The sequence below is a fragment of the Natrix helvetica genome (assembly GCF_964273705.1).
Source record: "Natrix helvetica genome assembly, chromosome: 1".
NCBI classification, from domain to species: Eukaryota; Metazoa; Chordata; class Lepidosauria; order Squamata; family Natricidae; genus Natrix; species Natrix helvetica.
Window position 1 is genome coordinate 281875726 of NC_138548.1, and position 144179 is coordinate 282019904.

The 144179-nt window shown below is 40.5% G+C and overlaps 2 protein-coding genes across 4 annotated transcripts; both read right to left on the reverse strand.

The window, feature by feature from the left end:
• Positions 1-54434: 54434 nt before the first annotated feature.
• Positions 54435-117587, reverse strand: KLHL3 (kelch like family member 3). Of its 3 annotated transcripts, none has more exons than XM_081962787.1 (15): positions 117251-117587; positions 106428-106541; positions 95653-95759; positions 91461-91582; positions 88028-88190; positions 79475-79584; positions 75987-76103; positions 73930-74079; positions 72845-72962; positions 69626-69823; positions 68530-68631; positions 67702-67830; positions 65547-65687; positions 63973-64116; positions 54435-59561 (listed from the first exon to the last, which is right to left on the reverse strand). In XM_081962787.1, the coding sequence occupies exons 1-15, from the start codon at positions 117271-117273 to the stop codon at positions 59533-59535; spliced, it is 1767 nt and encodes a 588-aa protein (XP_081818913.1). In that variant the 5' UTR covers positions 117274-117587; the 3' UTR covers positions 54435-59532. The 3 variants fall into 3 exon arrangements, with proteins under 3 accessions (XP_081818913.1, XP_081818914.1, XP_081818915.1); XM_081962788.1 differs by having other exon boundaries at positions 117260-117586; XM_081962789.1 differs by lacking the exon at positions 117251-117587 and adding an exon at positions 116671-117146.
• Positions 117588-126189: 8602 nt separating this feature from the next.
• Positions 126190-128172, reverse strand: HNRNPA0 (heterogeneous nuclear ribonucleoprotein A0). The gene has a single exon (XM_081935280.1). The coding sequence runs from the start codon at positions 127621-127623 to the stop codon at positions 126694-126696; it is 930 nt and encodes a 309-aa protein (XP_081791406.1). The 5' UTR covers positions 127624-128172; the 3' UTR covers positions 126190-126693.
• Positions 128173-144179: the final 16007 nt, after the last annotated feature.

Consider the following 144179-nt stretch of genomic DNA (forward strand, 5'->3'; position numbering starts at 1 on the left):
AAACAAAGATCATTCAGAATAGTCTCCATATTGCTGGAAAAATGAAGTTACAGCATACAAAAGGTCTGGAAAATTAAAACCATAAACAAGCTGTCTTTCCAACCATTGCATCAAGATGAAATCAAATGTTCTTCCCTAAGTTGTCCTTACTTCAGGTCTTCAAACATGGTTTCAGGATACTCTGAAATTATTTGTTGTCTTCATTAGTGACAAACAGAAATCTAACGAAGAGAACATTACCTCAGTGGTATAGCCCAGGGGTGTCACACTGGCAGCCTACAGGCTGGATACGTCACACGCAGGTCACACCCACCCCAGTTCTGCAAAGGCAAAAAACATCATGATACATCACGATATGTCACATGACGTGATCAAGTTTGACACCCGTGGTGTAGCATCTCTCCAGAGCATGCTGTATTTTTTCCTATGGCTGCAATTTGATCTGGATAAAACTGGGCTGCTTTCTCAGATGATTATATAGTGTGACCTCTGCTATAATAATGACTCTAATTTCATTAGAGGGCCACTTTCTAAATTCATCAAAATGCTTATAGTAACCGTGACCAATTACAGGGTATAACAAAGTATTCTGCCAAGCTTTGTGCCCATTCAGCCCATGCAAGGCAATTTCAAATTTAATATGTGTATCCTGCTAAGTGGTTAATTTTTCATTCATAGTCCTGAGACAAATACTGAAAGTGTGATTTCTATTTCACTAAATGAGACTCATCTATTGCATCTTAATGAGAATCAAAGCACCACTCAGATGTCCAAGGTTTGCTTCCTTAGCCACAATGAGTTTTGGAAAAGTTTTCAGTGGAGAGCCAAAGGCAAAGAGAAGTATGGATTTATGAAATAGCACTATAACAATAGCACTTAGACTTATATATCGCTTCACGGTGCTTTATAGCCCTCTAATTTACAGTAAAACTAGCAGTTTCCAGAGTCAACAATATCGCCCCCAACAATCTAGATCTTCATTTTACCAACCTCAGAAGAATAGAAGGCTGAGTCAACCTTGAGCGTGTTGAGATTCAAACTGCCGAACTGCTGACAGCCAATGTTCAGCAGAAGTAGCTTGCACCCTAACCACTGTGCCACCATGGCTCTAATATCACTATAATGTACAACTTTCTCCTTCATTAAATTTATTTCCTATTTTTTTTTTGCCCCATTGTTTAAATACTAGTCTAATTTCAGAAAGCTGTAAGTTGTGAAGCTCTCCGTTGCATGTAAAATATAAGTGTGAGATTTAGTCCAAAACAGATACAAAAATAATAATAAAACAACTGACAAAAAAACAAAAAAATAGGTACTCTCCTTTAACGCATCAAGCGTTTAAGAAAATGCCTCTTCTTTTGGAAGTAAAAAGTCTGTTGATAAAAAGAGAAACATATCCTCTGTTTCCATTGCTTGATGTGCAAGCTTCACAAGATTCTGGTCCTCTAAAGATCACTGAGACTTTTTTGAGGTTTTTTTCCTTCTGAAAGTTTGGAAAATCAAAATCAGTTTGCAATGAAGCCAGGGTTGCGTTGCAGGATTATACCGGACTTCCTGTTCCTTAACTGATTTTATCTCAGAGACTCTTCTTGGGGATAGTTCTGTAGATAGTCGTTTGTAGTTCATCTCTGGTTCATATGGTTGAGGAGTTCTGTATCAAGATAAATACTGTAACTGGATTAATACTATAATTATTATTATTTGGGAATGTGGTGGCTTAGTGGTTAAGAGGCTGAACGATCAGAAAGGTCAGCAGTTCGGTGGTTCGAATCCCTAGTGCAGCATAGCGGAATGAGCTCCCGTTACTTGTCCCAGCTTCTGGCAACCTAGCAGTTTGAAAGCATGTTTAAAAAAGCAAGTAGAAAAATATGAACTACCTTTGGTGGGAAGGTAACAGTATTCCGTGTGCCTTTGGTGTTTAATCATGCCGGCTACATGACGATGGAAATGTCTTTGGACAGTGCTGGCTCTTTGGCTTTGAAACACACACCCCAGGAACAACTAGCACATATGTGCTAGGGGAACCTTTACCTATTATTAGTTGATTTTTATCCCTCATTTTTTAAAAAAAATGTCAATTCAAGGCACCAAAACATACCTAACACTCCTTCCTCTATTTCCCCCACAAAGACAAATATGTGAGGGAGGTTGGCCCAAGCGAGATTGACTGGCCCAAAGTCACAAGCAGCATTCTAAGGTGGGACTAGAATTCACTGCCGCCTGGTTTTTAGCGTGATGCCTTAAGCACCAGGCCAAACTGGCTCTTTGTATGGCTCTATATTCCATGTATTCTATTCTACAGTATGTATGGTCCCATGCGATTAATTTTAATCTCGTAGTTTTAAACTGAGATTTTAGTAATACTGAGGGTGGGGGGTATTCCTTTTTGAAGCCTTTTCTTGCCAGTCAAAGACCTCAATAAATATTTGACTTGAAAAGAGAAATGATTATTTTCTCAACATTTTCGTTGAAAACAGGCCTAGTTCTGGGATATAAAACTTTTGTGAACTATAACTCAGAATTCAAGATAGGAAAATTGCCATTTTTAAAGGAGAGAAAAATAGGCATTAAAAAGCAGTTAGGATAGAATAATCAAAATTTGCCCCAAGCACATTATGTCAGCCTCAGTGGACTAGTGGACTGAGAAACCATCAGCATAATAGGAGCATATGTTACTTATGCATTTCTTGCTCAGCAATATTTCTGTTTTAAGAAAAATAAGGCATAGTGAGCTTCTAGTTCATGGGGGCAGGCAGGGAACCTGGATGCAAAGGATTTTTTAAATATATAAATCAGTAAAAAACAGGAATGCAAGTTGACCATCAATAGATTCATTTTCAGGTCTGCTAGAGGGAAGAGTATCAATTCTCTCTACTTATCTCGCTGTCATTAAATTCCCTAAACCTATCCATGGAAGGCAGGGGTGGCTCCCTGCTTGCATTACTACTGGTTCAGTGCGCAAACGTTTTGCTCCGCGTGTGTGCGCATTTGCACCTTAAAAGGTCTGTGCATGCGCACATTAGAAAAGGGAAAAAAATACATTTTCCCAATGATGATTGTTCTGTGCATGTGCAGAAGAGAATATCAAGATGGCAGTGCCGAACATAGAAACGGTTCGGGTGCATGTCTGGCCAAGTCACTATCTACTCGGTTGAACCTGTCCGAACTGGTAGGAACCCACTTCTGAAGGAAGGTTTGTAGAAGAAGAAATTGTAGGTGCTACTTTACCATAATGACCTGTGGTGGTGCAGTGATTAGAATGCAGCCCTTCGGGCTACTTCTGCTGACTGCCGGCTGCCTGACGTTCAGCAGTTCAATCCTCACCAGCTCAAAGTTGACTCAGCCTTCCAGCCTTCCAAGGTCAGTGAAATGAGGACTCAGATTTTGGGGGGCAATATGGTGAGTCTGTAAAACCGCTTAAAGAGGGCTGTAAAGCACTGCGGAGTGGTACATAAGTCTAAGTTATTGCTATAATGTATCCTGTCTTTCTAGACATATTTCCCTCTTATCTGATTGTTGCTGTTTCATCTTAGGGATTTGTTCAGACTTGTAGAGCATGTTAAAAGACTGGAAATGGCAGTTGCAGATCAAGTAGGAATTTTCTAGAGGGTTTTTTTTTTTAAATCAGTGGTCTTAAAGACTCCATTGATTGCTGATTTCTACCCCAAATATAAAAAGCGAGCCCAAATCAAAGATGTCCATTAATTGAAATTTTTGATTGTGCCTAATTAGACACAAAGATGTCTAATTAGATAAAAAGATGGAGCTCAGATATATAAGTTAACCTAATACTCTTGACTGCAGTGCTTTAATGCCACCTCTGAACCTTTTTAAAGTTTTGAAAAAGGTAGGTTCAGATAAACTTTAAGGACATTTTTTTCCAATACAAACTTTAATCTTTAAATGGACAAATATGTTTACAGTAGATTGTGTCAGAGCATTCATATCTCTTTCTGTCTTGCTTTCTGTGTCTGAGTCTGTTCTGAATAATAATAAAGGAAAAGATAGAGAGTTGAATTAGTGCTCAGAAAATACTGAAGGAAGATTTGTACCTGTGATTAGGATTTATGTATTCTGTTCTTGTGTAGCTCCAGATGATTTTGAAATAATGGCTAGACTCCATGTGAAAGAAGTTTCTGAATCTGAGATAGATAGCTGCATAAATATCACACTGCAAGTAAGTGCCCTATAATAGAGAGTTAAATCGCTTTTTAAAAGTAAACAAAAATATTTCCACAAAGCCCAGAAGTAAAATGATCGTTGCAGATTGATCTTCCATAAATTGATTTGTCAATTGATAAGATAGTAACATCATATTCTCATTCAAAGAAATTCTATAAATATGTTAATTCATTCATTTTTATTAAGTACAAAATTCCATTACTGATCATATTATGTAGAAAATAATGAAATACTTTCTGAATCCTGAATCTTCTTTCAATCAATTTTATCACACTACCCCAAATTCGAATGTCATACGGTGGTGGAATGTCCATATTTATTTTCCCCAATCCAGGCCCACTTCTGAAAGTTTGATTATGTTCACTTTAGTTGCCTACAAACAGCTGGAAACAGGCATATTTTTGGTTGATTATTCTTGCACAGGAGCCCAACTTCTAGCATACTGAGTTACTGTACTACATAATATCTCTGTTGTGAATTCTCTTATGAAAAACAGAGTTCTGATGCCTCTTGTACAAAAATCCAACATCTTCTTAAAGACTTCCAGTGTTGGGGCATTCACAACTTCTGGAGGCAAGCTGTTCCACTGATTAATTGTTCTAACTGTCAGGAAATTTCTCCTCAGTTCTAAGTTGCTTCTCTCCTTGATTAGTTTCCACCCATTGCTTCTTGTTCTACCCTCAGGTGCCTTGGAGAATAGTTTGACTCCTTCTTCTTTGTGGCAACCCCTGAGATATTGGAACACTGCTATCATGTCTCCCCTAATCCTTCTTTCTATTAAGCTAAACATACCCAGTTCCTGCAACCGTTCTTCATATGTTTTAGTCTCCAGTCCCCTAATCATCTTTGTTGCTCTTCTCTGCACTCTTTCTAGAGTCTCCACATCTTTTTTACATCGTGGTGACCAGAACTGAATGCAATATTCCAAGTGTGGCCTTACCAAGGCATTATAAAGTGATATTAACACTTCACGTGATCTTGATTCTATCCCTCTGTTGATGCAGCCTAGGACTGTGTTGGCTTTTTTGGCAGCTGCTGCACACTGCTGGCTCATATTTAAATGGCTGTCCACTAGGACTCCAAGATCCCTTTCACAGTTACTACTACTGAGCAAGGTACCACCTATAAGTAGGCTTAGATCCGTGTGGAAATATTGCATTGTTCCATCCCTTTCAAATGGAATAGCCTGCTTTAACTGCAGTAAAGCAAATCACCACTACTTTTAAAGCAGGCTGTTAGAAATGGACTACATGTACAATTTGTGTATCCTCTGAAGCAATAACAAAATATAATTATCTTACACTACATCATGTTTTGGAGTCAAATGTTAAAGCATATTATCAGGCCTTAAGCAAGTAGGAGTTATGATGGAGCTATCTATCATTGTAAAGTATTCTCAATCAACAAAGACCCATATTAGAGTGGACTGAAGAAAAGTGAACTGATAGCATTTGTCCAAGAATGGGAAAAGCTATATGAAAAAGATAATGTGCACAACAAGCAAACAGCTGCCTGTTCCGGGTTTGTCTATCTGTGTAGATGAAAGAGGTGTTGACTTGGACTATAAGATTCAAAATGAGGAGAAATTTGGGAAAGGTTTAGTAAAGGGTCTGTGAGCAAGATTGCAAAGGGTTTGATTAAAGATTGAGGAAGAAGGGAAAGAAGATTGTGGCACCAAAGAAAAATGTTGAAAATGAATTTTCGGAATGACAGCAATTTGTCAATTGGAGAAGAACGCTGATGCAACATTCCCATAAATCAGGGAAAATCAATGACAGTTAACAGGGAAAAGTAACTATATGTGGTAGCAGTGAGGGTGAAGTTTCTAAGAAGATTGTTTTAAAAGTTTCACTCCCCAATGAATTTGGAGGGCTCTAAATTATTTAGCTGTTTTTTGACAGGAATTTGTTAATGTCACAGAAGAAAATGAAGAGCTTGCTTTCCAGGAGAGAGTGAACAATGGAGAAGGAAAACAAATGTACCTCTTGCAGTAGATTTCAAGTTGAGATCGAATAATAGTTGGATATTACTTGTTGCTGCACATCATACTTCTAAAGTAATGCACATAACACTGTGCAAATAAAGTTGCTAAAATAATAACTGAGAAATGGAGTGCTTCCTCCTTTCATGGCAATGGACGCACATATCTATGGCTTTAAGAAGAATACAATATGACTACCTCTGACCCAAGAACATAATAGGTATCAGTTGGATTCTAACAGTAACATAGCTACATAAAAAAGCTATTCAGGTAATCCTTGACTTGTAGTAATACTAATAGTCCTTAGATTTATATACCACTTAGAGAGGTGCTTTACAGCCTGCTCTAAGCAGTTTACAAAGTTAGCAAATTGCCCCCAATAATCAGGGTCCTCATTTTACTAACCTTGGAAGGATTGAAGGCTGAGTCAACCTTTAGCCAATGAGAATTGAACTGCTGAACTGCTGGCAGTTGCAGTCAGCAGAATTAGCCTGCAATACTGCATTCTAACCATTGTGCCACCATGGCTGTTATGACCACAATTTAGACTGGAAGCTCCATCACTAAGCAATGCAATAATTGAGTGATCACATCTCTTTACTACCTTTTCTGTTGTGGCTATATGAATCCAGCTTCCCCCATTGACAAAGTCATAATGACTCGCATAGAAAGAGTTGAATAATATTAATCCGGGAAATGAATTGCTTAATACAGAATTCAGATTTAGATGAACAAAAAAAATATCTGGCGTTATTTCACTGTTCTATGGATTTCATGTTCATTTAAACATGTTCATATAACTATGTTTGTAGAAGTATGGATCGGCAGATGAGGCAACAGACCACTGAGCTAAGAGGAACAGCTTTTATTCAACAGAACCACTCGCAAAGGTAGCTATGTACAATTCAGCACCCTGCTCTGCTTGACAGCTATTTATACGAGTGTTGTCAAGCAGAGCAGCCAATAGTAACAGTGTAAAAAGCCCGCTTCCAGCCCCGCACATCTTAACCAATAGGCGCAAGTGTTTGGTTGCCGGGCTGTCAGTCGTATGTCGAGGACTTGCGGCCGGTTGCAAGTTGAGGACATTGCAATGTTCATAAACTATAGGATGCTTATTGTATTTGTCTTTTTTTTTAATTAAGAATTTCTGGGATTCATTTTGGAAGTAATTTCCAAATTGAGGTAAAATCTGAAGACACATAGCTGGGAAGTCCTTAGTTTTATCTATATCATTTTATGCAAAATGTACTGACAGTTGATAACAAAATATAAATTTCAGGCAAAGATACTATGTACAGAAATGATTGGAAATGCCTGAAAAGAGATTCAGAATTCCAAAAAGTATTCATTTGCTTAGAGTCAACTTGATGGAGGTTCAGTTAATTTTCCTCTAAAAATCAAATGTAGGATTTGAAAAACTGGAACTTCACACACACACCCCTCACTCCATCCTAGGATAAAATGTCTTTAATTTTTCTATGTGTAGAGTTGGGATAAAATGAACAGCTGAACTAAATAATCCAAATGGAAATTGAAAAACAATATTTGTTAAATGCAAAAGAAGTTTTTTTTCTCAAAAGAAGATCTAATTCTTCACAAGGGGCTGATTAGAATGTTCAAAACACAGTGGTCATTCTAACCTGATTATGCTTTATATATTATTTACATAAATTTAAGAAATATCTGACTCCTAATGACTCTGAGTCCTTTACACCATAATAAAAGCCTGAAAAACAACATAAGAGAACAAAGAGTTGTGCATTTAAAAAAATGTAGCAAACACACTAAATATTATAAGAGCTCGCCACCATCTTTCCGCCAAACCAGAGGGAATAATTGCATTTTTAATGCTTTCAGGAACATCAGCAGGATTTCAGCCATAGAAATCTCAGGTGGGGGGGAAAACTATTTCAAAGGATAGCAGCATAATAGATAGACCTGGCAGCCACTGCATACAATTTTGCTTTTCTCACACCCTCGCCTTCGAAGCATGGTATTTAACTCTATTAAAAAATCAATTTTTTGCAAAACTTTCACAGGTTGCAGTCAGAATGTTATAAGGACATAGCTTTAAAACTTTTGCTTATGCTGAGGAATGAGTATGGGTAAAACCTATATATTGCCCTTTCATTCAATAATGGAAAAGAGTGTGTTTGTGTGTGTGTGTGTGTGTGCTTATCCTATATTCATTTTTTTTCCGGGAAATGTTTAATTTATTCAAAGAAGGTTAAAATACAAAATGGCAAGATATTTAAAAAAGGATAAAAGAATTTAAAAAAACACAACAAGGAACATTTTAAAGTGTCATTTAAAAAAAGAAAAAAAAAAGACTAACACATATACACATAACATCTTCCCTAGTGGAATGCTGATTAATATAATATACCAATGTTGGTTTCCCACCCCTTGTGAAACAGGCCAGAATAATTTAAAACTATTAAACTACTAAAACTATTTTACAAATTATTAGCCTGTCGTGTATAAACTATATTAATAACAAAATAGTTAACAGGAAAAAAGCAATAATTATAATAAGCATATTATAAAATAAAATTATATTATAAAAGTAATAAACATTGTGAACAGTAAGAGAAAGACAAGATTGAAGATCTAAAACCTCTTGTTCACAAACTGTTTTTGTAATCAACTCATAGAAAATTTACCACTGCTTCAATCCCATATTACCCCAAATATTAACCCTAATTGGTCCAAGATCAAATACCCAGGTTTGTTTCTTTATAACCCTAGGTTTATCCTGATTCCTGCTTTTTATCATAGTTTCAATCTCTTCCTCTTTCTATTAAAAATCAACAGATCTAATGGAAGGCAAGCTCTTGACAATGCCATGCCAGATTCTGTGTGCACAAATCCTAAATCAAATGTTATGCAAGCAAAAGAATTGAACTCTAAACAGTGTCAGAGATTCAGGACTATGAAGCATAAATAAAAGCCTGCAGCTAGATTTCTCCACCATGGGTAAACCAAAATTAAGCATGATTACAAAACAATCTCATATAATGAGATGTTACATAAAAATTAGGATACATGACAGACGCCAATCAACAGAAGGTCCTTTGACATCAGCCAGCCTTTGTAAATGTTTGAGTTCTTAGCCAAAGGACACCATTACTGATGGTGTAGGAAAAGCAATCCACTGATCAACAAAGCCTTGAAGCTAAAATTGAATTTATAGGCAGAAGGAACAGAAAAGTAACAGCAACTCCATGTGTGATAGCTTCCATTATTGGAAGTTTAGACAGTCATACATTGGCTACTTTGCTATAGAAGTTTCTCTCTATTATTGCAAATTGCAAGTTTGTTATGGAAAGGTTCTGTGGGATTCTGTTTCTGGTTTCAAAATGAAGAGTTAAATGTGATCAATCAGAAATGGGCTGCAGAAATCGTTTACTGGCAGCAAAAAAAAAAATCTCATTCTTTGCTATGTTCCTTGACTGACTCAGTTTGGCTTTGTCAAAAGGGAATTGGCCATTCTTGTCATTCATTTGTACTGAATTGCACCCTTTGTTTATTTTGACTTCAGTGGAGAAAAGCCATTAAAAGCTGCTGTCTTCTACTGAAAAAAAGATTTTGCAAGCCAACATTTTGATTACAATAAATCTCAAATGTGAATACATGAAGGGGAATAGAAAACAAAAGCTAAGTGACTTGTGTTGCCTAAAATGTATAGCCAATAAATAAATCAAAGTTCTGATCTTCACAAATTGTGAAAGCCAATACTATGGTGACCAAACTTCAGTGCTAGTTATGAATTATAATGCTACAGCTTTGGACAGAGTCAAAAGAACTGATTCTATTTCTAATCAGGAACTACATTCTTTTTTACTTATTATAAAAAGTTCTCAGTAATTCTGGGTGGCTTATAAACAATAAAAACCCAACATAAAAAACCCCACTAACCCTCAATATACATATACTAAATATTAAAAGTACTTTAATATTGTAAGTTAAAGAGTTACCGCATTAAGCTCTTATTTCATGCTCCAACTCTTTAACTTACAATAACAAAGTACTTTTCTTTACTATTTTTGTCGCACAAGCTTCCTCTCTACTGAAAGGTTTAGACTACAGAAACACATAGTCAACATAGAATAGTATTTGAAGGATGCTCACACAGAAAAAAGTATCAAGTTCTTCTACAGAGCACCCAAGGATAAGGCAAAGACCAATGGGTGGACATTTTACAGAGAGAGAGAGATCCAAAATTGAACAAAGAGGAATTTCTTGACTGTGAGAGCAATTAAGCAGTGGAACAGCCTGCCTCTTGGAGTCATGGGACTGCATGCCTAGGGATTTTGAAGCAAAGGTTAGACAGCCATTTGCTTAGGATATTATGAGGACTCTTGCCTTGGGCAATGGGTTGGACTAGAAGATCTCCAAGGTTCCTTTCCACTCTATGATGTTGTGATCTTTTTTAAAAAGGAAATATGAATTAATTTCACTGTGTAGACATCTTAAACATTTCTTAAAGAAATGGCTCAGTTCTCCATACGCACTCTAGGAATGTGGGCATCCACTAAGGAGTTTGCTGAAAAAGTTTGTTAAATGTTTCACTATAATCTTACCTAACAGCAGTCTGACATTAAGCCCCAAGGAACACAGAGAGACTGAACTACCAGTCTGTAGGATTGCAGTGAAGCATGAAAGAACACTGCCTATGCTATGTCAAACAATAGCAGATGTATGTGCATGTGTTCTTTCATTATACAACCTATTTTAAATCATGGATATGCTAAATTGTGAAGAGGACTACATATTCTTAAGTACTTCCAATATATGCTATGCTGAGAAATATAAATAACCTATGGATATTCCACCCCCCTCGAAAAAATGAGTTCTTTGTTGTCCAAATGTTGGTAAAATAAAATGAAGTTAGAATATGGCAAGCTCATTTGTATCAATTTACCGCTATCCTGACATTCACTTCAATGGTTTGAGAAGGGTGAGATGTTTGCCAATGAAAAATGGGTTTCCTGTCAGCTGATGTGTAAGTTATGGACTACCGGCCCCTGTCCTGGTGGCATCTGGGCATGCATGAATTCAGGGAAGGAGGAAAGCTATCCCTCTTCCACAGGGAGACAATCTATTCTAATCCTTCAAGAATCTATGTATTTGTCTTTTGTAAACATAGCATACATGCTTTCAAACTTAGCTGAATAAGTAAGTATGCCCCTGTTGTATTTCATTCAGGAGTTTGACTCGGTTGCCATCGAGGATTTGGACAGGTTGCGTGGATGTCTGCGACCTACCACATGTTTATTGGACCCGTGTCCCTCCTGGCTTGTACTGGCATCCTGGGAGGTTAAGCGCAACTGGCTCCTGGGCCTAGTGAACGCTTCGTTGGGTGAGGGGTTTCTGCCGGCCGCCTTGAAAGAGGCGGTTGTGAGGCCCCTGCTCAAGAAGCCTTCCCTGGACCCATCGGATCTAGTCAATTATCATCCAGTCTCCAACCTTCCTTTTTTAGCGAAGGTTGTAGAGAGTGTGATGGCACAACAGTTCCCACGTCACCTGGAGGAGAATGATTATCTAGACCCGCGCCAGTCCGGCTTCCGACCCGGGCACAGTACGGAGACGGCCTTGGTCGCGTTGGTTGATGATCTCTGGAGGGCCAGAGATAGGGGTTGTTCCTCTATCCTGGTCCTATTAGATCTCTCGGCGGCATTCGATACCATCGACCATGGTATCCTGTTGCACCGGCTAGAGGGGCTGGGAGTCAGGGGCACCGTTTTACGGTGGTTTGGCTCCTACCTCTCTGGCCGGACGCAACGTGTGTTGGCAGGGGAGCAGAGATCGACCCAGAGCCCCCTCACATGTGGGGTGCCTCAGGGGTCGGTGCTCTCGCCTCTCCTGTTCAACACATACATGAAACCGCTGGGCGAGATCATCCGTGGTTTTGGGGTGGGATATCATCTGTATGCTGATGATACTCAGCTATACATTTCCACCCCGAACCACCCCAACGAGGCCGTTGAAATGATGTCCCGGTGTTTGGAGGCCGTACGGGTCTGGATGGATGGCAACCGACTAAAACTCAACCCTTCCAAGACGGAGTGGCTGTGGCTTCCGGCCTCCCGGTTCAACCAGTTGCTTCCATCTCTGGCCATTGGGGGCGAGCAACTGGCCCCCATGGAACGGGTGCGCAATTTGGGCGTCCTCCTGGATGCCCGGCTGTCCATGGATGACCATGTAACAGCCGTGGCAAGGGGGGCGTTCCATCAGGTTCGCCTGATGCGCCAATTGCGCCCCTTATTGGACCGGGATGCCCTACGCACAGTCACCCATGTGCTAGTGACGTCTCGCCTGGACTACTGCAATGCTCTCTACATGGGGCTTCCCCTGAGATGCACTCGGAGACTGCAGTTGGTCCAGAACGCGGCCGCGCGGGTGATTATGGGGAGGACTAGATACTCCCCTGTAACACCTCTCCTGCGCGAGCTGCACTGGCTTCCTGTAGTCTACCAAGTGCGTTTCAAGGTTTTGATTATGATCTTTAAAGCGCTTCATGGCACAGGACCTAGTTACATGCAGGATCGCATCCTGCCCCATACATCCCTACGACCAATCCGCTCTCACAGAGAGGGACTTCTTCGGGTGCCGTCCGCTAAACAGTGTCGGGGGGCGACACCCAGGAGCAGAGCCTTCTCTGTGATGGGCCCAGCCCTGTGGAATGACCTCCCCCGTGACATCAGGACTACTTCCGATCTCCGCTCCTTCCGTGTACAGCTGAAGACCCACCTCTTTCAATTATCTGGCCTGGCTCAACCGTAAATTTTTTTTTTTTCTCTTATTCCTCCTGACAGTCCATTTAAATTTTTTAAATTTTTAAATTGTGTTATTACTAATGGGGTATTTTAATGGTGATTTTTAACTGTCTAAATGTGATGTAATTTGTTACCTCCTCCGTGCATGTATGCATGTATGTCTTTGTATATGTGTATGTTTATGTGTTTGTACATATGTTTTATGTTTTATATGTTTTATTGTACGCCGCCCCGAGTCCTGTCTGGAAAGGGAGCGGCTAATAAATTCAAATTTATTATTATTATTATTATTATTATTATTATTATTATTATTATTATTATTATTATTATTATTATTATTATTATTATTATTCCTAGACATGTTTGGGAGTGTATAATAAAATCCTTCTCTGTAGCAGACCATGGAATTATTGGCTTCAGACGGCTAGGAGAAAAAATGTAATGTAAACTCTTGGAGTTTACAGTAGAAGGGTTCTCCATTTATTGTAATATGCTTTATTTGTTCCAAGATGTTGGTGTTTTAGTTGTAAATCACCTTTGGCATTCATGTGGGAGGGGGAGTTCAATTCAAAAATATGCTTAAAAACATCCATATAGAAAATGAATAATATCCAAAATAGTTCTTACTTAGGAAGTGAGATTTGGGGTCATTCTATATATATTATATATTGATCTACCTAAGTTTAATTGAATTGAATTGGTATTAATATTTTGGCCATTTAAATCCCAAAAGCCAGGAAGCTTTTACTGGGAATGATTTTAAAGACAATTGTCCAGGTAAGCTGGTTCTCTTCAATTATATTGGCTTTCTTTCTAATTTTGCTAATAGGAATAAAGAATTTTATCAACTTCAATTCAACATATGCTTTGCACAGTTGAGAAAAAACAGAATGAGTAATTGTGACTTACTGGCTAGCTTTGCAAACAGGAATTTGCTTCATCAGCTCAATCAATTTGAGCTGCTTGGCTCATAGATTCACTAATTAGTTTATTTGATGGCTTTACCCTATTCTGTAATTATTCTGTAGTTTCATTAAAGAGCTCAAGCCAGTTAGATGATCAAATTAGTTCTCAGTTCTGAGCCATGAGTGTGTAAGAACTACTTGCCTCAAGAAACAAGGCCTTTTTCATTCATCTTTTAATGCCGTCTGTGTAAAAAGTAGCCAGCTTCAAAATATAACCCACCTCACAATTCCATTGAAGGAAATACAATTCTAATAATTTGATGGTAGCAGAGAAGGAAATAATTTGTTAGATAGGAATCTGCATCTGGAACCCAATTCAGTGAAGCTTACTTGAGTAATGAACTACAGTTCCCAGTGTAGTCTTTCCTGATAAGAACACTATCTAAATATCTTTATTTGGGGAATTTAAAGCTCTCTGCGTCCTGCCAGCAGATCCACTAGTCTAAGGTCAATGTGAACTGGTGCTTAAAAAAACAAGCAATGGAAAAGAAAAGAGATAACAAACTCAAGAAACTACGGCAATACAAAATAATTGACAATGTAGCTAATCTGTCTTAGACCGAAACCATCTGCACTTCTGCTTTTTCAAAATTGCCAACCATCCTTGTTAAATATTCAGTAACCAAACCCCAACTCTGTGAGTCAGTATTGATTCCTGGTGGTTTATGGACCTGGACAAGCCTTTGCTGCCCATTGATTGATAACGTATGGTCAAACATTATCAAGTCCTAGCAACACATGCATAGATTTTCTCCACGATGCTCTCTTCCTAACCTGATCTTTTAGGTCAGGGGTTTTAAATTTGTTGCACCAGCAGCATCACGTTATGTATCAGGACATTTTTTACTCCTTTGCTAAACTGGGCGTGGCCATGGTCAGCGCATGACGCATCCAGCCTGAAGGCCGTGGGTTTGACAGTTCTGTTTTGGTTTTCCAACAGTACAGTCACTGCTAATGTAACTGAGTCCATATAGGTTGCTGCTCTTCCTCTTCTTCTCTTTGCTTCCCCCTTTCCCAGCATTAGAATTTTTCCAGAGAGCTAGTAGCTCTTTGTATAATGCATCCAAAGTAGAATAATATGAACCTGGTCATTTGTACTTTCTGGTTAATTGTTTTTCCTCTGTTAGTAGCATGCAATTCCTTTGATGCCATATTATTAGATTCGTCCTCTGAGAAATTCTGGAAATGTGAAGATATCAAATTATGCACCACTCTCCAAAAGATCATCTCTGTTATCCCCTATCCTGAACAAATATCCATGAATACATGGCTACTCCTTCTGATCTGAAGCCAGGAATATTGCATATATTCCGTTGCTCCATATATTAATTAGAATGCTACCAAACTGAATCCAATTTTCTGTACAAAGTTGTACAAAATCTATGTGCACAATCTATAACAGGGAATCTTAAGCATTTTCCCCTATGGACCCCTTGAAGATCTGATTAAGCCTATGGATTCCTTCGTACAAAGTATATTTACACACATAAAATGAAATGCAAAGATATATATTATATTGCAAACAAGATCAATTATGCTCAAATGAAGCTCTAAAATATGACATAGTAGCAGTATATGTGCTTCTTTATTAATCTATTCAATCAATAACAAAATAATGCTCTTTTTAGAGCATAATAATTTTAGCTAGCGAGAATTATTAAAGCTAACATTTTTGGAGCCAAGAAGCCACAAATTACTTTGTTGCTTACATACTGTATATTATTGAATGAACAATTAAATTTCAATAAGAAATTAGTGGAAAAAGTAATTTTTTTTCATCCAAATTCATAAAGCCCTGATCTAAAGAATTGCTTCAAGTTGTGAATAGACTATTTTCAACTAGAGAAAGCAAATTCACTTCCTTGCAGGTTATATACAATTGGAAAAAAAATCTAGAAATAGGTGGAATAGAATGAGGTATGGAAATGTCATATTAATCTCTACTTCAGAATTTTAAAAATGCAGTTATAGTGGTAGAATGTAGATGATAGTAATAGAACTGAAAGAAATTGCACGTTAAGAGTAATCAATGTAAAATTTTCTACAAAAAATATTTCAGGATTTTGATTATCATGCACTCTTTTAATGCAGCTATTTGACATTTGTTGAACAAAGCAGTCCAGCTTCTATACTTGCTACATATATATCTGCTTTTCAAATGAAACCTAATGGAATAAGTAATGCAATGAAGCTGTTTTATAAAGCAAGGCATTTGTCTATGTTCTACAAGTCAAAAAGGGTCAGCATTTTCATCTTGTTAAAAATAACACTAAACACACCATGTGTTCCATACTTTAAAGCCCAGAGCACATGATTATGGCAACCCAGAATCTTGTGTTTTCTGGCATATTAGATTGTTTTTGTATTAATTAGGTTTCAGTTTTACACAAGCATCTGTTGCTTATTCCATACTCTTCAGATCTGTGGGGACTACTCCAGGGTTTGTATATGTTCTGTTTTTGGAGGAAAAAAAATCTTTATCAAGCCTCCAGCAGTCTTACGGTCCCTGAGCTCTACAATGCAGTATGTGTATTGTGTGTGCCAATACTGAAGCAGAACAAGCCACACAATGGCTAGCATTGCATTGCTGCATAATGCAATGCAGTCTGAGCAGGCTATATATTCTTCATGAAATCCTCACTTTTCCCTTTAGCTTCACCCAGCATATATCAAGAGATTGATTCCTGCGAATATAGAAATAACGATGAAAACAGATAATAAAAACAGCCTTTGGATGGGGGAAAACCACTGAACCTTAACAAGAATATTGATATTATAGTATGCAATGCTTCTATACATATCTTTAATTGAGTTGTAAAGGAAAGAAATTGGATACATTGAAGATGTTTCAATCTCTTGTACTGAGAATCAAGAGACAATAACGACATTATACAATTACCAGGACTTTCTGCCAAGTTAAAATGGAATCACAGAATAACAGAGTTGGAAGATACCTGGTAGGCCTTCTAGTCCAACTCAAGCAGGAGACCCTATAGCATTTCAGATAAAGGGTTGTCCAATTCTTCTTGAAAATTTCCACTAACAGAGCACCCACAACTTCTGCAAGCAATCCATTCCAATGATTTATAGTTCCCGCTGTCAGAATTTTTTTCTTAATTCTAGGTTGGATTTCTCCGTGATAAGTTTCCATCTATTAGTTCTTGTCCTGCTCTCAAGTACTCTGGAGAACAGGTTCACCCCTTCTTCTTTGTGGCAGTCTTGCAAGTATTGGAAGACTGTTATCATGTCACCCTTAGTATTCTCTTTGACTAGATCTACTTACTTCCTACACCTGTTCCTTGCACGGTTTAATCTCCAGACCCCTGATCATATTTGTTGCTTGTCTCTGCATTTTTTCTAGACACCCCCCCCCCCAGCATTTTTGGTGTTGTGGTGAGAGAGTCAAAGGAATGTGGAAATTGCTAGTGTTCTGTCTATTAGATTTAATGTCTTCACTTTGAGAACATCCTGATACAAAGAGTCACCTAAGCTAATTTTGGATTATGGGGTACAATTGTTGGTGAAAACAATGGATCACACATGCTTTTCTCTGCCCTGGAACAACTAATTTGGAATCACACTTAGTAATTCAGAAGGTATGCAGATTGAATGGAAACAGATTTGAAGACTTTTTAAAAGACTTATTTCAATCCAATCAGCCCAAAGCTAATCAAAGCTAATAGACAGAACACTAGAAATTTCCACATTCCTCTGGATCCAACCCACGGTTTACAAATATTGTAGTGGTACTTCATAAATACTGCCAATCTCCAAGGTACTGTAAGTATTCTTCCACTCCCTTTGACATTCCAGATACAGAAAGATCTGAATATTGTTCATCTTACAGACAACTTTAGCAGAATTTTAGATTAAAATGTAATAGCAGAGTATGCTTTGAAAATGCACCTAGAATTGTGTGTGCTGCTATATTACAGCATTATTATGTTATACGAAGAAACTAGCAAATATGAGCTATGCACTATCATTAGATAATTTAGCAATCTATAATATTGCCTTAAGGCCATATTGTTTTATATAACAGCACTTCTGAAATAGAAATAAATTTTGTATGAATCCATTTTGCACTGCAGCATAACTCAGTCCTTTCAGTTTAGAAATGGAAACACTCAATTTTCAAGGTAGCTTTTGTAACTAATGAGTTACATCATGTACTTGAAATGATTACCTTCCTGAATACTGTTTTTGATATATATTTCGTTCAAAAAAATCAGAATAAATGTGTCATCTTTGATATATTAAAGCAGATTATTAACTAGGAGAAAAATGAGGAAAAAACATTACTCCCACAAATATTTCGATGCCTCTGTAAAAGGTCTGTCTGTGTATTTGAGGGTTTCCATGTAGTACCTGCCAGCCACAAGGTTCTGATCCCATGAGGCTGATACCCATCTGTAGAATATAGTGAAATACTATTTTTCCCTTTGTATTCTCCATAGTTTATGTTTTTCCTGGGTTGACTACACTGAGCAGCTAGGAGAGAAAAAGTTGAACAGTCTTCTTTTTAGCATGATGGCTAAAAGATTTTCAGACAAATAAACAGACCAACAATGTATGTTTGCATACTTTCCAAGTAACTTAACCAATACCTTATAAAATACGTGCAAAAAAGATTTTTAAAAAGTGTTTTAATATTGCTCTGTAATCTTTTATGCAACTTGGAGCCATGAAATTAAAAGATGCTTGCTCCTTGGAATGAAAGCTATGGAAAACCTAAACAGCATATTTAAAAGCAGAGACAAAGATCCATACAGTCAAAGCTATGGTTTTTCATGTAGTTATGTATGGTTGTGAGAAGTGGACCATAAGGAAGGCTAAACGCTAAAGAATTGATGCTTTTGAATTGTGATGCTGGAGAAGACTCTTGAGAGTACCTTGGACTGCAAGGAGATCAAATCAGTCAATCCTAAAAGAACTAACCCTGACTGTTCTTTGGAAGGGCATATTCTGAAGATGAAGCTCAAATACTTTGGCCACCAAATGAGAAGGATCCATTGGAAAAGACCCTGATTTTGGGAAAGATTGAAGGCAACAGAGAAGGAAACAGCAGAGGATGAGATAGCTAGATAGTGTAATCAACACAATGAACATGAATTTAGGCAAACTCCAGGAGACAGAGGAGGACAGGGGTTCTGAGGTGCTATGGTCTCTGGGATCCCAAAAAATTTCAACCTCATGAACAACAACAAATCTTTTCTGCCCACCTTTTGGAATTCATTGTTGGAATGTATTTTTATGCAACAACTACAGTAGTATTCAGCCAGTAGATGGCAGTATTTACAAGTTTGGATCTATGGTATATACTCTATGCCAGGGCTGTCAAACCTGTGGCCTGCGGGCCAGATGCATCACACGCTGGCCACGCCCACACCCGTTTCAGCCAGCGGGAAACAGTCCCTATACGTCACGTGATGCCTCCATGACACCCCAGCTCTATGTTCTTTGTTCTAAATAGAGTTCCCTGTTTTCTGTTATTGCTCTGTGTGGTACTTTATATAAACAGAATTTCTAATACCATCTGATAGGTGGTTAATTCAAAGGAGTGAAGAATATAGTTATTCAGAATCAGTCAGAATAGAGCTGGAAGGGATCTTGGAAGTCTTCTAGTCCAACTCTCTGCTCAAGCAGGAGACCCTATACAAGCGATGGCGAACCTTTTTGGGCTCCTGTGCCAAAAGCGGGGGAAGCACAAGGTCGTACACGGGTGTGCCATACCCATAATGTTATGCGCATGACCCCCCTTGCCCATGCGTGCGACACACCCTGCATATGCATGTGACTCCTCCCTTTTGGCCCGTGATAGACCCGTTTTTCACCCTCCCCAGGCTCAAAAAGCTTTCAAGGAGCTTGGGGAGGGTGAAAACAGCCTCCCCCACCCTCCCGAGGCTCTTTGCTGTCTCTCGGACTGCACTGGGGGAGACTGAACATCCTGCTCTTAGAAATGCAGGCTGTGGTCGATGGGCTTGGCCCTGGGCTCTTGCTCCACCTGCCCAGGAGACGGAGCGCAGGGAGGAATACAACTGCCATTTTGGAGGGAATGAACCCAGCACCTTCCACTTACATCCACAGCAGCTGCGCCTGCCGTGCCCCACCGCCTTTGGAGGAAACAGAGGAAAGCACTTCTCTTGGTGGAGTGGCCAAGCTGGTCTGCGCCGGGTCCCAAGCCTCGCGATTACCCCACCCAGAGCACAGACTTTGTCTCTATTGTGGCCTGCGAAGGCCACGCTTTGGCCAGCCGATGCCCTGGAAAACCATGTTCCCGATCTGGGTTATGGGGCAACCCCTGGGTATTATCCTCCACCCTTTACAATGCTGTGGCCACCGCTGCCTCTGCCAGGCATGTTGCCTACGTCCATGCCGCCGCCACCTCAGGTCCCAGTAGTCATTCTGCCTGTTCCATCAGATGCACCAGAAGCATTGCAATTGGTGTCTGCCCCGCCCACCTCCGCCATGGCAGCTTCTCCTTCTTCTGGCTGCTCCAGCATCCCAGCCAGAAGCAGCACTGTGACAGCAGCCGGGGGCGAGGGGGTGGCGGTGGCAAGGATGGGCAAGGGTTTCCCTCCCTCCCCACCCATGTGGGCTACTTGCACGGCTCCAGCCTGTGGCTCTAATGAGGATCCGCAGTCCAGAGCTCTGCTACTTCCAGCCAGGATATATTCTGCCAGGCCCTCGGCGGTGTCTTTATGCGGGTAGCTTGCCTCTCTGCCAGCAGCTCATCCAGCGTCCCGGCTGGAAGCAGCAGCACAACAGTCGCCATTACCAGGGGCAAATGGGTGGCAGTGGAGAGAACGGGCGACCACCGCCCCTTCATCCTTTCCCCAACAGCAGCTGTTGCGCTTCTGCTTCCAGCTGCGATGCTGGTGGAGGAGCTGTTGGTGGAGAGGAGAGCTACCTGCATAAAGATACCACCAAGGGTCTGGCAGAATATATCCCGGTTGGAAGCAGCAGCACTCAGGCGGGGGGGAGGGAGAGAAGCCCGAGCCCGCCGAGCCTCACCACCGCCACCCCTTTGTCCCTAGTACCGGGACGCCGCCAAGGGCCTGACAGAATATATCCCAGCTGGAAAAAGCAGTGCAACAGCAAAGGAGTAGCAATGGAAAGGACGGGCGGTCCCAGGCTTCCTCCCTCCCCCCCCACCCGAGCAGACTTCTTCAGAGCTCCAGCCTGCAGCTCTGATGAGGATCCACGATGCGGAGTGCTTCCACTTCCAGCCTGGATATATTCTGCCAGACCCTTGGAGGCGTCTTTATGTGGATAGCTGGCCTCTCCGCCAGCAGCTCCTTTGCCAGCATCCTGGCTGGAAGTGGAAGCGCAATAGCCACTGTTGGGTCGCCCATTCTTGCCACCACCACCCCTTCACCCCTGGTAATGGTGACTGTTGCGCTGCCACCCCCTCGCCCCCAGCGGCTGTCGCAGTGCTTCTGGGTGGTGTGGGAGTGGCTGCAGGGGCTGGCCGGCTGCTCCTGCCTTTCCCCTTGTGGCTGCTGCTGCTTTTCTGGGCGCCTGAGCCAGCCAGGCACTTTGGACCACAGATGAGCCACGGGCTGGAGGGCTGGGACTATGCAAGAAGCCCGCTCAGGCGGGGAGGGAAGGAAGCCCCAACCACAGCTCTACTAAGAAGCGATGGCCAGGAACCCCTCTCCGCATCTTTTGGCATGCGCAGCCATTGCTCTTCCTGTTGCTGGTTTTTGGTGTGCATGCGTGCCAGGAACCAGATCACCAAATGGCCGACACGCATATCCACCCTGGAAACAAAAAGATCATTTTCCTGGTGTGCGCATGCGTACCGGGCAGCTCCACCTCTGCTTTCTGACAAGCCAATGCGTGTGATGGCTCCGGGTGCCAAGAGAAATGGCTCTGCGGGCCACTTCTGGCACACGTGCTATAGGTTTGCCATCACGGCCCTATACCATTTCACACTAGTGGCTCTCCAGTCTTTTCTTAAGAATCTCCAGTAACCTACAACTTCTGAAGGCAAGCTAAATTGTCCTCACTGTTAGGAAGTTTCTCCTTAGCTCCAGGTTGTTTCTCTCCTTGATTAGTTTCCATCCATTGTTTCTTGTCTTTCCTTCTGATACTTTGGAAAATAAGTTGGCCCTCTCTTCTTTGTGGTAGCCCCTCAAATACTGGAACATATCTCCCCTAGACCTTCTTTTCTCTATACCCTATTCTTCTAACTGATCTTCATATGTGTTTGTCTTCAGACCCTTAACCATCTTAGTTGTTGTTCTTTGCGTTTTTTTCCCCAAAGTCTCAGCATCTTTTTTGTAATGCAGCAACCAAAACTGGATGCAATATTCCAGTTTCTTTTGTATAAGATTGAATATTTAGGGGTGGGCAAACATTTTGAATTCCAATCATTTCCAGATGAAAATAATTGTTTCATCCATTTTGGAAAAGTTTCAAACTCAATAGTGTTTTGATCTCAAAGTGGTCTAAACAGCCCAAAATGAATTCGAAACGTTTTGCCTATCCCTAAACTTTTATTTGCTACTTTTTAGAATGATCTCTTCAGGCATATCACAATTATGCTACCTCTGCCCAATCTCTTAGTTCTCACTGTGGTAATGCTCTTAGGACCAACCAGCTTCCTCATTCTAAGAGTCAGATGCATTCTGAAAATGAGCACATGGCTAGGAACCTAACAGGTGCTAGCTTTCTTTAAGGTCTCCTATAACTAAGGCAGAGGTGGGTTGCTCCCAGTTCGAACCGGTTCAGGAGAACCAGTAGTGGTAATTGGGCATGGGTCGCCGAACCAGTAGTGATGGCTGGTTGGCCATGCCCCTGACCTGGCTCGCTCCGACGCTCGCTCTGCCTCATCTTTGCCATGTGCATCCCCACAACTGCCTCCTAGTGCCTACACACAGGTAAGCAACATGGGCTGCTCAGGGAGCCCTGCAACCACCGCTTCCTAAGTGGGACTGAGCCTCCCCGCCTCCTTGATGCACAGTGACAAGAGGCGGCAGTTTCATTTTCTGCCTGTGAGCTCGGGGGGGGGGGGGGGAGAGCAGCCAAGTGAGCATGCCAGGATCTGCCAGCTGCCTCTAATCTGCAGTTTACTTGTGAGCCAGTTTACTCATGAGCAGGGTTTTCGGCAGCCGGCAGATTGCTGGCTTGCTTGCTCGGCTGCTGCCCCCCCCCCCCCCGAGCTCACAGGCAGCGAACAAGACCATGGACTCTTCAGACCCTCCAGCTCTCCTGTGTTCAGCTCGGCGCAGCTCGGGTTACTGCTTTCTTTGGCCTTTTTTAAAAAAGTTTTACAGCATATTTTATTTCCCATCTCCAATCTGAAACATAAATTTACCAAGCCATGCCCACAAAATAAGCCATTCCCACAGAACCGGTAATAAAAATTTTGAAACCCACCCCTGAACTAAGGTAATTATGCACTACTCGGAGTCACTCTGTGAATAAGATGGGCAGTCTCTAAATTTGATGTGTATATAAAATGTATTTTTTTAAATGTCTGTATTGTTTTGATTCTTGTTGCTTGTTGTTCTGACACTGCCTCCTGACTCAATATTTTTAGCCTTTAGCTTCCTCTTTTAACATTCTCCTAACACATGCAGCCTATTTTTCTAAAATAATTATAATCTATTTCCTTAGCTCAGCATTATGTGAAATGTCAAAGCTTACTGTACCCCTTTTTACTATCATTATAAGCAAATGTTATTTCTCAAGCAGTGGCATGGCTGAAATGCATTTCAGGTCATGAATTGCTATCAAAGATGTTTACGTAGCAGAAGGAAATGCTTAAATTAAAGGAATTGTTTTTTGTAGTTTTGTTTTCTTTCAAGAAGTGAGTTAGAAAAAAAAAATTTCCAAGCAAAAGAAAAAGGAGAAAAATAGAATGAGGCCAGGGGAGATCTTACCTTTTAAAAAAAACAAATGCAAATACTTTTCTTTTAACAAATGCATTGTTTAGGATTTACAGCATCCTGAATTCAGAATCTTTCAGCTGGCATAAAAACAATTGCTCCAATATTGACAGGAACAGCCAGGCAAGAAACTTTAATGGGAATTATTCAAATCCACTTCCACCGTTTTTCTTCCTGCAGTTACAAATGAGAATGTTACAAAGACATGAGTATTCTTAATTTACTGAATCTATGCAATTTCATTTTACACAAGGGCATATTTACTAATTCAATTAGTACCACGTCATACATAACGACATGGATGGACATCTACAAACTTCAGATAGATTCTAATGAATGCATTATCATTTTTGTTGCATCAACACACTGAGAAACTGGAAAACGACTTTCTCAGCATGCATGCATACAGCTGCAAAATTATTTAAAACAGTAGGGTGGACAGATTGGGGGGTTGAGCAAACATTAATATTTGACTGATACCAGTTGTAAAAAGTCTGTGGGGTCAGCAGCAAAAGTTTGGAATGCCATACGCTTCTTCCAGGGTTCCAGTTCTACATTCCACTTCCTTTTCTAAACAGTACAGCAGATTTTCCCCAACCATGAGAGCTCCATGCCCTCATGAAATATTCTAGCCTCATTTTGTATTTTACCCTCACAGCAGTCTCTCTCTCTCACACACACACACACACACCAAAACCTCCTACCGTGCAATTCCGAAAATTCTTCAGCTTTCCCTAAAGCTGCCTACAACCCAAGTGTCTGTCTGAATGAGCTTGAAAACAATTGGCATCATAAGTAGGAATCCTTGCTTTAATATATGTCATATGCAATAAATAAATAAAGCTCTTACAGTCAGTCTACCCTACACCACGCTAGAGTCCCAAACACCATTTAATTAAAAACATGATTTGGCCTGGAAAGAACTCAACATTTAAAATGTACTTTTAAATGTAGCCTATTGATGTCACCTCACAGGTTTAGTAGTGGAAGAATATGTACCTAGAGAGATCTACCAAGTATTATAAACAGTAGTGGGATTCAAAAAAATTTTTTACTACCGGTTCCGTGGGCATGGCTTTGTGGGCATGGCAGAAGAAGGATGCTGCAAAAACCCCACTCTCATAATTTCCACTGCCGGTTCTCCAGAACCGATCAGAACTGGCTGAATACCACTTCTGATTACAAAGCACAGTAAATTACTCTCTTTTAGAATGACTCCCCAATATGTAATAAGGGGTTACAATGACCTGCTTTCAGGGGTAGGTTGCTGCTGGTTTTACTACTGGTTGGCAACCCACGTGCTACGCACACACAAACGCTGTTCAATATAAATTGTTCTTCGCATATGCGCAGAACAATTTACAGTGAACTGTGCACAGGCAGTCACTAAAAACCAAAATGGTGGTGGCCCAGCAACAGCGAGGGAACCATTTGGGGGGGGGGGGGCTGGTCTGAGTCGCTGCCGGTTCTGTGACCCAGGTCTGAATCCCATTATCAGTTTGACTGAACCGGGCTGAATCAGGAGCAACCCACCTCTACCTGCTTTGCAAATTTGCTGCAAATTATTCCAATAAATCTAACTTGCATGTTATGCTTAGCTGCAGATAGGGAACTTTTATTCTCAACATTAGCCCGCTGTGTAATAATATTTCTAAACTAGCAATTAAACTACCCGAAACTTTATTTTAGCACTCACTTTGAGTTTCAATATGTTTATCCTAAAACTTTCTCCCAGCCAAATTCATGGTCAATATGCTTTTTAAGAGCTACTTTATTTGATCTGGGTTTTGTTTTGGCCAACCTTACAATTGTCATCCTTTTGTTCTATTGTTCTCTCAGCTAATTATGCTATCGAATTGTGAAATCGTATAGGACTGAAAGGAAAATAAAATATAGAATGATGAATATCTAGCTATGGGTTTGTTGTCCACTACAGGCTAGTATTTTCTTTTACATTTAATTCTCCTTTTCTTATTGTTCCCTATTTCCCCCCTTGTGTGATAACAAAGCACTCTCCCCAACAAAATAAGATTAATTTAATAAATCTTCACGATCAAGTTGTGGATAAGTCCTAACAACCATATAGATCAGAGCTGTCAAACTCACAGTCCGCGGGCCAGATACATCATGCACTTGCCATGTCCACACCCGGTTTAGCAAAGGGGAAAATAGTCTGATATGTCATGTGATGCCACTGTCACCCTGCGAGTTTGACACCCTTGATATAGATAGATCTCCAAGATGCTCTATCCCCAAATTGGTCCTTCAGGTCTCCCAACAATGGATTATTGCCATTATAATTTAGTCCATTCACCTTGCTACTGGCCATCCTCTTCGCTTTCGTATCAGGAGAATTTACAAACCATTATCCTGCTTTCATTCTCTTTTAAAGGTTATGCCATCCAATTAAGTTGTTCACTATAGCGTTTAGACTTTGGCATTCCAGTCAATAGAACCAACACATCTTATATGCACGCTCTGTCTATTTCACACTGAAATTAACCATAACATTGACAATTCCTTTTCTACTGCATCAACAGTTGGTCATAAATTTTAATAATACCATATGAACAAGTAGTTCACAAAGTCTAATTGGTGTTATTTAACACCAATTAACATCACTGATTACCAATTAACATCACTGATTACATTGTAACCATTGCATTAGAGCACGGTTGTCAAATTCGTGACAGCACGTTGTCGTCACATGACATATTATGACTTTTTCCCCCTTCACTAAACCAGGGGAGGGCATGGCCAACCTGTGACAAATCCGGTCCCCGGGCCGCAAGTTTCATATCCCTGCATTAGAGAGTCCCAGAGTAGCTCGATGATGATATGGGAGGCATATACATTTAATAAAAACTAAATTATATTTATTACACCTTGCAGGGATTTTTAGATATGATTTATCCATTGCAAAATATATTTATCTCTTATCCATGAAATCAGCAGAGCATAATTTCAGATTCTTAATCATAAAATTAATAACCTGTTTTCTTTATCCATGTTTGATAGAATATCTTTGACAGGTATTGCAACACCTGGAAAATTGTTTTCTTAAAACAATAACATTTATTAGAGGGCCAGTTTGGTCTAGTGGTGAAAGCACCAGGCTGGAAACCAGGAGATGGTGAATTCTACTCCTGCCTTTGGCATGAAAGCCAGCTGGGTGACTTTGGACCAATCACTCTCTCTCAGGCCAACACACTTGCTTTTGTGAGGAAAATAGGAGGAGGAAGACGTATTAGGTATGTTTGCCACTTTCAGTTATTTATAAAAATAATAAAGCGGGGTGGGGGCAATATAAAAGAAGAAGGAAGGTACATATAATTTTAATCAGATATCTATGAAGATGTCTATTTAAATCAGAGTTTTCAATTTGTGTTTTGAAGAACCCTAGGGTTTACTGCAAAATATTGAGTGGGTTCCATGAGACACTAAAGGCAAAATAAACAAAGTGTTAACTTGAACGCGGCCTAGTTTTTATCACTTCAGTTTTGCCTGTTGAACAGGGATTTAAGATTTTTAAAAATCAAATACTAACTATTAAACTCAATGGGAATGAATGATAAACCCATTCATGAAGAAGGTTGTTTCAGGGATAGCAGTTTCTCTCTTAGCCAACAGGCTAGAAAGATTCTGTAAAGAGATGGTACAATTCAAGAGCACAGTAGACCTGTAGAACCAAACAAAATCAACTCTCACTTCTCCTCCACCCCATCTTGTAAATTCATGTGCCTTTGCCATGTCTCTCAGAATCATATGTTAACATGCCTCTCTTAAATTCTTCTTGAAACCTTCTCCTTGCTGGCCCATCCAAATCAAGTCTGCTCCACTTCTTCATCATCTCATTCAGACACAATTCACTCCCAGATGACAAGTCCACGGTGCTCTCAGTGATGAAAAATCCAGTTACATATATACAAAACCCTTGTGCCTTTTCTCCTTTCTCTCTTACTCACAAGATTTTCTGTCTCTCCTTGAGTGTGGAATTTTTGCCTCTTCTTCTAGGCCAATAGTTTCCTATAGTATCCATTGCTTCTCAGTTAGTGCTTGTTTCTCGTCTTTCTCTCCAATGTGTCTGTCAACATATAATAAGGTACCTTGCATCTACAGCTGTACAACTTCTATGTCCCCATCCTGAATTAATTTCTTTCTTTTCAGTTCTTCAAGACAACTAACCCCACCCTCTGTGGGTTTCCCAAATATTAATGGCCTTGCAGACTTCACACAAAGTCCTACCTTGCCTCCTCCCTAAGATCTATTAATCTTTCTTTCCTATTTATTTTAGTATCTGAGAAATTTCTTTCCTAAACCTCTTTCTAATACTGACCTTTGCAGTTATATTTTTATATAACTGAATGAATTTGGTGCAGATTAATAGATATTCACCAGGCTAACTACTAATCTGCATCCGATTAATTCATTTTCCAATTCCACTGCAATTATATAGAATTTTCAATTTTTTTCTCAAAGTGCCAAGTGGTGTTATCCTTTAGCACACAGGTGTCAAACTCGCCACATCACATTGCTGTCACGTGACCTTTTGCAATGTTTTTCCCATTCACAAAGCTGGGGTGGGTGTGGCCTGCGCGTGATGCATCCCACCCATTGGCCACCAGTTTGATACCCCTGCAAGTTTAGCAGGATAACCCCACTTGGGAAGACAGAAGTGGGTAAATCCTAATATTGCAATATTTTTGCACAGCTCTCTACTTGTTAGAGGTTTTTTTTTTATTCTTTGATTTTGATCCGCAACAGAATTCCTATTGTCCATAGAATTTTGCTCCCTCCAGAAGAGAACTCCTTATCATCTATGATCAGAAGATACTGACCCTAACTAGAAAATATAAATGGATGTATCTCCACATTTCCTTTTATGAGTGTCTCTAATATTATGTCATTCTAATTTCTGTGACATTGCCATGTAAAACCTAAGGCTAATGCATTGCTGGCAATGAAACAGATTTTTTTTAATGTATGACAGAATCCATTTCACTGACATTCATTTCAGTACATTTTGGGGATGGAAGTTGCTCTTTTGGAAAATGTTATAAAGATTACTATCAAGGCAGGTTTTATTCATTTTTTTGTATCACTGGTCTGGAAAAAAAATATGTAGGAAGGTGATAAAGAACATGATAATGGCTCAAACTGGAGGGGCAAATCGTTGTCAATTTAAGAGGAAATAGTAATAAACTTGAAAATGATTTGGACCATGCAGGAGCGGATTGGTAAATGATTTATGTGGTTCATTGGAGAGAAATGGAAGATGATGATTTAAGGTACCATATCTGCCATAGGAGAGATTTAGGAAAGCTCTGCTAGTAAAAAGGACAAAAGTCGTTATGTAAAGTTTTAAAAATACATAGATGTACCTGAAGTTTTATTTTCAAATAAATGTTTATTGTTTTGCTTTTTAGTACAAACAGCATGTCGTAAAAACTGTCCATAAAATAGTTGACTCATATGGTGTATTTAATTTACCTTAGACTGCTTTGTACATCTTTATTGTGCTATCTAAAAATCAAGGCGCTTAACCACTATCTGCTATATGCATACAGTGTCTCTATTATAAGTGTAGCTGGTTTGAATTTCTGGAAACTATACACATTATATTATATATAATTTATATTTCATATTTCTAAACCACCCAACATTCTCAAGCAGGAGCCCTAGTTGGTACTACAGGAACTATAGGTAGACCACATCCACATCTGGAAGACAATGAATTCCTAATTACCCATCTATCAACTATCAACTGCATTCATAATGACAGAAACCTATTTTTCATTTGATATAGGTTTTCCTTATATGGACATTTCTTACCCACAAAAGAAAACCAGACTATGTAAAGTAGCTCTTAATCATTGCCTATAAATCAGTTAAAGAAGAAATATACCAACTCAAGCATAAAGTTCACACAAAAAGTTACAATAAATATAAGAATCAAATTTAAAGGTTTTAAATCAATTAAACTATTTTTGTTATCTCAAATACATAGCTATGTGAGCCCCATGGTGGTAGAAATAAGTTCATTATTTATGTAAAAGATATTACTGGATTTATGAACTGGCTTTGGAATGAAACACAATGTTCTTCAATATTATTATAATAAAATGCTATATTTAACAGCAAAACAGCATTGCTTTCCATTATATATGCCCATTTCAGTTAATGCAAATGCATTTAGACCTCTGAGAGGGAAAATGCTGAAGAATTAAAGTCCATTCCTTTCAAACCACTTCAGTTCATATGCATATTGAAATAGTATATTGTTAGTATACAGTATATAATAGAATATACAGTTAGCTAGTACCAATCTATATAATATCAAAACACTACTCTTAATTGGATTCAGGTGCTCAGAAAGGTTTTATATTGATTATTTGCTTCTGTTCTAGCCACTTAATTCTTTTTTAAAACCTCACTTAGTTTTTAGACAATTTGGAATACACTGACATAAAAATAGAATAGAATAGAATAGAATAGAATAGAATAGAATAGAATAGAATAGAATAGAATAGAATAGAATAGAATAGAATAGAATAGAATAGAATAGAATAGAATAGAATAGAATAGAATAGAATAGAATAGAATAGGGTAGGGTAGGGTAGGGTAGGGTAGGGTAGGGTAGGGTAGGGTAGGGTAAGGTAGAGTAGGGTAAGGTAGAGTAGAGTAGAGCAGAACAGAGCAGAGCAGAGCAGAGCAGAACAGAACAGAACAGAACAGAACAGAACAGAACAGAATAGAATTCTTTATTGGCCAAGTGTGATTGTATACACAAGGAATTTGTCTTGGCGCATATGCTCTCAGTGTACATAAAAGAAAAGATACATTCGTCACGAATCATAAGGTACAACACTTAATGATAGTCATGGGGTACAAATAAGCAATCAAATCATTCTAGGAAACAATCAGTATAAACTGTAAGGTTATAGGAAACAAAGTTACAGTCATATAGTCATAAGTGGGAGGAGATGAGGAACGATGAGAAGATTAATAGTAATAGTAATGCAGACTTAAAATTTACAGAGAATACTTTCCTTCTGCTATGATAAAACATAGTTTCCCAAAAATGTGATTACATACTCAATTGCCACATACTGACAGAGCTGAAACGATTCAGGAAATTTGCACCAAAATGGAAAGCAAATAGCTTGAACCCAAAGCAGGTGAAAGGAAACAGAATATATCTCTCATCATCCCCATTTAAAGAATTGTGTTTTTCTAAATTTGTTTACTTGGGACAGCCGACTTCAAAGCGATGAGAATGGTTTGAGTGGATGTGAAGAAATCTGTGCCTTACATTAGAAGGTGGATATTCTACAAAATACAGAACAGGCCTCTAGAGTGACTTGAGAGTATGACTTAATCAAACTTCAGATCCGTGGTTGCAAAGCATGCTCTAGCATGTTGGAGGATAATTCTCATAAAATAAAATTGTTGGGAAACTTCAAAATCTACTCTGAAGAGTGTAGAGGTTATATAGGATACAGAAAAGTTACATCATTAACATTCTTGATAAGAGTATGTTCCTCTCTCAACAAGAGGAAAAATAATCAAACTTAAATAAAGCCTTTGTCCGGTACAGGTAGTCCTTGACTTACAACCGCAACTGGGCCCAACATTTCTGTTGCTATGTGAGACATTTGTTAAGTGAGTTTTGCCCCATTTTACAATCTTTACACTCTTTCTTGGCACAGCTTTTAAGTGAATCACTGCACTTGTTAAGTAAGTCTGGCTTCCCTATTGACTTTGCTTGTCAGAAGATAGCATAAGATGATCACATAACCCCTTGATTCTGCAACCGCCATAAATATGAATCCGTTGCCAAGTGTCTGAATTTTTTTTATATAACAAAATTTTATTGGTTTTTTAGAAAATAAAAAGGAAAAGGGTATTGGAATGGGTTACAAATTTTTGCAGTTACAATATGTAGAAGGTGTCCCCGCCCCCCGTACTCATAGTATTCATTTAAACAAATAATTCAATACTAAATAATGATAATTTGTCAGCATGTAAATTCAGATAATAATTTCAATCAATTTATATCAAACCGATTTCCTTATTCATTTTTATGATCTGAGTTTTCTTGGTATTGCCTCTTCTCCCCCCGGCAGCAGGGCTCCGTCCCCTCCCGTGTCTTGTATGTCTGGTGTAGGATCATCAGGTTTATCTAGGAGTGCTTTATTTTTTTCCATAAAGGCCTGAGCCTCTATGGTTGTATTGATTCTAACTCTTGTGTCCTCCCAGAATATTAACATACCTTCAGGCATCAGCCATCTGAGCCACACCCCCTTCTGGTATAGTTTCTTCGCTAATTGCGAATAGTTTTTTCTTTTCTCTCTCACTTTCTTGGGGATCTGTTTCAGAATGGTTATTTCTCTATCTTGATATTTCAACACTTGCCCCCTTTGTGCACTCAGAATCTCATCTCTTGTGGTCTTTCTAAGAAATTTAATATGTACCTCCCTGGGTACGTTATGTGTTCTAGCATATGCTGAATTTACTCTATAAACCAGATCCAATTCCCACCACATCTGTTGTTTTTCTTTTTGGATGTATTCAGCCAAGATGTTTGTCATGATGTCCCTTAAATCTTCATCATCTGCCTCAACTACATTTTGGAACCTAAGGAAAAAGGACATTCTTTCAAATTCTGTTTTCATTTGGTGGATCTCAATCTCTTGGTTCCCCTTCTGCACCCCTTTCATCTCCCCCATCTCAGCCGTCCCTCCCTCCAAAAGATCCAGTCTCTGTGTGTTTTTACTCGTCTGGTCTTGGTTCTGTTTAAGCTGCTCTCTCATCTCCTTCAGTTCACTTTTTATGTCCTCCTGTCCCTTTAAGATTTGTTGGAACATCTGTTGAAAATCCATCTCAGCAGGTTTGGGTTGCATCAGCGATGTTAAAGTCTGTTGTCCACTCGGACTGGATACTGTAGATGCCGGGGCGGAGACAGCAAAGCCCGGCTTCCCCGGGGGTGGTCTTTTAGGTGGCATTATGTTGAGCAGTAAAAGTTCAAAATCAATACAGAGAGGAAGTTAAGGAGGGAAACCGCCGAGAGAGATCAGGAGACTAGGAGTCCAAGCAGAGGGGGAGTTGTTCTAATTACTTCTGGCAATAGAGTAATAAAGTCCTTTGTTCCAGGGGAATCCAATTCAACAAGAGATTTGTCTGAGTGTCACGGAGACAAAGACAGGAAGCCTGAACCCCTATAGGTGGAGTCAATTTTCAATGTTTATAAAGACAACGGAAGTGTGCCATCTTGCCCTGCCAGCTTTGGAATCAAGAGGCATAACAGAAAGTTTAGAAAGTTTCCAAAGTTCTCAGATCATCAACTCATTTATAAAGTTAAAGTCCAAAATCCGCCTTCATTATGAGCATAAAATCATTGGTTGGCTCTCTCCCTTCCTCCTCCACCAGGGCCGAGAGCAAAAAAGTTTATAGCCGCCTGTCCGAGGGGGGGGAAATCCCCCTCCCTCCAGTCACGCTTCACTAGCCGAGTTGAAAGCGATTTTAAAAGCAGCTGGCAGGGTTTTTTTTCCTTTCCTTTCCAACACACAAGGGAACGGGGGGAAGTTTCCACCTCACCACACAGCAACAGTATCCTTCAAATAGCACGTGCTTCCAGCTGCCTCCTCACGAAGACGCTGCAGCTCCTCCCCATCATGCCTCCCGGTGCCTAGGGCGATGCAGGGGGCCCCCCCGGCTGCCGCCGACTTAGGGGATCCCCCGCTACATCGCCCCTTCGGCAGGAGCCTCTACAGGGCGTCCTGTGCCCCCCAGGCGATGGGGGGCCCACCAGAAGAGCGCAGGGCGAGCAGAGCCTGCCCGTCGGATCAGCAGCCGGAACCGGAAGTCTCAAGTGTCTGAATTTTGATGACATGACCATGAAGATGCTGCAATGGTCACAAGTGTGAAAAATTGCCATTAAACAAACTGTTGTAAGTCGAGGACTTGAGATGCAATAATTGCTGGATTAAAAAACATACAATTCAGATGAAAGGGAGAGAGCTTGATTAGTTTAAACAAACTCACTAGCTAAGCAAAACATTGGCTATACAAATCAAAGACATGCATTTTATGTGTGCATCTACCAATTCTCTAATTTTTGCACTTATTCCAGAATATACCATTTTGCCATAATGGGCAGTCAACAAAATATACTAATGGATAGGAAAAGTTAAATTTGAGAATTGGTTTTCCCTCTTACTGCATGGGAAAAAAATAATTTCTCAAATTCCTTATCATTCTGGATAATTTCATCTTCAGCAGGAGGTCCAACACAATCATATTATCCATTACAGGTGAACTAAACTGTATTCTCCCTAGCATTTTGATCATGTCACAAGTATCCCATCTGTCTCTCCTGTTTCACTAACAGTCATTAATGAATTCATAACTTTGAAAAGTGGGTCATATGTCCTGTATTTTATATTATTACATGATCTAAAAGGGAAAGGGAAAAAACAGATGGGGGGGTCACAAGGTCCCCAATGATTTCTAGTTCTAACCCTAACCATTTGGGGTATGCTAGCATCAGGAAGGCCAAGCCACCATCTACATTCTGCTCATTGGTGGGTTCCAGATCACGTTGCAACCAGTACATGAATGTGCATAGCACAGGTGTGCAGTGCATGCATGCATCCATACCTCCTGCGATGCTCCGCAACGCCTCCGCAATGCTCCAGCTGCTCCGCGGAGCATTGCCCAGGCACCATATGCTCTGTGTGTGTGCGCGGAAGCACCGAAGAGCTCAAATACAGGTAAGGACGGTGGGCGGGCTCTCAGGAGCACCATACCAGAATGGTACCCGATGCTCCCGGCAGGCACTGATACGCACATATGGGGGCGTACCGCCTGCAACCCACCACTGATTCTGCTTCTGAGTCATAATTCAGAAGCAGCTGGAGGATATTTTTTTAGGTAGGCATCTTATTCTGACCAATCAGATGAAGAAAGACTCTGCCTGTGTCTTACTCATTGTAAAAGTATGCGAGAAACTCCTGTAGCTGTCATCAGCTTTTGACAATATTGACCCCAGTATTCTTTTCGAATACCATTTCAGTTTCTTCTTCTTCTCTCTTCTTCTCTCTTTGGACTCAACAAGAGATGATTCAGAGAAACATCCAGTGACGTGTGGTGAGGTTTATGGCTGGTGAGGCTGGTGACGTCATCAGGAAGGCGGGGAATGGGACCATGTGTGCAGGAGGCTGAGGCTGCCTCAGCCTCCCTCCTGCACACGTGGTCCCATTCCCCGCCTAGGATTTCTTGGGTCCCCATCCTAACCGAAGATTAATCAAATCTGACCCCGCTTAGTTTTCTTGGAATCAGCCATGGCCTTCTAAGCGCTACATTCAATATCGTATCACAAAATAATAATTGTAAAAAAATACATCTGCTTTTTCTCTCTGTCATGTCCTTTCGTGTGCGAGCTGGCAGGGAAACAGTAGCCGCTGGTCCGAAAAGTCTGTCGCACTTTCCGCTTTCACGAGCAACTTCCCATAAACGCTCAGTGCGAGGAAGGGAGCCACTCGTGCATGCGCATTTCTCCCTGGAACCATGAGCTCCAGTGTCAGAACCCGACAGAAGGCAGGGAATGGGACCACGTGTGCAGGAAGGAGGCTGAGGCTAGAGGAGCCTCCTGCACCTCCCTCCTGCACACGTGGTCCCATTCCCCGCCTTCCTGTGCGGTCCCCTTCATGTTGACTCAGGAAGGCGGGGAATGGGACCACGTGTACAGGAGGGAGGCTGAGGCTAGAAGAGCCTCCTGCACCTCCCTCCTGCACACGTGGTCCCATTCCCCGAGGCTCCTCAGCACCTTTTCCCTTTTCCCTTTTTTTTTTCTTTTCATGATGAGAGCGGTGAGGCTCTGCCTCCCCTGCCTCCTCTGACTGCACGTCCCTGGAAACATCTATTTGGGAATTGGCTTGGTGGGTTCAATCATGTCTATCACTCTATCATGTTATTTATCACCTGTAAGAAACTGCTGGGAAAAGTCTTTCTGAAATGTGGAGTTACCTACTATTTGCATGCTCACAATGTTCAGCTGCAATTCTCATTTCTTTGGAGTTTAGGATTAGGCCTTCATGAAGTAAAGAACTAAATATGGAGGTGACCAAGCAAGATTAATTCAGCCAGTGGTGGGATTCAAAAATTTTCACTACCGGTTCTGTGGGTATGGCTTGGTAGGCATGGCAGGGGAAGGATACTGTAAAATCTCCATTCTCTCCCCACTCCAGGGGGAAATTACTGCAAAATCCCCATTCCCTCATGATCAGCTGAGACTTGGGAGGCAGAGAATAGATGGGGGTGGGGCCAGTCAGAGTTGGTACTTACCGGTTCTCTGATCTACTCAAAATTTCTGCTTCCGGTTCTCCAGAACTGGTCAGAACTTGCTGAATACCACCTCTGAATTCAACCAAACAGAGGTATTACTGTTTCCATGGCCTGGTGTCCAGAGATTGGACAATATGCTGTCCTGAATGAGATTTCACTCCCCCTGAGGTATGAGATTGGCATTCTGGATTCCCTTTGATCCAAAACTGATACTGGGTAACTATCTCATAATCATGGTAGGGGAGACTTTTATCCATTTCCTTTGGTTAACCAGATGTATCCTTACCCAGAGGAGAGCTGGTTTCATGATAAATGTATTGTTAACATGGTTGGAGCTGGATCACAATGTGGTGGTGGGGAGGGAGGGAGGGCACGAGAAATGACATCTTTAGAAGGTACCATATCATCCTATACATATCTGGATTGTGTGATGTGTTTTATTTTCAATAATAATCTTACACTTATTATTTGCCGAGAGACATTCTAATAGCATTACCCTTAATGCAAATAAAACATAAGCATACAGACTTCAAGAAGCTGTTCTTTAAGCTTTTTATAGACATATTAAGCAAGCACAGCATGCCCATGAAAGTAGCTTATCTCCATGCTGTACATATATTTATGAATAAACATTTACATTCGTGGCATGAACACAAAATTGCCTAAACATTTTGAGGCATGATAATCAGTAAATATGCCTCATGGATTCTCAGCATCTGCAGGATTAATTACAAGGAATAGTATCGCAGTAAGAATCTGGCTCTGTAAAACAAGTTAAAAACAATTCTTACCATTTCCAAGATAATAATCCCCTCTAAGATTAGAGGATAACATGTCGACCCAGGAAGCCAGAGTAAAATATCTTTAGGAAGAAATCTGAGAGACCTTGGTCTAAGGTCTAACAAGTCTTAGCACTTGGGATAAAGATTGAAGAAAGACCGAAAAAGTAGTTGCTTCTTTGAGTAAAGTTCAAAGATTCCCCTGCACATGTGTGCTAGTCGTTTCCGGCTCTAGGGGCGGTGCTCATCTCTATTTCTAAGCCGAAGAGCCAGCGCTGTCTGAAGACATCTCCATGGTCATGTGGCCGGCATGACTAAACACCGAAGGCACACGGAGTGCTGTTACCTTCCCACCAAAAGTGGTCCCTATTTTTCTACTTGCATTTTTTTACATGCTTTCGAACTGCTAGGTTGGCAGAAGCTGGGACGAGTAACGGGAGCTCACTCCATTATGCAGGGCTAGGGATTTGAACTGCTGAACTGCCTACTTTCCGACCGACAAGTTCAGCATCTTAGCCACTGAGTCACTGCATCCCTTGCTTCTCTGACTAGTGACTTTCTAAAAACAAACATAAAAATTTGGCTTTTGTAGCCTCATTAATCTAAAATCTCTTCCCTAAATGTTGTCAACCAAGTGTCATCACCTGTCCACATGCAAGTATGATTTTGAAAAAGCTCCTGCTGAAGCAAGCCTTAGTGTCATACCATGGTGCAATCTTAACAATACCAATAGATATTATTGAAATAATATTGAAGGAATAGCCAGCAATTCATGCCACTTAGTTGTGATTCCACAATGGATGCCTGGTCTTTATTGCAAAACAAACAGCATTCTATTGTAGGATGAGCTTGTCCAGTCGTGGGCACACAGCCGCCTATGTCAAGATGTGATATCCTCAGCCCAAAAGATGTGATCGGGACCCCATATTTTGGCAGCTGGAGGCCTTGAGAATGGCATGGGGGGCACATTGCCATTAACCCCACACTTAAAATTCCCAGACCACTGAAATTTTCTGCCTTTCTTTTTTTTCTGCTGAATTTATAAATTCAGGGCATTTGGTTTCAGAGAAAGGAGTCTTCATACAGCCTTTAGAGCAGTGTTCTCAACCTGTGGGTCGGGACCCTTTTGGGGGTCAAACGACCCTTCCACAGGGGTCACCTAAGACCATCAGAAAACACATATTTTCAATGGTCTTAGGAACCGAGACACCAATTTTAGGGTTGGGGATCACCACAACATGAGGAACTGTATTAAAGGGTCGTGGCATTGGGAAGGTTGAGAACCACTGCAATAGAGTGTCCACCAGAAGTGGGTTTCTGCCGGTTCGTCCTGGATCAGGCGAACTGGTAATGGCGGCAGCAGGAGGCTCCGCCCACCCAGCCCCGGATGCTTCTGCACATGCGCAGGAGCATCACACAAGTGTGCATGAGCCCACGCAAGCGAACTGGTAGTAAAATAAAGTGAAACTCACCACTGCTGTCCACCCCTATTTTATTTGGACAAACACCAATCGTATGATTTTTTTAAAAAAAAAACCCTCTTAATTGAAACACGTCATGAAAAATAACAAGGCCAGGAACCAGTTTTACAGAGAAATCCATATTATAAATAAATCACCTATTTCAATTTTCTTCTTTATGGAAAAAAAAGGCTTCTAACCATATGGCAGGTATAGCTCCTGTATGCTGGTGCCATCATGTGGTGGAGAAGCAAGAAACCAACATATAAACACATATATTTCTGCTTAAAGAAAGCCTTTTTTACAGTCAATGGTATTTAAAGTAAGAGGAACCGGAGAGATCAAATGCTGCCAAAAAAGGGGGTAAAATAGAAATGAAGCCTTGAGTATGAGAGTTATTATTTGATTTCATTTTAGATTTATAGCTTTTTTTGGTGCTTTTTCTACTCTCATCTACATTTATATGGATGTGGTTAGCTGTTGCCAATTATTGACTACAGTTGTGCTTGGACTGTAGCTTCAGTTAACTAACCCAAATCTGGATACTAAACTGACGTATTATTTAATTAATATTTTAAATACTTGAGCAATATTTAATTGTATAGTAGATCAAGTATGTTTTATTAGCCCAGTGACCAACTCACACTAACAGAGTATGTTTCCAAAATACAGCTTTTGTAACATTGGCTTCTTTTATTATTTACTTGATTTGATGAAGAGTAAAACACCTCGATCAGTATGATTTGTTCTGCAGTACACTTGGGTTTCTAGTTTGCTATTTTCCCTGCTGACATATAAGTCTGTTCTGGTAAAATAATAGTCCCATAGATGCAAACCAAATATGGCTCCATTAGGTGAACGATTAAATGATTAAAAAATTAATCAACTAGAGTACACACATAAAGCCAGTCAAGCATGGGAAAATCAGAAGTTCCAGGCAGTTCAAATGGGCATAAAGATTTATTGCAAGGTTATATTCTCTATGAATCTGAACTACTAATGATGAAAGCAAATTGGTGGTAGATAAGAGCCAATGGAATTCAAGGTAGGCTGAACTTAAATTTCCTGTGGGCACAAAGACTGATGATATGTTTGACCCCCCTCCCTTGGGCTCAGCCTAGTCATCTCCTAGAAAATCATCAACAGCATTGTCCATTGAATCAGATTCACAAAAGGGGGGGGGGAGAACACATTACATCACTAGCTCTAATTAGAATCCTGAGATGGACAATCCCACTTCTGTTCCTCTGACCTGTTTGTATATTTGTTCATCAAAATGTAAGTAGATGGTGAAGTTTCCTAAGTAAATTTTTGTGTTGTGCACTAGGTTTGGTGCATTATGTACCGTGTTTCCCCGAAAATAAGACAGAGTCTTATTTTCTTTTGCCCCACAAAATATGGCCTTGGGCTTATTATAGGGGGAGGGCTTATTAATTTTGGGGTTGCCAGGCAGCTGCTCCCTTGCGAACTGGCTCCCGAAGAGCCGGGCACAGTCTCAGAGGCAAAGCAGCCATGAGGTAACCATGCTCACGAGCAGTCGCCCGCAAACCCCCTCTCCAACCGGGCAGAGCACCATTTACTGACCTAGGGGGTATCCCTAAGGCGCCAAGGCACATGTGCTCTGTCCGCTCCCCAACTCCCATGGCTTGGCACCATCGGGATACCCCTTTGGTCAGTGCATGGAGCTCTGCCTGACTGGAGAGGGGGGTTGCGCGAGCACCTGTTCTGCCCCCGCCACACTCCAAGCATAACTTCTTCTCTGGCTTCCAAACTCCAAAACTCGGCTGCCGAGTCTTCCAGCAGCAGCCACTCTAGGAGTGTGCTCTATGGTTGTGGGCCAGCTGCCAGACAGTCTTCCGGACAGAGAGTCTTCCAGCAGCCAGAAGCATCACACGCATGTGCGAGCACGAGCAAACCGGTAGTGCCGGGATTTGCAACCCACTGATCCGTAAGGGATTGTATACTTCAACCCTGAAATGATTTTTACAATATCATTCCTAAAGACTTCAGAGTAGAATTGGTAGTCTTATATTTTAAAAAAGATCCTCTTGTGCATGTATGGATAGAAAACAGTTGCTAATAGAGAGGAATATAAATACAGATAGTTTTCATTTAGCAACCACAACTGGGACTAGCAGATCAGTCAATTAAGCGATCACTCTGCCTGAGCAGAGGATTGGAGTAGAAGACCTCCAAGGCCCCTTCCAGCTCTGTTATTCTGAGTAAGAGGCAGCTCAGTTCAGAAAGTTTATGTGAAAGAAACAGGGTGAAGACAGCCCCGTCCTAATAGTTGTCAGAGTATATGCTTGTTGTAGATAGTAGGATACTTCAGTTTGGCAGGTTTCTCTCTGTAAGTGTGAAACAATGAAGAATTTTGCTTGGAAAACCCACCATGTGTTTTTCTTGGAGCCTGATATAATTTATGAATTGCTTTCATTAAAAAAAATTGCATACCGTATATACCAGGGGTGTCAAACTCATGTCATCATAGCAGCATCACGTGACGTATCGGAACTTTTTCCCCCTTTGCTAAATCGGGCATGGGTGTGGCCAGCATGTGACACATCCGGCCCACGGGCCAGGAGTTTGACAGCCCCAGTGGTGGATTAAAGCTCACTGGTGTCCTAAGCACTGACATAATTTTGTGCCCCCCTCCTTTGTACATACTGTACAAATCTTCGTTGTTGCTTTTTTCTTTCTCAACTTTGTGGTGCCACCTTTGGACCTGGTGCCCTAAGCATGTGCTTAGTCTGCTTAATGGTTAATACACCACTGGACAGCCTTAGTATTTCACCTATTGTATTGCACTTGATCATTCACATATACAAGTCACCAATTCTGATTTACTCGGTGCTCAATGAAGCCAAAGAATATCTGCGTACAGGCAGTAAGTGCAGTTCTTGGGTGCATTTTACTTGAGCTGAATTTTTTATTCGCTATCACTAGATATCCTTCCCATAAGATCTCTGCATTTCTCCTAGAGCAGAACTACCAGCATTTTGTGTGTATTGCCTTTCACAAGGCAGCTATTGCGATGGTTGCTTCATTCATAGGAGACAAAGATAAATTGCATGACAAAGATAACTGGAAAATTCAGCCATGGCAGCACCCGCCTTTCCTTCTCATCTGCATGGTTTAATTAATTGCCTACAGATGCATTTGAGTATACTGTACATAAGGATTAAAAATGCCACCTAGAAAATCTGAATCTCAGAGTAGACCATGACCGTATTTGAAACACTTGATCATCAGCCTGCAGCCCTACCAGTCATTTTGCTATTTATACCTTCATTACTGGTGACTCATTAATCACAACCTTCACTTGTAAAACAGCAGGAATGGACGACAGCAGCACTTAAGAAAATGGGTATATTTCCTGTATTTGTTTTGCTCGAAGACAGAACTGAAAAGAACATCTATCCCAGCACTGTTTTTCCAGACATGATCAACTCTTTTTCTACATATTGTGCATAATTCTGTAGCTGTGATAAAGTACGCCTTTAGTTAGCTATTCAAAATAAGGCAAAAAGCATTTATATAAGCAATGTGTTCTGCATTTGAAGTAAATGCTGTGAGGAAGCAGAAGCAGTAATATCGTCTCTTGATGGACTGATACTGAGGCAGATTAAAAATAATAGCAATTGTCAGACAATAAGAATAAATACTATTGCTCTCTGTGTTTGGAAAAAGCAAGGACAACCAGGCAGAAATGCTTCTCAACCCCCCACTGCCCCAAGACTTAGTATAACTCATGGGGCTTTTTCCCCCCAAAAGAGCTGTAAAAGTTTGTAACTCAGAAATCTGAGAGATGGGCTCATTCATTCACTTACTCATAGTCTACTCACAAACATCCCTGCCATCATTCCAGCTGCCTGGCTAATTCAGACACACCCTGATGTTTTAAGGAAGGTGCAGACATCCAGAAGCAGCTTCACCATACTGAGTCCCTTATCTTATGAAAACAAGAGCTAAGACAGCGTGTGTAGGGTTGTGTTGAAGAAAATAATGTAAGAAAACAAGCAAAGAGATGGAGAAGCAAGAGGTGACTTTGGAGATTGACAACTATTACATACAGGCAAGAGGGTGGGTGCAATTCCTGCCTGGAGCTTGACTTAGGAGGTTAGATGGAGTTTTCAAAAGCAACAACACTTCAGAGCAAAGCTCGGGACTTTAGCTGGAGTTTGGCAACAACCAGAAAAGGACCAACCACAATGAGGCAGTACTTGATGCAAACAAATGCAAAATCTTTTGGAGGAAGGCAAATATTTTATGGCACTTTACAGATTGAGACTTTTTTCTTGCTTTAAGGATTGAGTATCAGCAGAATAACAGAGTTGGAAGGGACCTTGGAGGTCTTCTAGTCTAACCCCTGCTCAACCAGGAAACCCTATACCGTTCCAGATGGCAGTCCAGTCTCTTTTTTAAAACCTCCAGGGATGGAGTACCCACAATATCTGAAGGTAAGCCGTTTCACTGATTGATTGTTCTCATGGTTAGGAAATTTCTCCTTAGTTCTAGGTTGCTTCTCTCCTTTATTAGTTGCCATGTAGATATATTAAAGTTATATTTGCATGGCAAAATCAACTTGCAAAGTCTAGAACAGGGGTGTCCAACTCATGTCGTCACGGCAGTGTCATGTGACATATTGGGACTTTTTCTCCCTTTGCTAAACAGGGCATGGGCAGCCCCTATCGCATCCGGCCCATGGCTCGGAGTTTGACATCCCTGGTCTAGAAGGATGTAGTTAATGGGCCTGTTGTTGGTTAAGGTGTGTCCCACAATAAAATATTGTATGCAGCGCTATTATGCTGTGGTGCAGCACAAGAAAAATAGAACACTCACAATAACCTAAATTTGTTTTCCACCCTAAATATATCTCACATTTTGTTCTGCTGAAGGACATCTTATTCCTGTCAACATTTTAAGTTCTTCTCATTTCATTATGCTCCTGCATCTGTTTTGAAATTTCAAATATTTGCTGGTTTAAAATGGTTTAGAACAAGGCAGTTTTTATACAGTTCCTAACAGCAGTGTCAACTGAAACAAACACTACTTAAAAGCTTAGTGTGTATGTAGGAAAATAAGCTCTGAAACAATGCTATTATATGAAGACAAAGGGAAAAAGAGTGTTCTCTAAAAGGAAATATATAATCAAAGCCCCAACCACACCAGCGCCTGTACATTAATGATGGAATCTTTTGAGAACAAGATTGGATGGTTTTAAAGTATTGCAGAATAGGGACAGATGGATATTTTGTAGCATGAAATCAGCAGTTGTCATCTTCTTCGTTAAATCAAGACTGCCGGGGGGGGGGGGGAGTACAGATTATAACCACAATTGGGGACCAGAGTTTCCATTGCTAAACAAGGTGGCTGCTAAGTGAGTTGTATCCAATTTTAGGACCTTTTATGCCACAGTTGTTAAACAAATCCCTGCGATTGTGAATTGAATCAAACAATCATTAAGCAAATCCAGTTTCTCCCATTGACTTTACTTGTCCCCGGAGAAGCTGTGAGAATCATGGGAAGACTGTTCATAGGTTACTTTTTTCAATGCCATTGGGATGTCAAACTAAATGATTAATTGTAAGTCAACAACCATCTGTACACAATCCCCACTCTATCATACTCCTTGGTAACATTGACCATGATACACTTAGCCAATGTCCAAGTTTCTATAACTAAAACTCATTTTGCTTTGCAATAATCCCATCTCCTCTGAATCTGTGAGAATCTGGATTTATTAGCTGCTGCAAAGGCTTTGACATGTATGTAGCAAAATATAGGCATTTGGTTGAACATTTGCAGTAATAAATAGGAAAGCTTCTTTCAAATAAGGTTGCTGAGATCTCTCTGTAAAGTTATTATCTGTGATTTCTGTGATCCTAAATGCAAACTGCATTATGTGTAATTGTAGCTAAAGGTGGGATATGATGTCAATAATACCAGCTGTCGATATTGTTGTTGTTTTTCTTAGGCTTGTCTATATTTGTTAACCGAAGCTTACATAAGATAGCAGCCACCCTGTGGTCATGATTACATTCATTTAAAACAAAACAAAAACCAGAAGATACCTACTATGGCTGATACTTTGTGAAATTTCAATCCTATTAAAGGCATTCAGCTCACGTCTCTTGTGATTTATCACAATGAATCAACGATGTCTCCTAGCAAAAAATATTATTTGATTCCCACTGCGCTTAGCTTCCAGGTTCAAAACCACTTTTCCTGTATTAAAATTCAGCCATCTTGCTCCAAACCGATCTGATGATATTTACAGACCATGAGGCTTGCAAAATTTCAACTCTATCCTGCCAATTTCCATATCCTGAACAGATTGCCTTCTTCACTGCCCTTAGCTTCCAGATGTGTCATCTGCATTTGGACCATTAACCATTACCAGATTCTTGGATGTCATAGCAATAGCTTCCACTGCCAGATATGAAGATGGGAAGAGGTCCATCTAGAAATCCAAATTGAGATAATGTAGAAAGAGTCACCAGAAGGGCAGATCATTTTCCCCACCAAAGCTGTTCTAGTAGTAGGATAGACATTTACTTAAAAGATTAACAGTCACATCTGCAGATGATGAAGTTGTCATGATCACAGAGGTTCCTTGCCTGTGGCATCTCGTCTGTATGCCTCAGAGTAATTCTCCATTCCGCAGCTATTAGGTGTTTTTCTTACCTTGCAGCCATACACTTCATCTCCCAGCAGTCTGGTAATCACAACTTCATGTAAATGGCGAGCATTAAACTAATTTCCTGTTCATCATAAAACTCTTTCCTATTTAATAGCTTTTCTTATATGCTATCAAGAACAATTATGCATTTCAATCAGATTGGTTATTTTATAGAATTGTGTCTTTAAAAGCAAGAGGACCAGAGATCAACTCTCGGTCATCACGACATCACAATAAAAATCTCCCCTGTGATGCTATCTTTTAAAGACAAGGGCATCTTATGGAGACATATTTCTTTTGTTTCCTTTTGTTTGGTGAAGGTTGAGCACTCTTCTCTCTCTCTCTCTCTCTCTCTCTCTCTCTCTCTCTCTCTCTCTCTCTCTCTATATATATATATATATATATATATATATATATATATATATATATATATATATATATATACAACAAAACCAGCATATATATATATATATATATATATATATATATATATATATATATATATATATATATATATATATATATATATATATATATATATATATATATATATATATATATATATATATATATATATATATATATATATATATATATATATATATTACTTTGGCCAACCCATTTGTATTGCATCCAAATAACAGAAATCGTTCTTATAGCCTTATACAAGAAGATTAAGTCAACCTTTTGTGACCTACAACAACAATTTACTAGTATGGTGAATGCAGTTTGTATTCGTATGTTGTTCTGAGAGGCTACAGGGCATATGGTAATGATGCAGTGATACTAGAAGGGGCAAGGACAATTATTTTAGCTCTTTCTGAATTTGGGGTTGTTATTAAAAAGTGTGTTAAATCTACCAGTTGTTCAACACTCTGGTTTAATGTTTATGTTAAAAGCTAAAGAATGAAATGTAATCTAAGAGGATCTCTAAGAGGAGAGAGCAAGGACATCCATGGGAAGTCAAACCAAATGTGGGGCTATAGCAACACCGTTGAAATTCCATCTACATTTTACATGCAAAACAATTGAGTCCAAAATTTCTGTTGCTAAACAAGACATTTGTTAAGTGAATTTTGCCTTCTTGCCACAGTTGTTAAGTGAATCACGGCAGCTGTTAAGTTAGTAACATGATTGTTAAGTGAAGTCGGTTTCCCTATTGACTTTGCTTGTCAGAAGTTCGCAAAAGATGATCAGATGAGCCCAGGACACTGCAGCCGTCATAAATATGAGTCCGTTACCAAACATCTGAATTTTGTTCATATGGCCGTGGAGATGCTGCAATGGTTGGAAGTATGAAAAATAGCCATAAGTTACTTTTTTCAATACCATTGTAAATTTGAACAGTCACTAAATGAACTGTTGTAAGTCGAGGACTACCTATATGCGTAAAAAGGAGTGGAGCTTTAATTGCACGACTGCAGCTGCCTTCTCCACTTTTTTTGATGCTGCTCTGCCTGCAGAGAAACTTGGGAAGGAATTTTGGGCCTGAGGAAAAGCAAACTGAATAAATGTATAAGACCTCACCTATTGAACCTCCACATTCCATGCAACTATTACAAATATAAATTCTTTTATCAGAAAAAGGAAGCAAAGTATGAAGTGCAAGGCTTTTAATATGTCTAAATACAGGTAGCTCTTGACTTATAACCACAACTGGGACCAGAATTTTCATTGCTAAGCACGGCGGTTGTTAAATAAGTTGGACCCAATTTTACAACTGTTGTTGCCATGGTTGACCAGCTGGGAAGGTTGCAAACAGTGATCAAATTACCCTGGGTCATTGCAACCATCACTAAATATAGGCTGGTTGCCAAACACCCACATTTTGGTCATCTGATCAAGCAATCAATCCATTGTACATGCAAAAACTGATTGTAAGTCACTTTTTTCAGTTCAACTTTGAAAGTCCCCAAAGGTGCTTTTTCAAGAGCAACTAGACTTTCGGGGCAGGTGGGGGTTTCCTTTGAAGACACTTCGCTTCTCAACCAAAGAAGTTTCTTCAGCTCTGACTGGATGATGGGGAGTGGAAGGACTTATACTCTTTGTAGACAGCTGATCATTTGCATCCTTTTAGAGAGTCGTTGAGGCCACCTGGAGGCTCATCTGTGTCCTCAGAGTCACCTGAGTGGTGCAAATGGGTGTGGAGCCTTCTTGGAACTGTTGAAAGGACTGTGTTGTAGACTGGGGATAGATGATGTCATATCCCTCCCCCTCTGTTGAGAGAGAGGGCTGTTCAATGTTGACATACATGGCCTCTTTTAATCCCTCTTTCAAACCAGCAGTCCTCTCTGCCCAAGATGTGGAGCTTGCTGTGTTCAAAAGAATGGGCTTTATCTTTTAAATGCAGATGGACTGCTGAATCTCGTCTTAGGGTTTGTGAAGAAGCCTCTTGGATGAGAAGTGAAATGTCTTAAAAGAAAAAACCAGAGAGTCCAGTTGCCTCTTGAAAAAGCACCTTTAGGACAACCATGACCTAGATGGCTAAGAGTCTCCATAGACATTCAACTTTCAAAGGTTGCTAAATGAACAGTTGTAAGCTGAGAATACCTGTATTCCAAAAGGGACAATAAATCCTGTCTTTTAAGCTGTCCGACCCACAGCTAAAATGTACTTCACTGACAGCATGACAGCAATGGAACTCTAGGCCTGAATATGGTCTAATTTTCAGAAGAAGCAAAGGCCTCAGTAGCACGGCCATCTTTGGGAAGAAAGTAGTTTGCGTGCTTACAGGATCATTGTTCTTCAGCACCACTGCTGGTTCCAAGCTCTGTAGAAATGGCTGTACACCATTAGTCAAGCCATTTTTCAAAAGCCCTTTCAAAGCAGGGTCAGCTCAGAACTCATTTTACATGCTGAGCTATTTCTTGCAATGTTCAGCTTCCAGGGTCTGGCAAACTACCAATTCTGCATTATAAAGTAGAAGAAATAGTCAGTAGCACTGCAGAGGCATGATCTTGTTTCTGGCGATGGGATTTTAACACACACACACACACACACACAGACACACACACACACCAGACTGAAATGCAAGATTATTTCTGAAGTTGTTCTCCACGGATAAGCAAAGGGTCAGGACCAATGTTCAATTATCCCAGTCACAAGTATCCTGAGAAGGTGACAGACTCTGAGTTTCCTGGACTCACAGATTTTTTTTTTTTCAAGATACAACGATGCGCTCTTGGTGACTTCTCAGTCATTAGTTCTTTCAAGTGCCAGACTGCAGACATTTCTAGGACACCACATCAATCATTTCAAACCACATTTTTCAATTAAATTTAATAGATCCTAGCAATATTTGAGGTTCCCTAAGTTGGAGACATAGGAGTCCCCTAGAAGGTGAGGCAGTCAAAATGTTTGAATAAAGTCCTTTATGACACGAGGAGTCACCAAATACTTTTATTTACTGGGCAGATTTGCTGCAATGCAGTTTTATGTTCCTTTTGTTCAGTGAGAAGCATTCTGATCATGAGCCTTAGTCAGTGTGACCGATGTTTAGAAAGGGAGGAAGACAGAGTCCAAAATGACCTGGAAGGCTGCTTCAGGCTGCACTTGAAATGGTACATGTTGTCTTCAGATGCCAAAGGAACTTCATAGGTTTAGGTTTAGGGGTTTTTCTTATGCTCACCAGAATAAGTTCCCGTTATTTCCATGAAGATGTTTAGGTAAAATTGTCCGAAGGTTGAGTCATGGCAATGGGACTTATTTTCCATTTTTTAACAGGTTCCTCCATTGTTGTTTTTAAAGAATAGCTCTTTCCCTTCACCCATTTATGAAATACAGATATTGTTATGTTAAGACAGGGTGGTAGCCAGAGAGGTGTGATCACCATCAAGCCAATGGTGAGTCTCTCCTTGAGTCTCTCCACACCCCACCCGCACCAGCAATAGTCTGCAGAAAATCCCAAGAGAAGTTTTTCTTAGCCTTTAAGTGAATTGCAGTAAAAGGAAACATGGTGATGTAATAGCTATATTTACTTTCCTACTTATTTATTGTACTTACCATATACGCAGGAGTAACACGCTGCTAAAATATAAAGATTTTTCTAAGCCGAAGCATAAAGGACTTATGAAATAAATATATTGGAAATAAATATAAACATTTGCTTTTAAATGAAAATTCATCTACCTAGCCTTCACCAACTGGCAGGAACAAATAACAAATTGACTTCTCAGTGCCATGAAACTGAACGTGCCAGAGCGCAGCATCTATGGTTCTTGGACAACTTGGCAATAGATAGAAGAGAGAGAGAGAGAAAGAGAAAGAGAAGAAGAGAGAGAGAAGGAGAGAGAGAGATGAGTTATAGTTTCTTTCTGTTCAACTGTGCCTGAGTCTTGGAAACTGCCTGGACAAATCCTTGCAGTTTTCTTGACAAGGTTTCTTACAAAAGCCGTTTGCCATTGGCTCCTTTCCAGAACTGAGGAAAAATGACTAGCCCAAGGTTACCTAGTTGGCTTTGTGACTAAGGAAGACTAGAACTCAGTCTCCCAGTTCCTAACCTGATGCTTTAACCATTGCACTAATTGGCTCTCAGGTTTATATTACAAAATCCTCATGCAAGCACACTCCAGTCTAGCAACAATTTCCTGGGAACAGAATTTTCAATACCTAGAGGGGGCAACAGAGGAGTTGACCCATTGAGTAAGCAATGCCTTTCCTCCTTTTGTTTTCAACAGAGGTGGTATTCAGCAGGTGCTGACCAGTTCTGGAGAACCGATAGCGGAAATTTTAAGTAGTTCAGAGAACCGATAGACCTCTGACTGGCCTCGCTCCCAACTATTCTCTGCCTCCCAAGTCCCAGTTGATCAGGAGGGAATGGGGATTTTGCAATAACCTTTCCCTGCCACGCCAACCAAGCCATGCCACACCCCACCAAGCCATGCCCACAGAACAGGTAGTAAAATAATTTGAATCCCACCACTGATTTTCAACCCAACTATCATATAACAAAAACCCTGATGCAGTCATGATTTCAAGCTCCTGTATTTAGTCCATTTATTACAGTAAGCAGTCCATTAGTCCCAATTTGGAAGACAGAAGTTAGATGTTTTTTAAAAAACAAATCTGTGCACTGGTTCCAACCTGCTTCTACATTTGGGAGAGAAGGTGCAATATGTCAGAGTATGAAGGTCCAAAAACACCTACCACCATTTTTTTCCTTTAGATTATAATTTATCTTTCTTGGCTCGTTTGTCTCCCTTTCCCTGTTTTTTGTCCTGTGTTAGAAAGAAATCCAAGCAAACATTGATAGCAGTGAAGTTACTTCCCATGATGGAACAGGGTATGGATTCAGTAATTGGAATCCAATACAGAGCAAAAGTCAGTCCTTTCAGTCTGGCATAGTATTGCAAAATATTCAGCTCAAAAAAAAATTCAATAACTGTGGCCAACCAAGAAGAATTCATATCTCTCTTATCAAGAAAAAATTACTTTCAATATAGTATAATGCTGCCCTTCCTAAACACAAGATAGCCTCCATCCAAGTTTTATATTCTGGCTAGAAGAAATTTATCATAAGTTAGAAAGTTTTGAATGGACCTGAAACTTTCCCAATTATTGGTTTAGCTGGTGTTTTTCTTTTCTTATAGGTCTGGAAGCTATGTGCTGTTTCAATACGAGAAAACTACACATAAAGAATCAGACACCCTGGTTGCATAATGTAGGTGTAACACTTTGAAGAATTAATAGAGAGATGGCTAGAGAGGCTGCATCCATATTTTCTTCTTTCATAGTTCCACATGTTGCCATATTATGTACAGATATGCATCACATTTTATAAAAAGACTTCTCTACCCTTTGTAACATGAAATACATGCCTACATAAAGACTTTTAAAGAGACAACACCCTTGGCTTTCAATCACTCATTCGCCAATAAAGAGGTGAAATGATTGAAAACAGAAATTTTCTATCCGTTGATGTGATAGAAATTTTAGAAAAATCTTAAACTGGCACTGAAGCCAGAACTGAATGCAAACAAGTGCTTCTTTCGTAATTCACACTTTCACTAGCTGGCATTTGAACCAGCTGGAGAAAACATACAGTAACAGCAACCAACATGGACATGATCATTCTAGTTCACATCAAGGCTATTATGATAACCCACAATTAGACAGCATTCACATTTCTGCAAGTACCTTATATTGCAAGGTATTTTGAGAAAGCAGTTTGCAATCCCTGCAGCTTCATATTTTTTTTTAATTTGGCTCTAGCGACCTCTAGTGTCTGGTTGCAAATTCTTTCTCCTTCAAACTACAGTACAGTAATCTTCTGTCTTTCTAGAGATAAACAGTGAATGTTATTTTTATTGGAAAGGCTATTTTTAATCCATTTTTGATTGATAGTTTGATTGATTGTCCAGTTGACTTCCAATTGTTACCTGTTGTCAAAATTAGGTTTAGGTACACAACTTGGAATTCTAAAATTAGACACACAAAGCTGGATTCAGAGAAATGAACAAGAATTTTAAACAGCATACAGGAAGTATTTTACTTGAAACTGCACCACCCTTCTTTGTGAAAAACTGTGTAAAACTTTGTGGGAAACTGTATAAACCTTTGTGGAAAACTGTATAAACCTTTGTGGAAAACTGTATGAAACTTTGTGGAAAACTGTATAAAACTTTGTGGAAAACTGTATAAACCTTTGTGGAAAACTGTATGAAACTTTGTGGAAAACTGTATAAACCTTTGTGGAAAACTGTATAAACCTTTGTGGAAAACTATAAAATTTTGTGGAAAACTGTATGAAACTTTGTGGGAAACTGTATAAAACTTTGTGGGAAATTGTATAAACCTTTGTGGAAAACTGTATAAACCTTTGTGGAAAACTGTATAAAACTTTGTGGAAAACTATTATATTGTCCTTTGACACCATTATTCCCAAGGAATCATAGTACATAACTGTAGTTTCACAAGTAAGAAAGGGGTGAGCGGATATTGTACACACCACTTTTTCATTGGATTAATATATTTCGATGTTAAAGGAAATACTGCTAAGGGACATAAGTGTCTCTCAGCCCTATGGTTTTCAAATTATCTGCGGTAAAGGACTTTTTATTTTTAACCAATAATTTTGTAAAAAATATATATTTAAAAATAAAAGTATTTAAATGGTGAATTTTGTTCATCTCTCTGTAGGAGTGTTGGCATTTGGACGTATCTTCAATTTTTCTGAGACAACCATCTTCAATTTAATCAACAAAAGAAACAAGATCGCTGTGAACAGGTGGACATTCCTCTGAATATTCCTTTTGGGGTAATTTTGTGAGCCTCTTCCAAAAGAATATTGTTTAGTATACTTATTGCTTGTCGTTTTATGACCTTTCTTGCCACAGTTGTTAAGTGACTCACTGTGGTTGGTAAGTTAGTGACTTTGCTTGTCAGGTCCTAAAAGGGGATCGCACAACCCCAGGACACCACAAGTTGTCATAAATATGAACCCGTGGCCAAGCATGTGAATTTTGATCACACAATCATGGGAATCCTGCAAAGGTCGTAACTGTGAAAAATGGTCATGTCACATTTTTCAGTGCCACTGTAAGTTTGAACAGTCACTAAATGAATTGTTATAAGTCTAGGACTAACTGTCAGGGTTCCAAGTAACACCCTCAACAAAAGAGGACTCCGAGGCTTGAAGTTCCTCAAAGTTCCACTTTATTAGAGGTCATATTGGCACATTCGGGAACACCCAAATCTGAAAACGTCCAGCTTTTCCCCACCCAAAAGAAAGTCCAAGTCCCTGCCCAGCACCCACATGTCCATCACATGACCCAATTAGGAACTGTCCCAATTGGAAATGGCTCTGTCATACCCCTCCAGAAGTGGCAGATTAAGGCTCAGAGGTGCCCTAAGCACTGACAAATCTTGGTGCCCTCCTTTGTAAATATTGTACACATCTTCATTGGTTTTTTTTCTTTCTCAACTTTGTGGTGCCCCCTTTGGGACCAGGTGCCCTAAGCACATGCTTAGTCTGCTTAATGGTTACACCACCACTGCCCTCCAGGTGCAGGGCAAGATGTCCTTGACTCTCTGAGAAAGGAGTGTTATTATGACTATATATCTCCCATACTCCATATAATTCCCCCTCCTATTTCCCCACAGCATTGAATGTGGCAGGCCATAAGGCCCAATGCAAAAGATGGCTTCCTGACACTACCTGTATATACAGAGTGAGATCACCTCAACTACTTCCCAACATGTTATTTTCCACAACTGTGTATATGTAGATTACAGTGCTAGGCTAGGCACATCTGAGTATAAAAGCCATTGGGTGGGTATCAGTTATGAGTAAATATGTAAGTTATCCTGCACAAGATTGCTTTTCATTGCCATAGGCAGTTCAATACGTACCCAAAGGGGAGTTGTGGAAGTCTACAGATCATGTTGCACCAGCAATGAAATTTGAAGCAACTTAGGCTCTCAAGAGATTGGTGTGTAAACTTTCTCAGGCTGTTTGTATCCATGTTTCTCAACAATTAATTCCCACAGCAGTGCTGGTTGCTACTTTCCATACAACTTCAAGCAGTTTTTCCTGAGCATCTCCTGTAGGCAGAATTCACTTCAGCCAACATTATAATTGCTTTTTCTTACTCATCCAAGCAATAGGCACCTTACCAAAGCCTTTAATATAATTTCCTGTTAAAAAATGTTTCTATTAGCCATCTGAAGGAGCAGGAAAGGCTGACTTTTTAATTGTATCCCAGCTAAGTTATAATGTGCACATATCGTAATTGCATGAATGCAGATAGTATTGCAGCTTCATCATTGGGAGAAAAAAATACACTTCCACACCACATTTTCTCTCACTGAAATCCTTGACAGGATCCGAAAAAATGCAAGATCAGTTTCATTTGCTCAACTTTATTCAAGCAAAATTCAATGTGCCAGAAAATACATATAACTTCCTGTTGACAAGTTAACATTTTTATGAAGTCTTGAAGCTGAAAGAAAGTCGGGGAAATAGAATCACACTACCAACCAGTTCCTCTTTCAGCAGTAATCAGGTATAAAGAGTTATCAAATCAATATCATTGGCAATGTGATTGAAAGGTCATGAAACTAATTACAGCTGCAATCTTGTGCAGGTCTATTTAGAATTAACTCCCATTGTTTAAAGCAGGGGTGTCAAACTCACGTTGTCACGGTGGTGTCACGTGATGTATTGGGACTCCCCCCCCCTGCTAAAACAGGTGTGGGCATGGCCAACATGTGACACATCCAGCTCGCAGGCCGCGAGTTTGACAGCCCTGGTTTAAAGTGAAACTCTGCTTTTGAGTACGCAGAGGCAAACATGCAGAGGATTGGGCTGTAAATAGTACAGCATCACAGTTACATTGTATCTCAGACTAGCTTATTTTATTTTATTAAAAAAAAACCTTTGCCTTTATAATCTTCTGTTAGTCTTAAACTGTATCTTAAACATTATATTTATAAATTAAACCTCTTAGTGTTTATTGCTACCACAGAGAAAAATAAAATAATTTAGGATATTGGAAACAAAGAGTGTTTTGGATTCTTATCATATATTTATTACATATTGAGCACATTCAGATGTCAGCCTTAACCAAACCATTATAAGCACCAGCAGCATCTTACAGGCTCCCTCCTGATTTTGCATGGCAACAAACCGTCATCTATCCATAATCCAGGATTGAACTCTAACTTGGAGAGATAATTTAGGAACAAACTGTGGAATCCAATTGGAAACTGGATTGCAAAAGACAATTTCTAAATGCCTGAAATTCAACCAAAAGTAATCATTTCATGTTTTCAGAAACAAACATTGTGCAAGAGCTACTGTCAATCTGCCTCTTTATATTATCCTAAACTGTTAATTCAGTTACACTCTAAACGTTAATTCTTTTAAAAGGATTTTTTTTTTAAAAATCAGTGCTTTAAAGTAACTCTGGATTCCTACCCATAAAGGAGGAAACAAGCCTGTTTAAGTAGTGGACACATGCATTTGTTTGATTGAGAAGGTAAATAATATAATATCCAAAGTCTTCATAATACATATAGTGCAAAAAATAAAAATAATTCCTTATTCACTGCTTAATCATGCAGTGTTATTCAGGGTCTATTGAACAAACACACACACACACAGTGTGTGTGTGTGTGTGTGTGTGTGTGTGTACGCGCGCGGCTGTATCAGGCTAAAGCTAGTTACATACAATATGAAATCCCGTTAACCTGCCTGAACTTTATTTAAGCCAATTGGTACCCAAATTCAAATAAAGCTAGCAGCTAATTTGTAATACTAGGGCAGAGAAACTAGCTCCCTTTGCAGATGCCACATAAATACAGCACTTGGTTCTAAATTCATTTTGAATACAGTAGTACTTTGTGCTTTAATATCTAGACATAAGCTTGTCCAATGAGCTCGCTGGTTGCAAATCTCAATTGCTGAAATTCTTAAGTATGAAACATCAATGGAATTGGGCTGTTCATTGATCTGAGTTTTTTTAAAAAAAAAAATCCAGGCAGCAACTAGATGGCAACAGGGACACATGAAAACTCTGGATTTTTGCACCCCACTTATGTACCATCTAATGAACTACAACAGCAACTGAAAATGAGAAAATTAATAGTATACCCATGCCAATTTAGTTGGAATCCTACAGATTTCCTTTAAAATACTGGGGGGAGGGATGGGATTCTCTGCCAGAAGCTTCCAATAATGAAAATCTGCACTATGTTTAGGAGCATATGTTGAGCACAGACATAAAAACAATCTCTCGCAATGGTTTTAATTTTTGCATCTATAACCCGGATTTATGGAGGATCATTTCACAATCGAATGAGTCAGCTTTTGGACAAGAGATTGTAAAATAGTTTCAGTCAATAATATTTGAACAAGATTAGTTCTCTCAAAGCCATCTTGCAAAGAAACTCTATTTATAAATTTGTCTTTAGCATTGAGCTGCATATTGTTACTAGAGAACCAAAGAGAAAATAAAGCAATCCTGATGTACAGGTTGAAGCCAAATTATGTCCATTTTCTTTTTTTTAAAAAGCCAATAGATGTGGTCATAAGCTGTGTGCCTTAGCTCAGAATCTTACTAATATAGAGGTAACAGTCCACTGTTAATGAACATTGAGCAGGATTGTGTCCTTTCCATAAGCCATCATAAATAAATGGCTGGTGAGAATTGGCCCATGGTGTAAGGATTAGACACTAATCATAATTGCCACCAACATCAAAAGAGATCTAAGAACTCATTAAGAATTATCTTACAAAAATAATTACATTTAAGTTTGCCAGCTCTAAAGCTGTATTTCCAAGCCCTATAAAAAGGCAATCTTTGAAAAGCTGCGGCTCAGGATTGGCGTGGTGCAAATGAAAGTTATTTCAAAAGCGCTTTGAAAGGGCAATTGCAGTTGGTTGTGTCACCATTATTAATATTGCATAGCTTGAGAAATGAGGTCACTTGACTTGCATTAACCCTGCAAGTTTACCCACAGAAGAGTGACACATACCATTTGCTACTGATAAGTGGCTCTTAGCTGAAACCAATGCCATTTGTGAACAGCCAGCAAATGAATTTCTAATACCACCCACCCACCCCAGCTTGTCACATGAGAACCTAGGGGCCACTTTATAGTAGAACTAGACAGCAAAATACATTGCCTATCAGTGGTGGAATGTAGCATGCATATAGCTTTGATAAGAAGTTGGATTTTAGTGCATATACATTTGTAGAAACACTTGCATCATCAAATGAGGTAAATATGGCATCTTACTACTTCACAAGTTCCTCAATTAGCATCACAGAGCAAAAACAAAGGGAAAAAAATCTCATTGTATTTCAAAGACACGACTGTTTTACATACTGTGGTCTTCATGTGCAGATTACTGGAAGCATTTTCCACCTGTTGAGTGATTCCCATGTGCTACAGGATATCATACCCAGAAGATTCCCCAATGAGGATGACAGGATTTATACTCAAGACATCATCCTAGAGGTTTTTGAGCAAAAACTATGGTGTCCAGATCTTCTAGGGAGGTTTGTGTGGATAGTGAGGGGAAAAATATGAAGTTTAAATCCTGTTCCATGTCTATTTGTTTATAAAGCACTGAATGTTATCTACTACCATCACATGCAAAGCCCTAGTTCACATTTAACTTTCGCAGAATGAGCCTTGTTTGCTTTTAGCTAAACAAACTATGTCAACTCAACTCATTTATTGCTCAGCAATAAACATCCAAACCTGGCCTGGCTAAGCCCTGCAAAATCTCCACGGCATTCTCAAATCTTCCCCAGAAGGACTAGAGATTTGCCACAGGAGGTCCATATTCAATGACTCTGGATGGAACTTCTATGTGGAGAAAAGGAAGCTGTATTTCATTCACCCTCAAACTCAGTATAGAAAATGCAATTGATGCAATGTATTTATTGTTCCTGGCTTTGGAAAAACAATTCCTTAGTGACAGGCAACCTTAATAAAAAGGGAGAAAAACAAATGAAGAAAATGCCATATATTTTACCTTAAAGTATGTGTTAAACAGACAATAATCAGTTTACTGCTGAAAGAGTTTTAAATAGCAGCTAGGATTGTTCTATGTGCATTCTTACCCTTTGGTACTATACCTTCTCTGCCAATATACAAAAAAATAATTATTAAGAAGTAAAGAGTTTGTTTTTAAAAAGAAGAAACCTCTTATAAAAAAAAATAATCCAGTCTTGCCTTTAGAAACACTTACTGAAAATTATGTTCAATTGCATTTTCTGCTTCACTAATGTTTCACAGTTGCTTTAAGTGACAGAAAAACTGAAAGCAAGACAAATGAGTTAAATGCTTTTCTTAAATCAAAATAAAACAGAAAATGTATTCAAGAAAAAGATAGCGGAGAATAGGGGAATAGGTGCTTTGGGGAATGTTACCTGACTGAAAAAAAAATGGAATAATATATTTTGAGCAACAGAATTATTTTCCATGCGTTGGTAGTTTTGATTTTTTTAAAACAATAGCTAGAATGGGATTGGATACAGATCAAGTTGTATAGCTGGACATTTTCCCTATTCTGAGAAGTCACTTACCTTTCCTTTTCTTAGAATAAATTAATTCAAATGCCTTTTTTTACACATAGAACAGCAAACATATGGATAATATTTAGAAGGATAGCTCCAGCTAGAAGAGTTAAACGATGATGAAGTGAAAGACACTCAGAAGTTCTAAATATCTTGGGCAACTGATGATGTAGGGTCAAATGCATGAGAGGTATATGCAGGAATCCAATTCCTTCTAATCAAAGCTTAGCTGGGATTTCCTAGATGATTGTTACACTCTTCTTGATATCCCCTTTGGACTTCTGAAGATGCATTTTCACAGAAAATTCCCTCGCCCCAAATTCCCTCTGCCCTTGTACTTGGCAGTACCTTATCATCCTGGCACAATACTGCTTCTGTTCCTGAAGTGGCTTATGGTCCCATCTGAAATCCCCAAATCATCATAAAAGTTGCAATGTGGAACTTTGTGGCACGTTTCCATCATTCTACACCACGGGTGTCAAACTTGATTGCGTCACGTGCCGTATCGCGACATATTGCAACATTATTTGCCTTTGCGGAGCCTGGGTGGGCGTGGCCTGTATGTAACACATCCAGCCCGCGGGCTGCCAGTTTGACAGGCCTGTTCTACACTGTTGAAGATGACATAATATCACAGCACCAAAAACAGACTGCAGGTTCAGCTTGCTTTTTCTGATTAGTTTTTCAATTGTTGCCGACAAATATATTACATTCCCCCATCACTCCACTCCACCAAAGTCAACCTTGAGGGAAAAAAAATGTCTGTTCAAAAAGCAGAAGAACACTGCATTTCAATGGTGTTTCTGGTGTTTGGGCATTTGAAGTTCAGAAAAACACACTACTTGGCTCATCCAGCCAATTTGATGAATCTGGATTTTTGCCACAAGAGAAAAAACATACAGTGGATACTTCCAGCACCCAAAATTATACATTTACAGTAGTCAAATAGGATATGTACACAGATTGGATACAATACAGCAAATAAACTTCTGGATGGCTTCCCAGACAGTTTTTATGGGTATTTTGAAATTTCTAGTTTCTGTGGGTGTAATTAAGTGTTTATAACCAAGTAAAAAATTATGTCTAATACTTAATTCACTGTCAGTAGTAAAGAATTCTTTAAAAAAAAGTTTCTCCCAGTCACAAGCTGTAGAGAAACATTTCCTCTTTCTTGAGAAATTCACTTCAAGCTCAATCCTGGCTGTACATAAAACAGCTCACACAAAAACAGAACAGAACACCCACAAAATAAGCAACACCTTATTTCTGGAATTTGTTCCCAGCAGTGGCATGTTGAGAAGAAAGGGATGTTCTTATTATATATGCTTGTCAGGCTAGAAGTGCAGCGTTAGTATGGCAATTAAAAATCCCCCGTGTCTTCCAAAACACAACTAGACAGACATCATTCCTTGTGTTGCATTCACACAAATGGGTGTCACAATGGTTTATGGATCACAGCTACACCTGCATGAGAGAAAAGTAGATGAGTACTCAATGTATTCTATTCAAGTTGATCAGAGACTAATTTTCACTTCAGTGAAACATTCAAGCTCTTGAGCCTTCAACGAGTGAGTCTTTCCCAAATAAAGTCTCCTTGGCTTATCATTGTTACAGCAGATAGATTCCAAACAGGCTTATTATTCTGCCACATGTATACCACTGACGGGAGTTATTACTGACTGAAAGCATAATATTGTACCCAGTCCTGAGGTAATCAGCAAAAATTGTCACAGTTGTTAAATTAATCACTGGGTAATTTACTAGAAAGTATATGAGAAATCACTAACTTTAAGAAATACACTGTTTGGTTATAAAATGGTAAATGAAAAACAATACAAACAACCATACAGGTAATCGTCGACTTATGACCATTTGTTCAGTGATCAGCCAAAATTATGTCAGTGCTAACAAACCAATCCCTGAAGTTATAATAATAATAATAATAATAATAATAATAATAATAATAATAATAATAATAATAATAATAAACTTTAATTTATAGACCGCACCCTTTCCTAAACAGGACTCGGGGCGGTGTACAGAGATATTAAAACAATGTAAATACAAAAATATAGGTAGATATACATAAATAGACAGAGGAGGTAGGTTATACACTGTACAATAGATTAAAATTCAAATATAAATTAAAATTACCCTTAAAAATTACCCCAAAATAAGGTGTTTGCCAGGAGGTTGAAGGTGGGGCTATAAATCAGCCAGGCCAGCTAATTGGAACAGGTAGGTCTTAAGTTTCTGTCGGAAGGAGCGGAGGTCGGTAGTAATTCTAATATCGGGGGGGAGGTCATTCCAGAGGGTTGGGCCCATCACAGAGAAGGCTCTACTCCTGGGCGCCGCCCGTTGACACTGCTTAGTGGACGGCACCCGGAGGAGTCCCTCCCTGTGGGAGCGGATTGGTCGCAGGGATGTATGAGATGAGATGCGATCCCGCAGGTAACTGGCTGTTGCAGTGATCAAAATTCAGGTGCTTGGAAGCCCACCTACACTAAACCTATCCCTAACACTAACCCTTCATGAATTTGTATTCTTCAATTCCCCCTTATCCACCTCTCTCTCTATCTATGCCCTTTTGGCTGCCTGCACTTCTCAGCCCCCGATGCCTTAAGCCAGTGGTGGGCAACCCGCGGCTCGGGAGCCACATGCGGCTCTTTACACCCTTTAATGCGGCTCTTCTGTGTGCCGGGTGCCGGGTGCCCGCTCCCCTCCCTCCTCTCGGGCTTCGGAGGGAAGCTTCTGCAAAAGCCCGGGCGAGAGACAACCAATTTTGGTCCTATGACTGCAGAATGCTGCAAAATACCATAAATGCAGGCCAGTTGTTGAGTGTTTCAAATGTGATTGGAACACTCAACAAGGTGACCACAGTGTGTGTGTGTGTGTGTGTGTGTGTGTGTGTGTGTGTGTGTGTGTGAGAAAGACAGACAGAGAGAGGAACAGAGAGAGGGAGTGAGGGAGGGAATCAGAGAGAGACTGACAGACAGACACACACACACACAGAGACAGAGAGAGACAGAGAGGGGGAGGGAGGGAGAGAAAGACAGACAGACAGACAGAGAGACACACACAGAGTGAGTGATTAAGTGAATGAGTGAGAGACAGACACACCCACATACACAGAGTGACAGAGAGAGAGGAAGGGAGGGGAGAGAGACAGAGGGAGAGACAGAGACAGACACACACACACACAGAGTGAGTGAGAGACAGACAGACACACACACACAGAGTGACAGAGATGGGGGAGGGAGGGAGAGAGAGACAAAGAGCCAGAGAGAGAGAGAGAAAGAAAAAGAAAAAAAGAAAGAAAGTGGGAGAGAGAGATGAAATTAAAAACAACAACATACAAACCTGACTTACTCAAACTATCCAAGGAAATGCAAGGCCAGTGTTCACATTAGTGGTTGTGACTTTGTCAGTCAATGTCAGGATGTAATTTTCTCTACATTGTAAGGCAAATTTTACGGAATTTAACGTTATCGATAAATAATATCGTTCTAAAGTTTTTGTTTTATTAGTTGTGTTATTTGTATCCTCCCGACCTATGTGGATACTTGCATGCAGAATATTCTCAATAAAAACTTATTGAAACTAAAAACAGTGTACCATCCTATGCATTTTCGGTTTTAAAAATGTGGCTCTCAAAGTAAATTTCAATCGTGGTTTTGGCGAGATTTGGCTCAGTTGAAAAAAAAGGTTGCCCACCACTGCCTTAAGCCAACCTTCACCATCTTTCTGCTCAGCCTGGCCTATTATGAGGCAGCTGCTGGCCACAGGAGGCTTTTTCTCCCCAGGTCATGCATGGCAATTGTCTTAAGAAACCTGGAGAAGGTGGCCTCACATGGCCAGAGTTCCCTTGTGAAGGCCAGGCCAGCCTTGCCAGCAGCAGGAATAAAAAGACTGTGAAAGTCAACTGGGGTGGCAAAGTATAGGACGGCAGGGGCCTCTGAGTGTAGAGTGGCATGGGTGACTGCAGCTGGACTCTGGCAGCTGTGGCTTCCAGGGCCAGGTGCAGCTTTGCACTGGGCTTTGCATTGCAGGTCAGGAACTTCTGGTAGCCCCACAGCTATGGTGCACCACAAATCCTCTTTGTGCTATGCTGCTAGGCTGGGACAGCACCTTGGCTTTGCAAGACTTCCAAGCTCCCTGCTAACTCTATTATACTGTTACTGCTAAGAAAAAAAATGTTGTGTTTTAATTGAGAATTTGCATTTTCAATAAAAATAGAAAAATGTGGTCTTTGGGGATCGTGGAGAAATTGTAATTCATTGTAAAGGTTTGAGAAACATCTCCGCAACCTGTTAGTGACAGACCCGAACGGTACATGATTCAAGACTTTCATTGTGTCTAAAGACATTGAGCAGGTTGAGATGTTTTAAAAATTGTGGGAGATGTTTTTCAAGCCTCTACAATGAATTACACCTTCTCCATGACCCGAAAAGCATCCCAGCAGTTTTAGTGGATGCAAGGAGAGAATTTTATTCCAGCTGCCATCAAACTATTATTCATTCCAACTGTAATTACCGCATGGGGTACAATTAGAGTTTTATTTAACTTCACCCCCCCTTGAAAAACTACAGACAGTCTTTTTTAAGATCTCTTTTTTGGGCCTTTATTCTAACTTCATTTCCTTTAAAGAAAAATCTTTTTTCTGATGTCCTTTATTTTATTCCTATATGTGTCCCTAATACATTGTGACACAGAAACTGAGCTGCTGAAAGTCAAAAGCTATAGTTTGGCTTGTCATTTTATTTAGTAGACTTCAACGGAGCTCTTATTAATATTACTGGACAATTATAGGTCAGATGATATACTGTAGGTCATGTACTCTGACAGGGCCTCTCCCAAAACGATTGCCATGATGACTTGAAAGATCAAAGTACATGCACTTTATCCTGAGTTTCGTAAGCATTTTCTAGAGCCTGTCTTAATGGTTTCTCCCTTCTATCCACTTTGAGAGATATAAGTTCCTGGATTTCCCCTATGAACCAGGTGAGACTGTGGAAGTCCAGCAGGCAGGTAAGTGAGGGAGGGAGCATCTGGGGTCTGTGCAAATAAGACCGGGTATGTGGGGGTGCACAAGAGGTGCCATGTGAGTTGGAAAGGGTGTGTGATGTACCCAAGAGATGCTGCATAGGTCAGGAAAGGCACACAGGACAGGCATGGAGTGGGGTGGGTTTGTGGGGATACATGTGGGTCATGGCACATGGAAGACAGGAATGATGTGTGGGGTTGGCATGGATCAGGGCTGGCACAGTTTGGGGAAGTGCACAAAAAGGTGGCATGGGCTGGGAAATGTTCCTTCCTCCCTGTTCCTCCCTCCTTCCTTTTCTAGTGGCCTGCTGCTGTGTGGGGGAGGGAGAAAGAGATTGCAGGACTGGCTAGGAAACTGTCACTTCATGTTGAAAACGAAGAACATGTGACTGCAGCAGCCAGTAGCACTGAAGGAGCCACAGCTTTCCCGCATTTCATTCCCTCAGCAGTCATGAGTCCCAGATTTTGGATGTATTGTGTAAATTAGCCTATCTGAAGTACCTTTGTTCAAAAATCGGTGCCATATGGTGTCTCGTTCCACTCAGTTAAATGTCATGTCATTGAGAATTTAAGTACACACATTCTAAGGCTACCCAGAACAATTTAATATACCTGTTAGTGGACACTACGTAGTTACATGAATCTCAATGGCACAATGCTAAATCGCCAAGGGGTAAATCTAATGAAGACACAAATATGTAACAAAGATCTGGAATCCTATCTGATTCAGTTAAGAAAAGCAATACTCAACAAGAGCCACAGCAGGAAGTTAAACAACATATAATCAACTTGCCTGTCATTCTATGCCAGTTCAGACCAATGCACAGCTTACCTGCATAACTTCTTCCAGTGCTCATGTTGCTTGGTAATAGTGTCCATTTGTCAGTGACAGGATTATAGTATTCTACAGAGGCCAAATTGCAAGAGCCATCATCTCCCCCAACTACATAAAGAAGTCCATTCACTGAACACACACCTAAAGAGAGAACAAAAACAGTACAGCAGAAGTCCGAATTTTTATAGGCTGCTGTCATGGCAAGACAAAAGGGCAAATTTAACATTGATTTTTATTATTAACACCTGTTATTTCACTATTTACTGAAATCACACACATTTTGTCAGTCATACTAGTGGGTTCCTGCTTGTATCATATAATTTTGTTCCTTTTTTTCTAACCATTAAGAAGTCATAATTTGTGAATGTGTGTGTGTGTGTGTGTGTGTGCGTGTGTGTGTGTGTATGCAGGTCTTGGCATATTCAGGTCTTTTCCCATGTAAGATTGACAGTATCTTGGCGACGTTTCGACGAAATCACACTTGTCATCTTCAGGCTGGTGCCTTTGGCTTCGTGCTTGTGTGAGCAAAGCAGCTCCGATCATGCTTTGCTCGCACAAGCATGAAGCCAAAGACACCAGCCTGAAGATGATGAGTGTGACCTCATCGAAACATCGCCAAGATACTGTCAATCTTACACGGGAAAAGACCCGAATACGCAAAGACCTGCATACCTATACCCGTGAAAATCTATGAAAACAAATTGTTTTCATACATTACATACACACACATAGATTACACACACACACACACGTGTCTTTTGTCAACTGCCTGGAGTTATTAAGGAATAGGATGGCCTTGAAATTGAATTAAATAAATAAATATAGAATGAAGTCCCACATGTTACTCATTCATTAATCATGACATCCATTCTGCAATAAATATGAACTGAACTATATCCCCCTTATGTTTAACATTTAATTAATTAACTAAAAATAAGCAAGAATATCCTATTTAAAATGCTTGTTCTGTGACCTGGCAAGTGATGAGATTTACAAGACAAAAAGTGTCGAATTTCAGATGCCTAGACATTTAAAATAAATCTATTTATTCTTGTAGTTTTATCCCTTCTCTTACCAAACTCTGTACATGTGCTTTTCAATTATATTTTACTGTAATTTCCATAGTTCTGCCACTATTTAACTTGTACCTCTTGTAAACTATCTTAACATTTATAAAAGTAAAATGTGATTTTAAAATATTTAAATATTCTGTGTGTGTATTTTTTCTATTTCTTTACAAATCCAAGATATAGAAACTTGTAATTTAAAAGGGTATTAAATGTCCTGCATTTATTTGACACCATTTTTACAAACATTTTCAGATCTGCTGAACTTAAAGTACATAGACTTAATCACACATTAATTTAAAACAAGATGTCATGACCTTTTTATTACTAAAGTAACTAAAAGTGCTATAGTGCTTTAAAGACTGACATGTTTATTATCATATATGCTTGGTATTAAAGACTGACATGTTTATTATCATATATGCTTGGTATTAATATTTCCCTCAACTGCTGAATAGCAGTTCACTGCCTGAATAATGATATAGAAATTTGAAAGGAAAATACCTGCATTTCTTCTGCACATATTCATATCTGCTACTTGTTTCCATGTATTTGTTCCAGGGTCATACACTTCCACGCTTTTCCTCACCAAAGGACCATCATGCCCTCCAGTTGCAAATAACTGGCCACTAAGAACACCAACCCCTAAAAGCCAAAGAGGGAGTTTCAGGATCTATTATAAATCGACTTCTAGACAGGGATGATAAATCGCTGTGCCAAAAGCATAGCCCTGACAGAACAGTACAGTATCCATTGGAGTAACCATTACCCCAAATTAAGAGTTTGTAAGAGGCAGAAAGAATAACCATGAGGAACAGGAGGAAGAGCCAGAATCAAAACAATGGTCAGATAAAAGAAATCTGAGTCCAGGGCAAAAATGTAATCTGAGAAAGCATTTGACTTAACCCTCTCTAGTTCTCATAAAAATAAAGGGAGGGAACAGGAAGCACATACAGTCTTGCAAGATTCTGTAATTGTACTTTTATAATAAAAATAGCTTTGGTTTTCTAGTCCGATCCACATCCCAAAGGTGCTGAAGAAGCTTCTTGGATGAAAAATGAAACATCTTCAAAGCCAGAAAAAACAGAAAGTCCAGTTGCTTCTTGAAAAAGCACCTTTGGGACAACCATGACCTGGATGACTGAGAATCTCCATACACCAGGCCTGTCAAATTGGTGGCCCGCGGGCCGGATGCATCATCCATCTCATGATATGTCACGTGACGAGATCGAGTTTGACACCTGTGTCATAAACATTTAATCTGATCCCCTTGAAAGGATGACAAAATTGTCCTAGAATGGGAAGAAAATCTGAGGCTACTTAGCATCCTTTTCAAGGCTCTGGGAACTGATTTTCCTAGGCTCTTTTTTCTTTTATTTATTTCTTTGCATGGGTATTTTAGGCATTTGGAAGGATGAGGTAGGAGCTTTAACCCTTGCCCAAACCCTCTCAACAATGGGCTGATGTTTCCAATCTGGGAGGAAATAAGAGGTAAAATAGCATGACAACCTGTCTTTTTTTTTTAAACTACCATATTTTTCGGAGTGTAAGACGCACCGGAGTATAAGGTGCACCAAGGTTTTAAAGAGGCAAATTAAAAAAAAAAAAGTTTTTGCACTCTGCAGACCTTCCAAAAACAGGGGTTTTTGTTTTTTTTAAAGGGCATGAATAGCCTTTAGGAGGCTTGTAGAGTGCTCCTGTGGGGGTGAGAGCCCAAAAGCGAGCAAAAAATGGCCCATTTTTTGTCCAAAAAAAAAGGGCATGCATAGCTTTTAGGAGGCTTATAGAGTGCTCCTGGGGGCTGGGGGGGGGCAAAATTGAGCAAAAAACGGCCCATTTTTCGCTCATTTCTGACCTCCACAGTCCCTAGGAGCACTCTGCAAGGCTCCTAAAGGCTTTGCACAGCCATTTTGGAGAAAGGGGCGGGGTTTCGGGAGGCAAAAATGCTATATTGCTACATTCAGTGTATAAGATGAACTCAGATTTTCAGCCTCTTTTTTGAGGGAAAAGGGTGCATCTTATACTCTGAAAAATATGGTATTTTTAACCATTAAGAGATGTTATAGCCAGTAAGTGCTGTGCTTCCTACAGTGGCCAACTAGAGGTTTCCCCTTACTAATCAATTTCTTTATGTGTAGCATGGAAAATGAAGGTAATTGGGAGCGGGGGAATCAACTCTTTGGAAGCAGCCTTAGCCATGAGGCACGTACACAGTCACTTCTACGTTCTAATCATGTTCATGACATCTGGAAGGGCATTTGTGAAAAGGAATTGCTGTAGCTATAAATATTCCACATCCAATGTCAATACGTCAATCTTGGCTACTACTGGAACATAATACTGTCTAGACTGAATTGTCAATCTGAAGCAGACTTCAGGTTAGTCATCAATAATCATGACAGATGTTTACAGAACTAAGTCCACTGTACATCCCAACTTGCTAGTTAATACTACATTTTACTTTTTTTTAGACGGTCCATATTTATCTACTCCAGCCTGTATTGAGACTATCTGCTTTGACTTGAATGCCTATCAACTTGGCCATAAGGAGATTGACACAAAGAACTGAGGGGGGAAAGACCTAAACGGAAATATTGCTGTATGTTACAGAAGTCTAACGCTTTAAGTAAATAAATAATAATGATTTGGGATAGAATACCTGCACCACTGCGCCGAGTACTCATATCAGAAACGTAAGACCATTCATTTGTAGATGGATTATACTGCTCCACAGTACTAAGGCACTGGCGTGATGCTCCATCATATCCACCAACAGCGTACAGTTTACCTAGAATTTTAGCATCAGCCGTCAACAGGATCAATTAAAGGAAAATACATGGTGAATATTTAATAACCAGTTTTTAATCACTGCTCACCTGATTATCACATAATAGACATAAGCTTGTTGAATATCTACAAATTTGGTGGCAGTAGTTACAATATACTTCTATTGGGCATTTCCAATGAAATATCAAGATAATGAGAAACTCTTATAGAGCAAGAAGATTTTTAAAAGCTCAAGATACAGGCAGCAATCATTTCAGGTTTTTTTTTCTTATTATAAAGTGGAGAATGGAAGCATTTGTAGTTACTGACACTTTAAAATCAGCCAAAACTCAAGGACCTTAAGCTCCCCTCATTCAGTGCTGTTGTAACTTTAAATAGTTTCTGAATGAATGGTTTTAAGTTGAGGACTACCTACATGACACAAAGAAACTCTTTCCTTCACTAATTTCTTGACTTCTTTCCAGGACAGGAAATAAAAAAAAACACATGCCACCCTTAATAAGAAGAAAATATGGGAACATGACCAACTAAGCTTTCAGACACAGTTGTACTTATAGAATGGCAGAGACGTATTTACAGAAAAAACATCAAGCATCCTTGACTAGTTTAATTGGCTGGATGTGATTTTGTGATATTGGTAGTTGCAATGTTGCATTGCTGTAAATAAAATATGAGTGACTTCAAAACAGAAAATTCTTACCCTCTACGACTCCAACTCCCACACTGCTTCTTCTTGTGTTCATAGGCGCCACAAAAAACCATTCATTGACCTTATAATTATAAGCCTCCACAGATGCCAGACCTAGTTTGAAAACATGAAAAGGGGAAACACACAACACTGTTGTTTTCTATCATAGAACCCATCTCATAATGATCATTTCCCTTCAGGCAAACAAAGGGAAGAAGAAAGCCAGAGCTCCTTTGCTAATCAGGAAGCTTCTTTTCCAGGCATTAACACTATCCTTACCTATTGCAATCATCAGAAGCTTTTGCAATAATAAGAAGCCACCCCTGAGAATAAGATCCCAGTTCTTATTAATGACCTATGCTTATCAGGGCATTCTAAAACCACTTCCTAACAGGGAAGGGAAGTTCAAGGAAGGGTTTTTGTAGAATCTGATTAACTACATTATGGGGGCAATTGGAAGCAATGGATTTTCTTAAGTAAACATTTAAGTTTTTCTTCCCATGGGCATGCCAAAATTAACCATCCTTAAAAATTAGGCTTCAGCTACATTTCCTTGAAGATCATTATTAAAATAAATGGGGGCGTCACACAGGTAGGTATAGAATGCCAAAATTTGTATTTATGAACAGAGGATCTTACTCCAGAACAGGAGTCAGCAACCTTAAACACTCAAAAGGCCACAAAGGTTCTAAACCAGGGGTGTCCAAACTTGGGAACTTTAAGACTTGTGGACTTTAACTCCCAGAATTCCCCAGCCAGCCATGCTGGCTGGGGAATTCTGGGAGTTGAAGTCCACAAGTCTTAAAGTTCCCAAGTTTGGACACCCCTGTTCTAAACAGAAGCCCCCTGTTCAATTCTGGAGCCGACAAGAAGTCCGGTTCCCCCACCAGAGCTCCTCCTAGCGCATCGTCCTTTTTCCTCTATCTGTCCTAACCAAAAGCCTTATCAATTGTGGAGCCAGCTGGCGACAGGGAGCCGCAGGAGAGGGATGAAAGAGCCACATGTGGCTCCAGAGCCGCGGGTTGCCAACCCCTGCTCCAGAAGAAAGTCTTAAGAATAAAGAGTTGAATATTCGCCAATTGTGGCTGGCTTTTGTGCATCAGCTTACCAGTACTTCCATCAAATCCACCAACAGCGTACAGGAGCTCATTGAGCACAGCAGCTCCTAAAGTGCTTCGTCTTTCTTGCATGCTAGCTATAGATGTCCATTGATCTTTCACTGCATCATACACATCAACCGTCCGAACCCGCAAAGAGCCGTTGAAACCTCCCACTGCATAGACTTTGCCTGTCATGAATACCACCCCTGTTAAAAATAAATGAAAAGAGAGCAAAGCTTTAAGCAAATCAACCTATGCCTACCACAAAACTCCTATTCCAACTTCTTACATGCAAGGATAAGTATCATTAAAAATAATAATAATTTAAGAGCGTGTCTGTTCATCTAGCAGCTTCCGATTTGCATGATTCACCATGTTAACCTTTGTGTTATCGATTTCTGGTAGCTTTTAGCATTGACATGATTTATAATCCACCAGATACCTTTGATAACAACCAGTATGAGTTATTTCAAATATCATACAAATATAAATCTGGACTGGACCCCGAGTAGTCTCAATAAGCACCTATAATTTCTGATGAACCTTCCTTGAATAATGTGCAAGTGTCTGCAATTGCATATTTGATGCTTACACTCAGCATGATTTTAGCACAGTGTATTAAATAGCTTTTAGCAGCTGCTATAATGTATTTAGAGAACTTAACAGAAGCTAATTCAATTCTAATTATTATTAATGTTCATTACAGTGCTTCCCAAAATGGGGGGGGGGAGGGAGACCCAGGCAAGTTTGGACAGCATATCCTCACCAAATAGATGATTATCCAGGACTACTCCAGAAAGCAGTAGCATGTGTAATCTGGGGCTTACTGCTGGGGTATGTGGAAATGCTCACATAACACGACTGCTAATGAACTTCACTAGTTCCCAGAGGCAAATCAAAGTGCTGATTTTCACCTTTAACACCATGCATGACTCAGGGGAAGGTTACTTGAAAGACTCCCCGTTTCCCCTGGTTTCTGTCTGTCCCATCAGACCTGGCAGGGTCAGTATCCCTTCTATGAAGCAATTTGGGTCATCTAGTGGGACCCAAATGGCTTTGCCTATTCTGTCACAGCACTCGTCCTATGGAACCGCCTTCCACCAAAGTCTGGATGGTCCTGAAGATCTGGCTTTCCTTCAGGCACTGAGGCCAGGATGTTAGTAAAGCCTGGTATGTGTATTTTGTTCTGTTCTGTCCTATAAGGTTATTTGTAATTAGGTAATTATATGGTGGCGCACTGGTAAGAATGCAGTATTGCAAGCAAACTCTGCCCACAGACTGGAGCTCGATTCTTGATGAGACTCAAGGTTGACTCAGCCTTTCTTCCTTCCGAGGTTGGTAAAACGAGGACCTGGATTGTTGTGGGTAATTACTGACACTGTAAACCACTCAGAAAGCACTGTAAAAGCATTATATCTAACTGCTATTGCTATTGCTTTGTATTGTTTCACATAATGTGTGATTTATGAACCTGTTTTGTTACTTACCCAGAGTTATTTGGCTAAGGTGGGTAGTCAAATAAATAGATAAAGTACTACTAGTTTTATTTTTTAAGAATGGTCTGGAATCTCTCTGGGCCTGGCTTTGAAACATGACTTTTTATAAAAGGAAACTGTTAAAGGTGGCTGGAGTCCAGAAGCCTGGACTCCATGAACAGCTTTTTCAGCCAGTCCCCAGAGATAACAGGGAAGCCGCCCAGTGATGGGTTCCAGATCCCGGTGCAACCGGTACGGTGCAACGGAGCCGGGCGTCCATTACATGAATGTGTGCAGCACACACGCGCACAAGCACGTGCGTACTTACCGCTGGAGACAGTCCAGCTGCTTGGCAGAGCGTCACGCAGTTGCCATACGCTCCATGCGTGGAAGCCCCGAAAACCTCAAATACCATTAAGGAGCGTGGGCTGGTGGAACGGTACCTGGTGCTCCCGGCAGGCACCGGTAGTTATAACCCATCACTGAAGCAGTCTGACTCTGGGGCTGGCTGAAAAAACTCTCTACTGAAATCTAAGCAAGATTTTCAGCCATAGAGGATTTTCAGTGCCAGAACTGAGAAGCTTCCGTCCACTCTGGGGCTGACTGATAAACCTCGGAAATTAAGATACTAAATGTCAAGATAGCTGTGTTCAACAGAGAACACGAAGTCCAAAATAAAACATTACAGTAAGCAAATGAATCTGTGTACCTCGCATGCTGATTATGGGGAAATAAAGACATTTTAAGATGTGTAAATGCTAGTGGTAAAGGTGTAGGTAGTATGCAGATTGTTGACAAAAGTAATAAATGGCTATCTATAAGAGCAAATTGTTTTATTATAAATCAACAACAGCTAGATATGTCATGAACAACATAGAAGTTGAATGCACTGAGAATTTATTATTTAAGAAGTCTGTGTAAAACAGATAAACAATGAAATCAATATTGATTGAAGGCAGACTAAGTACAAAAAGTGAGTAACCACAACAAATGAAGCAGGTTAAAGTGATTCAGTTGTAAGGAAGAATGAATGAGCTGTTTGTCTTGTTGTTTGTGTCCAATTTCTTTTCTTATAAGTTACCATTTTTCTGTACTTTGCATAATATTGCTTACTCAGAAAAGCAGTAAGGTGATGGATATATTACATAACGTATTTTTGGACTATAAGACGCAGCGGAGTATAAGACGCACCATGATTTTGAAGAAGTAAAAAATTTTTTAAAAGTTTTTGCACTCTGCAGGCCTTCCAAACCCTCTGCATGCCTCATTTTTTGCAACAACAACAAAAAGGGAATGCAGAGCTTTGGGAGGCTTGTAGAGTGTTCCTGTGGGAGGCGGGGGGGGGGGGGTTACGAACAAAAAATGGCCTGTTTTTCACAAAAACGGGCCATTTTTTGCCCATGAAAAAGGGCATACAGAGGCTTTGGGGGACTTGTAGAGTGCTCCTGGGGGCTGGAGGGCAAAAATGAGCAAAAACAGTCCATTGTTTGCTCTCCCTAGCCCCCAGGTGCACTTTGCAAGCCTCCCAAGCCCTCTGCATGTCCATTTTTGCAAAGAGGGTGGGGTTTTGGTAGGCAAAAATGCTGTATTCACTGTATAAGACGCACCCAGATTTTCACCCTATTTGGATGGGGGGGAAGGTGTATCTTATAGTCCGAAAAATATGGTAACTACTTGATGGCAGAATATATAAATACTAGAACAAATACTATTTAAATAGTGATAGAGCCCATTATAAAGAACAAGACTTACCTGCTCTGCATCTCCGAGAAGGAAGTTCAGCAATCTGATCCCATCGCTCCTCCTCAAAGTCATAACACTCTACACTTCGAATGGCTTTTGGTGCCTGCCCACCCACCACAATCATTATCTTGGTAAGAAAGAAAAAGTAATTATTGTAAAATAATAATAATAATAATCTCATAGAATCATGGCCTTTTCAATAGAAATACATTTAGACAATAGAATTCTTAAACTGCTTTATCTCCCAAAATAGCTGAGCGCATTAAACGGAGTAATAAAAAAAATGCTCCTGAAAAAATATTTTATAATAGAAGAATGGGAATTTGACATATGCAAAATATTAAAATTAAAAGTACAGCCAGAAAGTTGTTGCTGTTATCTTTGGATGAGGCCTCTGCACTTTGGCTTAATAAACTATATTGCTTTGTAAAAGGCCAGTAATTTAGAATCTAAAACACAGGTTTTTGTTAACAGCCTGGAAACATATGACAATTCTATGAATGCCTGGCAACAGTGATTAGCATCAGAAGAGAGTAGTTTTCACACACAGGAACTCAGAATGTGAAAAAATACAAAATGAAATCTGGTTGATAAAAACAGTATTTCCACATTTTATATCTATGTTTAATATTTGTTTCCATTCTTATGCAAGTCACTTGTTGAGATAGGTACTGTAGAAATCAAATAAATAAATACATAATACACCTAACAAAAACGTTCAAACATTCACATTTGCCCAAAACTAAAGTTAGTTCCTCCAAAAGTTGACTAATCTGAATTGATATTCATTGGTCATCCAATTACATGCCAACATTTAACATCTGTAGGAAGACTATATGTAATCCTCTCCTTTGTGCTTTCTTTGCACTGTACCTATCCTATAACAGGGTAAATATATTCTAAATTACTTAGGGTAAATTACTTTAGAATCAATACTAAATAGAAAAAACATTTGGGTAGAAATAGTGTTAATTACTGGAACACAATGCCAACATATTTTTATGCTTGGGCTGGAATCACTATTAGTGTTTGTTGTATATACTAGAATTCTTAACTAAAAATTGATTTTTTTTCAACAAGGAAATATTGTTTACCTTTGGTAGACTGATTGGCGTCCTTGGTTTGGTTCTAGGATTTTTTATCAGCTGTCTCTGATCCAGAGGAAGTAAGTGATATTTCATGGCTTCAATGAGGAAGTCTTTACATGTATTATTATTCTTGATTAAAGCTTCTTCTTCAACTGTCTAAATGTCAAAACAGGTTAGCACAATGGCTGCATTTCACTAATGAATATAGGTGATGAACATTAGCACCTTTGGGATAGGTGGTGAATATTAAAAAATATTAAAAAATATGTGCAATATTACTTCTATTTTCAAGTTAGCACTAATGCATATTCTATGCATGAAATTCTACTACAATCTTATCTCATTAAATGTTTGCCAACCTCAGCAATGTTGAGATGTGTGGACTTCAAATCCCAGCCCGGGAATTCTAGAAGTTGACGTCTACACATCTCAAAAGTTGCTAAGGGCAACACTGAAATGGGATACACAAGAGATTTTGGACAAGAGGGGGAAAAAAGGCATGGAAAGCCAAATTGTGCACAGTAGGAAAGATCTGAATTACAAAATCACAAGAATACCCAAATAACCTGTGCAACGACTATTTACAAAATTGTAAGCTACAGCCAGATAGCAGGCACAAGAGAGAGGATTTTTTTAAACAGTACTCCTATATTGGGAGTTTCTCAAACAGTACCTCTACAGGTCTTTAGGAAGATGTAAAAGTTTAAACTGTAGTCTATGATCTTTATTTTTTTTTCACAGTGTTTCCTTAATGTTTCAAATTTTGGGGAAAGATTAAGTTGCTCTTTATTAACATTGAAATCTAGATGATCTTATTATATACATTCTCTTGGATTTTTTTTCCTCTGAAAAGCAACTAACAGCAACAAGCACAATAGTAACATCCTGTACATTCATACATTTTATACATGCACAGCCTCTATGAGCCTCTATGTCACTCCAAAACAATACACTTCTGGAGCCAGAACCTACAGCAAGCTTCCCCTACTTATTGAACAGGAAGTTTCTCAAAAGGTTTTGAGAAGCCCAATGGCAACAGGTACAGCTCTTAAGGGAGGGACAGGGCAACCAGGTGGTGCCCATTACTACTCAGGCTACTTCATGTATTTATTTGTATCCCACCCTTATTATTTTTACAATGCCTCAAGACAGCGGACATATCTAACTCATATTTCTCCTCTTATTTTCCACCCTGCCAGGTAAGCTGGGCTGAGAGCAGTAGTGGGATTCAAATAATTTAACAACTGGTTCTCTGCCCTAATGGTTTCTTCCAACAACCAGTTCACCAAACTACTCAGAAAGTTAACAACCAATCTCCCGAAGTGGTGTGAACTCGCTGAATCCCACCACTGGCTGAGTGTATGTGACTGGCCCAAAGTCACCCAGCTACCTTTCATGATTAAAGTAGGACTAGAATTCACCATCTCCCGGTTTCTAGCCTGGTGCATCTAAATCAAATTATGGTAGTCCAAATATGAAATGACAAGAGTCCTCAAAAAATCTCAATCCACAAGGGGCTACAAGTGGTTCACAGGGTAGAATTATGTCATGGTCTCCACCTGCTGTTCAAGAAAGAGCCATGAATTTCAAGAGAGCCCCCCAGATTATGGATGAGTTTTGAATGGGAGCACCACCCCATTCAACGCTAAAGTTCTAAATCCATAGCTACTTCAGCTTGCTAGAATTTAATCTTGATAGCCAGAGGTGAAGATATATAAATAATTATCATCAGCATACGGCTACAGCTTAACCCTACGTCAATAAATGATCTTTCAGTGATTACGGCACTAAACAAATCTATACAATGTGGTTTTAAAAATTCCAAATTCATGTATCATTAGAATACCAATTGGCAGCCTTTCTTGCACCATTTACTTTAGCTAAATGTGATCCCTGTTCTACCCAGCTAAGCCTTCATGTGGAAAAAACATTGGGCTCCCCTAGCAAGAAGGCTGCAAAGATTAGGATTCCTAAGGGAACTAAACGAACGGATGTCAAGTCATAAAGAAGGCACCTGGCGCTTGCAATATTTTTAATTGTGCCAAGATCGGATGACTACTAACCTGTACAAGATAGTCTCTGGGCAAGAGAGGAAGACGAACATGCTCCATCAGTTTTGCCATGTGTTCCAAGCGAGATTCTTTGTCATAATTTATCCACGAAATGACAGCTTCGAAGACCTGCAAACAGCAAAACTTGTTTTGTCTAAAAGAGACATAATTTGTCAATACGGAACCTAAATTTGGAAGCAATGATTTCATAAATTATATAACAGTAAGTCTGCAGAAACGACTTAAACACTTTTTAAAAGGCAGAGGATAGCGACATAATAAAGATGTATAAATGCAGGGGGGGAAGGGTGATTGTGTGCAGGATGAAAATACAGTTGTTTAAATAAGCCATACCTTGCACACTTTTAGACGTCAAATTGTGTAGCACACTTCCAGTCCAGGGAGATCTCAATTTGTTAACAGGTTGGGCAATAAGTATACATTATAACTGTTAGCATTCTTATAAAGATATGGTGGGTTATGCAGAATGTATTTAAGAAAAGAATACAATTCACTCCGCAAATGTTTTTATTGGGTATAGTTAAGGATCTTACCAAAGGGGAAACAAAATTGGCCTTGTATATGGTTACAGCAGCTAGGTTGTTGATTGCGCAACATTGGAAAAAAGATTTTTTACCGACAATTGATCAATGGATTCAGAAGGTGGCGGGGTTCGCCGAAATGGCAAAAATCTCAGCTTTCTTAAAAGCTCAGAAACAGGAGGAATATACACAGGAGTGGGCAAAATGGATTGATTATATACAGAATAAATATCAGACTAGGAGTTATTATCTAGTCTTTAGGTAAGAATGTTTAGACCGATAGATGATCAGAGTAAATAGTATATGGGATGTTTGGAATTGTTAGAGTGGTATACAGCGGAAGTCAGGGGGGTGGGTTTGTGTGGGAGGTGGGGGAGGGTTAGGGTGGAGGGTGGGGCAATATATATATATGAATAAATTAGAAGATGGGATTAATGAAACATTGTTAGGCTAGGAGAAATTTATATTAAGAGTTATAGATGTTAAATTAGCTTAGAAAATGATCAATGTGTTATTATTAATTTAAGAGAAATTTATATAGTGTTTGTTGGGAGGAGAGGGGTTATGAGTAATCTATTTTAAGATGGGGGGAGGGGAGGGGTAAAGTGTTTGGTATAATATTTGAATGTGAATTTTTGCGGGGGGGTTGGGGGGGTATAGCATTTGTATGAGATTTATATTGTGTGGAGGGGGGGTGAAAACGGGGAAAATTTGTTTGTACAAAACTCTGTTAATAAAATATAACTGTTAGCATTCTGGACCTAATTTAAAACCTCAAGGGCAATACAAGTAGTCCTTGACTTACAGCAGCTATTTGTTTAAAGACAGTTTGAAGTTACAACAGTGCTGTAAAAGTGACTGGTGACCGTTTTATCACACTTATGGCTATTGCAGCATCCCCATGGCCCCGCAACCAAAATCTGGACACTTGGCAACTGGCTCATATGTATGATGACTGCAGTGTTCCAGCATTATGTGATCACGTTTTGCGACCTTCTGACAAGCAAAGTCAATGGGGAAGCTAGATTCACTTAACAACCGTGTTACTAACTTAACAACTGCAGTGATTCACTTAACAACTTGTGGCAGGAAAGATGGGACAAACTCACTTAACAATTGTCTTGCATAGCAATGGAAATTTTGGGTTCAATTGTGATCATAAGTACCGTGTTTCCCCCAAAAATAAGACAGGGTCTTACTATCTTTTGACCCCCCCCCCCGAAATAAGTGCTTGGCCTTATTTTGGGGAAGGTGTTATTATTTTTGAGGTGCAGGAAGTGGTGAGCATGGTCGTCCCTTGGGCTGCTGCTGTGTTGGAATATTTTGGGGGAGGGCTTATTTTCAGGGATACAGGGTAATACGTATTCATGTTTTGATTTCATCACTAGAATAAAAATGTGCTTGGAAGTTATACTTAATTTGCCTGTTTTGAGTCTTTTGCATGACTATAGTGTTCTAAAAGACAACAGGAAAGAGGATACTACTACAGTATACAGTAGGTGACAGCAGGCAACACAAAAGGAACATGGAAACATCACAGAGTTCTATTAAATGAACAAAGCTGTACAGCAACCATTGGGAATTCTACTTTCTAGTTTAGAATAGATTATGAGAGTCAGGGAAAGGAAATCAAATAGTCTAGTTCACAAATGTAGTCACATATCTATAACAATTGTACATCTCAAATCTTGGTTTGTGTTGAAATCATCCAATCACCAGCAACTGCAAATTTCTTTCAATACGGGAGTTGTACCCGATAAGGAACTACCAAGTTGGAAACTTAACTATCATCTAACAGCATCAGAAAGAATGTTAATGAAAAAAGGAGCTTCATTTAATGAATGTGCAGTAGGAAGAAGTCACCAGTGAGATGTCCAGATTAAAGGTGCTGATGGCTCTTGCGCACATTTGTTCGCTTGTGCTGCTTAAAAAAACCGAATCCTTCAGCCAGTGTAAATTAGAGATGGGACATTAAATTGCAAGTGACACTAATTGCATTCCATCCAGCTAGCTATACTTTCTACAAAAGGTTAATCAAATACTCATTTAGCAATGTTTTAAGTTGTGAGCCTTGATCTGTGTGCCTTCTTATTTTTTCAGCTTCATTAGTGGCCATTTTGGTCTATCCCTTTCCTGATCATAGAAGTATTCTGCCTTTAGGCACTCTGAATTTTTTTTTAAAGTTAAAAGAGAATTTTAAGACCTGCTAAAGTTTATTCCAATCTATATATTTAAAAGCAAAATGCCACTCAAGTGGCATCATGTAATCCCCAGAACCGTAAAGACTACAAACTTGAAATTTGGCACATATGTTCCTCTTGGCTTCTAGGTGCTCAACAAGAAAGGATTTTTCAAAACGATAATCAGATCATTGGTATTTCTTATATTATTATTAACACACTCTGATGCTAAGGAATGAGATGTTCTACTCCCCCTCCCAACCTGAAAAGAACTGTGTTCCAACTGCCACTTGGGTGTGGCCAGTACGTGACTCATCCGGCCTATGGGCTGGAAGTTTGGAGAAGATCAATAGGGCAAGCCTGAGGGAGAGAAGAGAGGCAAAACGTAACTACTAATTAATTTTCAAGCTGTAAACGTTGGTTTAGCAAGCCCGATCACATGGTTTTGTAGCAGAGCACGAGTATCCAGCTAGTATTTCTTACTTCTGGACAGCACCATTTGCAGATGCTTTTGAACCCAAGTGTGCCAACCTTTAAAACATTAATTAGCTTGGGATCCAAATACCTAAAGAAGCATCACTCCCTATTTATGGCAGTATATGTGTGCCTTAGGAACTTCAAGGGAGGCTCTTCTCAAAGAAGAGCCTTTATTTCATAGCCATGTGACAGCTAGCAAAAGCTGTCATTTCTCTGAAGGCTCAGATTTTTTTTCTTTTTCTCCTCTGCCTACGTAGTCAAGCTCTATTTCCATATTACAGAAGACACAAATCAAGAATACCTTTTCTTCTGATGACACTGTGAGCTTGTCACTTGATATCAAGCTGCAAACCTGGTCCAAGCTTAGGCTAAGAAATTCTTCACCAAGCATCACTTCAGGAAAATGCTGCTCTGTTCCAAAGAATTGGAAATTAAGAAAAGGAAGATCATAATGAAAATCCAAGTTTTCATTCAACATGAAGATCTAGCAACAATAGCTGAACAATGAGATTACAGGGTAGGAAGAAAAAAAACAAACTGAGTGGTGCTCAAGGATGACACCAATAAAGAAAATGAGCTCCACTGTCACATCAGAAAATGTATAACCTGCTGCTATGAGTGTGTGAAACTCTGAATTTCATGAACTGGGGGCCCCAATCTCCGGTCCATCATTGGGCCGTGACATGCCAAAAACTAGGCCATGCAAACAAGCAAAGCCCCATCCACAGGATGCAGGCAGCACATGAAATCACATCCCCTCCAGTCCGTGACAAAATCTCTCTCCACAGAACCGGTCCCTTGTGCCAAAAAGGTTGGGGTCCGCTGGCTTAGAACATACTCAACATACAAAGCTCAATCAGATTCAATCATGTACAGAAAACAAGAAGAAACATTTAACTGAAACCTTGCAGGAAGCATCTATCAACCAATGTACAATCTGTTACATTGATGATAGCTAATATAACTGTAATCCAATAGATCTGGGAAGTGGTTAGATCTGGCTCAGGGCCATCTGGAAATAACGAAGGACCGACTTAGGGTGCCTCTGCCAGAGAAAGGGTGTTAGTACTTACCTGATATGCCTCTTCTCATAGAGGGGGAGGAGTATCCAGGATGGGTTGACCTTGTCCTCTCGATTGGACTGAGTCAGATAAGCTCTTTGTGGCCACGCCCTGGTCACCAGGTACCACCCAGTTATGGCGAAGAACTCTATCCGAATCGCTGTGTCATCCACTCTAGACTTTATTTTAGTAAGGAGTCCAACTTGTAGTTCCTCACAAATGGTGAGGGGGAAGACCACGTGGCTGCCCTACAGATCTCAAGTCAATGAGGCCTGCGTGGCATAGACCGTCGATATGGCGGCGCTTCGTGTTTAATGTGCTGTGATAGAGCTCAGCGTTTGCAGACCCCGTGTTTGATAGGCCATAGCAATCCAGGTTCGCAACCACCTGTCTATAGTGGTAGATGTCACCTTGTTCCCCAGGGAGTCTGGCTGGAAGGAGACAAAAGGGCTTCCGACTTCCTGTTCGGCCTGGTTCTTCTGAGGTAAATCCTCAGAGCCCTCCTCACGTCCAAGGTGTGCTACTTCCTCTCTAAAGGGTGAGAAGGGTCCAGACAGAAATTAGGCAATATCAGCTCTTGCGAGCGATGGAAGCAAGAGCACACCTTGGGTATGAAGAGGGGGGTCCAACTGTAGCACCACCCTGTCCTGGTGGAACACGCAGAGATCTTCCCTGATAGACAGAGCCTGTAGTTCGGATATCGCCCTGGGGCCCGAGTTCCCAAATTCTGACTCCCTGAAGAAATCCTGACTCCGGAAGGAGGACCCAAAGTCTTGTCCCCGAGGGTAGGAACGTCTGGGGTATGGAGCCGCCCTGGCGCTGGCCTTCCTCGGGACGGTGGGAAGCACCTTCCGCTTGTCCTTGTTCTCTACCAGGAAGGGATCAAAGGCTGCTCCAAAGAGGGAGTCCCCCGTGAAGGGAGCCGATGCCAGGCGCCATTTGTGGCGTACGTCCGCTTGCCATTGCCGCAGCCAGAGCAACCTGCAAGATGCCACGGAAGAGGCGATTGCCCTGGAGGCAAACCTGGCTGCAGCTAAGGTGGCATCTGAAGAGAATTGGGTGGCGGCCACCAGCTTGTTGATGTCTTGGTGGGCCCTGACATCCGAAATGGGGATTCGCTGCTGGAGGTCCTGTAGCCACAGTAGAGAAGACCAGTTGAAGAATGAGGTGGTAGTGGCTGCTTTCACTGCCCAGGCTGCTGCTTGATGACCCCCTTGTAAGGTGACATCAGCGTTCTTGTCTTCCGGTTTCAGAGCATCCTCTGGTTCCCCGGGCATGTTTGTAGGTGTGTGCAGTGCCGTAACAGGTGTGTCGATAAGGGTTGTGCCAGCACCTGAGCCATGTCCTTGTCCACATTGAAGAATGCCCGGTCTGTGGAGGTGGGCATGGGGCCTGCCGTGGGAGATGCCCATTGCCGCTTGACCATGTCGAGAAAGGACCTGGGCATGGGCACCGTGTCTGCCTCGATGGTCTGCTCTTTGAAGATGTTTTCCGCTGAGGAACCCTGGGGGTGCACCGGAGCTTCTGCTTGTCTGTTGTCAACCTTGGCTGATGTCTTGGCCTTGAACAGTAGGGATTTATGTAGTGAGGGCTGGAACAATCCAGAGAAGGTAGGCTTGGGAGGAGGCATGCCTTCGTCTTCAGAGAGTCTGTCCTCTCTGATTTCGCCCTCCTCAGATTCCGAGTCGCTGTCCCCCTGGGAAGAGGCAGGTGAGCTTGGGATGTTCTCCCCCTGGGTCTCCAGCCCCTCAGGGGCCACAGGCACGGGTGCTGCCTGGGTCTGCATCTGTGGCTGCTGGAAGGCTGCTCCTATGCACTGCTGGAAGGCCCGCATCATAGACCAGCCCCTGTGCCAGCCAGTGTAGGAGGAAGGGCCTGTGGCAAGGGTCCTGCTGCTGTGGCCCTTGGGGGTGATTGCCATCCCTGTGCAGCCCACCAGATGCCCAAGGTGTCGAAGGGAATCCTCACCTGAAGGGAAGGGTCTCCTTCTGCAGCCCTGCCAGGTGAAGAGATTCCTGGTAATCTTTCCTCAGGTTCCTGGCCAGGGGAGGTCTTCCTGCTGCTGGCCTCGTGGCAGATGCGCTCCAAGGCCTGGTGGCTCTGCCTTTCATAATTGGATCTAGGCTTGAGGGGTTTGGATCCACCGCCTGCCTCTTTGGCCCCCTTGGTGGAGATGTGGTTTTTTTTTGGCCTTTGCCTTGTCTCCCCCGCCCTTGGCTGCAGCCTCCGAGAGGGTCTCTAACCAGTTTAAGGTCTCCTCATTGCCTCTGGTGGGGTTGCTGGCTGCAGGGCTGGGTGCTTGGATCCTGCCGGCATCCTCTGAGCTGCTGGGGGCCGCCATCTTGGACCATGTGGTTTCAAAATGGCACTGGGCTCCAAATTCAAAAGTTCCTCTTCCTTGGAGCACATGGAAGCAGCTTGTGCCTTTGCAGGCTGCCGCACAGCTTCCGCTGCTGCTGACCTCCCAGTGCCTCCCGCAGCTCATTCCAAGCCTCTCCGGCTCTTGCCTCCTGTTTCTGGCAATTGCTGCAGGCACGGGCATTCCGGGGCTTTTTAAAATGCCGTGGTTCGTTGCTCAACCCGAGGGGAGCAATGAGCGCTCCTCACTTAATGCCCTGGGTCTCTCTCTAGTGACCTGGGCTGCATGCCGCCTTAGCGGCTGCTGCACAGCTTTCTACCCCCGCCGGGGATTTAGCCAAGCCTCTGGTAATTGCTCAGGCAGTGTGGAGGCAATTGCAATCACGTTTGCAGCAAATAATATTTCTTTAAGTTTCATCAAGATCTCAGATTGAACACAGCCATCCGTTGATGGACTGAGTTGATAACAGGGTGGTACCTGGTGACCAGGGCGTGGCCACAAAGAACTTATCTGACTCAGTCCAATCAAGAGAGGACAAGGTCAACCCATCCTGGATACTCCTCCCTTCACTATGGAGAAAATGGAGCTCAGAAGGGCTGTGTGCAGCCCTCCCGAGCTCCATTTTCGGCTGCAACGGATTTCCGTAACCCTCTGCCAGCTGCGTTTTCACTGCCAGAGTGCTCAGGCCTCCATAGGTGCCCCAGACGGTAGTGATGTCAAGCTGGCCATGCCCAGCTAGCCCCCTGAGGTCAAACACAACTCTGATGCAGCCCCCCATGAAATCTAGTTTGATAGCCCTGGTTTACAGTATCAGTTCTGAATATTTCTTTAAAGTGGCTCTGTAAAATACTTCTGTTCACCAGCAGGTGGCTCTTGAGAACATAAATCTCAACCCAACTTTAATAAATATAATGAACTATCACAGGTTATTCAATATCTTATTACAGGAAACAATTTTTAAAATGAGAATATAATGTTCTGAAGAAATATTTAAAATTGCATGAAGGCAAACGTTTACACTCTAGTGGTAACTAGACTGTGACCATACAGCACACTAAACCAAAATCAAACAAATCACAATGATAACACAAGTTATCAGCTTTAGGCATATCTCAAAGAGGGTACTCATTGAGCTCATAGGTTGCTTTCTGCTGCTTTAAAATGCAAATTATTTCACTGTACACAGTTAATGTATAGCCAAAGGAATCTTGAATGCATTTCTGGAATACTTTCATTAACATTTCATAGGGGGATGTTAAAGTAATATGTTCCTCATGAAGGGCAACAAAAAAAAAATCACAAGAGCAGTTCTTGCAATTAAACCAGATTTAAATTAAACCTTGTTCCGTGCTGGTCTGGTTAAAGATTAAATGGTTTTTAAAATCAAGCATTTAAAGATAATTATTTGTTCCAGATATAAGAAAGTAAGCAAAGCTCTGAACGCCCTACATTCAAGAAATTCAGAAATGTGGACAAGAGAGCAATAGGCTTCATTTAGCCTCTGATTTTGATGGAGTTGGCTGAAATGGCAAAAATTGACTACTTTGATTAAAGAAAAGAACATAAGTACTTTTGTTTCCACATGAAGACCACTTCTGAACTTCATGCTTGATGTAGAAAAAAATGAAAATTTGGTTTTGGGTTTTACCATGTAGATTTATTGATCTTTACATTAATGGCTTGTTCACATTATTAAGAACATATCATGTTCATATTATTATGAAAAAGTTGGGATTTGATGTTAATGCCTTATTTTACTGTAACAAAGTTGGAAGTCAGTTTCTTTTTCTTTTTTTCTTATCTTTCATCATTTCTCTTCCCCTCCACCCACCCACCCAAACGGCTTTTCTATTTGCTTCTGTATTTTGTATTTTACAATATTTTATAACTCGATAAAAAATGTTAAAACTTAGCTGCTGATTTTCAAAGCAGGTCAGTTGCAACAAATATCTTTGTTGGAAACTTTGTTGCTTAAAAGACCAGATGGTTCACTTAACTACAGTAATTTGCTTAACAACTATGGCAAAAAAAACCGTAAACTCGTAAAAAACCCGTAATTTCCCTGGAATCTTTTACAGGTAGTCTTCAACTTACAACCATTTGTTTAGCGATCGTTCAAAGTTACAATGGCACTGTAAAAGACTTGCAACCAGTTCTCACTTTTACAACTGACACAATGTCCCCACTATCACATGATCAAAATTCAAGCACTTGGCAACTGGCATGTATTTGTAACACAGGCAGCATCCCAGGATGATGTGATCACCATCTGCAACCTTCCTGACAAACAAAGTCAAATGGGAAATTTGGATTTGCTTAAAAGGCCACACGGTTCACTTAACTACAGTGATTTGCTTAACAACTATGGGGAGGGGAGGTCATAAAATTGGGTACTACTCACTTAACAACCACCAGGCTGGGCTTCAATTTGAGACCCGTGCCCTGAAACAGTCAAGGACGAAACTAGCATGAAGATTATACAGCACTGTTTACACTAGATTAAGAAAACTTTGATTTGAGTTTGCTTATGCATATCTGGGTCAGAACAATCTGGCTGTAGTTCCTCTCCGCCGGGGAGAGGGTCTGGGAATAAAAAGCCACGGGGGCTTCTGAGCCATTTGGGAGGACATGGCTCAGAACTGCCCCCAGACCAACAGGGGAGGCATCACATGCCAGAGTCAGCGGCAGCCTGTCACTATATTGGAGTAGGACGGCCGCTGACGTGAGCATGTCTTTGACAGCCGCGAATGCATGCGCCTCGCGGCTGCCCCAGCACCAGACCGCGGATCGGTCGAGCAACCGATGAAGCGGTTCGGCTAGTTACGCCTTATGAGGTAAAAATGGCGCGTAAAAGTTTAAGATCCCAGGAACGCCTGAAGCTCCGCCTTGGAGGCGGGCGTGGGGGCGTTCCGGATGGCAGCAACCTTGGCAGGGGTAGGGTGGATGCCCTGGGTATCGACCAGAAAACCCAAGAATTCCACCCTTGGCACAGCAAAAACTTGTAAATCAAGGACGATCTGTAAAGCCACCCAAACTGATAGCCATCATCACCACTTCTAAGGTTGAAGGAGCTGTGGTGGCTCAGTGGTTAGAATGCAGTATTGCAGGTTGACTCTGCATTCCCACCACGGCTAGCAGTTCAATTCTGACCAACTCAAGATTGATTCAGCCTTCCCTCCTTCCGAGGTTGATAAAACGAGGACCCAAATATGCTGACTCTGTAAACCGCTCAGAGAAGGCTAAAAAGCACTATGAAGTGATATATAAGTGCTATTGCTACTGCTATTAACAAGTGCTTTCTTTACAGGTCCTAAATCTCTCCATATTAGGTTCAATCTCACTATATTGAATGACCCCCAATTTTGACATTGTAAGAAACAAATGAAAAAAATCTTCTTCCTACTCACAGATTTATACTATGAACGATTTTACTATCCAGTATCTTGGATAATAGATACCTATTATTATCAAAGACAGTATTTTCAGCCTAGTTATAGTCCATTTGAACTATATGTGAACTCCTCCCAAAATTCTCAGCAATGACCTTGCTGGATAGGGGATTTTGGGAGTTTAAAGTCCACAAGATCTGGATTTGATCAGGTTGAAAACACCACATTAATATGTCTCTTCTTAACTCCCTTTGCTGCAAGTTAATAAATCTAAGCACTGTAGCTTTTTTTCATAAAACTGCTACTTACTCTAGCCCTATAAACATATTGAACTGACCTTGGTTATATCTTTCCCAGCTCTCAAATTAACCAAGGTTTGATGAAAACTTGTATGCATGCTCTAAGTACAGTATCACCAAAGATATATTATGAATTGGTGCATTGGCTGAACTGCTTATCAATAGGGATTCTGTTCTTCACTTCATTACATCAGTTACAAGATCTTACAAAAATGTATTTTATGCATGTGAAAAAGGTCATCTGCGCTTAAGTAAAGAAACAAAGTACAAGATCTACATTGCAGATATGTAAAAACCTTTAGATCTGGTTTGTTTAGTGACCATGTCAATACAAAAGTCCAGATAACAAATTGTGCTAATAAGGGGTAACTCCTGTATGAGCTATTTCATTTTCAATTCTTCCTTTCCAAGCCTGGAATTTGCTTTTTGTTTTCTACACTTATCACAGAATGTACCGAAGTTTGGCTAGATCTATCTGTCACGTTTCAAAATACTCCTTTTTAGTCAGTCTTCAAGAGATCCTGGTATATGAAAAACGTCTCTGTCTATATCAGAGCATCTGTCTCCTTAGCACATGCCCACTTCATTTCATCAATTAAATCATGCTGAAAAGATTTGTACCTGGATTTGCAAATTAATTTGATTCAAACTGAAAATTTCTTATTTACCAGCCAAGTCCACTTTATTTGGACAAAAAGAATAGAAACAGAACTGCAGCTTTATAGAATCATCCTATGGTGTATTACTGTTATCATTATCATCAAAAAAGAAGACTGTGTCATTGATATAGACACCTCTTCCATTCCTTTAAGGAAAGCTTCAGGTAACCATTTGTCTGAAGTGGTTTAGGGTTTCCTGCCTAAACAGGGGGTTGAATTAAAAGACCTCCGAGGTCCCTTCCAACTCTGTGGTGCTCTTGTAATGAAAGATATGTCCAAGTAAGCAAAGATATGAGCCCAAGTAGAACCTCAATATTCTACCTAACTTTCCCCCATATCCTTTTCTAGTTAATGATATATTAACTTAAAAGTTGGCTAGGGAGCAGACATTTACTATTAGGAAAGCTGATTGTTGTTTCAGTATATCTTAAATATACAATGATCATTTTACTGAACATTGAGGCTTAGAAACATTGGTATAATATTTTTTGTAAAAGATTCGGTAAAATTGCCTGCTTGTACGTTGAAATCATTTTGTAATTCTTATGTCTGTTCGGAACATCTAGCATGAAAAGGTGTATTTAAAATATAGATTCGGATAATATCTTAATGGCAGCTTTTTCCAATGTTTGTTCCTCCAGAAATTTCAGTCTGCTGGCTAAGGAATTTGGACAGCTGAAGTCCAACTTCTGAAAGGCATCTAGGTTGAGATGGCTGTTGTAGGTTAAGAGTATGAAACATACTGACCGCCAAACTACAATTTTGATATACTTCCTCTAGAATGATCATTATTCAAGAATTATGAAAATTCATCTTGAAATATGTAGGAGATGCCATGTTGCCTTTCTCTACTTGAGGGATTTAGATCATGCATACATTCAGTTGAATTTCACCAGTAAGAATTAGTAATTTATAAATGTTAAAAGTCCTCTTATTAAGCAAGAGGATCACCTACAAGCTTAAGCAGCAAATTAGTTCTCTCCCCCTTCGTTGTTTTGATTAAGGTTGAAGGATGTGTACTAGTATCCAAGACGTCAATATTTTCATATTTTAAAGCCAGGAACATCTTGAGGGCTGTTACAATCACCTGCATAGGCATTGGCCTGTTGCAATAATTCTGTGCAGGTGTGCACATCTGCAAAGGCGCGAATTCCAAGGCAATTTGTGGGGTGGAGCTGAGATTGAAGAAAGTCACAACAGTTCTGTCGAACATCCATTAGCTGTAACAAGCTGGCAGCTGGCAGTAAAACCTGAAATTTGAAAAAGGCAACAAAGAATTAGCAATTGAAGTCCCATGTTGGCTCCTCCAAAAAAACGACCATATTGAAACATGATTTTTAAAAGTATTAAAGACTATCCAATACTATAACACACCTGAGCAAGAAAATAATTATATTTCTCTACTTCTTTAACATACTTCAGCCAAACAGAACAATAAAACTGCAGCATACCCTGGGGTGTATTCATTCTCTTATTCCAGCAAGAACAATCCAACCCAGCTGGATCACACGGGAATATTACAAATCAGTAACTATTTTAGAGGGCTCTAACCCCAACAGGCATCAATAAAATTAAACCATCAGTCTTTAGGCCTCAATACCCTTTGATTTTAGCATAGGTTAGAAAAGAGAAACTAAATAATAATTGGTTAACAGAAACTAATAATAATTGGATTTTTTCAGCTAACATCCGTTTTTCAAGGTTTTAATATTCTCCTCATACGATGAAGGACAAAATGTAAATATAATTAACAGCACGCTTCCCAGGAAGGGGAACATCTACATCCATGTTGCATTTCAATGGTTAAGTTATTGGAGTATCATAGAACAAGAGCCAGCACTTTCAAAATTTGTTGGCAAACTGGACTGCCAAGACTCTATCCTTTGGAAACCCCTTCACAGATCTCCTCAAACTGAGAGGAAAGGTTCAAAGGTGTTTCATCTCTTGTTCATCATCTTCCACGAAACTGGAAATCCTAAACGGCGAGTTCCTGGCACTCTGGTGAATAATGATTCTGAGAAGATGGAGACAGTTACAGCTCAATACAGACTTTCCCTGCCAATTCAAGGGAGCAGGAAGAGATGGAGATGGCTCCTTATCATGCTCCTATCCCTACTTCCTATTTCTCAACTAGACTATAACACCGGGGGCTGAACGCTGACCTTTTGGGTGTCCATAATCCAATGCAGTGTACTGTAAAGTTCATTTCAAATCTTTAGTTCTCAACTTTCATCATCCATATTAAACACTGCATGAACTGAAACACCAAACTAGACGAAACTATTATATTTTCATTGTCATGTCAAATGTAGTGCTCCAAAAGTACATTCTGTATTTTTAATCTCTTCAGAGATACTTAATTTCAAAAGACAATATCAACTTTGTATGCATACATTCACGCACACATTATAATAAATAAAATGACAATGGTTCATTCTAAATTTCAACCTAAAATGTATTCTGTACTTTGCTATTTTTTTTCTGCCCATCCGTAAAAATGAAAACTTTCCAAAGTGGCTTACATAAGAAAAGTAGTAATATTTTTGTCTACTTTGGATAAATTGTCGTGAAAATTAGTGACCTCGGTTCCCAATAATTTACACATAGTACTGTGTTTTCCCGAAATTACGACTTGTCCTGATAATAAGGCCATGCCACATTTTTCTGATGGGCAAAAATATAAACCCTCCCCCACAAATAAGCCCCCTGGACAACCCCCCACCTCTGGCCAGGCAAAGTGCCGCTCACCAACCTAGCAGTATCCCGAAGGTGCCAAGCCACGGGAACCAGGGGGGAGGCAAAGGTGATCGCGTTGCTTAGCGCCTTCGGGATACCGCTAGGTTGGTGAGTGGCTCTGTGCCCAGCTGAAAAGGGAGGTTGCCGGGCAGCTGCTCTCTTGCGAGCGGGCTCCCAAAGAGCCGGGCAAAGCCTCATGGGCAAATGGCTGTGTTGTGTTGTCGCAGCAGCGCAACACAGCAGCCATGAAGCGACCACACTCATGAGCAGCCACCCGACAAACCCACTTTCCAGCCAGGCACAGCGCCATTCACTGGCCTAGGGGTATCGCCAAGCTGCGTGAGCGCCTGTTTGCCGCCGCCCCGCTCCAGCGGCTTGACGCCTTCGAAATGGCAGTGAATGGCACTCTGCACAGCTGGAGAGGGGGGCTGCACGAGTGGCTGTTCCGCTCTCGCTCGTGCACCTCCCAGCCTCATGATGCCCTGGCTCACCTCTCTCCGCAGAGCCAGGGGACCTCCACTGCCCCCGCCGCCACATGGCTTTTTCTGCGGCTTCCAAACTGAGTCTTCCAGCAGTGGCCACTCTGGGCGTATGCTCTATGGTTGTACGCTCTGCCGGCAGCTAGACCACAACCATAGAGCGTACACCCAGAGCAGCCACTGCCGGAAGACTCGGTTTGGAAGCAGCAGAAAAAGCCATGTGGCGGCAGCAGCAGAGATCCCCTGGCTCTGCAGAGAGAGCTGGGCCAGGGCATCGTGAGGCTGGGAGGCGTGTGAGTGAGAGCGGCACAGCCGCTTGCGCAACCCCCCTCTCCAGCCGTGCAGAGCGCCCTTCACTGCCATTTCGAAGGTGCCAAACTGCGGGAGCCGGGCGGCGGCGAACAGGTGCTCACGCAGCTTGACAATACCCCTAGGTCAGTGAATGGCGCTCTGCACGGCTGGAAAGGAGGTTTGTGGGGGGGCTGCTCATGAGTGTGGACGCTTCATGGCTGCTGTGTTGCGCTGCTGCGACAGCGCAACACAGCCATTCGCCCATGAGGCTGTGCCCGGCTCATTCGGAGCCCGCTCGCAAGAGAGCAGCCGCCCGGCAACCCCAAAACAATAAACCCTCCCCTCATAATAAGGCCCAAGCCATATTTTGTGTGTAAAAAGAAAATAAGACCCTGTCTTATTTTCGGGGAAACACGGTATATTCTTATACAACATTTTTCAGAACTAGAATACGCATATATTCAGATTAATGATTTTGAACAACACAGGAAACAGCATTGGCTGAAAGAGATTTTTTCAAGAGTTAGCAAAGAGGCCTCAAATATTCTTTAAATATTGCTTGAGGTATCCTTGCTACATTATGATGAGCACCCCAAGGACCCTAATCTCAACCCTACTATTGATAAATGTTCCTTGTTCAAAATTGATCTCTGCATTTTAGTTATATCAGTAAGATTGAAATATATTACCTCTAAGCTTCCTGTTATTTTGCATAGTAAGATTAAATACAGAAGTTGAAAATGGCTCTATCTCTTAAGATTTTGAATGTTATATATTTTAAAATAGTTTCAACTGTATTGTTAATTTGTCATATTTCATACTTGAGGAGATATTGGGACATTGTTTATTTTAGTTAAATAATAAAATTAAGAATCAGCTGAAAATCATCATCAACAGCCTTTTAAGGTAGAAGGTATTATACAGCTGATTCAAAAATAATTTGCAGGGCAGGGAGCTTCAAGGATCTGCAAAAACCACAGAATAACCAAGAGATTCTTCTCAAGCTTCCCTCACCTGGACATTCTCCTCTGTGACTTCTACCTCCGCTGTGTAGATATAGTCTATTAGTTTGCTTAAGGTTAGTCCATCAACGTCTTTGATCTCTATCTTCTTTGCTTTGCTTTCCGTCATATCTCCTGAAATGCAATTTTAGACATTATTTTAAGTCAGAGTCTGAGCTGGGAGAGTTCCCATTAAGTTCCATCAGTTTATCATCCTTTTATTTTAAAAACAAACTTTTTGAATAGCCAAAATTACATTTGGGAAAGTGACCAAATCTCTTTATGAACCAAAAATTAGATATCTATTGTTTTGAGAATGCTGGAATCGTCAGGACTAGACAATCTCCTGACTCCCTTCCATCTCTTACAATCTCTAGCTTTCTACCTAATTTTGTCCCCCCTCCTCTACCCAAAGGCCAAAGCCAACATGCTTTTGTTTCTTTTCTCAAATGATAATTGAGTATTTTTATCCCCTCTGCTACAAAACTAGGTAACTGTGTTTATCCTCAGATTAAGAGCATAAGGATTGTGATTGTCATAGTGAAAGGTTCTTCAGTTTCTGTATTCCTTTATATCCAAACCTCAGAACAGTAAAGCCAGAGTGGACAAGAATACAGCAGTTGGGGATATATTCTATATATGTTTGGGGATGGATTTTAATTACCATATATTTCGGAGTATAAGACACACCATTTTTCCTCAAAAAAGAGGCTGAAAATCTGGGTGCATCTTATATACTGAATACAGCATTTTTTGGCTGCCCGAAACCCCGTCCCCATCACCAAAATGTCCATGCATAGCTTGTAGGAAGCTTTCAGAGAGCTCCTGGGGGCTGGGGAGGGCAGAAATGAACAAAAAATGGGCCGTTCTTTGCTCAATTTTGCCCCCCCCAACCCCCAGGAGCAGTCTATATGCTTCCTAAAGGCTTTTCAAGCCCTTTTTTTTAAAGGGGGGGGTATTTTCCTGAAAAACGGGCCGTTTTGGGGAGGTTTGCAGAGTGCAAAAACTTTTTTTTTTAAATTTGCCTCTTCAAAACCTTGGTGCGTCTTACACTCCGGTGCGTCTTACACTCCAAAAAATACAGAAGCTAGAGATGAAAAAAGTGAGGCTAGTATGATTGAATCTGAAAATCCAACCTGTATCTTTCTGTTATAAATTCTTATCGGTATATATGAGGGTTGTCAAGTTCTGTAATTTCTTCATAAATGAAGACTTTTATTATTTACAGTCCTCATCTCAAATTGAAAAAGAAGTCAGTACACTTATCCATTACCCAAATGTTTTCCTTTTTCTCCCAAATGTATTTCTTGCTTGATGTTTCTACAAAGGAGGAAAATGTTTTCTTACACAAAATGCGATTTTATCTATTACCCAAAACGAGGCCAAATGACGTGAATAAGACAAAATCCCTGCATTCCGGGCAGTAGATAATTCCTTTGGATTTATCACTTGTAAGTTTTAATCATGGAGGACAACGTAATTCCAACCTATCACTGGCAATGAATTTCCTCAGCAAATATTCTACCAAATCATTAATATATGAAGTGTGAGCTTTATTCTTTTTCTGCCACACATTCAGATATGTAGCAAATCCTTAGCTCTTCACCGAGTAGTAAAATATTTGCCCATACAGTTGAATAATCTGCATTATCATGGAGCACTTTGCATTATCATAGCAAAGTATTTCAGCACAGAAAGTGTTGTTCACTATTGTGTTCCATGTCACCTGTAATGTGTGGCAACATTTAGTCAACATTGCCTGATCGGGGGGGGGGGGGGGGCACAACAACTGAAGATTGGTAATTTATTATCTATTGTAATTATCTGGGGAGGCTTTTTCATTTTCAAAGGATGGTACACAGTTGATTTGAGAAAGAGAAAAGGGCAATGGGGAATATAAATAGGCGGAAGGGAGAAGGCACACCTGCCTTAAGGAGTTGCTGATAAAATGAACAAGTACACTGAATATGCTTCAGAGCTTTTTCTCCCTTTGAATCTGCACAGCCTTTATGGGCCCATGCACAAAAAAGAGAAACTTTTTTTTAAGGCCTTATAAAATTGGCACATACTGTTTGGAAAAAATTACAAGCATTATCAGGGAGGCTATGTCTTAAAATAGCAATATAATCTGCTTTCATTGGTAGCAAAACACTGTAATAATTCATAGGGCAGGTAAGATTAATTAGCAGTAGATCAATTAACACTTGTGTACTCATGTACTTCGAACAACGAAGAAATGTAGATTGGTCTCTTATTTAGCACTTTGCAGGCAACCAAGTCCGTCTGTACAATCGCAATGCTATAGCCATTAAAGAATACTGAAGTGTTTTAAAGATAACTTCATAAAAATAAAATGTTTTAAAAACCTAGATTGTATCTACCAGTAACAAATGTCGTACACATGCACGCAGTTTCACTTCATTTGCTCAAGCAAAAAGAAACCTTGGGTTTTTAATGACTGTGATCAAAAAGCTCATTATTAATTGTAAAATATAATGCTGATGGAACATAGTAAGCGGAGTAAGATGGCTAGTGAATTGTAGTCTGCAGAGGATTCACCCCAAGGGTGAAAATGATTTTTTTTTCTGTTTTTTTGGGATGAAGTCATAACCTCCGTTGCCATAAAGAGGTTATAACAGAAGGCAAAAAATGGAGGAGAGACAAAAGTTCATGGAGCTTGTATTTGTTTTAAATCAATGAGTTCCAGTCATCACCTTGATGCTCAAATAAGGGTCTTATCACAGTTGTGTCCAGCTCATAGTCCTAGACATCTAGTAATGCGGTCTCACAAGATAGCAATCGCAAGAGCACTTAAGACTTATATATTGTTTCACAATGCTTTACAGCCCTCTCTACAGAGTCAGCCTATTGCCCCAAACAATCTGGGCCCTCGTTTTACCGACCTCGGAAGGATGGAAGGCTGAGTCAACCTTGAGCCTGGTGGGATTTTAACTACCAAATTGCAGGCAGCCAGCAGGTAGCAGAAGTAGCCTGCAGTACTGCATTCTAACCACTGCGCCAACCCGGCTCTTTACAACCCAAAGGTTGTAAACTTTTATTATTATGTGATTTATATACATTAACTACAAGTAGTCCTCGACTTACAACCACAATTGAGCCCAAAATTTCTGTTGTTAAGTGAGACATTTTAAAGTGAGTTTTGCCCCATTTTACGACCTTTCTTGCCACAGTTGTTAAGAGGATCACTGGAGTCGATTAGTTAGTAACCCGGTTGTTAAGTGAATCTGGCTTCCCCATTGTCAGAAGGTCGCAAAAGCGGATCCCATGACTTTGGGACATTGCAACGATTATAAATATGAGCCAGTTGCCAAGCATCTGAATTTTCATCACATGATCATGGGGAGGCTGCAAAGGTCGTAACTGTGAAAAACAGTCATAAGTCCCTTTTTTTCAGTGCCACTGTAATTTTGAACAGTCATTAGACAAACTGTTTTAAGTCAAGGACTACTTGTATACATTCCTCTTCAGTCAATGAGGCCAGGCAAGCCAAAAGTTTGGACACCTATGCTCTACCATCAAAGCCAGTCCAATGGCAGCCTTTACGCAAAAGACAAAAAAAAAAACGTACACTAAGAAGAGTATATTGATTTTAACTTGCACTATTTCCACAAATCAAATCCACAATGTGAAGCTCCAGAGCCGTGAAACATTCACTAATAAGGAATATTGGCTTATACCAGTGGTTCTCAACCTTCCCAATGCCGCGACCTTTTAATACAGTTCCTCATGTTATGGTGACCCCCAACCATCAAATTGGTGTCTCGGTTCCTAAGACCATCAAAAGTATGTGTTTTCCGATGGTCTTAGGCGACCCCTGTGAAAAGGTCATTCGACCCCCAAAGGGGTCCCAACCCACAGGTTGAGAACCGCTGGCTTATACTGTAAGCCAGGGGTATCCAAATGTGGGAACTTGACTTGTGGACTTCAACTCCCAGAATTCCCCAGCCAGCATGGGATTTGAAGTCCATAAGTCTTAAAGTTCCCAAGTTTTGACACCCTTGCTGTAAGCAATATACTTCGTGCCCCTTTTTCCTTCTTCTGATAGAACACTTTTTAAGAAAGGACGTACCTCCATTTAACATCTCTCATCCATATAACAGTGTCCCATGTAACACCACCAAGAAACATTCTCTCTTTGCTTTTCCCGAAATAAGAATAGTTATTTGTTTGAAAAACAAATTTACCTGTAAACATTGCACAGAAATATGGGCTGCAAGCTGCTAGGACAATACGGTGGGCTTCAATTTCAATGTCTTCAGCAACAATCACCACGTCGCAAAGAAGCCGCTTGCTGTGAACATACCAACAATGATGGTTTCAGAACTAATCTGGCAAATACAGAACTATTAAATAAATGCTAAGTAAATGTAGGCTGTAGCTGCCATGCTTGTTTACATTTTTATTAGGATCTACAGTATATGCTACCTATTAGAATAAATCTTCCCCGATAATAAAAGTTACAAAAATATAACAACACAGTAATAAGAAAAGCAATCATACAATAACCCACCCATCCCCAATTCCAATGAGCCAGTGTCATGTATGCAGTGCTCTTGACTGAATTCAGTTTCAATTACATGCTAAGGTAGTCATGTAACCTTTAAGAGGATTAGAGAGAGAAGGCCTAACAAACATCCCATGGAAAACAATGCCACAAGCAAGTCACAACTGAGAAATAGCACTCCCTTGTTCAATGTGGTGAAATGAATAATGAGCTACAAAAGCAGGCCTCCAGTGCTAACTATTTATCATGCAGATTGGTCAACTGATTTCTCAGTTCAAACTGCTTTTCTCTTTGCAAATATGGGCAACTTAATGTGGGTTGGAGAGTGGTTGCACAAAATCTGAAAGTGATATAACATGACACAATGTGGTTACATGCATTAGCAAGCAACATAGCACCATTTGAATTTTCTGAATGGGATAGAGCTACCTACTGCACATGACAGCATGTCAACCTAGAGCAGTAGGGGTGGGTTCCGGCAGTCGCTACTTCCAGATTGGCTTGTGGACGTGGGAAACTTTGGACGCTTGTGGACGTCCATGCATAAAACCAAAAAAGATGGTGCCACCTACGCCGCCACCTGGAGAACCGTTTTGGGGGCGTGGCAGGCTTGGGTTGCTGCCGGTTCCAGCGACTCAGACCGCCAAACCACTGCCGGTTCAGGCAAACCGGTCTGAACCGTTAGGAACCCACCATTGTAGAGCAGCCTCCTATTCAACTTGGTGATATTTCACAGTTATTGGAACAATTCCTAAAATGCTCAGATTCTAGTTTTTCAACAAAGAATTTGAGATGCAGCAGTTCCAATTCATTGAAAGCACTCCAGGATGGAGAAAGCTGCACTACAAAGCATGGACAGCTAAAATCAATCTAAGCTGGTAAAAAGCATTCCTAACTTTCACTGCTATCTCAGACTTCCTAGCTAGTGTTGAATCTAGAACTCATTATTTGGCCCATCAGAAGTACAATCCTGATTAAAATCTGGTGTAAAACTAAATAGGTAGTTTCCCAATCCCTACAATTTCTATATTTTTTTCTTTTTAAAGCTTAGTTTAGAGCAGGACAATTGGCCAAAGATAAAGTTAATTTCAGCATTGTCCAGCTCCTTAAACTGGTATAGGTACCGTATTTTTCAGAGTATAAGACGCTCCGAAGTATAAGAGGCACCTAGATTTTGGGGAGGAAAACAAGGGAAAAATGTCTGCCTCTGCAATTTGGAGCAATTTGCCTCCTTGCAACAAACAGTACAGACAATATACACTGTTTGTAGTGTTATATTTCAGACTATACTTGTACAGATGCTGTTAAAATTAATATGCTTTCTGGAAGTATAGCTATTCTCTGGTATTTAAAAGAATCACTTTTTAAAACAATAGCAAGGGACCTCTTCAGATCAAGCATTTATTTTAAAAAGCTTTTTTTCATTTTGTTAAGTTGTGTAGAATAATAATAAAGCAATCTTTAATAAATAAATCTAATAATTTGAACATTCTATGGGCATTTATAGATGTTGACTTACCTCCTTGCAGCAAACAGCCTGATTAGCACAAGGAAAAAAAATCGGTCTCCCAGCAATTTGCCATGGGGAGCAAACGACCGTTGACTTACCTGAACGTTCCTTCTATGTGCGCTGCGAGGGGAATCCAAGCATGGGTTAACTTTGTCCATTAGCCTAGAGACTGAGTTATGTAAATTAGATGACCACGCCTCCTCTGCCTGGAAAGGTCAGTTTTGTACGAAGGTCAGCCGTAAGAAGATGTGTATCGATTGACAGTCACGACTACAGACCGACAGGTACCAAAAGTCACGTCCAGTGTAAGTCAGTCAAGGGAGCCGGAGGCCCAGAGCGCCCGGACCAGCCAAAGCTGCGGGTGGGTTTGGATTCCCCTCACAGCGCACATAGAAGGACCGTTCAGGTAAGTCAACGGTCGTTCTCCTGTGCGCTGCTTGGGGAATCCAAGCATGGGACATGCCAGAGCAGTGAAATTAAGAGCGGGAGCCAGGCTGGTCAGGGCCCGCAGAGGAGGCGAGCACCTGCTGCAGCACACGTCGCCCAAATGATGCTTCTGCCGAGGCGTAGGAGTCCACCTTGTAATGTCTAATAAAGGGCGATGGCGATGACCAGGTCGCCGCCCTACAAATGTCCTCGACTGATGCTTGAGTGGCCCAGGCCGCCGTTGTAGCCGCGCTCCTGGTGGAGTGGGGAGTGATGCGTCTGGGAACTGGCCGGGACTGGGAGTCGTAAGCTAGAGCAATGCACGCCTTCAGCCAACGTCCAATGGTGTTAGAGGACGCTTTCTGCCCCATGGTGGAAGGCTGGAACGAGACAAAAAGCGCTTCTGACTTCCGGAAGGCAGCCGTGCGCTTCACATAGCGACGGAGGGTTCTCCGGACATCCAGATGATGCCATTGGCGCTCCTGCGGATGGGAAGGATTCGGGCAGAAGTCTGGAAGGATAAGTTCTTGTGCCCTGTGAAACCAGGTGTTGACCTTAGGTAAGAAGGCCGGATCGAGGCGAAGAACTACTCTGTTGGAATGAAAGATGCACAAGTCAGATCTTATTGACAGGGCCGCCAGCTTGGACACCCTTCTGGCAGACGTGATGGCCACCAGGAAGGCAGTCTTAAGAGTCAGCAACCGGAGGCTGATGGTGCGGATGGGCTCGAAGGGCTTAGATGTAAGTGCCTTGAGCAGCAGGGGAAGATCACAGGTAGGGTAGCGATGGACGGTCTGAGGCCTGATGTTAGCAGCGCCTTTCAGAAATGACTTGACCCGAGCGTGCTGAGTCAATGGGCAGGCACGACCGCCACTAATCACGGTGGAGAGAGCTGCGACTTGTCGGCGAAGCGTGTTGGGCGCCAAGCCCTTGTCAAGGCCCATTTGCAGAAAGTCAAGTACCTGTGGTACGGACGCCTTGACTGGGTCTATAGAGGTACGGCGGCACCACCTGCAAAATGCCTGCCAGGTGGCCTCGTAAATACGAGTCGTGGATGGCCGACGTGCCGCTTGGATGGTATTTATTACCTCGTTGGAGAAATGCAGTCCTGTCAGGATAGCCCGCTCACGTGCCACACAGCTAATTGTAGGAGCTGGGGGTTCGGATGGACGAGAGCCCCCTGGTTGAGCTGGATCTGGTTGTCTGGGATCCTCCAGGGGCGGCCGACTGATAGATGGACCAGATCGGCGTACGACGGGCGTCGGGGCCACATTGGGGCCACGAGGAGGACTTCCGCTTGTTCCGACAGTATCTTTTGTATGACTAACAGAAGTATCGGTAGAGGTGGAAAGGCGTAAAGAAGGCCTGCCGGCCAAGGGCTGCAGAAAGCATCGGTGCCTTCCGCCCCCGGGGTCTGGAATCTGGTATAAAATCGAGGTGTCTGCGCATTGTTGGGCTGCGCAAACAGATCCACCACCGGGCTGCCGAAGCGGCGAGAGAGTTCCTGGAAGAGGGCGGGGTGAAGCCGCCATTCTGACTGATCCACAGTGGCCCGGCTCAGCCAATCCGCCTGTGTGTTGGAAGCCCCGGAGATGTGCTCCGCTCGTAGAGATAACAGTCTGGCCTCCGCCCAGTGGAGAGTTCTCTCCGCCTCCAACATAAGAGCCTTGGATCGGGTGCCCCCCTGGCGATTGATGTGGGCCTTGGAGGCCACATTGTCCATTAGAACCAGAATGTGTTGGTTCGAGATCATGTCCCTGAATTCGAGGAGGGCCAATCGGATGGCTCGCAACTCTAGCCAATTGATACTGTTTCTTAGTTCCTGGCTCGACCAACGGCCCTGAGCGACCCTGTCCAAGGCGTGAGCTCCCCACCCGAATAGGCTGGCATCCGTTGTCACCTGGATGCGGACCGGTTCCTTGAATGGACTCCCCTTGAGGAGTTTGGAGGAAGTCCACCACCGGAGGGACCTGAGTGGTTTGGGTGGCAACCAAACTTTGGTTTGGGAGTGACTGGTGTGGGCCCTCTGGAAGGGGAGCAAGAACCACTGGAGTGGTCAAGAGTGAAACCGGGCCCAGGGAACCACGTCGATGCATGAAATCATTTTCCCGAGCAATTGGGATAGTGTTGCCAGTGGTATGAGTCTCTGAGAGGAAATGCGACTCACCAGCGCGTGAATGCTGCGACGCCTGTCCTGGGACAGGAAGACCTCGCATGTCCTTGAATTGATGACTGTGCCCAGAAGAAGCAACGACGTGGTCGGTTGCAGGTGGCTCTTGGCAAGGTTCAGGACGAAACCGTGGTTCCGCAGTGTGTCCATTGTGACCTCCAGGTCCTGGATCGCCTGGGCATGTGATGGTGATAGAAGAAGAATATCGTCCAGGTAGCAGTTGAATCGTATAGGCACTGTGCGAAGAGAGGCCGCTATGACTGCTAGGAGTTTGGTGAACGTTTGCGGGGCCGATGAGAGGCCGAATGGTAGGGCCCGATACTGGAAATAGCGACCGTTGAAGTGAAAGCGTAGGAATCTCCGATGTGCCTGGTGGATTGGCACATGGAGGTACGCTTCCCTGATATCGACTGATGTCATCAAGTCACCCTGGCGGATGGAAGCCAAGATGCTCTTGAGGGATTGCATCTTGAACCTTTGGTACTTGATGAAGAGATTGAGCCGTTTCAAATCTAAGATGGCCCGCCATCCTCCCGAGCTCTTGGGCACTAGGAATAATATTGAATAAAATCCTAGCCCTTCTTGACCTTTCGGGACCGGCTCTATGGCCTCTATGCCTAAGAGATGTTGTATCTCTGCCTCCATGAGGCGTTTCTTTTCTTGGGACCTGGGGACGGGGCACCTGATGAATCGTCGTGGGGGGGTGGAGAGAAATTCTAAGGTGAGTCCCTGCCTCACAATTTGGAGGGCCCAAGTGTCGGACGTGGTCTCCGCCCACTGATGGGCGAAGGCCAGCAGCCGCCCGCCGATGGCCCTGTCCCCGTACGAGTCACCGGTACCTCCAAAAGGACCGGTTGCCAGCGCCACGAAATGGCCGCCTTGTCTGAGGTTGTGACTGACTCTGTTGGCGACCTCTATCCCTGGCCCCCAAACAGTCCTGGTTCCTGTCTTGTGCCTGGCCATAATTCCTGTTATATTGTGAGACATAGGAGGTGTTATTGAAGCCCGAGTCACCCGCCCGGAATGGCTGACGCCTAGCATATGGCTGCTGTCTTCTATCAGTACGCCTACTGGTGGAAGGGAGTACTTTACATTTATCCCGGGTTTCGATGAGGATGGGATCAAGTACGGACCCAAACAAGGCCCCCCCTTTAAAGGGTGTGGAAGCCAAGCGCCATTTGGAACGCACGTCTGCTTGCCAATGGCGGAGCCACAGCAGGCGGCGCGAAGCCACGTTGGAAACTACAGCCCGAGAAGCAAATTTGGCTGCATTGAGGGTAGCGTCTGCAGAAAACTCCAAAGCCGCCATCAGTTTAGTAACATCCTGATGGAGACACATCTCCTCGGGGGCAAGCCTACTCTGGAGTTGTCTAAGCCAGACCAGGGATGTGCGATTGAAAAAGGACGCCGCGGTGGCAGCGCGTAGGGCCCAGGCTGCGGCCTGATGAGTCTTCTTAATGACTATCTCAGCCTTGCGATCCTCCGCTTTCAATCCTTCAGAGATCTCCGATGGGATCAGTGCAGGAGAAGCCAGAGCCGCAATGGGGGCATCTACAGTGGGAAACTGGAGAAGAGTTTCCAGTTCTGGGGTAGAGTTGTATAATTTCTTGTCCCCATTACTGGGCGGAGTCACAGCAGTTAGCTGATTCCACTGCTTTTGGACAATATCCATAAACAGCTTGGGAAAAGGAATGACTTCCTGCTCAGAAACTTGTTCTGCAAATAAACGTTCAGTTGCATCCAAGCCTACTTCAGTAGTAGCCTGGGTGGTAGCTCCGCCCATATTAGTGGTGGCCTTGGCCTTAAACAGTAATGACTTAAAGAGTGTAGGCCGGAATAAGCCAGAGGAGGTGTTCTGGTCTTGGGCCGGGACTTCATCATCCGAGAATTCAATATCTAATACTTCCCCTTCTTCCACTAAGGCTGATTCCTCACTATATTCAGAAGGTACAGGTGAGGAAGGCTCGGCCTGGGGAATGATCAAATCCCTAGGCGCGGCTGGGGCCCTGGGAATGCTTGATCTACGATGCAGCTCCTCATCCACACCTTTGGAAATCGCTGCTGAGATCATGCGGTATAGATCAGGGGGAAGGCCCAGAGCCTGGTTCTCCACAGGCCTGAGGCCTGCAGCGGTGGGGGTAAACGTGGCAGAAGGCCCTGCGACCGGAGGATCATGGGCCGAGGCCATGCTTATCTCAGATAGGCCCGGAGGAGAACGCGCCCCCAATTCCCCCTCCTCAGAAGTGGGTACCTGGGGCAGATGAAGATCAGGGGACCACCCTTGGTTTCCAGGGGGGTGCAGAGAAGCACTGGGGGGAGATCGCTGAGGCACTAAGATAGGGGGTGAGCTACTGGCCACACAAGGGGCCTTGGCCACCGCTTTTGCCTTCTCCTTGCGTTTAGTGGCCCTATCAGGGGCTGCGGAAGAAGGACGAGGCCTATTGGAAGAGGCCCTGGTCACGGCCCTGCCAGGCCTAGGGGAGCCTTGGGCCTCGCTATGGGTTGGGGGAGGATTAGTGGGCTCCACAATACCTCCGGAGGTAGCTGACTCTGCCATAATAAACTCGATTGAAGAGAAGTGAAAAGGCTCATTCTCCCTGCACAAAGGCTCAGAAGCACTAAAAGTGATCGAAGAGCTCTTGCAACAACAATCTCACAGCCGAGCGAACAAGGCAATAGAGAAAGCAAGGGAAGGAGCCGTTGACGCAACATCGCTAATTAGGCGGGAAGAAACAGGACCGCCCCTTCTGCTTTACAAAGCACGCAAAATCAAGCCGTCCAAAACGGCGCCCGCCATTCAGGCGGGACTTTCAAATTGCCGGTTTGCATTGCCGATGCCTGAAGCAGTCGGCGTTCGCAAACTTACGCTGGGAGACTTCGTCAGTTCAGCATACAAGCTATTAGGGCGAAGCCTCTGCTCCGTAAAGCGGCGCGGCGCGGCGAACCAACACCGAAGCGCTCAAACAGCTGGGGAGCGGCAAAACGACTCCCGATCGCTATAGCGCTATTTTGGGCAGCGCGAGCACAGCGCTGATCGTCCGATCATTGCTGGAACCGAATGCAGCGCTAAAGGAATTGAGCTGACAGCGAACTGCCGCTTCCACCTTTCCCCAAAATCACTTCATTCCATACAACAGCAGAAACATTGAGAATCCAAGAAATCCTGAGTAATTTGTCGATTAGTCTAGAGAGAAAATAGATATACGTCTCTTCAGGCTGGACTGAGTTAAAAAACTGACCTTTCCAGGCAGAGGAGGCGTGGTCATCTAATTTACATAACTCAGTCTCTAGGCTAATGGACAAAGTTAACCCATGCTTGGATTCCCCAAGCAGCGCACAGGAGAACAGCAAGTTTCACTTTCAATTTATTCAAATCATCAGCTGTTAGAGGCTGCAGGGATTGCTATAGCTTATTGAAGCCTCTAAAGCCGCGTTTGCTGCAAAGAAGCAAATTGCTGGGAGGCAGAGGCCAAAGGGTGGGGGATGGTGGGTGGGTGGAGCTACATTCAGTGTATAAAACACACCCTAATTTTCACCCTCTTTTAGGGGGGAAAAGGTGCGTCTTATACTCCGAAAAATATAGTAGTTCTTGACTTACAACCACAATTGAGCCCAAAATTTCTGTTGTTAAGTAAGACATTTGTTAAGTGAATATTTGCATCCATTTTACAACTTTCCTTGCCGCAGTTGTTAAGCGAATCATTGAAGTTGATGGGTTAGTAACAAGGTTAAGTGAATCTGGTTTCCCTATTGACTTTGCTTGTCAGAAATTTTTTTTTTATAAATTTATAAAATTTATTTTTAAAAAAGGTCACAAAAGGTGATTGCATGACCTTGGGACACAGCAAAAGTCATAAATATGAATCAGATGCCAAGCTTCTGAATTTTGATCACATAATCATGGGTATGCTGCAAAGGTCATAAGTATGAAAAACAGTCATAAGTCACATTTTTGAACAGTCACTCAACGAACTGTTGTAAATCGAGGACTACCTGTACTTTCATCAATATATTTAACATCCACTTTTATATTATTTTGAATTTGCATTGCATAATTGCTGCAAGCTAAAATGGATGATCCCAAGGACACCATTACTCAGAATTAGTGCTATTTTCATTGCCCAGTTTTTAAAATAGAAAGATCAAGTTTCTTATTTATCTACATAAAGGCTCAAGTGCACAGATGATTTCTTTTTTAAAACAAAAAAGACTTGTTTCATATACATTGCATTTACATGGGCTCATCCGGGGATCAGCAAGCATCAGGATAATCAACAAACATAATTTAATGATGTTGAAATTTTCCAGCTCCAGAGCTATCAAAATGGCAGGTCAAATCAACCATGCATTCTTGGACTAGCTCGCTTGACAGGGAAGACTCCAGAGTGCAGCTGACTTTTAATGTCACCAGCACTAAAGAATCCCAAGCTCTATGGGCAGATGGTAACTTCAAATCTCGCCAGCTAAGGCGCTTCCTCCTTTCACGGGTACAGTATATCCCTTTCTTTTCTTTTTTTTTATTAAAAGAGTTTTGTACAAACAAATTTTCCCCCTTTTCACCCCCCCCCCCTCCATACAATATAAATCTCATACAAAGAGTATATCCCTTTCTTAAAGAATGTTACCGGAGGCAGATGGGCTTTTCTCTTTTTCCTGTCCCTAGACTGATTCAGTGGCCCCTCAACACCTTTTCTATATAACCCTGCAATCAGCTGTCACCTACCACTTTAAAGTATTTAACAAATGCCAAACCTTAGTTCTGCAATGGCTTAGCAGCAGCAGCGGCAGCAACAGCAGAAACAACAGTAGTGAGAATAAATCAGCGGTAAGCAGGAAAGGGAAGAAATGAGAGGGATTTCAGGGCAGCTGCAATGTAACTTGTTTAGAAGGGAGTCATATAGGCAGCCTATATTATTAGCTCCTCTAAGAGGAAAGCTGTCAGTCTTCTTCCATTATCCCCCATAGCATTAAGTTACAAATAGAATAATCTAGTATTTTTATCATACTAATCTGCTTTATACCAAACAATCCACAGTCCTCCAGCCTTTCGTGTTCTATGCTAGCAAAGAAGGGGCAAAAGCAACTTGATACCAAGGGATAATTCACTCAGGACTGGTGCCTTCTTAGATAGGGCATGTGAATGCTTTCCTGTGTGTTCATGGCATGGCTGTTGTGTTATAAAGCAAGGACTATGTATCACTAAGTAATGGCAATTGATGAGCTGTTGAAAATTTCAGCTGCACGTTTGTGAACTCATTGTAGGAAGAGAGCTATGTTAGTCTCTGGGGGCAACAAAACAAAACAAAACAGGAGCCCAGTAATGCTTTTTCCTACTAACGTTTCTTAAAAAACATGTTATTAAAAAGTATGGGAGTTAGATTCCTGATTTTTATGTGAACTCATAGGACAGCGGTTCCGTGGGTGACACGGAGGTACCTCTAGAAAGGACTAGGTCCATGTCCTGGTCATTTTCTTGGACAATATGTGGCAATTCAGCTAGTACCATTCTACAATACTGCACTTCACTATAAAGGCAGACACCTGTGACTGCTGCAGTGTACCCACCTTGGTATTATTGGCCAAATTGTGTTGCCTGCTCTTTTCAGATGTACACTGTTGAAGTTTAACTGCACTATCTTGGAATGGAAAGCAGTGCTATAGAGTTCCTGTCCTTTGTTTGATTTTTTTTAAATGTCCTCCTGTTTGAATTTTCCTAGTTAGACATAAGATCCTCCTGAGACAAGTCAGTGCTTGCTGCTGTCCACAACAGCCCCCACATCCTTTCAGCACCTGAGAAATCTGTTCTTGCCATCATGTTGCATTCTAGATGAGCACCCCCCTGCCCCTTTTGCTAGGGTACTGTAGTTTATTACAACCAACATCAAACTAGCTACAGGGAGGAAAGAGAAGAAGCAAATATGTGGTTAGCTAGGTGGAAGTGAGGAAGAAGAAAATCCAGTAGCAGAGACGGAAGGCACCGGAGGCTATCAGGGCCCTGTAAAAATGAGATAAGTCCTGGTTTGTAGATTCCCAAAGTTAGATTGTTGACTAAAGTAAATCTACTGTTTGTAACAGAATAAATAAATATATCTATATTGCTAAGGTACAATGTCCAACAAATTGCTTAAACAATCCTGTTATTTTGTACAACAGCACTAGTGATTGTGTTCTATTGTGAAGCACCATACAATTTGGGCGATCCAAATGAAGAATTTCATACAAAATACAGCAATGGATTTGAAGATCATACTTGAATTGAACAAAGCATTCTACAAGTTAGATCCTTCCAACTCCAGCCAGCAAGTGTCTAATAATTGCAGAGAGAGGCAAATTGAACATGAAGAAGTACCTCCTTAATTCATTCATGACTTTGAATGCCTTTCCCATATGACAAGCATTGGTGGTCACTGTCCGCTGATCCTTATCTCCATCTGCCTCAGGTGGTTGGGGGCACCTCTTGATGCTGAAGACAAGAAAGAAAAACAAGTAAACACTCCCTTTTAATTTGCAAGATCCAAGATAAAACATGACCTAAAAATTTAACATGAAGTCATCATCTCATTTGTTGTAACATGTTATAAGTGATCGCAAGTATTTAACTTACACAACCAGCTGTCCATACTATGTCTGCCTAGTGTAATTGGAATCCTATTTTAATATCTCAACTATGCCCAAGTAAATGCTTTTGATGTAACTATGTGAAATATGTGCTCAGAACCTATGCACAAATTCTTTGCTTAAGCAACACAAGCATTTGTGAATAGCACACATGAGGTTTTAAAGAACTATGCACATGTATGTGTATTTCTCTTTTTAAAAGTATTCACATGGAAAGTAATGTATTTAACTCTCTGACTCTTAGATATACTAAGAATAAGTTAATGAAGGCAGATCAGTTTTTCTATCTAAATCTTGGGGGAAATGAAGTCATCATCCTTTTTGGTAAATACAGTATGACATCTGGATTAGAAATTCAGAGCCATTGGAATTATAACTGATCTATTTATTGCACCTGGAAAAAAAAACACTATCAGGAATGTTTTTGTTTTTCCCCTTGAAATATCTACATCCAGGGTATGAAACCAGGATTCACAAATTTGACCGGCAATACAGTTAACAACAATCACTCTGCAGCTACAACCTGAAATAAAATATTCAGCACTTTATTTACTAATATTAAAAAAAGCAGTTCATATACTGTTTCCCAATATTTCAGTGCACTCTCAAGGTCAATGGAGAGGGCTACTGGCATGAATGTACTACCTAATTCAAAAGCATCTGTTAATAGCTCTAAGGCAAGGCCATTTCTACTTACACTCAGGCCAGAAACAAACACAGAATCTTGCCAAACCAGTTCCATCAAAACAAAACAAAAAACACATTCACTGACAGCGCTGGCCAATTCAGCTTTAGGTAAACGCTTCCTGAAAAGACAGAAGGCTAATTGAACCATTCCCCAAAGAGAGACGCCTCATGAGCCTGGGGAAGCAGCAAACCTACCCACGTAGCATTTCACAATGCCAGCTTTCATTTTTAAACTGGGTCCTTAGCCACCATCAATATAGGCTGAGAACTGGGTGATTTTGCTTATGCATACAAGATACTGGAACCCTTCCTGCTGCTCCTCTGGGTTTTTTTTTTTTTAAGGAAAGCAATTGCTCCTTGCCCTCATTCCTATCCAGCCTATACTTTCAGACACAACTTCATATGCTCTACAAAACGTGTCTTCCTTAGAAATAATCCCACTGGGTGTCTCCCTCCTCCAATACAAGTAGTCCTCGACCTATGCCCACAATTGGGCCCAAACTTTCTGTTGCTAAGTGAAACATTCCTTAGTTGAATTTTGTCCCATTTTATGACTTTTCCCCCATTGGATGGGAAAAAAGCAATCGAGGTGATTTTTATATACTTAGGCTAGTAGGATTAGAATGATCGTCTTGGGTTGGAGAAAAAAGGGATGGCAAGCAATGGCAAATAAAATGATGGATTATTAGAGGGAAAAAGAAAGCGCAGCTGGACATTCAAACCTTTAGAAAAGAGGCACTCGTGTATTTGTTGGCTTGTTCGTTTGTTTCCCGCCTTTATTATTTTTATAAGTAACTCAAGCTAGCAAAGTTACCGAATATTCCTTCCTCCTCCTATTTTCCCCGCAACACCAACCCTGTGGAGTTAATTGGGCTGAGACAATGACTGGTCTAAGGTCATCCAGCCGATTTTTCATGCCTAAGGTGGCATTATATCCTTGTGGTTTCTAGGCCAGCACTTTATACTGAGTAGACCAGGGGTGTCCAAACTTGGGAACTTTAAGACTTGTGGACTTCAACTCCTAGAATTCCCCAGCCAGCCATGCTGGCTGGGGAATTCTGGGAGTTGAAGTCCACAAGTCTTAAAGTTCCCAAGTTTGGACACCCCTGGAGTAGACCAACCAGGCTCTTATTTGCTGGTGAGGCAACACCAATAACAAAGGCAGACAAGTTGTTCAAAGAGATGAGTGCAAAATTTCAGTAGAATTTTAAAAACAAAATCACAGCTATTGACCCAAAAGTAACTGATAACACAGGACCCAAGCATGAGAAGAAATGGGACATATTTCAGTAGGGCCCTAACCCATAAAAACATTTTGAATATTTTGCTTGTTGTGGAAGAAAAGTGTGGAAAAATGTTACCACTTAGCCAAGAGATAGACAAACAGCTCTTTCCCACACATTCATGTTTTGAACGCTTTAAAGTTACATTTATGTGCGTTCAGGTTATTTATCGCCCTTCCCTGAAGAGCAAGTAAAACACCCTTCCAATTAGATCAAAAGTTTTAGTAAAGCTAACTTAAAGAAAACTTTTTTCTTCAAACTGACCTCCCTAACAGGTTTGCTTATTACTGGTAGTCCTTGGCTTACAACAGTTGGTTTAGTGATTGTTCAAAGTGACAACAGCACTGAAAAAAAGTGATTTATGATGGTTTTTCACACTTACGACCGTTGCAGCATTCCACATGGTCCCATGATCAAAATTCAGCCATTTGGCAACTGGCATGTGATTATGATGGTTGGGGGGGGGGTGTCATGTAATCCCATTTTGCAACTTTCTGATAAGCAAAGTCAATGGGAAAGTCAGATTCACTTAACTGCATTACTAACTGAATAACTGCAGTGATTCACTTAACAACTGTGGCAAGAAAGGTCATAACATGGGGCAAAACCTAATAACTGCCTTGCTTAGCAACATAAATTTGGGGCTCAATTGTGGTTGTAAGTCAAGAACTATCTGTAATTAATTGTGACCATTTCAATGCCAGGAACTTAGATTCAGTTTATGTGGTACAAATGTAAACTTATTTTAAAGGTCTGCTGCTTTGTCCATAACAAACCCAACAGCTTCCATCCTGGGCCATGAATAAAATGAAAGAGAACTGAACAGATGAACTAATTGGAAGGAAGCAAATGAGGATAAGTTCTAAAATAAGAAATGCCAAGTACAATATGAACATTATATTTTTAATTTTTTGGAACACTAATTGAGAAGCAGTTTGTTCTATTTCGATAACAACATATTTTCTGAGCCCATAATTCTCATAATTCCCTATCAAAGTGTAGCACTTAGTGCTAATGGGTAGAAAAGAAATGATTTATATAGTATAACCATTTCCTAGCAAAGCGAGGATATTTTTTTTGGTGGGATTGGAATGCATAGACTCCACCCAAGCCTTGACCCTATGTCCATGATCTACCCAGCAGGAATCCACAACATACAAAAATAAGAAGAAAATACAAAAAGAAACAATGGAAAAAAATAAAGTATGCTTTACTATTTGTAATCTCAGGAATGGAGATAGCCCTAATGTATATACTGCCAAGTTCATAATGGATGCTCAGTTCCATTGCCGACTGCAGTACAATTCACTTTTTCACCCCAAGGCTTATTTGAAGCAATGCTACAAAGGGTATTAAAATAGAAATATGCCTCTTTTTGGAGTGGAAGCATTTAATCTCAATCAATCTGAAGGTCACAAATACTCTTGAAATGCAACTAGAAAATATTGAAATTTGGCAGCGTGATGGTCCATCATTTGAATATTATTCCAGTATTTTAAGATTTAAGTTTCAACTGTTAAAAAAGAAGAATCAAGACTCCCACACACACCATATAAAAAGTTGAAAAAAATCATCCTCACACTATTTTATGATGTACTCCCCCATAACACGATGTAGGCAGAAAAAAATACTAACTAAAAAAATAGCCACAAAATAGTTGCCTATCCTTGCTGTATCCTACAGCAGCAATCAGACATTTTTTCCTGCTAACAAGTACCAATCCTCCTATAACCCAATTTTAAAATAGTCCAAATCTTGCAGGATTCTGACAATCTCATCTCCTGCAAAATCCCCATATGATGTGAGATTATAGGCACCTAGGTTTAATTAGGATTTATTTTTTTCTCAAGATGTTTTATGGAAATGTAAAAATGATAGCAGCGAGCAAATCAAAATACTGCCCATATGAATTTCAAATAAAGTAAGACAATGAACCAAAACACTTTAAATACTTTTCTAATAGCTTATTCAAGACTCACAGCAAAAAATGGAGTAGAATAAAACCATAACTTGAATTAAAAATTATAGTTAGTGCATCAAAACCACTGCTCTTTTAGAAATAGACTTAAAAAGCAGGAAGAAGCATTCAGTTCCCAAACTCAGAAACAATCACTAATGAAAGAAACTAAAATTCCTGTTAAAGACAAAAACATACTCTTACCTGAAAAAGCCTATTTTACTGATAAAAACTAATAACTTTTTGAAAGTAAACAGAAACTATCTACACCAATAAACCAAACAACAGTCTTTATCCATTATTTGAATAGTGTTACAGATGGAAATTTGGACAAAATTTTGATCTAGCAGAGATTATACATTAACTCAAAGATTTATTGCATTATTATTTATTTTAAATAATCCAGACTGAAGGCCAGAAGCTTTTACATTTTAATAAACCTTTTTTCCCCAAGAGCCACAAAAGGAGGTTTTCTGCTTTGGGGTAGTTGGGTTTTTTTTTTTAGGCTTACAGTCTGTCTGTCCTTCTTTCTTTCTGCTTTTTTTTGTTTCAGTCTAAAAGCACAAGAACCAGTAATACTTCTCAACTACTAGTAATATGTGCTTGACTGGATTAAACTTCCCCTGCCCCCCTCCCCTTTTCTCTTCTTAGTATTTTTTTAAGATTTGTCTTTTAACTACATTTTATTGCACCAAGGGGAAACTGAGCACTCCAATGGAAAAACTGGGCTTTCTAAAGCATTTTTCTCCCTCTCCTTTTATATGTGCTTCTGAAGAACTTGAAAGGTTTCTTCGTATTGTATGATTTAATCAGCTCTAATAGAAATACCATAATTTTTCAGTTTTCTTCTTCCTGAACAAACTAACATGACTAAAAAAAAAACAATGGAAAACATATGTTTTTTGGAGATATTGTAACATGGGATGACAGTAAACATATCCCAGACATTAGATAATCGTAGACTGGAAAGCTTTAGCAAACAAATCCTAACAATCAAAGGAAATTAACAATTATGAGTACTCTGTTGTGTTATTTGGATATATAGAAAAAGCATATTGCTTATTGACCTCTACCAGTAGGTGCTTTGCATTCTCTTAAAGAGATTCCAATAGGTTAGGTCTAAAATCATAGAATTAATCTGTAAACGATGCATGTTATATTAATGACTTTGCCTTTAATAAGAATATATAACTGATTAACTTGGATAATTCAGTTAATCAGTTGCTAATCAAGAAACATACAATCAGTTAGGGAAAACTGATTGCAGAACAAAACAAAAAGCTATTAAAAAGGTAGATTAAAAGATTTTGAGAAGACGTTTTAAATCTGAATCTGCTACTTTTACCACTTTGAGCTGCTGACAAAAGGCAGGATACACATTTAACAAATAAATTTAAAATTCATTAAATAATTTTAAAATGCTTTCATTAAAAATGGGGAGACTAGTAGCTTCTTTTTCCTGCATTCATGAATTGTCATAATATATTATTAATTACCAGAAAAGGAAAAATCTCAGCTTTAAGCACTGGTCAGTTTTCCAAACTGCCAGAAGCAAAATTAACTTGTTTTCAACACTGAAAATCAGGGAACCTCCCATATATTTATGACAACATTAAAATATACTTTGTACTACATAATGCATAATCAACAGAAAATTCAATAGCGTGTATAGCTATTAGACACATTCCAAGGATAGTAGATGTGTTAAAACAATCTACATGCCATGCATATCTTCTATTGGAATAAACCATGTGAAGAGACACTCCATTGGAATGTCAGATCAGAGTAATATGAAATGGTAGAAGCCAGAGTGGATTACCATTCTACAAGCTCAGGATTCTTACCATGAACTGATTAAATGTAGATTTATATCTGTATCATATTATTTATAATGGAAACTGCTCCCCTGCAGAATGAGAGCAGCATAGTCGCATACATGTCCATTTACTTTAAAAAAAGTGTTATGCATAATGAGCAAGGGGAAAAAATAGATAAATTAAACAAAAGTGCGTTCTTTCTTCTCTAGCCAAGCTTTTTTCAGTTCAAAACATTTTAGAAAAAAACCCATTTAGAATTACCCAAATACTATAGAAGTGACTTCAAACAGTATATGGACATATATACATTAATAATATGATAGTACACAGTTGTTAAGGGTAAAAAACAAAAATAAAACCACCCACCCACACCTGGTCATCCTGGAAGAAAGCAATGGCAAGCCATTCCATATCTTGCCATGAAAATTGCCTGGATTTGTCCATCTAGGTCAAGCTATATTGGAGGGCAATCAATTTTTTCTTTACTATAAAATATGCTATTTGAATTTTAAAATGTGAATGCTAGAGGACACGTCATCTATCCCTATCCGCAGGCTAATATAAAATCAGGTGTAACGTGCTATAGTAAGTGTTGTCCTCAGTCGGTAGAGTAAATGCCAGGACAAGAAAGCAATTCCACCAAAAGCAGAAAAGCCAGTCGGTGAAAATGAACTACAGTACTCTAACCTCTACACATGTCAAATGATCAGGGTATTAAACTTCAACAGAACAGAACATCTGTAGCTCAGGATTGAATTGTGGCGTCCTCAGTGCTTTCTCAGTTTGGCTGTTGCTTACAGACATTTCACTACCCAACCAGGTAACATCATCAGTGAAAATAAGCAAGGAGTTTGCTGACTGTTTGTATAGTTTTACCTTGCCAGTCATAGAAATAATTATAATGAAACATTTTAATCCCCAAATGAGTATAGGATCTGATGCCCGTTTATCTACAGTAGTTCTTCCTGCCAGTTTTAGAAGGGGGTAGGTTCAAAGTGCCACCAGCTACAAAAAAGTGAGTGGGCAACAATAAGATTCTTCCCCCCTCTCCAGTTCTGTTACCCAAAGTATGGATTTCCTTTCATAGAAGAATTTGACAGGAATCTGTTTTTTGTTATCAGATTAAAACACGATTATCCTCTTTTGTACCTTCAAGGAAAGGAATGTTATCATTCTAATGCAAAAGGTTATTTCAATCACTAAACGAGCAATCCATTTAGTTATTTGAATTTGAGTTTTAGGTTATGGGGAGAAGTAAGGAACTGCATATGTGCCCATATGCCTATTGTTTCATGTTCATTATGTATTTAGTTAACTATGGTATAACTGCCAAATCACTGCTTGTTCTAAAATACTTATGTTGGTTTTTAATTGATTATTACTGGTAGATTTATCCCTGCCACTATTTCGACTTTCAGCAGTTAACAAAAGCCATGTGAAATCAACAACACGGTAAACCTACAGTAACAAAATCACAATTAGAAAATTAGAATTGTAAAATAAAATTAATCAAGGAACAAATCAGTGGGATAATTTCTTCTTCCTTAGGATCTCCAAAACAATTTGATTTTTAAAAGCTTAGGGAAAGCCAATGTGTGTGCTCAATCTGATTTCCAGAGAAGACCATTCCATAAATATAAACACCCTTCCCCACTCAAAAGCAGGGCCTGAAATCCTCAACCTGACATTTCACAAAAACTTTTAGGGGTTTTTAGGTGTGGTTCAACCTATCTTTGTTCATTTTAATGTTTAATTGCCCTCTAAGAGTGATCACTTTAGGATGCCAGTTTGCCTTCTGTATGTGCGCGTACACCCTTGAGTCAATTTTGACTCCTGGAAATTGTCTAAGCAAGTTCCTGCCACTTTCTTGGCAATATATTTTTTGTAAGTGGCTTGTCACTACCTCCTTTTTAGGGCTAAGAGACTTGATTGACACAAGGTCACCCAGCTGACTTTGTGCCTAGGGCAGGAGTAGCCCTCAGTTTCCCAGTTTCTATCCTGGTGCTTTAACCAATATACCACATTGGCTCTTCTGGTAAGAGGGAATTTTTTGATGGACTATACGTGCTATAACAGCTATCTCGTGAATACAGATAGTCCTCAATTTAAGACCATAATTGGGCCCAAAATTTCTGATCTCAACAAGACAGTTGTTAATGAGTTGTGACTCACTTTACAACCTTTTTGTCATAGTTGTTAAGGAAATGACTGCAGTTCATGAATTGTTAATTGAACCCGGCTTCCCACTGACTTGGCTTGTCGGAAGCTGGCTGAGGAGGTTACAAATGGTGAGCATATGATCCCAGGACAGTGTAACTATCACAAGTACATGCCAGTTTGCCAAGCACCTGAATTTTAATCATGTGGCCAAGGAGATGCTGCAAGGCTAGTAAATGTGAAAACTAATCATCAATCACATTTTCAGTGCTGTTGTAACTTCAAACTGTCACTAAATGAATGGCTGTAAGTCAAGGACTAAATGTATCCTAATTACATGCTTTTGGGGTTCTAAATATGCTTCTAAATATTGGCTATTCCTGTGCCAAACCATAGTTTAATAGTACAGATCAGAGTTTGCCAAATAAACCACAACTGATTGGGTTTGCACATTGTACCTTTTCACAAACTATACTTTACAAGTCAAAAAAGTCTAGGTTTCCAAAACATACTGGACTCAAAACATTTTCGCCCTCCTTTTGGCTTAGTGAACCAGGCCACGGAAAGCGAGAAAAAGAGGGCACGTCTCACCCACTTTAATAGAGCTAATTCCCAAGCATTAAAATAACTTGAATAACAGCACTCTTTCCCATACTAACAACAGCAAAGGCAAGCAGTTGCTGTTCTACCTTACTGTACAGCGGTCTCTGTGTGTTATTTTTTCCTGAACAAGTCGGGTTAACAATGTAAAAAGGAAGTGCTTGACATATCCTGTTTTTTTTCCAAGAGAACAAGATTTGAGTTTGCATTAAGTAGGAATGGCCACTGTGTCATCAATCTGAATTCTCCCAGTTAGAGGAAAACACTTTTCTAATGATTGCTAGGAAATAACAATACAACTTCCCATCTTATTTCATAATTACATCTTGAGCATTTAATAGCATTGTAAGGTAAGTTCCCACAATTGCATACAGACCCAAAAGTTTTAAATGGATCCTTCAGACTTCCTCCAAAATGCAACGTGAAAGGGCATATTAAATAGAGGCAATCATCATAAGAACAGCATTTCATTAAATTTAATTACAATTGAATGTAAGCATTAATTATATAAAATTTAGTCATTGTTCTGGCCCTGGCAACCTTTTAGATTTAGTTCTGAGTTCATAACTCTGGCCTTGGGCCCCAAAATTCATGCATTCTGATATAGGTTAGTCATCTTTTTATTAGATGTTAATGCATCTTCACCTGGCATCTTACAAGTCATAACTAGTGTGTTTTGTGTTTGCAATAATATCTTTGTAAACATATTGTACTTTTCTTAGATGTCTTAAAAACAGGCAAGTTAAGAAGATCCTAAATAAACATCAAAGAAATGCCAAACATCAAAAACAGTAGAAAAATTACAGATTACAATGTTTTGGAAGATATCATTTGGCACTCAGCTGGAAACAAGAGTTCAGCTTTTTACTTATGTAATGAATTGCATAATTTACTATCTTTGAGTAGTGTGCAAAGCAAGACTCCTCACTGTGATACACAGTGTATTTTAGTCATAACTTATGGTTCTGGGTTAAATATTAAGGACTCTCCAATGGATCATATGGAAGCTCCTCTTGGAAATTTGTATATACGAAACTACTCCCCACTTCGGAGCTATTATTCAATCAACAACTACCACCATAACTCTCAAAGAGCAGCAACATCCCACACAAAGAGAGCAGATTGTGTGAATCTCACCGGTGTAGCTGTACAAAAATGTTCCCATAGCAACGGCAAAGGCACCCACTTCCTGCAGCTTGAGATTCATTAAACCCAAACAATTTAACCTTTCACCTATGTTTAATTGCCGTACCAAGCAACTAAGCAGGCTTGCATGTGTGAATTAAAAAGCGAATTGCAGAACAGTGAAAAGAAAAAGGGAAAAAAGGGGGGGGACAGAAGCAAAAGGGAAAGCAGAGTTCGTGCAGGAATCGGCAGGACCGAATCTAATCACTGCTCTTGTCTCTTAATGCCCGGGATGTTCACCCACAGGTCAAACACACCCATACACGCACGCACGCCCACACTGCTCACCTCACCATCTTTCCGACCAGCGTATTAAAACTCGGAGCACGAAGTTTGCCCCGCCGAAATGGAATCGGCTTGCCAAAAGAACTACCGCTTTCGAAGGAGACCCTAGAAATTGCACGTCGAACGGAAGGAGAGAGGGAGACACTTTCAAAGAAGGGCCACCGGAGACAGGAAGTGTTTGTGTGTGTGTACGTGCGCGCGTGTGTGTATTTGTGTGCGTGTAAGGGGATTGTAAAACTGATGAAAGAGATTCGCGATGAATGAAGCCTTGATTTAAAAATAAATGAATGAAAAATAATAAGTCACCCGGAGTCTCTCCCCTAATAAAGGGGGAGGTTCACTAGAGGGAGAGTCTTCCAACGAGGAGCGGCGGCGGCGGAGCAACCTCCGGGGCCCCGACCCAGAAACAGACGCGAATAAGCGGCGTCGCTTGGAGGTTACCGCCGCCAACTTTCGGGAGATGCTAGCGAATCCGGCCGGCGACATCTTCCGCCAGGTTTCCGCGCCCACGCGCCCACCCCTACCGCCCGACGCAAGCAACAAAAAAAAAGAAAAGGCGCCTGCCCCTCTTCGCCGAACGCACCGCACCAACCTTTCGTCGTCCATTGTGCGCCGACCGAGCGGAGCCGGAGCCCTGCTGCATGCGCCTTTCGCCTCTTGCCCGCTCGCTTCTCCAGCGCTGCCGCAGCGAACCGCTCGGCGCCCCCTTGATCTGGCTGCGCTCAGCTGGCCGCCTTCCTTCTCGCCCCTGCACCGCTTCCTCTCACGCCTAAAGCAACAGCGGCAGGTTAACTTTGCAGCAGCCAGAACACTCCCTTCCCAGAGGTCCCCGCTGCCGCCGCTACTCTGCCTCCAGCCTCGGCAGCCCACTCCCTTCTGCCTTCCTTTCTCCCGCTCCGAGCATGCGACTCGGTCTCCTGGCAACACCAGCTGTGCGGATAGGTACATTGCACCACCCCGGCTGCTGCATTTGCCCGAGGCATCGTTTTGGCGGGGTTCTGCTCTGTTTTAAAAAGACCGACCAAGGGAACGAAGCAAATGCAGCAAGGGCGGAAAGGGAAGGGAGCAATATTTTGATCTTGCTCCCGTGGTTTATGGCTTAGGGAAGGGGAAGGCGTGCTTCGGAACGTACTCTCTTTACATCCCACTTGTTTGGATTTCGTTCTCTCCCTATTCCAAAGCTCTAGCGCAATGTATTTAACCCATATATTTAGAGGATGCCTTAAAAAGGGAAACAATTCCCTTTTTATTGTGCTTATTTGCACTCTTTGGAACAAATCTAATTTTAAAAACCGGCAGGGGTGTTAAGGCAAAACGTGCTCTATTGTGAGTGTAATAGTAGCTTGCACATCCATTTTCCCTCTTACTAGGGCCAGTTTTCAGCTTAAGTAAAAGCAGGTACATCATTTTTTGCAACCAAGATAAAGGCATTGGAGTTTGTAAAGTGTCAGCACTGTATAACGAAGCTATACAGTGCTGACATTTTGTAAAGTGTCAGCACTGTATAGCTTCGTTAAATGTACAGCACGGATTGGAGGGAGGAGACATACTTAAAAAAACATTCTCTTATTTCAATTGTAAAGTACCAACTATCTTTTTCATTCTCTATACATATCATTTACATTTCAGATAGTCATGGTCAGGGGAGTAAAGAAAAAGTTGGATATGTGCATTTTAAACTCAAAACAGCCGCACCAAGAATCAAAATGAGGTTTATAGGCTATTTAATACCTTTATTCTCCAAGTGACATGACATAGAAGAGATTAAATGCCACATGTTCAACTGAAATTATATAGATGCCTTGCTATACTTCAGGCTGGTTTAAAGCAATGGAATGGAGACTGCAAAATAGCTTAAATGTTTACTGGATCTTTGATCATACAAATGATAAACAGGACTGCTAGTTGCTAGTAATATACTTTTCATATTCAATGCAGAGATTGACACATTAACCCAGGGTATTTTTTTTAAGAAAACAGCTAATTTTTCTGGATTAGCACAATGTAGTGAGTTATAATCACTCATAATCCCATCTCATGCAAGTATTATATATTAGTGTATTACCTGAACAGTCATAAAACTAGAAAATATACTAGTTACCAGTTCAAATATGGATGCAGAACCAAAATATCAATTGACCTTATTTATATTAACATGTTGACTTTCATCAATGCACTATTGGAATTGGAAAAGGGATAATGGGGCATGCATTTTTTTTAGACTTTGGAGTTTGCAGCCATCCAAACTAGCTGTTCCCATTGTTCTATTTTGTCTTTAAATCAGCTTGACTTCTTGTAATTTTCTAGATTAGCCCCTGTAGTTTCCTTGGCAATTTTCAAATGTGTATTGCCATTACTTTATTCCAGGGGTCAAGAGTGGCCCTGAGTCACACAATTGGTATTGTGCATAAGGCAGGACCAGAAGGCGCCACCTCCCAGTTTCTAGCCTTATCTCTTAACTTTTTGAGATAGTCCTCACTTACCAACTACACATTCAGTGACCATTCACAGTGGTGCTGAAAAATGATGAGTTATGATGGCTCCTTGATACTGCCAACGTTTCAGTCTCCTGCAATCACATGATAGTGATTCAGGCATTTGACAACCAATGCACATTTACAATGGTAGCAGCATCCCAATCATGTGATCGCCATTTGCAATCTTCACAGCTGGTTTCCAACAAGCAAAATCAGTGTGGAAGCTGACAGGAAGTCACAAGTTGTGGTCATGTGACACTGCACTTAACACAGTGATTCGATTAATGACCACACCTGAAAGTGACAATGTAAGTCAGGCATAGTCAAATGATGCTTCCTTTTACAACTGCATGGTCTACCAATGATGTGGCTAGTCCCACTTGTAGTCTGTTAAGTAAGGACTACCTGTACACAAATGTGACGTTTACATGGCTAATGTCTTCTGTTGCTCTCTCCAACAAATGACAGTCCATACATACTATGTGGGACTGCTTGCTCACTAATTTTTGAAGGAATTTATATCTTATGTCTCCCCAAAAAAATTACTGTATTTTACATTTCTGCAATCTTCTTTCTAGCCTTCTAAAAATTACATGTATGTGGATCATGTCATTCTGGCAACATAGCAAGTGAATTAACCAAAATCAGTATTTATATATAACTGAGCACAAAAATAAATATGAGCCTTAGTAATTGCTAGGTTCTGTCCTATTATTCTTTTACTAAGGAAAGGTGACACATTGCAACCAAATATCGGCCCCCTGGCATCTTCATTTGCTATTATGCCACTGAGCACATGTACCCTATAGATACCCTTTAAAAATAACAATAAAAGATGAGCACAACCCAGTGCTTTGTGTGCTCAACTGCCCAGAAAACAGAGGGAATGTGGGGTGGCAGGGATCTCACCAACTTTCTATTAACGGTTCGCCACAATCACCAAACACTATCAACAAACAGGCCACATATATATCTATCAGTATAAAGTTATAGATCCTGGTATAAGTTCACAGAATATTCATTCAATTTTATTCAATTCATGATCCTGACCAGACCTATGTGTTCAGTCCTTTTAAATCTTCATTAACATGTTTGACATGGGCAGAAACGTGCATTATAGTAAAACTCATCAATAGAATTATCAATATCCCAGTCTTTGAAAAATAAAAGCTTAGTACACATATGCCCTACTTTTATCATACTGGTTACAATGGAAAGATTTGGATAAAATAAAGCTATCTTAGAATCCTACGAATTTCACATTTTTAAATTAAACTTAAATGCAATGTAAAGCATTTTTTTTCTAAAATAATATTCTGCGCCTTCCTGCAGAAGCATCTTAATGCTGCTTGTTGTTAGCTTCTACCCAATAGTCAGATTACAGATGAAGAAATACTGAGCTGCCAGTGGAGTTTGGTCCATACAAGCATATAATAAAATCTATAAAGTAGAACAGGCTATAGGTCATATTGATTTACTCGTTTTTCTGTGTAATATTGAATTTTTAAACTATATCCTTACTACTGATAGACAATTGAAATCAAGATTTACTGAAATTGTCCTCATATTCAGCCAGTTTGGCCTAATGGTTAAGAAACAAACTGAAAAGCAGGAGACACCGAGTTCTAATTCTGCCTTAGCTATGGAAGCCAGTTGGGTGACTTGGGCCAGTCATACTCTCTCAGCCCAAACCACCTCACACGGCTATTGAAGGAAGGTGGAGGAAGATGTGTTGGATATATTCACTGCCTTGAGATGCTTATAAAAATAATAGACAGGATATAAATAAATATTGTCTGGTTATACTAACGTCTAACATTAGAATAGTTAAATTATGTAGCACTAAAAATAATTGTTATACCAGCACAGCATTTAGTATAAATAGTTGAAGACTCGTCAATAACCATCCTGTGTAATGAGTTGCGTTTATACAATCTAGTAAGTTTTATAATACATTTATATCTTTAGTAAAAACAATTTAAATGAATTCCTTTACAGAAACCTCAGATTGGCCATATTGCTTCCTTTATGCCCATTACCTGCAGGTTTAGATTCCATATACATCACTTTGATACTGAACGAAATAACTTTAAATTATTCTATATAGTTGCAGGCGAAAGTTTAGGCACCATCATAATTGTTTCAGTGATCCTTAAGAGGCTGACACTTCTATGACACAGGTGTGAAACTCGCAGCATCACGTTGCTATCACATGACGTTTTGTGATGATTTTCCCATTCACAGAGCTGGGGTGGGCATGGCCTGCACGTCATGCATCAGGCCCACGGGGCCGTCAGTTTGTCACCCCTGCTCTATGAAGTAGAGTTAAACAAAGCATTCTGCAAATTGGAAGGCATTAATACTGTATTTAGAATATTAATAGTATGTCAGATGCAAAGGTTTGGACATTCTTTCAGACAATACTCTAACACCTTCCTTTGGCAGAAATAACTTCAAGAAACCAGGAGACTACATTCTACTCTCACTTTAGGCATGAAAGCCAGCTGGGGTGACTTTGGGTCAGTCACTTTGTCCGACCAATCAACCTCTCAGGGTTGTGGGAAAATAGGAGCAAAGAGTATTAGAGGTATGCTCACTGCCTTGAGTTCTTATAAAGTAAAAAAAAAAATTAAAAAGCAGATTAAAAATCTAATAAAAATGTCCTTGGTAGCCAGTTAAGATGCAGTGCCAGAGGATGGAGGGGAGAATATAAAACACATTAAAAGTCCAGGTCACAGTCACAACACAAATGAACCCATACCTTAATGCTTTACAACACATGCAGCATTTATACTGAGCTTTGATGGGCCTACTGCAATCATCTTGACTTTCGTGGAACACTCTTTACAAACAGATGTCACTGCATTTAAGTCTCTGTAATGGCTTTTGGAATTTTTCACTCCCTTGCAGAAGCATTTTCCCTTAGAAATATTAAGAGCATATCTCCCCACACTGAATTTAAGTAATATCCAAGGGCAATTTGAAAACCTTTTTTTTCTTACATTTCATGGTTATTTCCATATATACTTCAAATAATTTATTACTGAACTTTTTGGGCTTCAATTTTCTTCATTGATATGTCTTCACATTTACATAAATTTGTTTGTACTATTTAGAAGCTGTGTCACTTTTCACTTAAGGATTCATTGAAACATACAATGTGACCAAAGGATGCCTGAATTTTAGAATGAATTTTAGAATGCAACTATATAAACAAGCACCAGACTATTTCACCAAGCCTCTGAGAAGAAGCATTTAATTCAAAACTATAACACTCATACAAGAACTCATAGGATTTTGAGCAATTAAACTTGCCAGTCTTGTGAATGCTCTCTGAGGCCATCAGGTTGTTAGATCTGAAATTAAAATGTCAAAAAATACTAAAAGCTAATTACACATAATAAAAAGAGTTCAAAAATACAACTTCACATTACATAATGCATAGATAAGTTTTAAATAGGATTTTTCATGTAATTTCTGAACTTAAATTGTACCTTTCTTTCAGGATGCCATGACAGGATGTTGAAATTACATCATCTTGTATGAAATGTGTCACAATGTACTGTTAATAAAAACTTTTTCTGCATAAGTCATTGGGTAGGAAACATGCTGTCTGTCTGTCTGTCTGTCTGTCTGTCTGTCTGTCTGTCTGTCTGTCTCTCTCTCTCTCTCTTTCTCTCTCTCCCCCATGCCTACAGACATGCAGATTACAAATTTGGGGTTTCAAACTAGAAGAAAGTAGTACTTCTATGGCTGACCAGTCTACTAATACAGACAAGTGTCCAAAACTGCAGAAACATTATGGTCAGTTTATAAAGACTCGTATAATTTAGACATATAAGGCATCTCAATCTGGTATCTTTATAGTTTAATTATGCTTGCAGTCCACGCTTACCTAAAATTCTGCCTTCAGATATGTTGGACTTTGGCTCTGGGATATCACTGGAGCTTAAGTCCACAACATCTGGAGTACAAAATTGTGAAAAGATTTGCATATTCTCTCAACATAGCTTTAAAATAAAATACAGAGAAAGCAAACATAATAAAGAAAACATAGTACTGTTCTTAATTCACCAGGTAGACATTAACAGTCACAGGCCTAGAAATAGAATTATTAAGGTTGATTGGCAAATTTATTTCAATATCACCAGGCTTATTTTTCAAAAGAACAGTTCAAATTTATGATCAATAAAGACAGACCTCATTTCAGTGAACACTGCCATACATGAACAGCATACAGCAGCTTAGCCTGAAACACTTGCAAAATGAATTAACTGAAGTGTCATTGGATTCTATGATACTGCTCACATACTAAAAAAACGTTTTAAGTTAGCTACAATTCTTAGACATGTCAATGCCAAATGTTGGTCTTCAATGTTCCGTTAACTCATTCTTTCATAAAGTAGAAAGTATTAGGGTAGTCAGCTTCTTGCGTCCAATACAAAAGGTAGATTTATATAATTAGAATATATGCAATAAAATACATCATTGAAGTTTCAAATAGAGGAATTTTGCTTTGTTAAAACTTTTTACTGTTAATCTTTGCAATACCCAAGAGCAACTTATAATGTATAAAATTTGGCAAATTCTGCCTGTCATACGAAAACTAGAACAAACCAGATAGTCTGACCTAACCAAACAGTAATGAACAGTATGATTGAATTGTGTACATATTTCCAAATATATAGGTAAATATTATACATTCAGGGCTCAAAAGTTTTTTCTGCTAGTAATCAACCATGTGGGTGTATAGCACCTGTTATTTAAGAATCACTGTGTTAAATTAGTAGTTCATTATATGAGATTATTACCTCACAGAAGATTTGAAAGGTCATATGAGAGGACAGCATTACAGGCAATATACAACTGTTTTTACTATTATAACAAACAGTGTTTTATCACCATGATGTGCTTTTGGAAAACAGAAAAGCATTACAAACAGCAATTAAATTTTATGTCCAAAAAGGTAGCTTGCAAAGGTCTGCACATAACAATTTCTAAGAACATCATTGCATTATCTTTAGCAAATCTGTTAATACAGCTTAATTTACTCCTTATGGGGAGAGTATTCATATACATCATTGAAAGCTGTGTGTTCTTTTAGGTAAATATACCCCAGGTGTAAAAGTAATGTAAACTCTAATGCTGAAGATAAAATGATGCAACCTATCACACGTGTATTTCCAAGACAATGGTGTTAATTTTTCACTGGATTTTTACACTTAATTTTAGCATAATCAACCTACCTTTATATAAAGACTAGAATAAAGCATTTTTAAGGGCCTGAAAAATCAGAAATAAGGTTTTTACTATACAAATTATAGCTACAAATAGTTATTAGAAGCCAGTTTTTATTCTAGGCAATAACAGTCCCAGAGATCTGACTTCGGTAGTACCTTATCTTCCCCAAAAGATAAATGCACCAGTAAATCACTAAAATTTAATGAAATTAAAGAACCAGAATAGTTTTTATTCAACATGGTTAAGCCACCTACTCGTTTCCAATTTGCTTCAAACCGCTTTAACCCAAGATTTTTTGTAGAGCATAACTTCTCAAGCCAATAAAATTTTTCATATTTTGTTAAATCTAGAAAATTGAACATATTGATGGTTAAAGTATGTGTACAGTTCTAACTGAATTGGAACTTTGTTAAGGCTTACGTAGAACAAGATGCAGATAATGTTACGAATTTCCACATCACACTGAACAAATATTTGCTGTAGAAGTCAAATGGATAATTGTACACATAAAAAGTGTAGAGCATCAAATAAAGAAAGCCAATTTATTGTTGTTTCAATTTAATGTAACTGACCTTCCTGAGTAAATGACACTAAAATGTGTATTCAAAGACACATCAGGACATTCAGTAGCTAGCTCCTAACTTCAACTGTAACTATCACGTATTAAAAACTATCAAACCTTATTTAATAAAATATATTGGGTCAAATAAACTTTTAAATATAACCTAGTTTTGACTTTAACACCTTAGTTCTATGTAAAATTTTGATTTAGCAAATGTTGAAATATAAAGCAGCTCAAGTAAAATACTTTGGTTGAAATCCTAATAAAAAGTCAATATTTTAATCATTTCATACATACTCACTGAAGCATGTGAAGAATTCAATTTTTTATTTGCAATATTCATAACTATTCTATATTTCTATTCAGGAAATCAGTTTCTGTCTAGAACATTGTTAATAGAACAACAAACGTTAATTCTACTATGTGAAAGGGCTACAAATACATCAAGAAGACTACAAAAATTTTGATTTACAATTGGCCTAAGTTACTGGCTCATTGTTCACTGAGCACAAATTTTAAAAATTGAATACTTAAATTGGTCAATCAATAATTTTACTTTTTCATATTTTAGTATTTCATTTCAGCCAATATATTTTATTGGCATGTTAATTTAATCCTTGCATTCTAAAGATCTAATGGTCTACAATTCTGAGAGCCAATTTGTTTTAATAACTTACACAAAAGTCAACTAGTCTGCCAGTAGATGGCACTCTATTTAATACTTGGCTTTTTTAATAAGAACAATTAAGATAGTATCCAATTGAAATGACTTCACTATGCAAACAAAATATTTATAAGGGAAATCATTCTCCCCTTTAAAAATGGATTGTTACAGACAAGCCAATAAATAACACAATGTGAAACTAAGAAATCTGACATTTTGAACATGTATATATTAAAAAGCACATGCTTTAAATGTGTTAGAACATTTTTATGAATAACTCCCTATATAAAAGAACAGACCAACTGTGTTTGCAAGGCAAATGCCCAACTGCAAAACTGTGGATGTAGAATAAGGTATTTTAACCAACTTCATCCACCAACATATTTCAAAAACTGGCACAAACTCTTTAGCAGTAAGAAAACCAATGTAGTGAGGCAGCAAGAGCTGAGCTCTTTACTTGAAATAAAGCAATCTTTTTTTAACACACTTAGCTATTCAAGCATCAGTAAGTTTTACTGACTTAAAAAACTTTTGTTTGAAATATAAGGAATGAACCCTAGGAAAAAAGACATGTAAAGGTCAATGAACACAATGATTTATTTAAAAAATAAAAATGTAAAAACGATTTAACCCCTTTTACAGCGATGGAATCATTGTAGAAAAAAATGTGTAGATATTCCAAGTCCTTACAAAGTTAATTCCCTTTCCCTCCCAAGTTTTACTTCAGAATCATGACTTTCCCTCCCAACCCCAAATAAACCAAAATTAAAACAATATTTTGTTCCTAGTATAAAAAACGCCTAATGTCCAAGCAATAAAAAAATAGAGTCCATCAATGACTAACACAAAATCGTTGTGTGAAAAGACCCAGTACATCTTCAAGAAAGTGACACAGGCAGCAGAGCGACCCCACCAGGAACATTCGAGATCTGCTTCGCATCACTGGAACCTTTTGTATGAAGGTGCCTTTAGGCGAAGTGTAGGGGAAGTATTGAAAGCCTGGCCTGGCCCGGTACAAACGGAGAGCATACTCCATGCAGACAAAACTAACGTCCCCCAGAAGGATCGGTGGGAATTCCCGCTTAGAAAGAGCCGCCTCCATAACCTCCCCCGCCATAACCGCCTCTGTATGGTCCACTGTTACTGCGGGGGCCCCAGCTGCCGCCACCGCCGCCACCCGCACCGCCGCTCTTCATAGGGCCGTAGGACGACTGGTGCTGGCTGTAGCTGCCGAAGCCGCCGTACCCATTGCCATAGTCGCCGCCGCTGCCACCTCCGCCGTAAGAGCCGCCACCGTACGAGCCGTAGCCTCCGCCACCGCCGCCGCCTCCTCCTCCGTAGCCTCCGTAACTGTTATAGCCGCCGCCGCCGCCTCCTTTGGAGAGACCGTTGTGGTCCCGGTTGCCGGCACCTCCGCCCCTTCCTCTTCCCCGTCCACCCCAATTCGACCTGGAAGAGCCGCCGCCTCCTGCTTGGATGTCTTCTCTCGGCACGGCCTTCTTGACCTCCACCCGGTGGCCCTGGATGGGGTGAAATTTGACCACGGCCGCCTTGTCAGCGGCGTCGTGGTTCTGAAAGTAGACGAAGCCGAAGCCCCGCTTCTTGCCGCTCTGCTTGTTGGAGATGATCTCGGCCTTCTCCACAGGGCCGAACTGACTGAAGTGCTCCACTAGGTCGTTCTCCGCCAAGTCCCCCTTGAGGCCTCCGACGAAGAGTTTCTTCACTTTCGCGTGGGCGCCGGGCCGGGCGGAATCCTCGCGGGAAACGGCCCGCTTCAGCTCCACCACGTTGCCGTCGACAGCGTGCGGCGAGGCAGCCATGGCGGCATCGGCTTCTTCCACAGCCGAGTATGTGACAAAACCGAAGCATCGGGAGCGCTTGGTTTGCGGGTTGAGCACAACCACACAGTCGGTTAGGGTCCCGTAGGCCTCGAAGTATTCCCGCAGCCCAGCTTCCGTCGTCTGCACATTCAGGCCGCCAATGAACAGCTTACAAAGCTGCGAGTTTTCCATGCCGGAGCCGCGGCCGTCACACGCCTCCTCCTCCTCGCTGCTGCTGCCGCCGGTAGGGGGCAGCTGCCGCCGGATAAAAATCGACAGACGCTACGAGGCAATCTTCGTCGTGGGACAGGTCGGCCCAGATCCACCGGCAGAGAACGGGGAAAGGGGGTGGGGAAAGGAAACGTACAAAATGGCGTCTGCGATTTCTACTCCTCCTCAGGCGCGCTCGCAGCACACACACAAAGGAAACGCCAAAGGGCCCGCCTTCCGTGGCAGTGCGAGACACACCTCCTTTCCTGAAGTACCGACTGAGCCAACAACCGTCCGCCATTGCTTTCTTACGTTACTACTGAATGATAGTTTCGAAAGCCAATCATCTTTCCCGTCCGAGCGACGAGTTGCGTTTTAAAAAGTATGAGGAGGAGCGAATCGTTTAATTGACGTCCGGAAGGAACCTATCACATTTCTGGTTTAAGCAGCCGCGGATGAACAAGCGGTTACGTACTGAGCCGAAGTCCAAAGGAGACAAAAGCCACTCCGATACGCCCTTGGACAAAGGCATCAGCCAATAGGCTGTCCCGCTTGTAAGCGCGCGCTTTCTCCTGGAGAGCTCCCTTCTCCCTTGGGCGGGGTTGGTAGCGCAATGAAGATAACGAGGTTTATTTGAAAGATTGAGCTCGTTTGGCCGTTATCCGAAGTCACGCTCAGCATTTCCCTAGGCTCCTTCCGAGCAAGATTTATGAGCTGAGCCTCTAGTAGGAGAGCAAGCTTGAGCACGAATGAAAACGAAGGCACCTGCATTGACCAAAAAACCCATATTAAGGCCGTGCCTATATTAGATCAGCTAAAAATACTAAATATTAAAAATACAACTGTTGTTCAGTTTTTCAGAAAAAATAATTCCGGGGAGGCCGGATGAATACAGTTGGATATTTTCCATTTAGTGTGGTAAAACTTGACAAGCATACGAATTCTCCCGATAAATAATCTCTCAAAATTTAGGGTAAAGAAAGACTCCCAAAATTTAGAGGGAGAAAAAAAAAAGAAAAATAGTTTTTCTATTTGGAAATTACATATTGAAAAAGATACTTCCTTTACAATAATCCAGAATATTGTAGCTAATAATGGCTTATCTAATAGTATTTCTCTACAGTTTTTATAATTGTATATTGTAGATTTATTATAAAGACATGGCTGATACCTGATCATGCTCATCTTCCATTCCAGCGTGTCATGTCAAGAAATGTAGATAGGTAGTAATAAATGTTTAACTTGTCTACCTGCAGTTTATCTAAATTACTGGATAATCTGTTATTAAATTTATCTAAATTATTTGTTTATATTTCACATTAAGATATTTATAGTGAAGGAAGTTTCTTGTTTGCAACATTAATTACAATTTTATCTTCTATTTATTCATTATGCATAAAGCAGAAAATTCCAATGCCCTCAATTTATTTTAGTTGCATGCTGCCAAATTTGACACTGGTAGCTTACATCACTGAAACCATAAAAGTTTCAAAGGAAGAAGAAAAGTTTCAAATTTACAAAGGAGTATCGGGGGGGGGGGGATTCAATATAAGAAAAAAGCTATTCATTACTCAATATATGCATTCAGGGCATCAGCTAATCAATTCCTAAATGCCATGCAGGAGAACTCCATTTTATTTATGTCTTTGTCAAATTTATATATTCATCCATCTCAAACAAAGTGATTTCAGGCATTTTAATCAGTTTCAACAAGGCAATAGATGAAAGTCTAGCTTCTGAGAAAAAGATGGTCTACAATGGGTAATATATTCTAATTAGCCTGTCTTCCTTCACAAAAATGGGATGCCACCAGCATTTTCTCCTGGTAGATCACAAAACAAATCAGTTTTTAAAAAGAAAAAGAATAAAAAGTGCAAAGAAGAAAGTAAGAAAAAGAAAAATATATACTGGTATATAAAATATAGAAATGACTATAGTTACTTGGACTTCAGTAAAGCATTTGATAAGGTAAACCATAACCTACTACTAGATAAAGTAGAAGAATGTGGGTTGGACAGCATCACCACCAGATGGATTCGTAACTGCCTGACCAACCGCACTCAACGTGTAGTCCTCAATGGAACTGCATCTACATGGAGGGAGGTATGCAGTGGAGTACCTCAAGGCTCTGTTTTGGACCCAGTACTCTTCAACATCTTCATCAATGATTTGGATGAGGGAATAAATGGGGAACTCATCAAATATGCAGATGACACCAAGCTGGCAGGAACAGCCAACACTCCAGAAGATAGGCTTAAGATACAGAAGGATCTTGACAAACTTGAACATTGGGCACTATCTAATAAAATGATATTCAATGGCAAAAAGAGTAAGGTTCTACATTTAGGCAACAAAAATGGAATGCACAGGTACAGTATAGGTGGTACCTTGCTCAATAGTAACTGTGAGAGGGATCTTGGAGTTCTAGTGGACAACCATTTAAATATGAGCCAGCAGTGTGCAGCAGCTGCCAAAAAAGCCAACACAGTTCTAGGCTGCATCAACAGAGGGATAGAATCAAGATCACGTGAAGTGTTAATACCACTTTATAATGCCTTGGTAAGGCCACACTTGGAATACTGCATTCAGTTTTGGTCACCACGATGTAGAAAAGATCTGGAGACTCTAGAAAGAGTGCAGAGAAGAGCACAAAGATGATTAGGGGACTGGAGACGAAAACATATGAAGAACGGTTGCAGGAACTGGGTATGTTTAGTTTAATAGAAAGAAGGATTAGGGGAGACATGATAGCAGTGTTCCAATATCTCAGGGGTTGCCACAAAGAAGAGGGAGTCAAACTATTTTCCAAGGCACCTGAGGGTAGAACAAGAAGCAATGGGTGGAAACTAATCAAGGAGAGAAGCAACTTAGAACTGAGGATAAACTTCCTGACAGTTAGAACTTAATTAATCAGTGGAACAGCTTGCCTCCAGAAGTTGTGAATGCCCCAACACTGGAAGTCTTTAAGAAGATGTTGGATAGCCATTTGTCTGAAACGGTATAGGGTTTCCTGCCTAGGCAGGGGGTTGGACTAGAAGACCTCCAAGGTCCCTTCTAACTCTGCTATTGTATTGTATTGTATTGACTTCCAATCTTAATCACAAAAAGTAAAAACAAATTTGATAAATTCACCCTTTATGAAGGTTAAGTATCTCTTCTATAACCTATCCCATATCAACATTTAGTCCCAGTGCTGCCTCAAAATTGAGGCATCCCAATTGTGCACAGAATTGAAGATCAATTCCCTGAATTTGGGAGAGAAAACACTTTTACCTTTGCAAAAGGGCTTCTTTGCCTCCTGAAAATAAGAATCACCAAGTAATTCAGGCAAAGCAAAAAGCATTTATTGGGGGGAGGGAGAGTTCAAGTCTTTTTATAGGGTACAGAAACAAATGATACATAACTTCCAGTATATATATGTCAGTAAGTAAATGAGCAAACAAAATACATTGATTGCATTCAAAGTTTGAATAATAGAAACCTTTGCTTCTAGAAAGTATTCTACAAGTGATGAATTTACGGGTTATATTACTTTTTCCTAGCTAGGTTAGTATCTTTCTTGAAAGTTGCAAGTGTACTCAAGGACTTTCAGAATACTCTTCCTATTGTGTGGTTGCTGAAGACGCAGGTTCTGACATACCAAAAGAAATGACCTTGGCTAAAAGAAAAACATGTTTTCTTGTAGATAGAGAAGAGGCTTGGACTGCCATGTTAAAAATATTAATATCACCTTTTAAAATGTTAATAAGGAAGCCTAAAATTTGAGGCAACAAGCCTTTTGCTTTACATTTTGCAACATTTCAAGCTATTTCTATAATTACAAAATCATTCTAATCATTGAAACCTTCCAATATTTATAATATAATTATACAGCATTTCTGGTTCTAGTATTTCTGCATCAGATTTAACATCTTTTGGACATCTGTCCATTGCTGACATTTCTGATATTGCAGATAATAATGGACCTGTAGGAAGCCCCCCCCTCCGCCCTAGAAGAATGAAATATTTTTGGAAATATTAAAAGGCAGGATAAAATATTTCCCTTAAAGAGAAATTTAAAAAATCTGAAGGGAGGCAGAAACCAGCCTATTTCCTTGCCCCTAGCAGAAACCAGCTTTTAGAAATGCAGATTTGGTCCTCCATTCAGAAAGACTGGGTGAAGACAGAAACTCAGATAAGCAACAAAGAAAAGGTCAAAATTAGCTCAAACACCTAAGATTTGTATTTCCTCCTTTGCCTATAGAGCCAGCTATGACCCCTACATGACCCGCTCTGTCCCCACTACACAGGACCCCTGGCAAGCTGTGGTGGGGCTGGGAAGGTGCACACAAGAGGAGGGGGGAGAAGGGATGCCTCTGCCCTGGCTTGCACTCATTCCTCAGCCAGCCTGGATTTACAAAAAGAAGAAAGGAATAGCGAAGAACCCCAAGCACAGCTCGTTGGGCTTTCCAAGAGAGAGAGAGAGGAAGCACAGAGTCAGGACAAGAGATACACACACAGAGAGACATAGAAGGGGGAGATAGAGAGAGAGGGGAGATAGGGAAAGATAGACACAGAGATAGGGAGAGAGTTAGGCAGAGACAGATACAGAGGGGAAAGAGAGAGAGACAGAGATAGAGAGGGAGAGAGACAGATATATAGAGTGGGAGAGAGACAGAGAGATACAGATGGGTGTGAGATAGGGGAACAGACGGGAGAGGGAGACAGACACAAAGGGGGAGATACAAGGAGAGAGGGGGGAGACAGAGGGGGAGAGAGACAGACACAAAGAGGGGGGGAGAAAGATAACAGAGACAGATGTCAAAAGGGTTTTTTGGCTCTTAGTGTTTTTTAACAAGGATTCTCTGCCCTAATGACCAGTTGGGTAGGCGCAGGTAGGGGGGTCATGTGATGTCGAGTTGGCCACACCCACCCAGGTTTTATGGAGTCCAGTGTTTTGTTTTCTGTGGAAAACAGGTCCAAATGGCTCTGACTCTTTAAGGTTGCAGACCCTGCTCTAGTGTGACATATAGTCACGGACCAGGGGCCAAAGATGTCAAGTGAAACACACATTAGTGAAAGGAGGATTTGCACTGAGTCTGTCGGCTGGAAGATCGGCCATCTTCTGCATTTGCAACCCACCACGGAGCTTGTGACAGGTGATGCCTGAAGATTACCCTACTCACACATCTTTTACCTCCAACTATCCACAAACCAGCAGTTTTTATAGCTCCTTCTGTAAAATAGTCAGCCTTGATGTTTGACTTGATGGTGATAGTGTAGCACAATCAGAAAATATGTGATGATTGCCAAGAACTATCAGAGGGTTTTTTCCTCCGTTTCTGGCTTTGCTTCCTTAAGGTGGCCACCTACTCTCAATAGGCCATTTTGATCAAGAAACGGTTCTAGTTTCCTCTGGGAGCTGTCTCTAGAAATACATCTTTTTTTTTTAGCATACAGTCAATTTCTCATGCATAAGTTACATACTGCACAGTACAAATGATGATATTTTGAGATTGCTGACATTCTATTACCGAACAGATGTTTTGGCAATGGTACAGTACCAGCCTTTGAAGTTGCTGTGTGTGGCTCCTTTAAATGACTGGGCAATATGAGTCAGGCAAGTAACAGCCTGAACGACTGAATTCCAGTCGTTCTGCAAAATCTATGTGATTCAAGTCAAGCCTCTGAGGCCACTGTCCAAAATGTAAGAACTGTAGGACAGACTTTAGTATCTGAGTCTGCATCTACCAGGTTGAATGTATCAACTTGAGGAACAGTCTGGTATGTGTTGCACAAGAACCCAGGCCTTGAAACCAGGTAGCATCTTTAAGGTGACTTGTAGCAACAGCTCTTGTAGCGTGATCTGTGGAGTTGTGATCAGTAGGTATATAGTGCCACTGTGTAGGGCAGCTAGATCTCCTAATTCTTAGCACTCTTGTTAACATAGACGTAAACGCATCTGGCCTCATTGTAGGTGTAGCCTAGCACTACCTGTCGGTGTAGAATTCGATATTTTAAAGTTCAATATCCATTTCTGATTAAATAAGTTCAGTTATCTCAACAGCTAATACTGCAGCACAAAGTTCTAGTCTGGGTATAGTAAGTTCAGGATATGGAGCCAGTTTTGCTTTGCCCATAACGAGTCCTCTGTGGCAGTGTGCTTTAGTATCTATTGTTTTTAAGTAGGCAACAGCAGCTATGGCTTTGATAGAAGCATCAGAAAATATACAGAATTTCTGGCTTTGTACCTCTGTAGAGGGTTAGGGTAGAGGATACAGGGGGATATAGGGCATGCAACCCGAAGATCAGATAAAGTTGTTAAGGAATTATTCCATTCTGCCCAGGAGTTCCTTTTTTCAGGAGGAAGTGGAACATCCCAATCATGTTTTGCAGGTTAAGTCTCTGAGTAATGCTTTGCCTTGAATTGTGATGGAGGCTGCAAATCCTAATGGATCATACAAACTATTTATTGCAGGCAAGACACCTCTACGAGTGAAAGGTTTTTCTTCTGTACTTACTTGGAAGGTAAAGGAATCAGTTCTCAAGTCCCAAGAAGACCAAGACTGCATTGGACTGATAGAGAATCTGTCCCTCAATCTAAGTCTCTTAGATCGTTAGTCTTTAACGTAAAAAAAGTAACTTTTTTACTGTTTGAAGCAATTTTATGAAGCCTGAGATTTGAACAGGCAAGCATTTCCTGTGCTCTTTTGGGGAGACTAAATGCAGACTCGTTTGAAGGCATCAGTTTTAAACTATCATCTACATAGAAGTCCTTTTCTATGAATTGTCTGGCATCAGAGCCATACTCTGTCTCACCTTTGGCAGAATGTCTGAGCCCATAGATAGCGACTGCAGAGAAAGGGCTGTTGCCAAAGATGTATACTTTCATACAGTATTCTATGATGTCTTTGGGGGGATCGTTGTCCCTGAACCAAAGAAATCTTAAGACATTTCTGTGTTCTTTTCTGACAAAGAAGCAACGGGACATTTGTTGAATGTCAGCTGCGAAGGCAACAGTCTCTGTGAAATCACAAGAGCACTCCTAGAAGTTTGTTATTGAGGTCTCTGGACCTGACAGGAGAACATCATTTAAGGAAAGATCTTCAAATTTGCCACTAGAGTAAAATATTACTCTAATCTGACCTGGCTTTTTAGGGTGATATACCCTAAATAGTGGTAGGTACCAGCACTCCCCATAGTCTTTGAGAGAGGGAGCTATTTCTGCATGACCATTCTCAAAGATTTTTCCCTATAAAGGAAAAGAAGTGGCCTCCCATGTCTGGTTTTCTTTGAAAATTATGTTTAAGAGAGGAGAAGTGCTTCAGCACTTGTTCTCTATTGTTAGGTAGGTGTCTTCTCTGTGGTTTGAAGGGAAGAGAGGTGACTTGGATGTCACTATCTTTTTTGACTAATCCCTGCCCTGTCTTTTCTAAAGGGAGTTTGTCCTCAGTAGATGCTGCCACCTGATTACCATCTTCTGTCTTTTGAAAGATTGTGCACCTCAAAAGACCTTGGTCGCTGTCACAGGCAAGGTTGTCACTAAAGGAGTCTATGAAAGGACAAGGCAAATGGGTAATGTGTGGTAGTTCCTTTAAGAGGAGTTGGTTGTGGCATGGCTGAAAGATAGAAGGATGTCTATTCTCCAATGTGCTTGTTAGCATGCTGCTAGTGGAGATTGGTTTGTGCATGCCTCCTAAAGACATCTCTTATAATGTCCCACCCTAGATCTAATTTTGGAGTGTAGGGGGAATTGTGGAAACCATTGATCCAAGCTCTCATTTTGTGGACTCGTAAAATACCTCTCCCTAGGAACAAGACTATCTGAGCCTGAGGATCAAGCTCTGGTATCAGATGTGCTATGCGGTTCAAATGTGGGTGATGAATCGCTGCAGGGATTTCAGATCTATGATCAGGGATCTGGTTGTATTTCATAAGAGTTGTTAAAGTCAGGCATGCTTTCCCATCTACTGCAGTGGTGGGTTCCGGATCCCGTTCCAACCGGTACGGTTGGAACGGGCCTGGCATCACCCACATGGACGTGTGTGTTACGCGCGCACACACGCGCAGCATACATATGCATCATACCTGCCTGCGACGCCTCCGCAAGCCTCCGCGACGTTCCAGCTGCTCAGCGGAGCATCGCACAGGCACGGTACGCGCCATGTGTGGAAGCACCAAAGGCTTAAAGGACAGGTAAGGAGCTCGGGCGGGTGGGTGGTTCCTCCGGAGCACCGTACCGGAACAGTACCTGGTGCTCTGGGCAGGCTCCGGTACGCCTGTACTGGGGCGTACTACCTGCAACCGACCACTGATCTACTGACTCAACTTGATAACCAGATGCTCTTCTCCCCACCGTCTCCACAATTCCTGCACATGTTTAAAAGGAATATGGAGTGCTGGGGCCTTTAATGCCAAAGGCATCAAAGAAGGCTGAGCTGGCTAAAGACCTGTTACTTTGGTCGTCTAGAATGGCTTAAAGCTTAATGGATTCGTCTCTTTGGCCTGCTGGGTAGACTCTGATTAAACAAATTTTGGAGCAGGACTTGCCATCTGCAATCTCTTTGCAGACGTCTGTGCATTTTGTGTTGATTTCTGCTGTGGTTGTAGCAGTGTGTTCTTCCTCCATCCCATGCTCATTGCCACTGGTGCTGGCCCTGGGTGTAAGGCTGTGTTATGGCCTGTGCTGCCAAATTCCATACATTTTACACTGACCTTACAGTCGTTGGCAAGGTGGGAAACTGATGAGCAGCACTTGTAGCAGATATTGTTCACTTTCAGGAAAGCTGTGCGATCTTCTATGGACTTCTCCCTGAAGGCTCTGCATTTTAGAGATGATGTGATGTGACTTCTAGTGTAGAGGACACTGCTTACCAGGATCTGATCTCCATTTCTATATGATAGGAGCTGGCAGACCTGTGAAGGGAATTAGTTTTGTGGACTGCTACTGGAGGCTTGCGAGGATTACATTTTGAAGGAGCAGCACATGACAGTGTGAAGTCAAAGCTAGGATCATTTCTTGTTTTAGTTTGTTGGCACATGAAGTCCACAAAAACAGAGAAGGGGAGAAATGGAACATTGTGCTCTCTTTTGTATTTCGAGCCATGTGCGATCCACTGCTCTTGCAAGTTATAGGGTAACTTTTGTACAATGGGGTTGACACCTCTGGCTGTGTCAAGGAATGCAAGCCCTTGAAAGTCCCCTTCCAACTTAGCTACTTGAAGATTGTCTTCCCTATTGAGGTAGGCATTGCTGTTTGGCCTGGAGTGCTGATAGACGTACTCTGAGGTGCATTGCAGAGGATCTTGGGGTTCAGCTTCTGGTTCAAGCACATTGCTCTCTCTAAGGCTTTAACTTCCGCTGTGGCACCACCTGTGGCATGGTGTCTTCTGGTGGTGCTTAACTGTCTAGAGACTGCTGAATGGTGATATGCAGGTACCTGCGTTGGCAGAGTAGCAGGTCTCTGTATAGTCTTTACCCTGGATCCCACTTGCTGGGTAGCCGCTGTTTCACTCTTTTGTCCCCACTACATGTTAGTCTGTGTGCAGCTCGACATGCAGCTAAACCCACCTATCCTCCAATAAAACGGACCATTTGCGTAGATCTGAATGCCTTATTGGGAGAACAGGATATGGTGAAACTGAGGAAAATAGGGATACATACAGTGAGAATCAAATACAAGATAAACAGTATTAAGTTATTGCTGAACAGAACAATTAATAAATACAAGCAGTTTGACTCTCACCAGCGATGCTCTGTGTGTGGGATGTGGATTCGTCCTTGGATGACCATGTGCCACAGATTAAGATGGCTGCTTCTTTGTGCTTCTGCCTTCTCCAAGTTAGGAAATGGAGTCTGACTTCCCAGTGTGCATTTGGTTTGAGAGTGCGGGTTGATGGGTAAATGGACAAGTTCAGCTTCAAACAATATAGTTGGGGCATATTTGTCTCTCCAGGCACTGGATGGGGCTAGAGAGCAACAACAGCATATGAAGTTATATGTTGTGGCATGACAACTCTATAGGAATCTGACAACAGCCAGTGGAATATTAAAGGACATGTTCTTACACAGGAACAGGGAGCTCAAATATAAAGCCCAAAAGAAGACCCACCCATTCTCAACTCCATTTTTTCAGGTGTTCCAAAATTTATTTATTTTTATTTATTTTATTTGATTCATATCACATGTGGTTGGTAGTTTTGCTTTATCAATAAATGGAACCTTTCTTTCTAATCAGTGTCCACTCTCCATTTTATTTCCAATGCCTTTCCCCCAGCTTGGAACTGAACCAGATGGATTTTTCTTCCAACAGACCCATTCTTTGAAAATTGCCACAATTTTATATTATTATAATGTTTTGTGCCATTTTGTAAAATCCCATGGTAACCAAATAGCAAAGGTGCAATTCTTTTACCACATGATTTTACATAAAGATGCAACACATTCCATTGACTTTTGAATAATTTACATCTAAAGTATGTTACATTTTTCTGCTTGCTGTTTTACAAAAGTAAAAATTTGAAACCACATGGTGGCAGAGTAGTATTAAAAATTAGTATGTATTCTTGAAGATGGTTAACAAATGAAATGCATTTTTTAAAAGGCACAGACTGCCTTTTATCCTTTTTTTAAAAAGCTCCAATTTCTTTGAAAAAAGGGGTGATTTTCAGTTCATTTCTTGCAGAAATGGACACAAATCAACTGTAGTTGCCAACACAAGTACGTAATCTGTCCAGCTCCTCTTGGATGAGTCTGATTTTTTAGATCCTTTTTAGTTTAGTTTTGGCTTTAGTTTTTTAACACAAACTACCCTGTTGGATAATCTATGTTGGGGGTGTCAAACTCACGGCATCACGACGGCATCACGTGATGTATTGAGAATTTCTCCCCTTCGCTAAACCGAGTGTGGGCGTGGCCAGCACGTGATGTGTTCAGCCAGCGGTCCACAAGTTTGACAGCCATGATCTAGATGAAGAGAACCTTTGGTAGCATTGACCACCTGCTGGATTGAATACCTAGTTAAGATATGGAGGAATTATGTTGCAAGCTTCCATTCATGCTTAAATAGTTCTAGAATATGATTATAGGGGATTTTTGCTCTGCTCATAATTGTTATGGTTCTTTTTATTCTATGATTTTCCATATGTATAAAAACCACCAAGAGAGACTAACTATAAGAACATTATACTTCAATGTCCATAACATGGAGACAATAAATTTCAGTAGGAGAAATGATATTCAAAGTTTACACATGCTACTCAGAAAGCAGTTACACTCATAATTATTTTATATCTAATCCTAAAATAATCATGAGGATAACATACTAAAATGACATTGGTTAATTCTGTAATGCCACACTTGGTAACAGGTATATTTATTTACTAATATCAGTTCCTAGATCTGTTTTTCTGCAACCAATATTACCTGCAAAAATAAGCTCAGCTTACAAAACAAAAGCTCAGTGAAGTTCATTCCAGATTTTGATTTCTATGCTTCTCAAACTAGCAGGAAGCTAAGATTTGAGGACTTCAGTAATATGATTAAAAGTCTAATAAAGCTAAGTGATTTGGAAATTTCTCCTCTGGCAAATAGTGGCTTATGAATTACTAGTTAAGTCATTGTTCTGAAAAGTACACTTCTGGGAAATTAGGCTAAATGAATCTTGATGTTAGCTGGGTGACTATCAACTATTTCATTGTGGATGGTATGAATAAACTGAATATTAGATAAGAGAATTTAGGATAAGACTTTTATGGACAAGGAGATCTACAAATGTTTCCATCAGTGTAATATACGGTATTTCTAACAAAGTGCTGAAAAAAGGAATAGAGTAAAAGGTAATAACTGCCTCTACCATTACTTAAAATATTTACATTGCAGTTTAGTGCCAAAAACAAACAATTATAGTACAAGTCTGATTTAAATTATATATTACCATTTTGAATTTGGACATTCCATGTGCATATCTGTGTGAAGTAGAAATGGAATACTAAGAGCATAATGCCGAAGATGTCTCAAAAGTGATTTTTCTTCTTCAAAAGGCAATTAGACTGTTTTTTTCTTTGAGGAAGAAGAAGAAAGAAGAAAAAAGAAGAAAACAAAGAAAAAACAATCCAGTTTCCTTTTGAAGATTAAAAAAGCACATTTGAGACAACTATGACCTGGATGACTGAAAATCTCCACAGACAATGCTGAAGATGTTGCCTGTTTTTGAAATGCAAATTCACCTTTACTGTCATTTGAGAGAATAAATTACCTGTTATCTACCATATTGCATTCATTCTGTTTTGCAAGACTTTATCTACAATACACTCACAATATTTTCTTATCATGTTATAGTGATTATAAAATTAGCTCCCTAATAAAGGCACAGTCTTTACTCCGATTCATTAATTAATCAATGTTTACTTAGTACTAAAGGCTCCTTGCATCGACTTTTACCCAGCAATTAAAAGTGCCGTACCATGAAAATTCAAATAATGCAAACATAATTCTGCTATTCATTAACCTTTTTAGCAAACATAATCCATATAGAGAGCATGGAGGACATAATTACATATGGTTAACATATAGCTTACATTACATGTAAGTTAGGGATTTAACTTTATGTATACTTGGGATCTATCTAATTATACATATACAGTAGGTGTATATTCTAATTTAGTTGTAGGAAATAGCACTTAAAAGCACATTGTATACAACATTACAACCTGCAGTTCAGAAATTAGTCATCTCTTCTAAAAGATCCTGATCTAATTTCATTGTTAACCTGGTTGCTCATTCATAAAACTAAGCAGAGAAATTACTTATTTGGGGGAATCAATAAGTATTCAAAATGCTGCAAGTACACATGCTAATTTTATAGGGTAGCTTAAAATATTAATGATAGGTGGTATGCACAGATGATTAATCAAAAATAATGGGCAAGAGCTACATTGATTAGATTTTTCTGTGATAAATTGAAAGCAATCCTTGTTGGTGTAAGTCACATAACAAGTGCCATTATTATCATGTGAGTTATGTAATCTTGAGGTAATCATTGATCTAAATTAATGGATTGGGAAGTAGAGAACATTGGAGAGCATGTTTTATGGCTTGGTTTTGGATGTCCTCTTCTGCTTTTTAAGAAAGCTACAAGGCCTATCGTCTGGGCCATTTTCAGAGTTGGCTACTCATGGATACAATTATCTGAGAACAAAATAATATTGGCAATGAGAAGACATCCCAAGAGCAATCTAATTAATAAAATATAAATATATTATACACACCCCTCAGAAGTTGTTGTTGTTGTTAGTTACGAAGTCGTGTCCGACCCATTGTAACCCCATGGACAACGTTCCTCCAGGCCTTCCTGTCCTCTACCATCCTCTAGAGTCCATTTAAGCTCACGCCTACTATTTCAGTGATTCCATCCAGCCATCTCATTCTCTGTCGTTCCCTTCTTCTTTTGCCCTCAATCTTTCCCAGCATTAGGCTCTTCTCCAGTGAGTCCTTCCTTCTCATTAGGTGGCCAAAGTATTTGAGTTGTATCTTCAGGATCTGGCCTTCTAAAGAGCAGTCAGGGTTGATCCCTCAGAAGTAAGTCCACTCAATAGAAGAAACAGGTAAAGGATAATGCTGATATCCTGCTAACTATAGTTTGAAGATCCCTCACTAACTGCTCTAAAGTTTGCATCCTCGTGACATTTTTATTCCATTGTGAAAGCAGCATACTTTGAATTTAGCAGCTGCAGTTTAGAAGCACATTTTATGTCTTCTCAAGACACAAATCTTGTCATACAAAATTTTCTCCCCGTGCTGCTGATGCAACTAGAGGCTGGTATTTTCCCAATTCCTATCGGTCTTTTTAATCTGAAGTGGGTATACGCCCCCCTTCCATTTACTTGGTTGGCACTGTTTCCCATGGACATTATGGTTTGGGTTGCAGAACAGATCAGACACTTTGCTTCCAGAGGCATGTGGGTGAAAGGGAAGAAGCAATGTTAAAAGATTCCTCTTAAAATCAATGAGAAACCTTCACTAGCCTCAGTTTACCTCTGAATAGGCATGCAGAGGATTTCATGTTTTAAATGGGAAGGAATGTTTGTCTACCTATGTTGAAATGGTCATATTTTTACTTCTGAAGCCCATCCTCCAAGGGCCTAAAAGAGACTTACTCCCAATGTTTAGTTGGATGGTAGCTTTAAATGATAAAAGCTTTGAAACGCCAACAAATAGGTTGCCTCAAATTAACAGCCATGTTTTTGTTATATTACGGTATTTTCCACTGTTACAAAAATGGCCATTTGGAGACAGGAACTTGCAAGCTGTTTCTCTTTTCTGCAGAGAGTCTGGTTCATTAAAATTATCAATACAATTCAAATTAATTTGGGGTAAATCAAAAGAAGTCTATTACAACCAGAGCATGATTTGACAGGTGGCTAAACTCACTGGTCTGGCCATCTGTCAACTTATCTCCTTCCCAACCCACTTTAAATAGAATGACTGGTGGATGTTTTTTTTCTGCCAGTTAATGATATTTAGTGAGAGAGCAAACAAAGTTGGAGAAATCTATAAATTGTTTCCATTACATTCTTCCACATTAAAAGTGTATGGACAACACCATATTATGGTCTTGTACCTGAGACATGACAAGGCTTAGCAAAGTAAGGATAGTGCAAAGTATTCCAGCATACCTTTTTTTCTTGTCTCAAGAACGGGAAGAATCACACTAATATAGCCCTGAGAAAAAACCTACTTGTGGAAGCTGTTTTCAATAGAAAATGAGTAAAATAATGATACTCCATATCTCTTTTTATAGGCTGTATTTTTAAGTGTCTGTTGACCCAGGAATGTGATGAACATAGGATTTATTGAGCTAGCTGTTATTGATTTTTCCAGAGATGTTAGTCTTATATTGCCTTATGTGCTATTTTGGCAGATAACACAACACATAGCATCTTCAAAACCAAACAACAGGGATATAGGTTTTTTTTCAACCCAATATCTGTCTTACACATGTAAACACACTGTTTTGTCTATCTCACATGCACACCCATTTTCTCACATACATGCAAAAATAACTAGTGTTATTTGAAGATGCTATGTGTTGCGTTCCCTTAGCCAATTACAATTTTTAAAAAATCCAAAAGAAAACCATTGAAGGAAGCAAAATATATTTGTCTTTGCCATCATTTTTTTTCCTTTAAAGTAAAAAGGTTAACTGTTCAGAATTAAAATTCAGTCTATTTTGTCATTAAACAAAATATTTGAAAAAAAAGCAACAGAAGCAAACAATTTAAACTACTTCTGAGTTTAACTTAATATAAATGTCAATCCTGAGTCTTGAGTTCATATCTAGGACAAGTTTGATAGTTTAATTTTTGCAGGTATTTTTTAACCTATTCTAGAGCATCTGTTACCAAACAACTTGGAAATGGAGCAGCATGGACACCTCCAAGTTTTTGGGTGGCAAATGTAAAAAGAGTTGCAGGGGGCCGCACCTTAGCCTGATAGCATTGGGCAGGGTATATATAGCTTGCAAGTTATGGATTGCTTAGCCATGATGTATATCTACACAGATTTTTCATACATTGACAGAATAATTAAATAGCTCTTTGTGGTACGGACAGGTTACTCCCTTTTTTTATAAATAATATATTTATTAAATTTCAACATTAAAATAAAAACCAATAAATAAGGAAAGGGGAAAGGGAATTGTGACAAAAAAAAACCCACATCAAACAAATTTATAACAAAAATGACCTCTAACTTTCTTTTAGTACAGAGATAATAACCCACTTCCATTAAAGCACCAATACAAAATTTGCTAAGATAATGTACACAAAGCAGATATGGGTATTCAAAGGATTGTACAGAATAAGAATAAATGAATGTTTGCAGGCTACAAATGGTAGAAATATATTACATGACTCAGAAGTCAGTTTGATTAAAACCCAGTAAATTTCAACATTTTATATCTAAGTCTATAAAGAGGGTGGGAGGGAGGGAATATTATGCCTCCAAAAGTGCATCAAAAAAGAGCTGAAATAAACAGTCTACTGTATAGGTTCATATTTAAACACTATCACATTCTATAATGAACAGTGGGCCATTTGTAAATATTTACACATTTCAATCCAGCATAATTTGTTTTTTTTTAAGTAAACAAATGTGCTGTGAAATAGATAACTCCAAACCAGGTTGCAAGATGATGTTTGGAAAAACATTAATAACAAATGTGGTCCCCATGGCTACTGGTCTCTTCTGTCATGTGCCCTCCTCCTCTGCTTTCCTCTCCTCTCAGACTTCAGAGCTTGCTTTATTGCTCAGCTTCTCCTCCGTGGGGCATTTCAATTTTCATTAGAATGTCTTAATCAGTTGATTTGTGGTGAACTGAGAAAACTTCACCTCTGGCAGCTTGCAAAGTCCTCATTACCACTGATCTCTCTTAGCCCCCAATTATACTATTTTTGATATTTATTATGAAAAGAAAGAAAAAAAGAAAAGATCCAGCAAACCAGGGGAGACATTCCATTTGAACTTCCTGGGACGTAAGTTATGAGTGTTTTGCTTTTCTC

Coding starts and splice junctions, on each gene's coding strand:
- HNRNPA0 (XM_081935280.1), bottom strand. CDS start 127,623: ATGGAAAACTCGCAGCTTTGTAAGCTGTTCATTGGCGGCCTGAATGTG.
- KLHL3 (XM_081962787.1), bottom strand. CDS start 117,273: ATGGACGACGAAAGGTTGGTGCG. Junction 95,760..106,427: donor GTCATGAATGAATTAAGGAG/GTACTTCTTCAT, acceptor GTATGTTCACAG/CAAGCGGCTTCTTTGCGACG. Junction 88,191..91,460: donor TCACAGAGGAGAATGTCCAG/GTGAGGGAAGCT, acceptor TTCAAATTTCAG/GTTTTACTGCCAGCTGCCAG.